Source organism: Sabethes cyaneus, chromosome 2 (assembly GCF_943734655.1).
Source record: "Sabethes cyaneus chromosome 2, idSabCyanKW18_F2, whole genome shotgun sequence".
Classification (NCBI taxonomy): domain Eukaryota; kingdom Metazoa; phylum Arthropoda; class Insecta; order Diptera; family Culicidae; genus Sabethes; species Sabethes cyaneus.
This window is the reverse complement of record NC_071354.1, coordinates 90,501,470-90,645,648: the sequence shown is the minus strand read 5'-3', so window position 1 is coordinate 90,645,648 and position 144,179 is coordinate 90,501,470. Positions and strand designations below refer to the sequence as shown.

The 144,179-nt window shown below is 40.0% G+C and overlaps 5 protein-coding genes across 5 annotated transcripts; 3 read left to right on the top strand and 2 right to left on the bottom strand.

The window, feature by feature from the left end:
• The first annotated feature begins 7,215 nt into the window (after window positions 1–7,215).
• Window positions 7,216–10,178, top strand: LOC128735683 (sodium/potassium/calcium exchanger 3-like). Its single transcript, XM_053830166.1, has 7 exons — window positions 7,216–7,240; window positions 7,462–7,743; window positions 7,817–7,953; window positions 8,747–8,917; window positions 8,979–9,396; window positions 9,450–9,794; window positions 9,853–10,178. Exons 1-7 carry the CDS (start codon window positions 7,216–7,218, stop codon window positions 10,176–10,178), a joined length of 1,704 nt encoding a protein of 567 aa, XP_053686141.1.
• Window positions 10,179–35,065: 24,887 nt separating this feature from the next.
• Window positions 35,066–35,641, bottom strand: LOC128737187 (aromatic-L-amino-acid decarboxylase-like). Its single transcript, XM_053831776.1, has one exon. It carries the CDS (start codon window positions 35,639–35,641, stop codon window positions 35,066–35,068), a length of 576 nt encoding a protein of 191 aa, XP_053687751.1.
• Window positions 35,642–35,795: 154 nt separating this feature from the next.
• On the top strand, window positions 35,796–46,637 carry LOC128735682 (sodium/potassium/calcium exchanger 4-like). The gene is made up of 7 exons (XM_053830165.1): window positions 35,796–35,817; window positions 37,542–37,832; window positions 37,898–38,034; window positions 45,200–45,370; window positions 45,429–45,846; window positions 45,909–46,253; window positions 46,312–46,637. Exons 1-7 carry the CDS (start codon window positions 35,796–35,798, stop codon window positions 46,635–46,637), a joined length of 1,710 nt encoding a protein of 569 aa, XP_053686140.1.
• A 5,858-nt stretch (window positions 46,638–52,495) lies between these two features.
• On the top strand, window positions 52,496–64,653 carry LOC128735681 (sodium/potassium/calcium exchanger 4-like). Its single transcript, XM_053830164.1, has 6 exons — window positions 52,496–52,568; window positions 62,896–63,081; window positions 63,147–63,283; window positions 63,347–63,517; window positions 63,580–64,264; window positions 64,328–64,653. Exons 1-6 carry the CDS (start codon window positions 52,496–52,498, stop codon window positions 64,651–64,653), a joined length of 1,578 nt encoding a protein of 525 aa, XP_053686139.1.
• A 9,520-nt stretch (window positions 64,654–74,173) lies between these two features.
• Window positions 74,174–140,291, bottom strand: LOC128735679 (uncharacterized). Its single transcript, XM_053830163.1, has 21 exons — window positions 140,193–140,291; window positions 131,412–133,038; window positions 131,082–131,319; window positions 122,003–122,057; window positions 121,038–121,874; window positions 105,551–105,733; window positions 105,323–105,481; window positions 105,046–105,255; window positions 104,823–104,976; window positions 104,581–104,751; window positions 95,453–95,630; window positions 95,230–95,395; window positions 85,453–85,830; window positions 84,393–85,389; window positions 84,034–84,326; window positions 83,786–83,901; window positions 83,443–83,530; window positions 74,822–75,515; window positions 74,621–74,750; window positions 74,426–74,558; window positions 74,174–74,260 (listed from the first exon to the last, which is right to left on the bottom strand). The coding sequence occupies exons 1-21, from the start codon at window positions 140,289–140,291 to the stop codon at window positions 74,174–74,176; spliced, it is 6,993 nt and encodes a 2,330-aa protein (XP_053686138.1).
• Window positions 140,292–144,179: the final 3,888 nt, after the last annotated feature.

The following is a 144,179-nucleotide window of genomic DNA, read 5'->3' as shown; positions in this document are numbered from 1 at the left end:
GCGATCAGCTCCTAATTCTGATCAATCAACTAAAATAGTCAATTTTTAGAAGATTAAATTAAAAACTATAGTTAATGTGTGAATCCTCATGGTCAAAGCTTGCCCTTGAACTGTGAATTTTAATTCAATCTTTAAAAAAATTGGCTAATTTGGTTGGGTGATCGGAATTAGGAACTAATCGGAGATACCTGCATTCACGGTACCCTAAGGATACTATACACACCATTCTTTCATTACTTTCATTACTTACTACTTTCTATAGGTTTCCTCTATTGTAAAGATAAAAAAATGTATTTTGTTGTCGGACTTGCTGCATATCTTTTAAGCGACAAGATGCTTAGGGTTGCTTGTCGGAAAAATTAAGGAAAGCGAATTTTATAACACAAAAGAAAAAATGTAGCTTACCATGCTACATCATATATAATTTTATGTCAAATCTGCCCATGATAAGGACTGTTTCGAAAAGTAATTAGCAACTTTTAAAATGATTTTACTCAAAAAAGGGTAAAGTTATTTTTGTGTTCGTGCAAGCAAAAGTTTGTGTACATATCTAAAAAAAAATGTGCAATCGATTTGTTTCGATTACTTTTTTCCTTTTCGCAATGCCTCGGATTGATCTTGAAACCAGAAAGAAAATTCTGCACACTTGGTGCACTGAAAAAGGTATTACCTACAACCAAACTGCAAAACGGCTTAAATTGCACCATACAAGCGTGAAAAATATATCGACAAACATGGAAAGATTTCTCCTTGAAGGATCTGCCTAGGTCCGGAAGAAAACCTTGTTCCAGTTAGCCCCTGATGGATTCTGTAGTAGTAACTCAAATGACACCGATCGGTATCAACGCGTGATTTGGCTAAACTGCTTGAAACAAGCATTGGGATGATTCTGAGAATCAAGGTTAGGAACACCTTAAAGTCACAAAAAAGCGTAAGGTGCCTAAGAAACCCAGAGAGCAATAATTTCGAGCCATAATAAGGGCACGGAAACTATAAACGGACATTTGGACAAGACATTTTGAAAATTATCGTATAAAATGGACCGAAAGGCCTCAGAATTTTATAAAATTTTGTATCACCGGCATGATAGATACATAGATCAATGGATCAAAATAATTTTTAAAAAGTTCGAGGTCTGCTATTTTTCTAAAAAACTTCAATGGGCTTTTTCCGATTTTCTAAGGCATAACTTAAAGCACTTATAATACTGGAATACTGACTGGAATATTCAAATGAACTAATAAATTTTTCTAGCTCATTGTGGTTTGCAAGTTAGATTTGGAGGGCTGGCACCGAATGGCCGAAACACAAATGGCCGAATCACGAATGGCCGAAATCCAAATGGCCGAATTTCAATAACAGTCACAGAAGGCCGAATCACGAAAGGCCGAATCACGTATGGCCGAATCACGCAAGGCCGAATCACGAATGGCCGAATCACGAATGGCCGAATCACGAAAGGCCGAAATTTTTCAGAATGCCTAAATACCTACTCAATAAAAAACCATGAATTGGCAAGTAGTTAACAAATATCTTTAATCAAACAAAAAACAAACTAGTAATATTAAACAAACGAAACATGCTTTACGAACACCTTTGTTTAGGGCTTAATAAAAGCGCAACTGCGTCAACAAAATTTTTGCTGCTCATTTTGTGAGCATTAACACATTTCGAGCAGATGTTTTCGTCTATTTCTCGGCGTGAATTCGGAACATCCCCCTGAAGAATTCTAAGGATGTTTCCCTTTATCGCCTTTTGCTCCACCCGCAGCTTTGTGATGATCCTGGTTACTGACAGGTGATGGGAACCAACAATGGTTGTCCATCGTTGGTGCCATGCTTCCAAGTTGTTTGTGGTCCGCGGTAGCTTGTCAATGACAGGCTTAAAATTTGACCACAGAGTGGGGTGAAACAATGGCCTGTTGTTCCGGTTCCTCCCACTTATGTAAGTATTCCGAAAATATTTCTTGATCATAAATACATCTTCATTATAAGGTGCGAGACGTATTTACCGTGTTAGTAACAAATGTTTCCTAGATGATTCAGGGCGAGACGGCCGTAGGCCGCGAGTGTGCGCCGGTGACCCGCCGTCGGAAGCGCCGGCCACTGCGGGGGGGCAGCCCCCCCGCAGAAACCACTACTATTTAGGTGCATGCATTTTCCTAGGTTTACTGTCTATTAGGGATAATCCCTTAGTTAAGTCCGAACGAGCGGTAGCGAGTAAGGACAGCATGTATCCAACGTTTGCGCAGATTGAAGGCTATGAATATTTTCGATCGAATATGACATTCGGCCATTCGTATTTCGGCCATTTGTGATTCGGCCGTTCGTGATTCGGCCTTTTGTGATTCGGCCATTCGTGATTCGGCCATTTGATATATTATGCCATTCGTTATTTCGGCCATTTGTGTTTCGGCCATTCGTGATTCGGCCATTTGTGTTTCGGCCATTCGTAGGTAATCCGATTTGGACGAGAACGCGTTTTTTGAGAAACTTCAATAATTGGTGTGATTAAAAGTTTATTGCTACTTATCCTTGTTCCAATTGATATTGATAACAACACTCGCACATTTAAGCACTCGACTTGTAGGTTTTAATAAAAAGCTACACGAAACCCGATCGTCCACAAAATTACTCAAAGCAAATGCTTGGTGTTACATTTTGCTTTCGAAGCTTGACCTTCTGTTTTAACTCGACAGACTTCGTAAACAGCTGTCAAAGTACCAACAGGACAATTGCGAGGCTAGTGCTATGAATCCTATTGACTTAAAGAAGTACAATTCAGTTACTTCTTGCCGCTGTTGTTTCGTGGAACAATTTGCAGCCAATGAGGTACATTCAGGTTTGGTGTTGTATTATTGTATTAGGGTAAGGAAGAAATTACATCATAGTGTTGGAGGAGTTGAATATCAACCAATCAGGGTCAACATAGATCTATCAAAACAAACACCATTGTTCGGTGCGATTTGCTTTGGTAGTTTGATGTCCATTACTGATTTTTGGCTACTAACACCGGCAAATATCTTCTTCTTCCAGCCCTCTTTTATACTCTCATTGATTTGCAGCGGATTAAACTTGTTTGTTCCAACTTTGCGATTTTTTTTCGCTACACACGTTTTCGCTGCTTTTCAAGTTTTTATCTAAATCCCCTCGGTATCGTACCATATACACCCCATCCGCATAATCCATAATCCTATATCTGAATCACACACCCTCTGTTGACGCATACCATGAGCTGAGGGGCATCTATGGAGTAGGTATGTTTTGTTTGCTGCACTCTTCGTGGTCCACCTGGGCACTAAGGAAGACGGTGGAGAGTTACGAAAGCTGAAGACGATCCCAAGTGGTTGTGGTGAAACATTTTTGTGGTGAATATTGTTGCTAACGTTTTTCTGATGTGAATATTTCGTACAGTAAAATTTCATTCGAAATCAATTTCTTCTCTAACCATCAATATTAGTAAGAAAATTTAGTAATAACATAAGTAATAGCATTGGATTTTTAATTTTAAACAGTGATTCCTGTCGGTCAGTTCCTAATCGGGTCGAGGTTTTTCGGACTGAAAATTTTTTCAACTAGCATCAAGGAACGGTATACAATTGTGCTTGTACAATATACCAAATATATCTACTAACGATACCAAAATTCCGTCTAAAACTAGAGAAAATATATAACAGTTTTCTGTTTGGTAACGATTGTTGCCATATGATGGTTTCTTTAATGGAGTGTTTTTATTTACGTTAATGAGGGTATTTTCAACACTGCTAAAAATGTTCACGGCGATAGAAACAGCAAAGATAAGAACAAATCCCCTTTACCTTCACTACCAAGATACAGCAAAGCACATACCTTGCTGATAGTCCTGTTTTTTACATTTTTCATGCTAATTTTGTATAATATAAAAATCGAACAACAATCAGAATGTTACTGAAAACGGAATGTAACACTAGAACCAGGACTGTTATTTCTCAATTCTCTGTGATGCGAATTCGTCAACCTTAAATTTTGTTTGATGTTTTGTTTTTGATAAACAGGTTAAGACCATAGGTGATTCATCTCACCATATCTTATATTTGCCTTTTACTTACTTAGTTACTTAGTTGGCTTGCCGTCCTAAGACATAACCGGATGAATGAAGTTTCTCCAATTTACTCGGTTGTGGACTACCGTTCTCTAATTCCTTGGACACTGTGTACTCTCCTCTCCAGATCTCGCTCCTCCTAGTCTAACCATCTTGCTCGCTGCGTCCCTGGTCGTCTTGTTCCTACCCATCTTATTTCTTCGCCATAGAGCTGTGCGAGTTCGTGGTTCCTCCGCCTTCATACTCCGTTCTCCTGTAAGCCACCGAAAATCGTTCCTAGCGCAAGTCTTTCGAAAACTCCGCAAACTCGCAGATCCTCCTCGAGCATTATACATGTTTCATGCCCATAGGGAACAATCGGTCTAATGAGCATCTTTCATCTGAACCCTGATGTATGGGCCTAGTCTGTTCGGTCGCAATTGCTTGTGAAGTCCATAGTAAACAGACTTCAACTGACCCAATCTTTTTTATTTCGAGCTTCAGTGTGGTGTAGGTACTGTTCAGCTACCGTCACCGATGTTCTTCCAATAATATACATGTACCATGTTATTGATGAACGGACGAATTGACTGAATTTGTTGAAGATCATGCCCCGTTGATATCCGCTGGGTTCATAACATCTTATAGCGCTATGTTGAACAGTACGTATGAGAGCATCACATTGACGAAGCCCTCTGTGTGATTCAAATGAATTTGACAATTCACAAGAAATACAAACACTTGTATCATCCATCGTAGATTACATCAGTTTGAAGAGCTTTCTGGGAAGGCTATTTTCGTGCATAATTTTCCATAGCTCGTTTCGGTCGATGGTATCATATGCAGCTTTGAAGTCAACGAACAAATAGTTCTTGCGAACTCTGATATTCACGGCCGAAGCCAGTTTAATAATCTCCCACAAATCTGTTCGCAATTGACGCTGGTCGGCGGAAAACGATTTGAGACAGCACTTTGTATGCGGCATTGAGAACGGTGATCGATCGATAGTTCTCACAGTCCAAATTGTTACCCTTCATGTATATCAGGCAGATAACCGCCTCTTTCCACTCCTCCGGAACTGTTCTATCTCCCAAATTCTAGCAATTAGATGGTGCAGACAATTTTAATAAGCTCCGCACCGATGCTATCTTTCTCGGCCGATTTATTGTTCTTTAGCTGCCTGAGATGGTCTCCTTAACTTCGCCTATCGTTGGGACTGGCACCTCTTCTCCATCTTTTGCACCATAGAAATTGCTTTTCCCACCGCTATGGTTCTCCACCTGGGCACCATTCAGGTGTTCATCGACATGCTACGTCCACCTTTTGTTTCCTGAGAACGATGCGGCTGCTCCAGCTCCGAATATTCCTGCTTTTCAAGCGAGCGCTTTTTCTTCCGCAAGATTTGGTTTTGCTTGGTCTGTTTAGAAGAAAAGAAAGTGTGGAAAAACACGTTCTGGCGTGTGGCACTGTGCAGCTTTGCAACCCGCGCAGCGTTCTTCTCATCCATCACTTTCCTGCATTTATCATTCTACAAACCATCGTTCTGCTGATTCCATGTCATATGTCCGATGGAGCTCTCCGCTACACTGCTAATGGCTGTTTTGATGGTGTTCCAACAGTCTTCGAGACGGCCTTTATCGTCGGGCTTCTTACTAACACAGCTTGGAGTAAGTGCGCGTACTTTGCGGTGACGTCTGGATGATCGGTTAACCTCGCGGCTGGATGGCGTCAACAGGATCTGATGATATTAGTGTATGAAAAGTGCCGACAGCCGATCAAAACGTGGTCAATCTATGATTCTGGTTGATTTAGTACCTTCCAGGTGTACATGTGAAGGAGTCTATGCTGCAAGAAGGTACTACGTATGGCCATGTTCTTGGAGGCAGCAACGTCGATAAGTCTTTTGCGTTGGTCATCTGGTGTGAGCTGAACCCTACAATCATCGGTTTGCGTTCATCCTCCTGGCCGACCTCAATATTGAAATCCCTGATGATGATCTTGACATCATGTTTAGGACAGCGGGTATATTCACGCTTCAACTGAGCTTAGAATTCCTCCTTATCGTTATCGGTGCTTCTGAGGTGAGGGTTGTGCACGTTGATGATGATGATGTTGAAGAACTGGGCCTTGACTCTCAACCTGCACGTGCGAGGATAGATTGGCCACCACCTAATCACCCGTTTCCGCATCTCATCCTTCACTATGAAAGTTGTACCCAACTCGCGTATGGTGCTGCAGCTATGGTAGATGGTATGTCCTTCTTTGAACGTACGTACCATTGAGCTCCTCCAGCATTGCTCCTGCTGCTCTGCGGTGACGAATTTGCGACTCTTTAATGCGCTGGAGAGCACGCGGAGCACTTGGAAGTAGAGAGATCGGTAGTTCCACGTGCCGAGTTTCAAATCCATAGCCCTTTTTCGTCGCATTTCGTTGCTCGTATCCCGACTAGTATCACCGCTAGTATCAAAACTATTCGCTCATCTCTCGTAGGTTACGTCGGCCCGTGACGCGTTCGAGATCCGCGGTGTTTGAGCCAATCTTCCTCTGTGGGAAGCTTGAAAGTGCATACCCATGGATAATTCATTCCTCGCAGTCTTTTGATGTTTGCACGATGCACCTGTGTCTGGGGTTTATCCAATAAAGTAGGGTTGATAGTGGTTCGTTATTATATCGCCACTGAGGTTTCATCGAACTGCTTCCACTTGACGACCACCTCGTCTCGATCTCTGTCTTCTTTTTGCTGCTTTTTCTTCCTCAGAATCATAGTCATTCTGTGATCCCTCGGTTTGATACTTGGCCGAATTCCCCATCTGAAATACCAAGATAATTTCACCTTCCCCGTCTATCAGTGGTATCTTCATGTTGCGAGTGTATCGTGTTCCATCCGTTCTCAGCAGTGCAAATAGGGCCTATTGCAAATGAGAGATTCTCTTTGTGTCTCCTCTCTTACGTCTGCCACGATGACATAGATGCATTCCAATGCAATTTATCTCTAACAATAGCTAGCTAATAACGCCAGCAACCGTTTCATGCAAAATTAATCCGTTCCAGTGAATTTGCATAGCTGTAATAAGCGGAAGAAATGAGTCGCGAAGAGAATCTCTCATTTGCGGAAAGACCCTTTTCACATGTTGCTCTAGCAATATTCGGTCGACGATGACGGCTTTATCACGTGATTGGTGTACGTGATGATCAAACACAATAGTTTTGGTAGTCGTATCTGAAGTATCAAAAATTAGACATAATGGCATTTGCGAAGCAACATTTTCAATTTGCGCTACTCTTTACCATGTCTTTCAAACATTGTTGTGAATCAGTTGTGTTAATAAAACATACTATTAATTTAAAAGATGTTATAAAAAATAATCATTGAATATAACTTTTTTCTCTTAATATTTCCAGTTTTCACAGATAACCAGAATAATACCGGACTGGAAGCACGCATACCGGAAGCACCGTTATTACATTATAACGTCTCGCAGGTTAACATTCTCAATGCCCCGTATGATTCCTTATCACTGGCTCAACTCTCACTGGACGAACGAATAGAACTGGAGAAGTACGTTTGGCACTGGTATCCATGGCGTCGAATCAACTATAAGGTACTGGAGGATGGCCGAAAAGTGGAACTGTTCTGCGACGAAGGATCTGCTATAGACAACTTGCCGGATGATATTTTCACACGTGAGTAGCTCTGTTCATTTCAACTGTAAGAGCATTAACGTGTTAATAAATGATTATGTTTGGTCATTTTCAGAGGAGCAGCGGTTACAGGGAGCAATTGTTCTTCATTTCATTGGTGCTATTTACTTCTTCTGCATCCTGGCTTACGTGGTGAGCGAGTACTTTCTACCGTCAATCGAGTGTATCTGCGAAGATTTAAAGCTTACACAGGTGGGTGTCAATGTTCATACTTGACATTTATTAATTTACCAACAATGAACCGAATCTAGCAGTGTTTCTTTGCGGAAGTCTTGGCACGAAGCGCGATAGCGTTGAACCGATTAAGATGATACGAACGCTTTTTGCCGATGATAAGACTTTGGTACACCACTTCCAATGCACATATCAATGCGATATATAACGCTATCCGTATCACGTTTTCTGGTTTCGTTACTTTTTTTATCGGGACTTGGGTATAAAGTTTATCATTAACGATAAACAAATTGGTGCACATGGTTGTGACTGCCAGTGTACTTTCAATGTACTTACCTAATTGCTTGAGCTAAGCGCCTGTTTTATTATTTTGAATGGAAACTTTCGAGCCATGGCACATGGCTTTGTTGATAATTTGATGCTAATCATGATCATAAAATGTTGCGTATTATTCCTCCTGGTTTCCAGCAAATTTGGTTGAACTCGTATCCGGATTAATTTTCATGACTATGTGCAATATATTATTTGTAGCGAAGTTTCGAATTTGCAGTTTTCCTCGAATACGTATATCAATAACTATAATTATAAATAATAATAATCACAATAATTTGTACATGATATTCAAACAGAAATTAGTCGAATGTGTCATTAATGACCACCACCTAGAGGCGATTTCGGCATAGGTAAATGCTGTTTCCAAAGACGTTTTCTTCTTGTAAACTTGTTGTTCTTTGAGTAGTTCTTCCTTATAATACGAAACGGCGTATTGGCATTCGCACTTCTTGTTAACTTATTTGTTTTCTATTTACAGGATGTCGCCGCAGCAACCTTCATGGCTATTGCTGGAAGTATTCCGGATTTCTTCACAAACACGATCAGTACGTTCATAGCGGACTCCGATATGGGTCTGGGCACCGTCGTTGGATCCCTGCTTTTCAACACGTTGGGTTGTGCTGCCTTGGCTGGCTTGGCCACTAGAAAAGTGAGGAATCTGTAGGCTATAACTTTTGAGTAGAAAATAATCAATTTTTTTTCGTACGCAGCCTGTTCAACTCGATTGGTGGCCCTTAACACGAGATTCCTTGGTGTTTGCGATGAACGTTGCATTATTGACTGCATTTGCATGGGACGGTCGTATTTATTGGTGGGAAGCCATGATTTTTGTAATTCTGCTTGCCGTTTACTTCATAATCATGTTTCAAAATAGACCAATAATGAATTTTTTCAAAAAATATATCGAAGTCAAGTGGAATTTGTGTGCACGAGTAGTTAACGAGATTGAGAAATGCGAACGAGCTGAAGCAGAAGAAGCAGCGCGATGTGGTCAGAGTGTCACTGGAGACAAGCCGGTTACCGAAGCACCCAGAAAGACCCTCGAGAAGCCAGGTACTCGGATGTCAACAGCGTCTGTCCTATCCGATCAAATGGCTGAAACACCATTGAAAGTTGGAGAATTGCATAGTGAGTTGAAATGTTTTGACGACATTGTTCGCCACTAACTGTTTTTTTTTCAGTACCATCTCGACATACAGTGGCAGTTCCAGATGAGTATCCACCCATGACCCTTTGGAAAGTTTCTCGTGAAACTTGGTTGCGCGGCTTCTGGTGGTTCTTCAGTTGGCCAATTCGTTTCGTCCTGATGTTTATTGTGCCTAACCCGGTTACCATGCGGCGTTGGTATCCGTTGACATTCGTTATGTGTATAATATTGATCGGATGTTGTTCGTTTTTTACGTTCTGGATGATATCGATTATTGGATATACCTTGGGAATTCCAGATATTGTCATGGGACTGACGTTCTTAGCCATGGGCGGTTGCATGCCGGAAGCTCTATCCGCAGTGGTTGTCATAAGATCCGGTAACTTGTTGAAGGGTTTATTTTTGGCATAAAAAAATAATGAAAATTTTCATTTCAGGTAATGGCTCAATGGGCGTTTCTAATGCCTTGGGTGCTAACTCATTAGCGGTCCTGTTTTCGTTGGGCATGCCTTGGTTTATTCGGACGGTAGCTGATGGTGGCGCTTCAACCAATGCGTATTATGTGATCGCGTCCTATGGAATGCAGTATTCGATAGTTTCGTTGCTTTTCGCAATTGCGTTTCTCTACATTACAATTTACATCGCAATATTTAAATTGCGGAAGCGAGTTGGCGTTATATTGATTTTTTTCTACGCCTTGTTGGTGGCATTCATGTTATTGAATGAACTTGACGTCTTCTTCCATTCAGGTGAACAATGTTGACAGGAAGAGTCTGTTTATTGCTCGAATTCGAATTAAAGACACCGTTGTAGTAGTATTTGCAGCCAAACTGTTTTGTTTGCAGTTGAGCAAAGCACTGTTAGCTGTTAGGAATAAATGATACTCAACTGCTGAATATTCGTAGGTTAGTGACTTATTATTTACTGGTTAAATGTAGTTTAGTACTTCTTGAAACTTGGCCATAAAACGATGTGATATTTTTACAATGAACTAAATATTATGTTGTAAACACATACCTGTAACGTTTGTTGTATTCAACCCTCTCTCTTAAACTTCGTATTTTTTGTAATCACATGCCAATAAACATTTGTGTCAAGTTTAAAATTTCAAAGCCGCAATAAAATCAAACACACTGGCTACCTGAAAAACGTCATATTGCACATTGGACTTTAAAGATACTTATTTTATAGCCGTTTAATGCTTTTGAGACAAGCATTGTTCAAAATGCAATACTACTTCCAAAGGACATTTTTGACCACCTGATCTCATTTTAAGCTAGCGAGGTGCATTAGAAGTGAAAAGATATTAGTTGTAATTATTAAACAACTAAATTAGATAAATACGCGCTTCCTATGTTGGTCTTCATTGCTTATTACTAGCACTATTCTTTAAACCAAAATCTTCCTAGGAATTTAAGAGCCTAAGTTGATATATTGAATGCTGCTGGTAGAGCTAAGCTGTCCATGATTCCATAGTTAACGTAAAAGCCAAAATGGCCAAGTTGTACTTTTTCAGTATTATGCATTCTAAACCATGAAATACACATGCTCAATACTCGAATAAAAAAAATCTCTAAAATATTCGAGAAATATTGAAAATACTGTTACTCTGCCTTCGTCATTGGCATTACTACCAGCATCATAAATTAGCACAGAAACATAGTTTTCTCTAAGTTTTGGATCAAATGTTCAACACAACGTCTGTTGTAAACCGGAAAATGCATTTTTCATATATAACAAACATGAAATAAAAATTCAAAACCTCATCGGTACTACATCATCGTGTTCGTTAGAATATCCTCTATCTGGTGAAGCATAGCATCAAACTATTACATTCCTTAACGGCAACCAGTGAACACTGAAAAAATGTGAAAAAATAGATTTCCATTTTTTTTTGCTTACTGTTAAAGTTTTACGTAGAAATTTTTGCATTATTTCATTATTTATACGGTTAGTACATCTTCGCTTTTCGTAATTATTAAGTACGTATGATATGTATTTACTAAAACAAAGTTGAAATACACTGATTTATTTTTATTTATTTATTTATTAACATCACCAAAGCACAATCGTCCTAATGATGTTTAGGTTTCTTAAGGTTTAAACATGCGTCATTGGTTTCTGGGCGTCTGTCAGAACACAACGGCAAATTTTCGTAAACATATATTTTGTTTTGAGCATAAAAGCTGCATTTGAAATCGCAGAAATCAATGGCACATGTTTGAACCTTAAACTAATAACAGTCACAGTTAAGTAAACTTTAAAAAATATGCACAAATTTACTTATTCGTCATTTGTAGAGAAACTACAGAAAAGTTACGACGGATTGTTTTACGCAACAAATTAAAATCGGAAACGGTTGCGACTCTATTAAAAACTTGTTGTAGGGTTTATTTCTAATTCCCGTCGTAGTAAGGAAAGTAACGCTAATTTTCATCATTTCTTAGGTGGATTTGATGAGTACTTCAAAAGTTCTTGTGCTGATTTGACTCAAATACATTCACCTTCCGATCCGTGTACTTTGAATTCACTAAAAAGCGATTAGTAGTAAAGCATTTTATTGAAAATACGCAACTGACTTTATTTCTTAAATTCGTCGTACCGTTTTAAAATCCGTCCATCAAAATTTTTCATCGTCCGAATTAAAAATCACAATAATGTTTACGAAGCTAGCGCGCATATATTTGTGGAGGACGGCATGACAAATGTTATTCTGCGAAATTTCTGCTGGTCATGCAAGTTTTCCCGGCTGCTAAATAACGACAATGCGTTGCGTGAGTTGTTTTCATTTTATGAATGACGGAAACTGAAACGATTAGTCGACATTTTCTTCTTCGTCGCACAAAAAAAACAAAGGAAATTTGACTGCTAGGAATTCTTTAATGATAAAAAGCAGTTCAATAGAACTCAGCTCACTTTGATTGATCGCGTATGATAGTCAACAAACTAAAATATTAGGGAATAACTAATTTTGCATTGTGTGTCATAAAAATCGCTGATATTTTTAATTTGTGTTGGATAGGACGGGAATAGGCAATTACGACGAAGCAGCAACATACCCTATAATGGTAAAAACATAACTGTTTCATTCGCAACTGATGCATTAAATCAAATCAAAAATGGTATTACAGGTCGGACTCGATTATCCGGAATACTGAAAAAATTTCGCTCCGAATAATCGAATCTTCTGGATAATAGAGCCATATTTTTTTATTTTTCTAGTCGATTCTTGAACCAAAATTTTCATGATTATTTTTAAATGTAGTACATGCACTATACCAAATAAAAATAATTAAACCTAAATGGACTAAATTAAATGAACCACATTATGGAGTTGAATTAAAATTTCTCGTCATCTGTAGTCAGGGCTGTCCTGCACTGAGTGCACATAATTTGCTTTTTTAACTGTAACACCTCAACCACGCAAAATTCGAAAATGGTTTGTATGGTGCATTTATAGAGTTAATTATTATCCATAAGATTGCTGAACTAAGTATTGCTCTATCTTCTTAAGTAATTACGGCGCACTCCCAGTTCACACTTGGCGGTGAACCAAGAGCGCTCTCTGCGCACCACCCAGTGTGAAGTGAGAGTGCGCCGTAAATACTTAAGAGAGAGCAATACTTAGTTCAGCAGTCTTATGGATAATAATTGACTCTATAAATGCCCCATATATAACATTTTCGAATTTTGCTTGGCAGAGGTTTTACAGTGAAATAATCAAAATACGTGCACTGAGTGCAGGACAGCCCTCTCAAGTAACAATTTGGGTTTTATTACACTCTTATGATAGCATTTAAGACCAAAATTGGTCTTGAAGACCGCCATAAGAGTACAATAAAACTCACATTGTTGCTAGGGCTGTCTGTAGTAGATTGTAGTTAGCTTTTGTCATATACAACCAAATCCAGCTTCCGGAACAGGGCTTCGACCGATCCTTTTTGCCTTTCTACTATATAAATATATAGTATAAAGGTATAGAAATCACTCGGAAAACCGGAAATGGAAAGAAGGTCCTGCGGGCCGAATGTCATATACCATTCGACTCAGTTTCGCAAACTGAGCATTTTCTGTGTGTGTGTGTATGTATGTATGTGTGTGTGTGTGTGTGTGTGTGTGTGTGTGTGTGTGTGTGTGTGTGTGTGTGTGTGTGTGTGTGTGTGTGTGTGTGTGTGTGTGTGTGTGTGTGTGTGTGTGTGTGTGTGTGTGTGTGTGTGTGTGTGTGTGTGTGTATGTGTGTGTGTGTGTGTGTATGTGACGCTTTTAATCTCACTCACTTTTCTCGGAGATGGCTGGACCGATTTTAATGTTCTTAGTGTCAAATGAAAGGTCTAGGTGTCCCATTGGTCGCTATTGAATTTCATATTGATCGGACTTTTAGTTCAAAAGTTATGTATAAAAATACGAAAAATATGGGACTTCATTATCCCATAGGTCCCTCAACCGATTTGAACAAAATTGATTGCATATGAAAGGGGAGCCTTGCAAACCCTTAACTTCCAAATTTCATGACGATTGGACTTGTAGTTTGAAAGTTACATAAAGAAATGTGCAAAAATAGTATTTAAAACATATTTTTGTAACATATAAGCATCAATTCAATGAAAAACATCACACATTTTATTATTATTTGAAAATTACTGCTGAGATCTATCAAACGAAACCGAGTTATTTAAAATCGGACGATTCATTCAAAAGTTATTTAAACTTAAGCACCGTAAGCACACTTAAGCACCGTATATTAAACCGTTAAACGTGTGAAATCAAAACAAATGTTGATTGTATGCAATGTGTGTGATGTATGTATGTATGTATGTATGTATGTATGTATGTATGTATGTATGTATGTATGTATGTATGTATGTATGTATGTATGTATGTATGTATGTATGTATGTATGTATGTATGTATGTATGTATGTATGTATGTATGTACGTATGTATGTATGTATGTATGTATGTATGTACGTATGTATGTATGTATGTATGTATATAGGTGTGTGTTTACGTGTGTATGTGATGACAATTTGCAATTTTTAAATTTGCATTGAAATTCAAGAAAAGTGAGAATTATGTCAATTGTCTGAAGTTATTGAAGCCTCTTAGTGGAATACGAACTCTGAAATTAAGGAAAAGAAAAAACTTTTACCGACTAAATTCCACTATTTAATATTTATTCGCGACAGATACGTATACGCTTTGAAATAAGACACTGATGAAGCCTGCACGTCGTAGGTGAACTACGTATCAGTTGCAAATAAATATTAAATAGTGGGATTCAATCGAAAAGTTTTTTCTTTTCTTTGATTTCAGAATTCAATTGTGATTTTCTTCACTTGCTGTTGCTCACAATTGTACAAGAAAAGCAAAAAGCGAAGAATAGCAGTTAATTTAAGCATGTAGGTATAGTGGTGATAGGAGTAAAAATACTAGTGAGTTGATTTTTCCAAATAAATTTATACAAATTTCAAACAAATTTTCCGCATCAATAGATGCTCTTTTCAATCAATAGATTCTAGAGCTTAGAAATGTTATATGAAAAATAGGAAGTAAACTGCACGGTAGTAATTTTGTAAGATTTATTTTCGTTAGTGACATTTTAAAGAACAGATGTCTTATGACATGAATCATGTTTTAACAAATAAATCAAAAATGACAAGCACTGGAAATCATATCGATCATATTTCCCATTCTCAAGCATGTTTATGACGCAGCTTTTGCACTATTTTTCGACCTCATCTTGTTTTCCTAGCCCTCTAACGGGATACATTGGAAAAACGATGCGATCAAGCTAATGACTATCTTTTCATGAAATTACATACATTAAAAAGAAGCTTAAGTTTTGATTTTCATGCAAAAATAATTATCTGAAGGAGCGCCAGCTAAGAAAAAGTTCAATTTCTCTTTTTCATATCTAATGCTTTATTCAATTATTTTTTCTAATTCAGATACCTATATTGCAAAATTCAAGCCAAGCAAACTAATAGCAAAATTTTGAGATTATTCATTTTGTTGTAGATTTCCTTTTTCTTCAAAAGCGAAGCATAACAATAATTTTTCTGAACTCTTGTTTTTCAAAGATGCTAACTTTTGAACGCATGGGATTAATATCAAAATATCAAAATATCAAAATATCAAAGAATCTGCTATAAACACATATTTCTTATTGTCAATTCAAAACAAGTTTCGTAGGTGGTTCTGAAGCCCGAAAGTTAAGGCCGTCTGTAGACCCGTTAGAGGGTTAATTTCTAATTTTCTATATATATTCATTGAAGTCTGCAAAAATTATCTTTTGTGTCTACATTATTTTTCTATAAATCACGTAAATATTATAAAACTAAATAAGGTGTTCATCAAGTAACATAAATGACGCTTACAAGCAGGGCCTTTAATTATCACCGAATTTCAAACAAAACAGAAAATCTTTTTTCTTAGCATACATTGTTTTTTAAGCCTCTGAGTTTCGTATGTACAACTGCACTGTGATTTTCATCATAGTATACAAGTTCAATATGTCGTGAAAATGGAACAGGAGAAAGTGATTTTCAAACCCAGAAGGTGATATTCACTTAAGGAAAAAAACAATTTTAAATGCAGTAAATGAAAAGAAAAATCTTATGTCCAACAGCTGAACGCAACAGATGCTAAATAACAACATAATTTTTTTTTATTGATTTTCACTACTCAAACGTGAATATCAGTTTGTTACAATGTCACAGGGCGCTGATATTCTATATGCTCGTGCATGAAGTTCATGCTTGCTGTATATAGTTATTTTGTACGTTTGATCAAAGCAAGCAGATTTTCAATGCAAGGCAGACTGATAATCCAGAAGTTTGAACGTTATGCTGTTGAATATTAACAGCACTGCTTACAAGTATTTACGCACCCAAGGAAAGAAAATATAATTGCTCTACGCAATACGTTGTGAATTTTACTGGCAAATGAGGATTTTAAGGAATACGGAACGGATATTTAAAAATATAGTCAAGTTAATTATAGATGTACCTGATAAATTAAATAATGATTATTGCGGCAGTAGAAAGGCTAGGTCACGCCGCTAGGTGGATTAATACGGGTTTTTTCTACCGCAGTCACACCAACGCGCATTCAAGTTCACACCGTCCGTTTAGAGGTGGAATACGAACGCTATGCATAACACAACTGGCAGTTTGCTCAGTCAAACGCCGATCGCAAGCAGCAGAACGAACGCGCTCTAAAATTTGTTGACATTTTTGTTTCGATCAAGTTGCCTTTACCGTTTGGAGCAGCGAATGACTGCAAAACAGTCAAATGATTGGCAATCACCACGCTAACGAAAAGCAACCGCACAATCGTATGATTCAATACTATACAAAAAAACAACCACTACATGTGCATGGAAGAAGTCGGTCGGACTCCGTCCAATACAAACGAATATTTTGCTTGCGTCGGACCGACGTCCGGGTGACAAACTATTACTGTGAGCAGCCGATTTGGAGACAAAAAGAGAAACGAAAAAATACGTCACCGTATGCTTCCAGTCAGTTTGCAGTTTATATTCTCAAAGCGCAAAGCAAAACGGGAGATCGACTGTTTGCTTTTGCTGAGATGCCGCATGAATTGTAAGACGGCAGCAGCGCAAGCGGGAGATTGACTGGTTTCAAAAAACAGTCAAATGATCGTTCAAAAAGCGGAGTTTGAATGCGGAAAGTTCGCATTCACGGCAGTCACATTCAACTTGCGATCCCTTTTCAAGCCCTGTTCCGGAATATAGATTATTGTCTCGACAAAATATTGCCTGTCCAATAAATTGGTGTAGTTCTTATTTATCACTTTATCTATTACTGTCACTAGCATGCCTTCTTGAAAATCTTTGGTAAAAGTATCGAATTGGAACCGTTCCAAAAAATATTAAAAAATATTTATCCCTATCGGTTAGTCGTATTTCAAGTTGTTTTCTGGACATGGTGATGTCAATACTGTTAGCCTATAACTGCTCAGCTGTTGGGGAGGGGCAATGCAGATGGGGAATAGGGTGTGAGTCTCTGGGCTAAATTAATACAGGCACGTAACTTCACTCGGGGACAGCAATAGCCGAAGCAAACCACTTTTCACGGATAACGTGTTCGTTGTTAAACTGGGCGTTTCACCATCCCCGGCATAGAGCGTGCCAGTATGGTTAGCCTCGCCTTGGTTAGTGGGATGATTCTGGCGTGGACTGGCTTCAACCGCCCCGCAACATAGTGTCGATCTCCGGTATGGCTGGCTTTTGAAAGCAACCGATATGTGCTGATGGTGGACGAAGTCGATCGTTATCGCCACGGATGAAGGCAGTGAAGGTAATTTAAACGATCCGATATCTGTGAATACCAGAATAGAGAATAAAAGGCCCCTCAAGGACCTATTCGAGGGGATTAGCTATCATATAACTTCAGCCTTAAATTTAGCCTTCCGTACCACCAGCAACGTTTTTTTGTGAACTTAATTTCTAATTTAAATTACCTTTTTGTTTCTACTATTTTTGGCACTATTACTTTCACTTATTTGATTTGCTATCAATCAAATCAATTTGTATGAGTGATTTTCTTCTTCACACCTTGCCTATAAGTTTTACTTCACACCTTACCTATCAGTCTTTAATATCACATATTAACAATACAGGCCATTTTATCTATTAACAATTACTTCTTTTACAATTTACACAAAACATTATACAGATAGAGATAATATAAATTTACACAAAACTTCTCGTATCGAACACCGCGCGCACTTCTAACTTCGGTTAGCTTCCGAGATCGAATAATTCCTAATTATTTGAGTAGAGCCTTTTTAAAGCTTCGGTCAGTTTGGATTCGGGTTTTCAAAAGCTTTCCGATTCCAAACAATAGGCCGTTTTTGGACAATTCCCTCGGTAGTGTCATCCTGTAGTATTGAATACCTTGGTTACATCTTCGACGTATCTGTACGCGGCTATGTAAGAGTGATCCGTCCGCCCGCAGGCTTGGATGGTTATCACCCATACTGTTGCGAATCTTCGTGGATGTATTAAGGAAGCTTACCACCGTGAGTTACCGCTCCGTCCGCAGACATGGAGTGTTATAACCCATACCATTTGGTACCATTTGGTCGAGCCGTCCCGTCTGAGTTACCGATCCGTCTATAAGACGTGGAGCGTTATCACCCACACAGATGACAGCTCGCCCAGCGATGGGTACTCGCTATCCACATCGGAGCAAACTTTCCTCTCGGAATCATCTCTCCGTCCGAAGACTTGGAGAGCTATCACTCCAACTGTCGACAGTTTGCTCAGAGGTGGACTTAGAAAGGGGCGTTTTCGAGCAGTTTGAAATAGCATACTAAATTGGCGCAGACAATACAAAAACTTGTAACCATCGGTTACAATACTTTCACAATGCTGAATTTTATGGTATTCTGGTACTCGTCGGCTCAAACCGGGACGATAATTTTGAAAAAAGCCTAAATAACACCCACACCCCTCCCTTCCCCTACCAGTTCAATTACACTAAGGTTTATTTTTACACGGTTCGTTTTTTTTATTACTCAAGAGCAGTGCAACTTAGGAACCATTTACAAAATACGTAACGAATGTCGGACCCCTCCCAAATGCACTGAGTGATAAGCGAATGGTTCTTAAGCTACCATGTTCTTAACCTTTCGTTACTCGCGCCAACTTTGATTTAGAGGCATGCTTAAACCTAATAGATTATGTAGTATATTACAGACGGTAGGCCCTGCAACTCTTCTGCCCACTAACAGCTGGCAGCAATGCCTACCACCAAAGACAGTCTACTCTCTGAAAAGCTTATAAGCCCAAGGCTTTTTTATTGAAAAGCGGCACATTTGTTTATCATATATAATATGGGCGATTTATGACACCGACACCAAACATTTAAATATTTTAAATATTTTCAAAATCTATTTTTGTTATCGAATCACGGTGTGGACCCCATTCTAACGGGTGACAACTAAAATTTTGGAATTTTTTTCACAAGCCAAAAAAAGACAAAGATACTTTAAGAAGATCTGAGTTACCAAAATCTAAGGTACATTGTCCATTGTTAAAAAAAAATTAGTGTTCTTTTGAAAATGGTCCGTAATCGGTGAAGCATCCGTTTGATGTCGGAACAAAAGCGTTGTACGACCACCATGTCAACTTTGCGAATGCATCTCTTGATTCTACCAATCAACTGTTTGCAATTCGTGGCTCTCCAGTTATTGTTGCACACCAAGGAACTCAAAATCCCGAAGAAATCTTCGATTGGGCGCACTAAGACAGATTTATCAGGTCGTGTTTTTGGGCACAAATGGGATCGAATATTCAGGAACGAATATGTTTTTTGAAGTAATGCGATGATGCTCTATCCGGCCAAAACACATATTGTCCATCTGCATGATGTTTTTGTAGAAACGGGATCAAAATTTCCTTCAAATATTCGGCTGGTGCACATCTTGATTGATTGCCCAAACCAGAGGGCCTGTTGTTTGATGAGAAAGAGAACGATGTCCTTCTGTGTCCATAATTTTGGCTGGTCTTCCATTACCTTACTTGCGACTAGTTGTTGGGGATCTTAGGATATGGTAAACAGTCGAAGCCGGAACATATTCGCTTTTTAAATGTTGTACCGTATACTTTTTGCCTAGATTTCTGTGGCAGCTCGTAGAAGTGTACAACGCGTTCGCGAAATGCTTCTTATTTTTGCGCCATTATGGGCAAAATTGGGCAAGCATAAACAAAGGTGCCTCGAAAAAATTCCAAAATTTTAGTTGTCACCCGTTACATTACTGTTCGTTTGGGTTAAAAACATTAATCCATGTGTGTAACATCCAGTTCGATTCGGTTTGGGAAATCAGTCCGGTCACACCATGGTGCTCTATCATTTCCTGAAACGAAATCAACCTCCCGATCAGAAGGATAAAAAAAATCTAACCACAGTCTGCTTTTTCCAACGTACGTTGATACTTACGAAACTTTTCAAGATTTTAACAAAAATGTATCAAAGTCGGTTACTCAACAATTACTTACATTTGGATTATTTTGATTAGTTTGATTAACTGTCGCAGCATGTTGGTTGAAATCATAATTCATAATTCAATCCCTGCCATAATGACTATCAACACTATTTGAGATTGAAAATAGATAATACCTAATTTGATATGTATGTGAAAGGCTCGAAAAAATATCCATTGACAAATAGAATTGTTACAAAAGGCAGTCTGTTTCAATTTTGTTTTTTCATTCTTGTCGGGCTGTCATCCGATTACCGTTAGGCTCGATGTAAGCTGCACTTAACTTTCAGTTACGTGGAATTAACTATTGTATTCCCTGCGTCATTGCATCTAAAAACCGGCTTGCTTCACGGTGCGTTGTTTGTCTTACAACCGGAACTTACAGTGCGGTTCACCAGCCCCGTATAAAAAAATGATAAACTTTTGAAAGAGATTCGAGCAGTTACTTCTACAAACATAACATGGACGTTAAATTAAAATATTAGAATATTTTAAAGGCCTAAGTTCAAATATCTGAAAGATATCTTTCAATATTCGCTCATGTAGAGTTGTTAAAATATACCTAAAACGAATAAGATTAGACAGAATTGCTGACACGTTTTCAATTTGAGAAAAATTAACTGTCAAAGAGATCAACATAACAATCGTTGGTAACATCCTGGTTCCTGGTTGTTATCGAACACGTATTACCTTTTTTGTAAGTAAATGTGGAACTCAGATTTGAAATTTTCCTTGTTTTCATCGTAAGGATGGAATAAGTTCTGTATAAATTTCAAAGTTTTTATGTCAATATAATGACATTGATGAATTTTCATATACCAGGCTGATCACTTTAAAATACGACGTTATTGCTACTAATTTTCCATAGAACGGTGTTTGAATACTTACCATGAATCGACCTCAGCATTCATCCGCGCATTTACGACTGTTGAAGATTGTTTGGAGTTTGACAAACCGACTGAACATTTTAAGAATAGAATTCGGTAATTGTTAGTTTAGTGTAGTTTTCTTCGTTAAGATAACATCATTGTCAGATTAATTAATTTCAAATAAACTATAAACAATTTGAGAAATATTTTATTACATACTTAAAAATAAAAAACCAAATAAAAGACAGTTGTGTACGCAATCTACACTCTTCAATAAGTTCACCCGTAAATGGGTGGGATTTAGCTAAAACTAGGTTAAAAATACTCACAATGCTCTTAAAGTGTACAAACTCAGATTTTGAGTATTTTTCGACCAAAAAATTGGAAGTAAAAACTTAAAAGTGCGTTATTTGTCACAGAGAATAATTCAATTATCAGTAGCAAGTAGCCAAATTAATTCAAATTTTGGACGTAAAACGAGAGGACGTTAATTCAAATTTGGACGTAAAAAAGAGGACGCTAATTAAAATTTCGGATGTAAAACGAAATTACGTAAAATGAATAGACGTAAAACGAGATTCTAATGTATTCCGAAAATCTTAAACCAATCATTCTATTGCAGAGTGCACTGTCATCCTCTGTACTGCCTAATCATTTCTGGCTCACGGCAGTTATTTAAAAAACGTTTATCAGCCATAAATTGCAAAAACAATATACAACCTTCCTTTAATATATCCATGATACTGCATGCATGCATTAAGGTGGACTTTGTGTCCACAGTGACCTTTCAGTTTTGACACGGTTGATAAAATAACCGTTTGCTTCTGATTACACTTTAATGTCGGTGCCGTGTCAGAAGCGAAAGGCATTCCATTAGTAATTGAAGCTCCAATACCAGGACTTTCCATCACCTCATATAACCTCCATAACCTCAAATTACAAATAGGTAAATTTTAACCTATAACACACATTACACACATTTTCATTAAAACATATTTCGAAATTTTCAACATAGTTCTTTTGTTCGTTGACAGAAATAAAAGAATACTGTAATTACAATTATAAGTTCAGCTTTATGATATTATATCAGTCACTCAATCTACATACAACAGATACTGGCACATCAACTTGGACTAGTTTTTAAACTCGATCGAACAAACTGGGACAATGAGTAATCTGGATCCAAACAATGGTAGCAAAAACCAAATTTAATCCTCCAAATGGTGGAACTTTCAACCTTTGGAACTTTGCTACGCCGTCATGTGCAATCATGGTGATTTGATATATATTATCACCCTTTTTTATTCTTTAAAGTCTTTATAATTGCCTAACGCATAATCCAGTAATTGCTTTTTGATATCTGCGCAGTCTTTAATCGTATATGAGTCACGAATGAGTTTTCACCGGTTTGTGTTGTATATGAAAAGCGTTCGTTATTTTACTGTACTTAGACTGACAGAGTGTGCTAATATTTTGCGTTTAGATTTATATCAATAGAACATCTGTAAATAGAATAAGCACTCCAGATGTGCAATGTTAAATCAACCTTAGCCAATAAAATGATTTCTCACTCTTAGAATTACTGCGTTAAGGTGAAATTAGTGATCATTAAGATAGCATCATTTTATATTTGTACTGATTTGCGAATATAATAGAAACTGTAAGCGACAAATAACCAAGCGCATTGTGTGTGTACATGCAGATTGACGAGCAATGCTATTAAAACTCGGGAGTATTGTATAACAAACATATGATGAACATTTCAGTTAAAGTCACGCGAGAGCTTAACACAAAATTCGCTGGTATTCTTTACCCAATGTAATGTTGCCAAGTCTTCTGTTAGATTTATATATTACATGACTAAAAAGCAACAATTTTAGTATTGTGTATGGCATCACTGGTTTACTACGAGCAAGAGGTAAAAGAATAGAATAAAAGAAAGAAAATCCCCCTGTCACATGAAATATAGATGCACTCTAAAAAATCGGCACGTTCATTCACCCGAATAATTTTGGAAACATCTGGTTTGCAATCGGCACGCATTTTGTCTTATGTTTGAGAATAAAGTAAATAAAACTTACTATTAGACTTAGATTTTTAGATAAAACGGCTTATATGAGTAATAGCCGCTACAATGCAAATTTTAAGTGAAGTTCGGTGGGTGAAAACTGCCCAAGTTTTTACGCCAGTTGTACATACAGATTTTTTTATAGTGCATGCAGAGTGTCTTTTTCATAAGCAAATGTAGATTAGGTGCTCATGTGCTTTCATATTTTGTGAATTTCTGCCAACTGCGGAGATATACTGACGGAAAGTGAGCCAGATATTGATGTGCTACAATTAAATATTTCTAAATCCTGCATTTCAAGTGAAGTGAATTAGAATTGTGAATTGGAATTGTGTTTAACAGATATGTTATTTTTTCTTACATTTACAGTGTTTTTCTGTTTACAACTTTCAGGTTTGTTTTCCACAGATTTTGACAGCTCAGTAGACAATCTACAGGTGGGCAAACGTAAGTGTACAGAGAGGTTATGTGCTGACTACAGGACAACGGTAAGTATTTAAATTTGTTAAATTGCAGTTTTTAAGACCAATTTTAGTCATAAAAACTACCGTTAGAGTGTATTAAAGCACACCTTGGGCATTAGCCTACTTGGGCATAAACCACTGCGAACAACTGCAATCCGACTCCGATCCGATAACCTGTTTAGTTTAAACAGCTAAACCCATGAACAGAACATACCAATTTTGACAGCAGGTGTTAAATGCAATACATAGTAACGGGTGGCAACTAAAATTTTGGAATTTTTTCCTCAACCTATCAAAAAAAGACAAAGATACATGAAAAAGAATTGATTTACCGAAATTAAAGATACACTATCCATTGTTGGAAAAAAATTAGTGTACATTTAAAAACGGTCCGTAATCGGCTGTTCGGCGTAGCTTTCGTTTGACGTCGAAACAGTTGTGTTGTACGGCCGTCATGTCAACTTTGCGAATGCATCGCTTGATTCTTCCAATCAACCGTTCGCAATTTGTGGCTCTCCAGTTATTTTTGTACACCAAGGAACTCAAAGTTGGGTGCACTGAGACAGATTTTACGGGTCGTGGTTTTTGGGTACAAATGGAATCGAATGAGTATTCAGGAACGATTGTGTTTTTTGACGTAATGCGATGATGCTCTATGCGGCAAAAACACGTATTGTCCATCTGCATGACGTTTTTGTAGAAACAGGATCAAAATTTTCTTCAAACATTCGTCTAGGTGCATTTTAATTGATAGCCAAACCAGAGGGTTTGTTGTTGAAGAAACGAGAAAGAGCCGCCGAGATTTCTGTTGCAGTTCGAAGAAGTGGTACAACGCGCTCCCGAAATGCTTCTTGTTTCGTCGCCATTTTTAGCAAAACTGGGCAAGCATAAACAAAACAAAAAATATTAACAAAAAGAGGGGAGAGAGAGAGAGAGAGCTAACACATACATACTCTCATTTCTCACTGAGCTCGTTTGTTGTTGAGCATAAGGGCCGCGAAAAAATTCCAAAATTTTAGCTGCCACCCGTTATTTTGAAAGAATAAAAAGACGTCTAGTATATATGTGGAAAGGTCACAGAATCTTGTAAATGTTCGGAAACACTGGAGTTGTAAACTCCAACGAGCTCCCGTCAAATCTCAAAAAAGAAACAAATATTGTTCGCTTCAAACGAAATCTAAAGATATATTGTCAAACTGTAAGAATAAGATAGCAGGGTAAACTTACAGTTTAAGATATTTGCACTATTCATGAAATCGTTTTAGAATTAGTCGGCCACAGTTATTTTCCTGAATTTTTAGCTATGATTGGATAAAGAAAAATACTATAGCTTATCGAACGCTGTTTTGCTTAAGGGGTACGTTTTGTACCATTTTACCCTTCTAATGAATTTGTATTTCTCTGTGATGGGGCTTTGAAATCCTCCAAACATGTCTTTATTTTTTATGATTTGTAGACTGCGACTGCGATTTGTAGAATTGCGGCAATTAGATACTATTTTAACGTGTTCCATATGTCGCAAGATAAGCATGACGATGCACTGTGTACGTATTTATCTCAAACGTCATTTGTGACGCATTTTAATCCAATCTTCGTTAAACCTGTGTATCGCTTAATCTAATCATCAAAAAGAGGATTTTAACCGTGGATAGATAATAATAATAATAATTAAATATCTGCGGATAAATGTCAGTTGGTTCGTTGAGTAATGAATATTTGAGCCTTTCCATATAAAGATGCAACAACCTTTATCGATGGTGATTTAGAGCAAATTTATAAACGATTCAGCCTATTGTTATGAATCGCGTAATATGTTTGCGGGTGTGTTCGTGTTTATACAGTTGAAATTGGTACAACGTAAATTCGGAAACGTCTGATTTCTCTATAACAGGTGTCACAATATTTTTTTAGCTTATAACAGATCTAGATGAAAAATGGAGTGGCTCATTAGATTGTAACTCTCTATGATTTATGATAAGTGCTGATTAAAAACCAAATTTTATGCAGAAGAACGCACAGTTAAGGTGAAATTTTTAAAAGTCAGACTTTTTTGACGTTTTTCATTCGATAAAAAGAAAAATTAAAAGATGGCACCTTTGGGAAAAGCTTAAATATGACGCAATGTTTAGATTGAACATACAGAATTGATTTTCAAACGGTGATCTTATGAATTCAAAGATCCAGATAACCAGAAAATGATGAAATAAGAAAACGAGAAAAAGAGAAAACGGAAATAGCAGAAAACAAAATGTCAAGAATTCCAGAAAACGAGAAAATAAAAAAAAACAAGAAAACTTAAAAACGAAAAAGAGAAAGCGAGAAACAGAGAAATCAAGAAATCAAGAAAATGAAAATGAGAAAATGAAAATATGAAAAAATGAGAAAATGAGAAAATGAGAAAATGAGAAAATGAGAAAATGAGAAAATGAGAATATGAAAAATGAGAAAATGAAAAAATGAGAAACGAGAAAATGAGAAAATGAGAATATGAAAAAATGAGAGAATGAGAAAATGAGAAAATGAGAAAATAAGAAAATAAGAAAATAAGAAAATAAGAAAATAAGAAAATAAGAAAATAAGAAAATAAGAAAATAAGAAAATAAGAAAATAAGAAAATAAGAAAATAAGAAAATGAGAAAATGAGAAAATGAGAAAACGAGAAAATGAGAAAATTAAAATTTGAGAAAATGAGAAATTTTTTTAAGTGTTTGTCCTTCGGATGCTGGGCAACTGAAGGAGGGGGGTGGGGGTGCCGAAATAAAAATAAGATTTTTAGGTACTTGAAGTTTAATCGTGAAACTCGAATCTATGCTTGCTTTTCATATATACGTTATTATTTTTTATGCTAAAACCTTCCAAAATAGAGCCAAAATCGAAAAAAAATTTTTTGTCGATTTTCGGAAATTACACTATTTGTACTTCCACTTTTGTTTTGTGCTAGAAGCGTTAACACTCTGTAAATTCTTTTTTCGAGTTGTTTAGGTTGCAAAACCCTCAAATAATTGCTTTTATACAAACAAAATCTACTCAAGATTAACAAATTTTTTTGCCCCCCGATTTTTAGATTTAGATTTTAAAGTGCGGGGGGACAAAAAAATAATTTGCAATGGCCTAATAAGAAAATGAGAAAATAAGAAAATGAGAAAATGAGAAAATGAAAAAAAGAGAAAAAGAGAAAAAGAGAAAAAGAGAAAATGAGAAAATAAGAAAATGAGAAAATGAGAAAATTAGAAAATGAGAAATGAGAAAATGAGAAATGGGAAAAAGAGAAAATAATATGAGAAAATGAGAAGGTAAGGAAATGAGAAAAGAACAAAATGAGAATGTAAGAAAGCGAGAAGATAGGAAAACGAGAAAACAAGAATTTGTATAACAAGAATATGAGAAAGTGAGAAAATGAGAAAACGACAAAAGAAGAAAGAGATGATAGAGAGTGAGATAGTTAATGAAATGAGAAAATGAGAAAAAAGTGAAAATAAGAAAATCAAAAAAATAACAAACGAAATTGGGAAATAAGAGGAGGGGAAAAGAGTGTAGTAGTAGTAGTACAGGTATACCTCGATAGTACGTACCCTTGTTAGTACGTACCCTCGATAGTACGTGCCCTCCATAATACGTACATTTTGCCTCGATAGTACGTATCCTCGATAGTACGTATCCTCGATAGTACGTATCCTCGATAGTACGTATCCTCGATAGTACGTACATTTTGCCTCGATAGTACGTACACTTTCCAGCAACACTTTATTTGTTTCATTCCAAGTTTCACAAAGGGCAAAATCATTGATTTAAAAAAGTTAAAAATTACCCGCTACATTAAATCAATACCACCAAAATACATATTTATGCAATAATGCATGCAAATTTGCAAATTTCATGCAATATTAAGCATAATACAACATTGTTTCAAAGCCTAAGATTGTGATTCGATAGTACGTACATTTCGGTAAAACGTACGCTAAACGAAGCGAAGGTGTACGTACTATCGAGGTATACCTGTAGTAGTAGTAGTAGTAGTAGTAGTAGTAGTAGTAGAAAAAACTATTTTTCTAACCGCCATAGTTCGAATTTTCTTGGTCGCACCCAGAAATAGTGACGCGTTTAAAAGCCTACTTGCATTGAAGTGTAATGAACGAATTATTATGACGTTAAATACGTTTATTTATAAGGCCCTTGCAAATATTTTTTAAAGTTTTTGTCATCCCCCCTCCCTTTGAAATTGGCTTGAAAAATCGAGGGGCAAAAAAATAATTTATGGAGTATAAGTTAATTTTTTATAAAATCAATTGTCTGTGGGCTTACCGCCTAAAGAACTCGCAAAATGAGTAAACGAGCAAAGTTAACGCACGGAACAGAAATGGAAATTTAAACAATGGAATTACCGACAATCGGCAAAAAAATTTACATTCGTTTTTATCGTTCGTTTCGTTGGTATTTGCATAGAAAACAGTAACGTAAAGAACGCATTTTTTTTGCTCGGTTAAAAAAATCTCTTTGTTTTTTTTCGCCCCCCCCCCTTCAGTTTCCCAACAACGGAAGAATAAAAACTTTAAAAATTATTTGTAATGGCCTTATTTGATACAATTTTTTATTATATTCAAGTTTTATCGTACGTATATCGCAAAAAAGGTCTTGTATGAAATTATTCTGTCATGATGAATTGTTGCACTATATTCTAGCAACTATCCAGTGATTATCTACATAAAAATAATACCTATATTTATAGAGTAAATTATTTTGTTAATTGTCACATTTGAAACAATATACGTATTTCATAAACAATTATCATTATTTTAAAAGTAGTTATCGAAAAATATTTTTGATGTTTTGTTAATTTTGGTGCGAAACTCAAAACGTAAAGAGTTATCGTAACAACTCTCACGTGCAGTGTACGCTCTGTTGTGGGACTAACTGTTCCAAAATCGTTGATTACCGAACGTCAAGAGAAACAATACCCCAATCAAACGATGGGAGCGCCAATGGCTCGAAAAATGACAGTGACACTTCATGTACGGTAGTAATCCATCTTAATACGTAAGCGTTTTATCCAGCCGTTATCAAATCGCTCGCAGGCCGGTTTCGTGTCTTCCCAATATAGAAAACAATATATATCCGTTCCACTCGGCCGTGGCTGGTGGGTGTCCGATCCCTTTCGTCCGAAGATTGATAACGCTAGATAACGTGATCAGTTGGGCTAACTTATCATAATTGTGGTTTGGATATTGCTACTGAACTGACAATTTTTCAGTTCAGTGCCGGACAGATTTTCCCATCGGTCGGACTTAGCTCTCAGATGCTCGTTTTGAGTCGATTCTTACTGAAACTATCAATTAGTTTAGAGTAAGAATTAAGGACTAGGTGTTATAAAAAATCTTCCTCCTACAACTATCAATAGCAAATGAAACGACGAAAACTACAAGTTGTTGGTCCACAGTGGCTTCATTTCACGTGACGCGGGGAAGGTGGCGATCGAGGATAAACCAGTTGAAATAGTTAGACTCGCATAGTGAAATTTGCAGCTAACAAGAGAGAAGATAAAATTCAAACGTTTTATTTTTGTCTGGTTTTAAAACACTGAAAATTGTTAAACAGCTGTCGCTATTGTGTTAACATTAGGCTAAACAGCGGGATGCAAAGTAGTGATTTGTGAATGATTAATTTGGTGTTTAGTGTCACAAAATCTTTTACTAGTTAGTTGTGATACGAAAAACCTGGGTGAAATCTTCAGTGAAATATCAGAATTGTAGTGCAAGCTGCTTCCGATAATCATGCGGACTTCAGGCCGCTTAAAGTGTTACTCTGTTTATATATTTCTTGTCTTCGCTCTGGTTGAAGCTCATTGCATGTTTGTTGATATTCAACCAGAAGATAAATCGATAGGTGAGTAGCAAATAAAACTTTGAAACATAATTTAATTCATACTCTCATTACTTTGTGATTTTGTGTAATTTTCATAAATTTTAAAATTTCCTTATAAAAGATTAGATTGTTTTTAACCAACTTTTTCAAGAGTTTTTACCTATAGAGTTGTTGTTTATATGCTATTCATTTACGCAATTGACATATTGTCTGACGGACCATCAAATTGTGTACAGATCATTCCGTCTCAAGAGACCTAGAAAATATGAAAAACTGCAATTGACCATCCCCAATGTAAACTAAAAACAAAAATTATTCATTCCGCCCCATTATGTAAAATTGTTTATTGTATACATCCAGGATAGTTTTTGTTTTTTTTTTTGTCATAAGATAGTACTATGTATTTATGCTATTCAGACCAGCTCAAAACAATTCCATGTATTCATGACAATGTGATTATTATTTGATTCTATCGATGCAGATTTTGAAGCATTTTGCACCGACTTTAACCCTTTATAAGGCAGCGGCAACTATATTGTCACCAACAAAAAAATTTTTTTTTTGTTTCTATAATTATAGAATAAGGCGGGGCATAAGTGCGATGTTTGTAGTTGTCATCAATTTTCTTGAGATATAAAGAAGGACAACAACAAAATATATTTTATAGTGATGCAGTAACTCAATATCTTCGCATTCAACTATAAATCATCTGGAATAATAGTGTTATGTAAAATAAATTTTTCATTCTTCTCATCAAGTGCCGATTCGCACTTTTACCCCACTAGCGGGGCAAAAGTGCGATTACCGCGGGGCAAAAGTGCGCAGCTCGAATCCATGAATTTGGCACAGCAGTAGCTAACAAAACCATATTATCTTCAATCTGCGTTATATTTCGGTAAAGAATATTCTCAATTTGCACCTTGCCCATTTTGCGCTGGTGTATTGCAGCCCCTGTCAGATCGAAACTTTTCCAAGTGTTTGTTTTTTGTTTCATCAGCGGAAAAACATTGTTTTCCTTCGGCCAACATCTGTAGAGCACGCAGTTTTCTGCAGATCCTCCATTTGTAGTATCCGTAATATAGTGCCCAAAGCTGTATAAAATTGGCTATACATTTTTGCTTCGTCCATGAATCGCACTTTTGCCCCGTCCGTGAATCGCACTTTTACCACGCTAGGCGCTTGACGGGGTTTGATTGAATAAAAAATAAAAGCGAAATATGTTTTGTAAATTCTTTTCACCGTATTTTTAAAAAAAGATATGTGTGTGATGTAAAACGCTGCTACCAATTTTCAACATGTATTATCCTCCTGTTGATATCGTATTTGCCGTATAATGAAAAATTACATCAAAACCGTCCCAAAATAACATTTGCACATACCTCAGCAACTATGCTTCGTCAGCATTCAAAGTTTACGTTAGATTCAAGCTGTCAAAGTAGTCACCCATCCATGCCAATGTAATCAATTCACTCAGAATCTGCACCGATAAATCATCGAATCGCACTTTTACCCGCATCGCACTTTTACCCCTCCTTACTCTATTGATATTATTATAGAAGTAAATCAAACATTTTTCGTTAGTGGCAATATAGTTGCCACTGCCTTATAAAGGGTTAAAGCATTTTACACTGCTTGGTTGTCGGACATGATGCGTATATTTGAATGTCTATATAGTTTCTGCGCAAGTATAAATCGAACTTTCTAGAATTGCTTGAATTTCAGCATGGAATATAGTTGGCCATCTGCTCATAGGAATTGACATGTCTGAACCAGTTATTCTTGAACCGTCTGTGTAGAAAGCTATCGGTCCAGGTATAGTTTGCCTACGTCCATCGCTCATTCCAAAAACAACTATTTTTCCGACGGCGGTTGTCGTTGGAATTTTCTTGGTTTTTGGGGGCGCGTTTACAAGCTCTATATTCGTGGTACGTTTAGGTACTTCGTTTACTTCTTTACTTATAGCACCATCTAGCCCGAAGTGGTTCAAGCTGTATCAAGAATTTTTCTCCACTGCACTCGATCCACTGTAGTACGTGGTTCATACGCAAGAATAGTCCGCAACACCTTTCGTTCAAATATTGCAAGTGTACATATGTCTTCCGTGACAAAAATACAGTCTCAAGAAGGCCAGCCGTAGAAGATTATCGGTATAATTAGTATTTTTACATCGTCAGTTTTGTGCGGCGGCGCATGCTATATGATCGAAGCGTTTTGTGACTGCGACTATCACTATCACTATCACTGTCAATAGTCACTGCCCGTGGGAGCGAAACGTTATTTTCTCAGGAGCCTTTTTTCCTACCATATATTGGGTTTTTGATGCATTGATTCATAACGCAATCCTCCTAGCATCTGTTTGAAGTCGGGCGTATATTGTCACTGTCATTCCAAGGTCTCTAGTAATGATGTCCAGATCGTATGCGAAGAATAGGAATTCCATGAGAAAATCCATGAATATATGATGCGTGGACACGTTGTACTCCAGAAAATTCAGGAAGATTTGTCGGAGAGTGAAATTTTGGCCCGTAGTAGCACCGAATACCCGCATCTTGCTCTTGACACCACTCATAAGGTCTTAGACAAATGCTGAGTTCGTTTTCTTTTGAAACTTTTACTGACCGTTTCTTTAAAACCAGCTTGTTCTCTAACGCCTTACGTGTTTTACGAAGTATGGCCTTCATAATGGCTCAAAACTTTTTAATCTAGAAAAGTTTCGACGAGTTCCTTATGCTGACGTCATTGACGTAGGCCAAAACAGCGTCTCACCCCAACGAGACCACAGGAAGTTCGGCAGCTCTTTCTACTTTACCTTCTCAGGAACAACCAACAGTGACGTGGGTACGTAAGACTTCTGCTCCACCTTGTGTCCGCCTTGATGAAAGGCTCGTGGTCTATCATGACACACCTCGGTTTCTTCTGCCACTCTCGATACAGTTTTGGTGCGAGATTTAGCTACCATGCTTTGTTTGTCGTTCCGGTTCGGTGCCTTCCGGACCGTAAAGACGTGGACACCGGCACGTAACGGGTGGCAACTGAAATTTTGGAATTTTTTCGAGGCCCCTATCACAACAACAAACGAGCTCAGAAAGAAATGAGAGTGTGTATGTGTTAGCTCTCTCTCTCGCTTCTTTCTGCCAGCATTTTTAGTTTTGTTTATGCTTGCCAAGTTTTGCTCTAAATGGCGTCAAAACAAAAATCATTTCGCGAGTGCATTGTACACTTATACGAATTGCACAAAGATCTCGGCAAAAAGTATACGGTACATTTAAAAATGCTGCGTCTTCGACTATTTACCATATCCTAAGATCCCCAACAACTACTCGCAAGCAAGATAATGGAAGACCAACTATAATTATGGACGAAGAAGGTCGCCGTTCTCTTTCTCGTGCTTCCAACAAGGATTCCGTGAGCCAACGGTAGGCCGCAAAAAAGTTCAACTGTTTCTACCAGTGCATCTGAAAAACATTGAAAAGAGTCGGAATAAAGTGCCGAAAGAAGACAAGAGCCCCAGAATATACTGACGGACAGATTTCGACACTGAAATCCCAATGCCGCTGATTGATAACAAATTATTCCGAAAAATATTTTGTTTTGAATGACGAAAGTTACTTCCCGCTTTCGAAGGTGCACATTCCCTGATCGCTACTTTTCCATGGATAGTTCTATTGCATCTCGAAACATATAGAATACAAGTTTAAACATAAGTTTGAATAGAAAGTGATGATGTACATTGCCATTTCCGAGAGAGGTATTTCTTAGCCATGGTTCAAGCCCTCTGGTTTTACTAAATATCAGTCAATAGGCGGTATGAATAAAAGAGATTGCTCTACTTCTTCCATAAGGTTTACACGGGAAAAGCAAAGCAAACTGTTTTGTTCATAAGGGCTAATATGTGTACCAGAACGAATGTTTGAAGAAAATTTTGATTCCGTTTCTACAAAAACATCATGCAGGTGGACAATACGAGTTTTATCCGGATAAAGCATCATCGCATTACGCCAAAAACATTGTTCCTAAATACGCACTCGTTCCCATTTGTACCTAAAAAGCACAACCCGACAAATCCGCCACGGTGTCGCCCAATCGATTTTTTCATGATTTTTAGCTCCTTGGTGTACAAAAATAACTGGAGAATTGCACGAATTGCAAACAGTTAATTGGTAGAAACTAGAGACGCATTCGCAAAGTGGACATGACGGCGGTACAACGCTCCTGTTCCGACAACAAATGGATGCTTCGCCGAACAGCCGATCAAGGGCTGTTTTCAAATGCTCACTAATTTTTTTCCAACAATGGACAATGTATCTTTATTTTCAGTAAATCAGATCTTCTTCAGATATGTTTGTCTGCTGACAGCTTGAGAAATAAATTCCAAAATTTTGGTTGTCTCCCGTTAGTTAAAGAATTTGCTTTTAATCCTCAACACGCATGGACGGTCACGAACCTCACCCTAATGACACGCTTCATTTGTTTTCCGTGTAGTACGAATCCGACTTCATGCTCTGCTTTATTGCCGCCACTGTAGTAGATGTAATACTTGAGTGTCGTGTCATGTGAATTTTCATTTATTAGTTAAAAATTCATCTCAGTTTGAAACACAGCCTAACAAACTGAAATGCATCATTTACACTACTACAAATGCGCAAGACAGAGGTGCCAAGAACGCTTCTAAGATAGAAAATAAAAATCGATACTAAATTAATTACCTAAATGTAAACTATAATAAATTACTTTATTTTAATGCATTCAACGGCTAATCAACATCAAGGGACATCTTGTAAATAATTATGAGAATACGATCTGCATCACTGCAGTTTTTATATACATCAATGGATTGATTGTTTTTCTGTTACTTTGTATGGTCCCGCATATAGTTTTCACATGTAACAAGCAATAGGGAGAAGACAATCTTATTGCACCTTGTCAAGAACTTTTCAATGGGCCTCTTTACTTCTTAAGTAACGCATCGGCAGCAGCAGCAACTTATTTCCACGAATACTCAATATCACTTGCTTCGGTAAATCTTGAAAAAATTTCGTTTGTTTGTTTGATTGAGTTTGTTTGTTCCTTTAAGCTTGAAACAAACCAAACCCATCTGAACGGTAGTGAAAATTTCGAAACGGTCATCTGTCAGACAGAGCGATTCAAATTGTTTTGCGAATGCACAATGACGACGAATGTGAGCTTGAATATTTTCTACACCATACAAGCGCAGCACAAACCACATCTTCAAGGCCCGGAATCGACGTCCCAATGGAATCTGCCAATGGCGGTAATTCGGAGCTGATCCTTGCATGTCGTGCTTCAGATAAAGATGATCCAAATTGAAAGCATCAATTACGGTTCTACGGATGGTACGGATGTACAATCCAGTACGGTTCTTAGAGCCAGATGGCACTGCAGTCGAAGTTGAAATTGAAGGAATCAGCAATTTCAATACCTTTCATGTAGTGACGATACTCTGGGCAGATAAAGGCTGATCCAGCGTAAGGCGCATCCACGTGCAGCCAAACATTGAACTTGTTGGCTACCGGACCAAATTCATCGAGACGATCGAAAGCACACGTGTTGGTTGTTCCTAAGATGCAGACAGCGTAGAAGGGAATTAGTTCATCGGCCAAATCTTGCTTGATGGCTTCCTCGAGAGTTTCGCTACGCAGTTGAAGATTCGGATCAGCCTTCAGGGAACACAGTTTGACTTCTCCGAGCAATCCGGTCCGTTCAATGGAAGAATGAGATTGGATTGAAGTGTATCCCACCATACGAGAAATAATATAGGCTTCATCCCATTCTGGATGTTCCTCCTGAACTCGATTTATGACTTTAGCTTTCGCACCGAGAAGAGCAACAAGGGTAGCCTCACTGGCCGTTCCTTGAATAACACCACCAGCTTGACCTTCTGAACATGCTAAAAATTCCTCCGGTAGACCCAGTATCTTGCCCAACCAGTTTAGCATTTCCACTTCCAGTTCAGTACACGCTGGGCTAGCAATCCAGGTGAATCCGATGCACGCAAAAGCATCGCTGAGCATATCGGCCACAATGGCCGAATAGGCCGTTGGGAAATACGCGTGGAACTTCGGGCAGTGCCAGTGGGTAACACCGGGCATAATGACACGTCCGATGTCGGCCTGTATATTGGCAGCACTTGAATAACGCCAACACATAGACCAACTGAGTCCCACTTGGTCTGCTGTTGAAGTACAGCAATTTGCCGAATAGACTCATCCGTTTGGCTGTTTGCTCATCGCAAACATCGCATTTTTGGTACGCGACAAGCTTTTGATAAACCCGAACAATATACTAAAAATCAGTTGAGGGGATGCGCTGTGCTATTTCTTGCTGTGTATTTGACAGAGCATAACATCGCGCTTTCAAAACTGTCAATGCTTTCAAAAGTGTGCATGAATTTTAAACTCCTAAAACAAAATAGTAGTCAGAATTGATGTATGGTCCCCTAATAGTTCTTAAATTGGTGACATCCAGAAGTGCGCTAAACGTAAAAAGTAAGTTGTACAGATGGTGAATCCTTCGGTTGCGGAAAGCTTTTAAGTCTCGATACTCTTCTCTACCGGTCTATGCCTTGGCATCTCTGGAAATGATTTACACATTGTGGCTCGTCACATGCACTCTAGTTGCTACTTTAATTGCTTACTTATTGGGTTTCCAATGTAATGTTTCTCTTTATAAATCCCTGAACAAAGTTGTACACTAAGTGGTTAACGCAATGATGCCCAGTATAAGCATGGTGCGGGCCAAACGAGATCGCCCCATGAATGTCGCGGGCCGCAAATTCCTCTGGCCATTGATATTTTTTGAAACGGTGGTTCTACAATTGATGAAGGCACGGTAGGGGAATGTAATGATTTTTTTTTGAATGGATGGGAAAGAGCGGAAAGGTGAGGGGGCGGGGGTGGGGTTTGGTAGCTACGCTTAACAAGTAGTCGTTGTGACTCCTACCTTTTGTCCAATGCTTGAAGGTGTATGGGTCGAACCAAAACCAAGCTATAATCTGAGATTATAACCGGATTCAAACCTACAACACCCGCCAGGACATATGGCTCGCTGGTACCCATGCACCTTTGAACCACAGAGGTGCTGGACAAAAGGAGACTGCACAACCCTCTTATTAAGGTAGCGATGTATCTGGTTGGGTTGTTTTTAGACATAAATTGTGCCTCTTCTTCCGTCTATTGTAGAAACCACCGACCGAGAAGTTTTATTCTAACTTTTTTTTACTGGCAGGACGATGACACTATGCAGGCCCTTGCGACTTACAAGGTACCGCGCGTGACGTTGTTCGTCTGTCAGCGTGTTTGCCCCGATTCTCAGCGTAGGTCCTGCGCATGACAAAATGTAAAATATGCAATCAATAAAAACCATTTTCTGGGAATTAGCTCAAGATTTAAACCGGAATGCATTCGGAACTACAAAATGCACGAGTCATAAAATGTCTCTATGTCATAAAAAAGTAACTCATAGATTAGATTAGCTGCCATCTTCCCTCTGATGCAATTCTTGCGGAAGCAAACCGACTCGTGCCATTTCATGGAGTGTCGGATATTCCAGGTACCCAAGTTGTTTTTCATCACCCGTTTGCATCTTCGTTGCCGTGTCCTATGCTGAATATTCCATTCTGCACTACCATTTTTTCGTGGAAAAAAGAGTTTCGGTATGCTTCGAACTAGCTGGAAAATGCCACTGGAAAATGTATCATGTATCCATTATGTATCCAAAATTCAGCTCCTGATAGTTTACTTTACATAAAATATCTTCTATCTCAATAGTACAGTTATACCTAAGTCATTTATTGAGCTGACAAATAAGTAAAATTTTCTTTTTTTGTGACATTTCCAGTTTCCCCAGACCATCATAATTACACATCCAATGTCGAACATGAAGCTCGCATACCAGAAGCACCGTTATTGCATTATAACGATTCTCAAATCAGCATCCGTCATATCGGACACGATTCCTTTTCATTGCCTGCCCTTACGCTAGAAGAACGAATCGAACTAGAGAAGTACATTTGGCACTGGTATCCTTGGCGACGGATTAACTATAGGATACTTGAGGATGGTCGGAAAGTGGAGCTGTTCTGTGATGGGGGATCTGCTATAGACGAGCTGCCGGATGATATTTTCACACGTAAGTGACAGTTTTTAGCAATGAAAAATCTGAGCCGATAAATAATTGTGTTTAAATAATCTCAGAGGAACAGCGCCAGCAGGGGGCAATCATTCTTCATTTTATTGGTGCTATCTACTTCTTCTGCATCCTGGCTTACGTGGTGAGCGAGTACTTTCTACCGTCCGTCGAGTGTATCTGCGAAGATCTGAAGCTTACACAGGTAGGTGTCAATTATATAATTAGAACCTGCCGCAATCACAGCCAGCCCGAAATTGATTTATGGCACTCAAATTAAACGCCATATTTATCTAAGTACAATGAACAAAGGTCCGCGATGCGAGCGTGTCTGTCTAGGGAAGTTTAGCGCGATAGCGTTGAACCGATTAAGGTGATATACGCTTTGCGGCGAATATACGTTTGGTCATCACTTCCAGTTCACATATCGATGTGATATGTAGGATTATCACTGCCACACTTTCTGGCTTTTTTGCAGAAGAAAGGTTACAAATTCGTTCTAAATATGAAATATTCACCTGGACTCGCAGAAAAAAGAAGCGATTCGCGTAATTCTTTTAATCACTCAGTTTTTTCAATAGCTGTACAACACTCTCCTTCGCATTTCTTGCCCAAAGGAAAGTATTACAGCGTATTGATTTTACCCCGACTGCTGGAGGGCAAATTCAATTTAATTATAAATTTTCTTCGAGCGTCAGTTTGCTTATTCAAGACAATAAGTAAAGATGGTGACTGTTTGAAAGACATTGCGATATACGTACTTAAAAAGCGTGTAGGAGCTTTTCCTATAATATTTATTGAAGTGTGTATAGTCTGATTGGACATAATACTGGACTGTGTTTCCATCATATGTTGGATTAAGGTTGGGTTTAATTCTCACTTAGTCTTGGATTTTCTTACTTTTTATCATAAACTCGGACGGGGGGTTTATCATTGGGGATAAGTAAATCAGGGCACGTGGTTGTAGCTATCAGTGTAGATATAATGCAATCGCTTGAGTTAGATGTCCACTTTATTTAAAATCGAAACCTTTTGAAATATACCTCGGTATTGTAGATAATGTAATGTTAATTATGATTATAAAATGTATCAAATAATTAATATTTTATTCCAAGTAAGCTGTTCGCGACGGCATGAAAAACCAGCTTTGCTTTGGAATTTATTTTGTTTTCCCGTGTAAATCTTATGGGAGAAGTTAAGCCAACTTTTTTGTTCATACAGCCAATTGAATAGCGCAATATCTCTATACTTATTGCTACGCAATACTTCTATACAACGACTCAAAATTATAGACCACGCAGCGAAGGAACGCTTTAGTTATTGGTGGCAGTTATCAACCTTTCGGTTATATAGTAAATAACCTCAGATCCACTAAATTAGCCGGTACATATCTTGCCGCATCTGCGTCATCACTATTATAGGTAGTCTCATCTGCGAAAATAGAAGCCGAAGACACCATGAACAGCTTACAAGAGTTTAAGCTTGATTCAATACCATCGAAGTATACACATTAGAGTGTCCCAAAATAGCACTATGTCAGAAAACCCGGGGGCTCACTCCTCAAATGATAGCTTAGGGTGTCACAACAAAATTTTTATATGACGTCAGCATTGGTTGCCGCGATTTAGAGGTCGCACATTTGAGTTTTATAAAAAAAATGGCATTTTTTAGGAGTAAATATTTAGAAAAATATTTTTAGAAATGTTGAAGTAGGTGAAAAAAGGTACTTAACTATTTTTTCACAATCATTGGGATCTGATACATTCATAAAAATGTTATGGTGGCATGTCTGGAGTCATATTTGGTAACAAAAATTTATTGTATTTGGCAAAAATTTAAAATTTTCGAAATTTAATTTAAATAAACGTCAAAACAGGGTATCGAACAGTATCTCCGAGTAACGAACGTATACTGTATAGATGTTAAATTCTATGACGAATAACTTTGCCGAAGAAAGTATGGACGTATGTTCAAATCTCGCTGAGGTATTCACGTTTCTCTGAAGGCGGGACCAAACATATTTTCGCAGTTTTCAAATTTTAGTAGTTCCACGTGAAAAAGGTAAATGATAAAGCTTGAAGTATTTATTCTAAACGTTACCTACGTGTTTGATAGGAAGAAATATGCACCTTCCACAGAATTTAGCACCATCTAGGCTCAAGAATCACTTTTAAAAAGGGCGTATTTATTTTAATAGGTAGGGGAATGTCCCCGGTTATGAAACAGGTTTTGTTTTTTGGTCATAGCTTTTGAACGGATTATTTAATTCCAAAATGTTTTAAAGCATTTGAAAGTTTGAAGACTTACGCATGTTTTTGCTAAAGACAGCATATATTTTTTGCTTGAAACAAAAAAGTTATAGCGAAATTAGAAGACATAGAATTTTTTGACTAAAACAAAAGTGCCCCCGGTTGTGAAACACTTAGAAAAATCCATAAAAGAAAATAAAAATAAAGAAGAAAATAATGAAACATGAAATGAAAATAAAATATTACATTCATTGATTAACGGAAAACACCTTAAACGCAAAGTAATTTATAAGTTTCTTAATTTAATCATCTAAACCTGAATTGTAATGCAGTCAATGTATGTAAAAACAGGAAGTTCGAGATCTCAAATATGCGGATTTGGCTCTCATGTGCCTGAAAAGTGTGTTGAAAATGTTTGTGATCATTAAAGTATTGAATAATCGTTTTTCAGAATTTTTCATAACCGGAGAACTTCACTGTTTCACAACCGGGGCGAACGACGAGTAAAAATTTATGTAATATTTTTTGAGTAGGTACATTATATCACTTAAAATTTGTACATGTAATGAAATAGAGGTTCAAAACTAAGGTTGTATGCATCTTACTGCCTTTTTCTATTTTATTCGATAGACAAAAAAATCAATTCCAAAATATTCTAAAAAACTTTTTCGGGCATGTTTTTTGAACATATTTCCTACAAAATATTCTGAAAGCTGTATTTTGATTGTTGTTTGCTCAAAAGGTAGGGTACAATGAGACGAACCGTTGGTAGTAATTTGGTAGTGCTAGTTAAATAAACACGTCAAAAACGATGGGTGTTTCACAACCGGAGCCGTTTCACAACAGGGGACAATCCCCTACTATGTTTGAAAAATCGGATCTCCCAAAACTAGGGTTGCTCCAAAATGATGCCTAAGCGTGAGTTATAGCGGTGATAAAATGCAGCCCTGTCTCACGCTAGCAGTAACCCTTATGGGGTCGGACAAGACGCCGTCGTGCAAAACCTTGCACGAGAACGCCTCGTACTGAGCCTCGATGAGATGGACTAGCTTATCTGGAACTCCACTACGCCTAAGTGCGCCCCAGATGTTTTTGTCACAGACTAACAGACATAACACTGAAGCCTCATTCCATCGCCAATAAAAACGATCATTTCAAATGTTCACTTAAGCCAAGACTCAAACCACAGTCGCTGCGCGAGAACGCCGCTCGCTTGCACTGGCGCTGTTGTCAGATAATATACAAGTAAATTTATAGCATTGCTAAGTTTATAGCAAGCTGATTTGCGTAGCGCGAAGACTGCACCAGGTGATGCTAGTGTTTTTTCAAAGTTTTAGGGGTGTGATTGAAACGATGTTTTGTTAGAAAATTTATTCGAAGTGTTACGTCTGTTAGTCTGTGTTTTCGTGATTGAGTAGGTCGAACGCCTTTTCGAAGTCAGCGAACACCAGCAGAAGAGAGTCCTGGAATTCGTTACTCTGCTCCAATATAATGCGGAGCGTTGTGGTATGGCCTACACATGATCGGCCAGCACGGAATCCAGCTTGCTGCCGCCGGAGAGTAGCGTCGATCTTCTGCTGGATCCGGTTGAGGATTACCTTACAGAGTACTTTGAGAGTAATACAGAGCAGCGTGATGCCACGCCAGTTACCGCATTCAGTTAGATCTCCTTTCCTAGGGACTTTGACCAATATGCCCTGCATCCTGTCCACCGGAAAAGTTGCGGTTTCCCAAATATTGCTGAAAAGCTGATGCATCATCTGGGCTGACAAAGATGGGTCAGCTTTGAGCATTTCATACTCTTGATGGCTGCCACAATTTCATCCAGCGATGGCGCCTCCGAGTTCACGCGATTGATTCGACGAACTGTAGGCATCCTACGCTGCTGGTTTTGTTGGTCTCTGACATTTGAAACTCGGAAGAGTTGTTCAAAATGTTCAGTCCATCGCTTAAGCTGTTCTTACGGTCAGTCAATAGCTGACCAGCTCTGTCCTTTACCGGCGTCTTTGTATTCATCCTGGCACCACTAAGGCGGCGAGAAATATCGTACAACAAACGGATACCACCATTGGCGGCGGCGGTTTCTCCTTGTTCGGCTAGGGAGTTAGTCCAGGCTCTCTTGTCATGCCTACAAGCACGTTTAACAGCCCTCTCCAGTTCGGCGTATCGTTGACGGGCAGCTGTCTTAGCCGATCTGGTCCGCGCTCGTCGATCTTCCTCCAAGTTTCATCCGAAATCCACTCCCTCCGCCCGCTGCACGCTTTGCCGAGGGTTTCATCACTGGTCGAGATGAAGGCGTTCTTGATGCCGGTCCATTGCTCTTCGACGGTTCCACCAGGTGGCAGCTCCGAGGCTCGAGATTCAAGTTGTTCGACAAAGGCCCTTTTCACCTCAGGATTTTCGAATCGGCGGACGTCGTATGATCGGATGCAATATCAGCACTGCGTTTGTTGCGCACATCAAGAAGGCTCCTTCGACATTTCCGGCGGATGCAGATGTGGTCGATTTGGTTTTCTGTTCGGCCTTCGCGGGAAACCCTCGTGACTTTATGTACTGGTCTATGGGGGAAGAGCGATCCACCAATGACCATGTTGTTATTACCACAAAATTCTGTAAACAGCTCCCCGTTTTCGCTCATCTCTCCTAGACCATGGCGTCCCATGACGCCTATCAAATTTTACTTACCTTACCTTACCTTTACTTACCTTAAAAGTTACAAGTATATCACTAAGTCTAACATTTCTGAATACCTATAATATTTACGATATTCCTTTATACTCTTTTTTTACAAAAACAGTTGATAAGTATATAGAGCATCTCCAGCTTAAATAGTTAATCGGTTTGTGTCGACTATTTTTCATTATAATAAAATTTTACTGATATTTGGAACTCCACCCAATGCATCATTTTCCGTTAAATATAACTTTTTTAAATTTTCTTTGAAGATAGATGAAACTTTTTTAAAGATATTACAGCTTAAAATCTTGTGAAAATCTATTAATGGACCCTCTTTCTGATTTGACAAATTATCCAAAAATCCAATCAAATTAAATGCAACGCACCTATGCAATTCTATGCATTTTGATTTCTTAAATAAACTTTTTTCTTACACGCTTAAAAAGTTTGACGCCCAAACGAGTAAGATTAACGCGGAAATGAGTGCAATTCGACTCAAAAATGAGTAAGATTTGACTCTTTTTTGAAACGATGGTTTAACAATTGATGGAGGGACGGTAGGGGAAAGTAAAGAAAATTTTTTGGGTAAGGAGGGGAAAGAGTGGAAAGGAAGGGGGGTCTTTTGTGCAATGCTGAAAGGTACATGGTAACAAGTTGTCGTTGTGACCAGGGCTTCGACCGATCCTTTTTTTCTACCGCAGTCACACCAACGCGCATTCAAGTTCACACCGTCCGTTTAGAGGTGGAATACGAACGCTATGCATAACACAACTGGCAGTTTGCTCAGTCAAACGCCGAATGCACGCAACAGAATGAACGCGTTCTAAAACTTTTTGACATTTTCGTTTCGATCAAGTTGCCTTTACCGTTTGGAGCAGCGAATGACTGCAAAACAGTCAAATGACTGGCAATCACCACGCTAACGAAAAGCGACCGCACAATCGTATGATTCAATACTACAAAAAAACAACCACTACATGTGCATGGAGAAGTTGGTCGGACTCCGTCCAATACAAACGAATATTTCGCTTGCGTCGGACCGATGTCCGGGTGACAAACTATTACTGTGAGCAGCCGATTTGAAGACAAAAAGAGAAACGAAAAAATACGTCACCGTATGCTTCCAGTCAGTTTGCAGTTTATATTCTCAAAGCGCAAAGCAAAACGGGAGATTGACTGTTTGCTTTTGCTGAGATGCCGCATGAATTGTAAGACGGCAGCAGCACAAGCGGCAGATTGACTGGATAAGAAAAACAGTCAAATGATCGTTCAAAAAGCGGAGTTTGAATGCGGAAAGTTCGCATTCACGGCAGTCACATTCAACTTGCGATCCCTTTTCAAGCCCTGGTTGTGACTCCTATTTTTTGACCTATGCTGGAAGTATACAAAAGATAGGAGTCACAACGACAACTTGCTAAGTGTAGCTACCTATTATCCCCCCTTCTTTCCACTCTTTCCCCTCCTTATCCAAAAAAAATTTTCATGACTTTCTCTACCGTCCCTCCATTAATTGTAAAACCATCGTTTCAAAAAATATTAATATTAATGCCTGATCGCATTTCAAGGTCAAAGACTAGAACACGAGTTTGGTCAAGATTTGACTCACTTTCACAAAAACTAGAACCGCTTAAAAATATGAGTAATTTGGAAATGTCTGAGCTTTAATTTTAGGACATAATTTAAGCCGGTGTTTCACAAATTGGGGTACTCCAGCTTCCAGGGGTTCGCCAATAATTTAGCTCGCAGCCAAATAGTATACGGAACCCAGCCAGGGAGCTCGTGACACAAGAATGGTTGGGAATCGCTAATTTATTTTATAAAAATTAGGCAAATCGGAGGGGACGTAGGGGTTTGAAAAAATTCACATTTTATGATTTTTATCGTGATTTTGCAAAGCTCTTTTGTAACAGTTGTTTCCATTTCCAGGAAACGGTAAGTGAAGGTAAGTCACCGATGTCATCCGGATATGTAACAATGTTAAAAATTTTACTCGTTTACTCAGTCAGGTTTACATTTTTTGAGAATAGGGTAATTTTGACAATTGTTATTTTACTAATTGTTTGGTTTTCTAATTAATTAATTGTTTTCTAATTGTTTACTGTATAATAAAATTAATTTTTGAGTAATTTACTGACACTCTTCTTTCTCTTAGTGAAATTCTGTGTACTAAGAACTGTTTTTTCAATTTACTAATTATTCTTTGTGTAAGTGTTGTTGATGTTTTCATGATACCCTGACCAAACGAGAATCTCTTATCAAGCAGTAACCATATGTATCCAATTCGGTGTCGTGGGAAAGGTTATAACCATAAAAAGTGTGTGTCGTATGACTCAAAGTTATTATCCACTGGATCCCTCCCTAATTACGAATGCTCTTATCCAAGAATAAATGTTTGTGTACTCGTACGTTACTTATTTTGTTAAGTCATTTACTCTAAATTTCCAGGATGTAGCCGCTGCAACCTTTATGGCTATTGCCGGAAGTATTCCCGAGTTTTTCACAAACACGATTAGCACGTTCATAGCTGACTCCGACATGGGACTGGGTACCGTCGTTGGATCTCTACTGTTCAACACGTTAGGTTGTGCCGCACTGGCGGGCTTGGCCACCAGAAAGGTAAGATCTCAAGAATTTCTGCCCTAAAAGCTGTTGATTAATACTTCTTCACAAACAGCCGGTGCAACTTGATTGGTGGCCGTTGACGCGAGATTCCATTGTTTTCTCCTTACACATAGCACTATTGACGGCGTTTGCCTGGGACGGTCGAATTTATTGGTGGGAAGCCATGGTTTTCGTAATCTTACTCGCCAATTACTTCATCATCATGTTCCAGAACAGACGAATAATGAATTTCGCTAAAAAATATATTGAAGTAAAGTGGAATTTGTGTGCACGAGTTGTTAAGGAGATTGAAGAAAATGAACGAGCAGAAGCAGAAGAAGCAGCACGGAACGGCCAGAGCGTCACGGGAGAAAAGCCAGTTACTGAAGCCCCCCGGAAGACCTTGGAAAAGCCGGGTGTTCGTATGTCAACGGCGTCAATCTTATCAGATCAAATGGCGGAAACGCCTCTGAGAGCAGGAGAGTTGCACAGTAAATTAATTCATAAAAGAACTAACTTTAGATTGCAATTAACTAATTCTCCCCACTTCCAGTACCGTCCCGACATACGGTGGCAGTTCCAGATGACTATCCATCCATGACACTTTGGAAAGTTTCTAGTGAAACTTGGTTACGCGCGTTCTGGTGGTTCTTCAGTTGGCCTATGCGTTTCGTTTTGACATTCTTAGTGCCAAATCCGGCCACCATGCGACGCTGGTATCCACTGACGTTCGTTATGTGTATAATATTAATCGGATGCTGCTCGTTTTTCACGTTCTGGATGATGTCGATTATTGGATACACCTTGGGAATTCCAGACACCGTCATGGGATTGACTTTTCTTGCCATGGGTGGTTGCATGCCGGAAGCAATTTCCGCGGTGATAGTTATCAGAACCGGTAGCTTATTGTGATTGTTCTTGATTTTTACCTTCTTATAATAAATATTTCTTTTCAGGAAATGGCGCAATGGGTGTTTCTAATGCTATGGGTGCCAACTCACTGGCGATCCTGTTTTCGTTGGGAGTGCCTTGGTTCATCCGTACGGTAGCTGACGGTGGTGCTTCGACTAATGCATATTATGTAATCGCATCCTATGGAATGCAGTATTCGATAGTGTCGTTGCTTTTTGCAGTTGCGTTTCTCTATACAACGGTTTATATTGCGAAGTTCAAACTACGAAAGCGCGTTGGCTTGGCGTTAATTTTTTTCTACGCTATCATAGTGACATTTATGTTGCTAAATGAACTTGACATCTTTTTCGATTCAGGAAATGAGTGTTAATGAGAAGAAGTTGTTTAATATACGAATTCATAGGGGCTTTGTGTAGTTGCATTAGTTGCCTCATTGATTTGCATACGGTTGAACATAGTTCTATTACTTGCTAAGAATAAATGATACTCGACTGCCGAATATTCGTAGGATACTAATAGTGTTTGGTATAAATAGTTGAATCCCTTTTCAAACCATGTCGTGAAATGATGTGATATTTTTTACATGAACAAACTGATATTATGTTTTTGGGAACATATAAAATTATATTGCAGTCATTTCTTCCGTAAAATTCTGAAAGCTCATTAGACCAGGATCGCTTCCAAAGTTTTGTATTTATTCATTGTATTATCCTTTAAGCGTTTATGTGTTACGAATAAATATTCTTATTAAGTTGATAAATTTCGATGTTCTCGCGCATTAGCTGCCGTAGTTGTTCGCACACGACTGTATCGTATGTTGCCCTAAAATCCACGAATATATGGTGCGTGAGAATGTTGTACTCCCAAAATTTCTGGAGGATTTGACGAAGACTGTAAATAGTAGTAGCACGGGCCCCCATAATACCCGCCTGATACAGTCTTACAAATGCCAGATGATGCAACCAGATCTGGGAGAGTACCGCTGCACGCAGTAATGCTGCAGTAATTACAGCAATCGAACCGATCGCCCTTTATGTAAATGGGAAAAATCACAGGCATCAAGAAAATGAAACCTTCAAATATGCCAGGACCAGATGGAATACCTTTGATTATACTAATAAAGTGCGCCGACACTCTCTGCACGCCTTTAAGATCTATTCTAAATCTATCATTATCACGTGAAGTTTTTCCAGAATGTTGGAAGAAATCGATAATGTTCCCGGTACGAAAAAAAGGTGATAAATGCGACTTATCTAATTATCGTGGAGAAACCTCACTATGTGCTGGTTCAAAACTTTTTGAGATACTAATTAACAATGAACTTTTTCGAGTCGCAAAATACTGCATCTCACCAGAGCAGCATGGATGTTTCCCTGGCAGATCTACCGTTACCAACATCGTACAGTTTTCATCGCTGTGTCTTACATACATGGAATAGGGGCTTCAAGTTGATGCAATTTATACGGATCTAAAGGCAGCCTTCGATAAAGTTAATCATCAAATCTTGCTAACCGAAGTTGACCGTTTAGGGGTATCAATAAACCTTATCAACTGGTTCAAGTCGTACCTGACTGATCGTCGACTGTGTGTAAAATTGGGCTCAACAGAATCAGAAGAATTTCGTAATCGTTCAGGGGTCCCACAAGGCAGTAATTTAGGGTCATTAGTATTTATCATATTTTTCAACGACGTATGCCAGCGCTTACCGGAAGGTTGCAAGCTACTGTATGCCGACGACCTTAAAATTTTCTGGGTAATCAAAACCTCCACTGACTGTCAGTTGTTACAAGGAGTCATCGACAAATTTCACGACTGTTGCAGTTGCGGTCTTAGTGATTAGCGTAGCGAAATGCTCAGTAGTCACTTTTACAAGGAAAAAGCACCTGATTCAATGGACGTACATGATAGGAAACAAACACGTAGATAGAATAAACGTAGTACGTGACCTTGGGGTAATGCTAGACTCTGAATTGAACTTTCGGGAGCATTATAGTCACATCATTGCCAAATCTCGAAGAAAACTTGGGTTTATTCTCCGCGTCTCAACTGAGTTCCGTGACCCGTACTGTTTGCGCGCCTTGTACTACAGCCTGGTTCGATCAGTCTTGGAAACAGCAGTTATTGTATGGAGCCCGTTTCGTAGTGTTTGGACAGCTAAAATCTAAAAGATCCAGTCACGGTTAATAAAACATGCCTTGAGATTCCTTCCATTCTGAAACCCAGATGAGCTACCGCCCTACGAAGCACTATGCCGGCGATTTTTTTAATTTGGCTCAGGCGTAGGAAGGCAATACAAACTAACTGGTATTTACCGTTTCGTAGGCTTATTCTGCTTTTTAAGAAGATTAATTGTAACACCGTGACGGGGAGGTAAAGATAGGAATTGCTGCATAGGAGGCTAAGGACTTTTTCAATCTATACCTATAAAGAAGGATTTCTGTCTGTCTGTCTGTCTGTCTGTCCGTATGTTCCTTATAGAATCGAAAACTACTGAACCAATCGGCATGAAAATATGCATGTAGAGGTTTTTTGGGGCCAGGAAAGGTTTTAGTGATGGTTAGAAACCCCTCCCCCCACTAAGAGGGGGGGCTCCCATACAAATGAAACACAAATTTCTGCATAACTCGACAACTAATCAAGCAAATAGAACAAAATTTGGCATGTGGGTGTTTTCGGTGACAAGAATTTATTCTATGGTAAATTGAGACCCCTTCCCTCTTTATAAGGGGAATTATAACTCCTCTCCTCTTTAAAAGGGGGGGGGGGGGGGGTGGCTTCCATACAAATTTCCTCATAACTCGAGAACTAATCAAGCAAATGGAACCAAATTTGGCATGTGAAAGTTTTCGAGGGCAAGAATATTTTCTATAGTAAATTAGGACCCCTCCCAACTTTAAGAGGGGGGGCTCCTGTACCAAAGAAACACAATTTTCCTCATAACTCGAGAAATAATTAAGCAAATAGAACCAAACTTTGCATGTGGGTGTTTTTGGAGACAAACATTTTTTCTATGATGAATTGGGACCCCTCCCCGTTTTAGGAGGGGGGGATCCTATACACATGAAATACAAATTTCCTCATAACTGAAGAACTAATCAAGCCAATGGAACAAAATTTGGCATGTGAAAGTTTTCGAGGGCAAGAATATTTTCTATGGTAAATGAGGACCCCTCCCCACTTTAAGAGGGGGGGCTCCTATACAAATGAAATGCAAATTTCCTCATAACTCGAGAATTAATCAAGCAAATGGAACCAAATTTGGCACGTGGGTGTTTTTGGAGACAAAATTTTTTTCTATGATGAACTGGGACCCCTCCTCACTTTAGGAGGGGGGGCTCCTATACAAATGAAATACAAATTTCCTCATAACTCGAGAGCTAATCAAGCAAATGAAACCAAATTTGACATGTGAAAGTTTTCGAGGGCAAGAATATTTTCTATGGTGAATTAGGACCCCTCCCAACTTTAAGAGGGAGGGCTCCTATACAAACGAAATATAAATTTCCTCATAACTCGAGAACTAATCAAGCAAATGGAACCAAATTTGGCACGTGGGTGTTTCTGGAGACAAAATTTTTTTCTATTATAAATTGGGACCCCTACCCACTTTAGGAGGGGGGGCTCCTATACAAATGAAATTCAAATTTCCTCATAACTCGAGAACTAATCAAGCAAATAGAACCAAATTTGGCATGTGGAGGTTTCTGGAGGCAAAAATATTTTCTATGGTGAATTAGGACCCCTCCCAACTTTAAGAGGGGGTGCTTCTACACAAATGAAATACAAATTTCCTCATAATTCGAGAACTAATCAAGCAAGTGGAACCATATTTGGCATGTGGGTGTTTTTGGAGGCAACCTTTTTTTCTATGATGAATTAGGACCTTTTACCTTTTTAAGAGGGGGGGCTCTCATACAAACGAAATACAAATTTCCTCATAACTCTAGAACTAATCAAGCAAATGGAACCAAATTTATCATATGGGTGTTTTTGTAGGCAAGAATATTTTCTATGGATTTCCCCACTTCCCCACAAGCAAATGGAACCAAATTTGACATGTAAGTGGTTTTGGACGCAAGATTTTTTTCTATGGTGAACTGAGACCCCTCTCTTCTTTAGAAAGCGAGTTATGGCCCATCTCCCCTTTAAGAGGGGGGGCTTCCATACAAATGAAATGCAAACTTCCTCTTATCTCGAGAACTAATCAATCAAATGGAACCAAATTTGGCATGTGGGAGTTTTAGATGGCAGAAATTTTTTCTATGGTGAATTACGACCCCTTCCCCTTTTAAGAAGGGAGCTCCCATACAAATGAAATTCAAATTTCCTTATAACTTGAGAACTAATCAAGCAAATGGAACCAAATTTGGCATGTGGGAGATTTTGGAGTCTTGAATTTATTTCACGATAGTTAGAGACCTCTCACCCCTGTGGTAGGGGGATATGGACTCTCATACAAATAAAACAGAAATTTTTGCGAAATTCAAAAACTAATCGAACTCGAGAGACTCTTCCGTAAAACATTAGTCAATACAAGACCACAAAAACTATCTATAGTAACACTAGATCATTCAGGACGAGACGGTCGCGAGTGTTGCCGGTGACCCACCGTCGGAAGCGCCGCCCACTGGGGGGCTTGCAAAACTCGAGATTGTGACAAAGATCATCCGAGATTCATGATTTATGTACAACACAGGTTAATTTGTGGCAATACGAAGTTTGTCGGGTCAGCTAGTGTAATATATTTCCAGAATTATTATTAAATATTTTTTTACTGTTTTATACGAAAATGTTCTGCGATGCGTAGTTCATGAGTTATCATTATTTGAAACGGAAAATTGATTTTTCTCTGAACTGAAAATCATAGTTTTCCATAAAAGCGTAATACCTGAAACAACGTCTGAAATTGTTAATTTTTTAGTGCAAACACTGTGGTAGATCATAATCAACCAATGTACAAACATCGCAATCATCCAGTATGGAACTTCCTGTGTACATTGCAACGATACATCCGGAATTTCTGGAATTACGTACGAAATGTTTATAGGGGATCCCGGGCAAGACAAACGCCCTAAACCCAGTCGTAAATTTTAGCTATGAAAATATAGCCTTTTCTGAACAGTCGATAATGTTATACATTACTAACCTTTCTATACAATTTTGTTTTAAAATATTTGTTATGTTATGTTTTGTTAAGTTATGTTGAAGAAATATGATAAAAAATTAATAGTTTATTTCATCGGTCTGAAAAACTGCGGGTCAAGATGAGCAATTGTTTGGAAAATGTATCGCGATCGCCGCATTCCGTTGGTATTAGCTTCCTAACAGCAAACATTTTAAAATGTCGCTCTAGACTTTTTCTTCAGGATTCTCGCACAATTTTGTGCACCTATTTTAATCGAATGTCGGTGTTATTATATAACGTGTTATAACATTTGTTGTTATAACAATGAAAATGATGAACTCTACTCGTGACTCTACTGCTTTTGATTTTGCATGTTTCGCACAAAGTCGAGGGGTGACTATCTTGCCCTTGAAAATAGTACTCCTTTCTCTCCGGTAGGGCGTATAATTTCATTTGTGGACTTTCTTACTGAAAAATTGTTTTAAAGCTGAGGAAACATGGAAAGATCATTTTGCCTTGGATCCCCCTAGTGCAATTAACAACAGTCAAGGTGACAAAAACATTGATGTAATTCAGTTCGGTTTCATGTGTTACAATTCATTTTCCCATCCGGCTGAAAGTAGTTTATAACCATAAACTGTGCCGTCTTTGTTTACTCGGTACGGTGGTAAGTCCGCTCCGCTCGATGGCGGGCGGCAACAATTAAACCCGACAATAGATAACTCATAATTATCGCTCCAGACTGCGATGATGTGGTCTCCCGGCTGTTTGAAGCATGGAGTCATTCCCATGCCATGACCATATAGATATGAGAGATGAACCGCTGAAAGAAATGCAACCGCACTTAAGTGTTTGGCGATGATAGTGGCCCTGTTCCGAACTGATAGCTTCGAATGGTTGAAGTGATTTACGGACAGGTTGGACGGACAGAATTTCGACTTCCCTGTGGCATTCGTGGAAGGCACGTCGCCAGTGGTGGTCTCGTGGAGCTCACGGGAAGCAGTTCGGGTTGAGAAAATAATGAAACGATTTTTAAACTAGAGATTGGCGAAGATTATCTAACACAGTTCGACGGGAATTGATATTATAGTGATATAGTGATAATGAACGTAAATACGGCTGCCGTTGTGACATTTTGGCTGATTCTGTTCCTAGCAAATCTGGAAGCAATTTACGGTAAACAAATACTGATTTCATGGGACAAAACAACGAAAGAATATGGGTTGACTGAAGGTTTGGCAAGTTTTACAGGACTCTTTTGTCGACCTTAACTTTGAATAAGTATGCAGCTAACTTCAAATAGAATAAAAGCGTCTACAGTATAATGTTATACGATGAACAGTACGATCTGGCTTGTCAAGTGGGTACTTGAAGGATTTACTAATTTCAGCATCACAACTAGAAGTTCAATCAAGTGCTAAGTTTAGCTATTTATTGCAGCTAAATTCCGATCACAGAAATTGAGTTCCTATTTATAGAGTGACTATATACAGAGTGGCGACATGTCATTCCAAAAGTATGCAATGCTCTAGCAATGCTTATTTTCTTTCTCTTTCCTGCATACGCGTTGGATTGGTCGTCTGCTCGATTGGAATGACACTGACAGATAATTATCATTCCAATTTTGACATTGTCGCCACTCTATATATAGTCACTCTACCTATTTAAACAGATTTTGTCGTTAATCCATGGTGTATAGATAGAACAATAGCATTTCCAGTACAAATCATTATCTACGTTAAGTATGTAGGAAAATCGAGAAGATGCGGTAGGTAGACAATACAACTCGCGATCTTTTTTGTGGTATTCCTGATACGATGGTACTGACATTATTTAGGAGTAGCTCTCAGCCTATGGATTATCAGGCTACCTATGTTGAAACAAAACTAAAGCATGAAAGTAAATTAAACGAAAACTTTCAAATTAAATTCTATTAGGTATGTATATTTATCCTTGACGGATACGCATTTCGCCTACGACTGGCAGGCTTCATCAATGTCTGTTTTCGAAGTTCGAAAACAGACACTGATGAAGCCTACAAGTCGTAGGCGAAATACGTATCTGGTGCGAATAAATATACATAGTAGAATTTAATTGGAAAGTTTTCTTTTTTATTTAATTTCCGGTTTCGTATTCTACTAAGACGCTCCAAAAACTTCAGTGAAAACTAAAGCATTCAAACGCTTGTCTCGATTATATCCGATTCGATTATATCGAGTAAAATTGAAATATCTTTCATGTTATGGCTAGGTAAACTTCTTTCCGGTTTCACAATTATTTCAAAGTCAGACCCAATGTAATCACTTTAACTTTTGAGCTGAACGATACATTGTCTGAACATATCCCAATTCACAGTATGGGTTTCACTACTTACTAATAACGGTTTTGTGGCTTAAATTGGTCATAAAAACCACGACAGTGCAATAAATCTTAAACTGGTTGTTAGGATATGTTTGTTGTTTGTACGTTACACATTCAGGTGAGAATTGCGAATTTACAGCTGTTTACTGCGTTATGGATTGATTCATTCAGAGTTTTTGATATCAGAGAACGCAGTCAGAGTTTGTTGTTGTCATTCGCTGTGTCAAATATTGTTGTTTACTAAAATACAGTGTTGATTGAATAGCGCGCAAAAGATAGCGTAGAGTTGGCGTAGCGTAGATGCTCAGCACAGCAAACTTATATCTAATCAAGATTGTTGCAGTGTGTGGGTAATCTAAATCACGAAGTTTCTTTTGCAGTTACGTTGTTTAAAGCTGATCGAGTTGTTATGTTTAATTTTGAGTACGAAAAAATAGTCAGCAGGAATAGTTAATCAACGGAAAAAGTTTCGTCATAAAGCATTCAAGATCATGATATTTTCCTGGAAAGTGAAGTTTTTGAACCTAAATCACGTAATGTGACAAAAGTCACGGGTAACACTGATACAGTGCTCTCGCCAAGCCATTTTTTTTCTTATTGAATTGCCAATCAATCCGGATGTATTGACTGTAAATTAATTCAAGTCATGTATGAAACATATAAGGTTGCCGCACTCGTTTTTCAGCCGGTTGTTATTTTGGGCCTACTCCTGTTCTTTGCATTAAGGAAAATCATCATTAATTCTTACCAATATACACTACTATGGTTGCATATTTGTTTCGTGGCGATGAATTTGTTTTTTAGGCACAGGTAATACGAAAACAGAGTAGGCGTAATTTTAAAAATTCCACCCAATGCCCTATAATGCTGAATGTAATCTACAATCTTCCTAAATTGATTGTTATGCAAGGAAAAGCCTTTCTACCTTGCTATATGAATTACTCAGTACTTAATTCAGCCAAATTGTAGATTGCATTCAGCTATACAAATGTTTCATACATGACTTTTACCGAATGTGCTTCTACAGGGATACCTCGATATAAGACAACCTCAACATAAGACAACCTCGATATAAAACAACTTGATATACGAGCATTTTTACCTCGATATAAGACAAATTCCTTAGTTGTTCCTTAGTTGTTAACCACACCAGAGCTAAACTCGCTTCCAAAAGCGGCGTGATAAGAAAAATTCATAATTTCAAAGTAATTCTAAAAATTGTGAAAAAAATAAAAGCTCAAACAATGATAAACAGCTCAAAAAACATAAATACATAGGATGAGGGATCTAGCTTTTCGACTTTCTTCTACCGTTCCCTCCGAAAATTGTAAAAATTACCGTTATAAAACCTTAGTTGATAAATATTTTAACAGTGATGCTAAAACTGGTACAGAGTGGAAAAACTAGATCGTTTACCCATAAAGCAAAATTGTCGACTCGTCGATTTTTTGAAATGATAAATTGTCTTATATCGAGATATCCCTGTATAAGGCAATTGCATTTATCCTTTTCGAGTAATAATAGTATAGAGGACGACGAAATCGTGTAGATGATAGCCGTTTCTCCGATATTCGGCGTAAGATAAGGTTAAGTCGAGATTTTGGCAAATATTTTCGCAGACTCACAGTTTATACCAAAACTGTGTTTGACGATCAGTTCTGATAGTTTTCTTAATAAGACTAATCCAACTTTGATGAAACCTCAATAGAACTTTTAGATGAATTTAGGTAGATACTTAAATTTTTCAGAATTATCTGCAAAGTCGTCAGTTGCTGAATGAGCAGGCATTTTTTATTGCTGAACTCGTAAATCCGCTTCAAGGCTGTAGTAGGAAATCCAAGCGGACCATAAACCTCTCATCGCCCTATTCCGCAAATCGTTATCAGCTACAAGAAGACTAAGTCCTCTACACATGTTACTCGATTTGCAACATTATAATTTGGAAATCAAATCTGTTACTGGTAAAGATAACGTTGCGGTTTATACTTCACCTCAAGCACTATTTTACGATAAACAGCTAAAATCCGATTCAAGAAGCTTAATTTATACAAAGTATTTCTCGATGTTAAAAATATACAGTGTTATTTTCAACATCTCCGATAACTGTCTAGACGCAATAAAAATAATCGTAACGAGCAACGTAGGGTACGGGTGGGCATTTTCAGCCCATTAAGCGATTGCTTCTATTTTTTCGGTCTAGCAGTTTTAGTGACAGAACAGCTGGTTTTGATGTTCTTTTTATAGAAAACAGTAAATGTCTTACATTTTTGAAAATATAGTTATAACATGTTAAAGTTGTACAACGGCAAAGTAATTATTTAGCGAAAGAAAATAATTATAAACTATAAACAGTTCGAAAATACCCTCCTGTACCTTATTATCTACTCAGAACTGTTTTGTTTTTCACTACGATCGAATTGTTGTTCTCTACAAGATTCGAAAAAATACAGTTGATTCGGCCAGGAATAGGCAGATCAAAAGAGTAAGCGTAACGTGTGTGTTGAGCTTACCCCATCACAACTTTCCTCCGATAATGTGCCATGGAATAAAGGGTGTCCGCGGTAAAATTGCAACACCAAAATTAATTCGCGAAATACGAGTTTTTATCCGATTGCTATCAAACTTTCAGGGTACCAAATGAAACAATTAAACTTAGTTTTAAAGTCTTTATTTGATTTAATTTCGCCTCCGAATCCGAATGGAAGTACTTTGGCCAAAACCCTACCCATTAGATTTTGCACAACCTCAAAATCGACTTGTTTTGCATATTTACCCATACTTTCTTCATTTCTTCGATTGTTTTAACTACTTTAGGATGTTTCAGATAATTTTGCTTCATACTTACTTATTCAGCCGAAAGCCGGGGTGGCTCTTGCCGTATCAAGAATTCCTCTCCATTGTACTCGGTCCTGGGCTACTCGTCGCCAATTCGTTGCGCGTCTTGACACACGCAAGTCGGCTTCAACCTGGTCGAGCCATCTAGCACGTTGAGCCCCTCTATTTCTGGTGCCGGTGGGGTTCTTGAAGAGAACGGATTTCACTACACAGTCGTCCGGCATCCTTGCGACGTGGCCGGCCCACCGTAGTCTCCCAACTTTCGCCAGGTGTACGATAGGAATCTCTCCAAGCAGTGCCTGTAGCTCGTGATTCATATGTCTCCGCCACTCTCCACTTTCCGTCGGTACTCCGCCAAAAATAGTCCGCAACACCTTTCGTTCAAAAACGGCAAGTGCACGTATGTCTTCCGTAAGTAAAGTTACTGCCTCAAGTCAGCAGAGGACTACCGGTCTGATTAGCGTTTTGTACATCGTCAGCTTTGTGTGGCGGCGTATGCTCCTTGATCGAAACGTCTTGCGAAGGGAAAAGTAGGCTCGATTTCCAGGTTGAGTGCGTCGTTGTATCTCCTTACTCGTATTATTGTCGGCGGTGACCAGAGATCCCAAATATACGAACTCATTAATCACTTCCAGTTCATCGCCGTCAATAGTCACTGTCCGTGGGAGGCAAACGTTACTTCCTCGGAAGCCTCTTTCTACCAAATATTTGGTTTTCGACGCATTAATTTATAACCCTATCCTCCTAGCCCCCGTTTTTAGTCTGGCGTAGATTACCTCCGTCGTCCAACGGTTTCTAGTAATGCTGTCGAGGTCGTCTGCAAAGGCTAGGAGTTGGTTACTCCTGCTGAAGATCGTTCCTCTCGTTTCGATGCCCGCTCGCCGGATCACATCTTCAATAGCGATATTGAATAACATACAGGACAGTCCATCCCCTTGCCGTAACCCTCTACGCGATCCGAAAGGGCTTGAAAGTATCTCCGAAACGCGCACGTAGCACATCACTCGTTCCAGAGTAGCTTTGATCAGCCGCGTCAGTTTATCCGGAAACCGTACTCGTGCATTATCTGCCATAGCTGTTCGCGTTCAACGGTATCGTATGCTGCTCTGAAATCCACGAAAATATGATGCGTGGGCAGTTTGTACTCTCGACATTTCTGAAGGATTTGTCGGAGAGTAAAAATTTGATCCGTAGTAGCACGGGCCCCCATAAAGCCCGCCTGATACTGCCCTACGAATTCTCTTGCTATTGGGGATAGATGACGCAACAAAATCTGGGATAGGCGGCGTTGACCAGCGTAATGTCGCGGTAGTTACAGCAATCTAGCCGGTCGCCCTTTTTGTAGATGGGACAGACTACGCCTACCATCCACTCTTCCGGTAGTTTTTCTTCTTCCCAAATCCTTGAAATCAGCCAGTGAAGTGCCATTACTAGCGGTTCGTGGCCATTTTTGTAGAGTTCTGCCGGGAGTCGGTACTTTCCGGCGGCTCTATTATTCTTCAGCAGACCTATTTCTCGTCGGATCTTTTCGAAATCGGGAGCCGGTACGCTGTTGTCGTTTGTAGGTACTCCGAGGTTAACTTCCATTGCGTCTCCTGCTGCTATATCGCCGCTGAGGTGCTCATCGAAGAAAGGCGTACTCCGCTGTCCACATAAACAAATTACATGCCAAATCAAGAATTTCTTGCCAAACTTCGACATCTATAGTTTTCGGAGGTTCTGTGGAACATCAAACTTATCCTTTGCAGTAAAATACTGGTTCCCCGGAGTCTGGTTGTAGTCCGCTAGGTCTCGTCGTCCATAACCCTTGTGCAGAACTTTTTCGCGAACGAACTGTTCTTTCGACGCTGTTTTACAGATCTTTGCACACCTGATGAAAATTCTCACACAGTGTAAACAATGCACTTTGAACTTTCTCCATGCAAAATTTCAATTAATTTTTCTCAAAGCGTTGCAACGGTTCAAAAGTTATAGCAATTTGAGAGTGTTGCAATTTTACCGTGGACACCCTTTACTGTACTAACCGCTCCAACAATATGATAGGAAAAATCAAAATTTGCCATACGCTCCAAATTTGCTAATCCGTATGCGTCCACGTAAACCCTGTAGCATCACAGCCTTGAAATCTGACGAAAATTCAATCTTTTCTTCAATGAGCGTCTCCTTTGTTGTAAATAAGCAGATAGTAAGAGCAAACTATGGTCGCTGTAAGATGCACCTGACATTAGCAGTGGTCAAATCTTCCGACAAAAGATGCACCTGACATTAGCTCTAGCTGAAAACTTGCGCGCAGCGTCGCGATAGTTTTTGTTGGCCATATAACCGGGCTTAAGTGTTACGTCTTTTAATCTGTGATAATACCTACAATGAGTTCATTACCATGATAGTATTTATCTCCAGGAAGATGACCATTGGTTTACACTCACAGTTTTATCATTACCAGAGCCAGAGATAATTGTACTTCAGTAGAAAAGAAAGGTGAAGATAAGAAATCGAACGTTCAATACCATAAGGTGCCCTATCTTTCTACCGTACCGTACTGAACTATCACGATAGTAAACAAACGGGTGTAGTACTACTGAACCACAAACCACTTATCTGTGCCTGTTCAAACTTTTTTTATGTGGTTATATTTGTTTTGTTGCATTGAGATGATCGCCGCAATTCAAATTGTTGTTCTATTTTCGTTTTCACAAAGTGCTACCCAGTCCCAGTATAGTAAACAAAGACGTAGCCCTACGTCAAAAAAGCGAGTGTCACGATGCAAAAGATAGCTTGAATACCAATCGATTCGTAATAGAAGTAGCAATTATGTAGTTTTTATTACAATTTCAAATTTCAATCACTGAATAATAAAAATTAATGAAAAGTTTTAAGGTCAAATTTCCCCATACATTTTCTTCGTGATTACCTGCTAGTGCTTACGTACTTCACAGGCAGAGACGACTGTTAAACACACCATCTGTGGTTTCCTTTTGTAAAAAGTAACAAAACACCCCCGTCCAAACAGGTCGTAGATTCTTCACAACGTTTAAACCTAAACCAATTTGATATCTCTGCTTGGGATGGGAAGTACGCCAGAGTTCAAAAGCACCCGTTTTCTTCAACCAATTTATTATTTGAACATTTAACCTAATAATTTAATATCCTGAAAGTAAACAGTTTTGCTGTGTAAATCCACTTTTTTCTTCAACCGATTCTAGCTTTAAAAATTGAATCTAGGCCAATTTGATGTTCTGAATGTAAAATGTCATAGTAAAGTGAGCGGTCATTCTTTCTTTTTGCCAGATTGCATCCATATATTGCAAGAATTTGTACGGAATTGTTGTCTTGGACGGAAATAAAGCTGAAGGGATATTTGTGCGTGTGACACGACGCAGCAATTCTGAAAGCGATAAAAATCAGCGACTGTCTTATCCGAAAATAGTTTTCAACGTTTCATTTGCTGCTGCTGTCAGTAAGTTGCTTCCAATTTTTTTTAGCAAGATGCAGAGGACGCTAGCTAATTGATATTTTAATATGTTAGCTGTCAATATGTTAGTTGTGACTTAATTAGGGTACGGGTGGGTATTTCCAGTCCATTAACCGGTAGCCTGAAAAATATTCAGGAATTACGTTGAAACTATATTTATTCGAGACAAGATTTTTATACCACTTGAAGAATATTATTTACTGAATATCGGCGTGTATTTTGGTTTTAATGAAACGCTACTGAAGTTGAGTTATAGTCGCGAGAAATGATTAAGTCGCTGTGGCTAAATTGAGCCCATTTTCTATAGTGGTGTCTGTGTTTTTTAAATTCGACAGGCCGAAGTAGCTTGCACAGGGATTAGATGCTTTGCAAAACCAGATCAAAGGAGACCGATGGATAACGTTTCGGTATTGCCTACATTCCGGGCTCATTGAAGATAATTAGTTTTGCAGTGCCAATAGCTTGCTGCTATGTCTAACTAGCTTTGTCAACACGATAGAAGCTTTTCAGGCGTTTCAGGCCTTATATCTTGGCAGTAGTGTAAATAACGCACCATATGCTGGAAGTGAATGAAAATTGATTTATATTTTCTTATCAGAGGGGAATTTTTGTGTTCTTCCGTGATAAAAAGAAGTAGAATTGTTCTGTGATAGCATATTCACAGCTGTTTAGTTTCTAGAATAAGTAAACGTGATCATAATTGTGTGTTTTCCAAACCATCATCAAGAGCGGATACGCATAAGCGATTGCTGCTGGTTTTTTCAGCCTGATTACGTGCCAGTGGAAAAGTGGTTTTGATGTTTTTTTAAATAAAATTTAGCAAATTACTTACATTTTTATGAAAATAGTTATAACACATTAAAGCCTATGAGTGCTACATTCGTTTCAGTATTGCTATATAGCGGCAAAGTTTTTATTTGGGAAAGAGTAGCCAAAAAAGGTAATGTATGCCGAAATTAGTAGCGTGTTGCGAATACCCTCCGTACCCTATACTTCAAATCAATTTATCACAATAATTGATGCTATCAACAATTTCGTGGAAATTGACGATTGCGGATCAGTGTTATAAATGATAACCCAGAACAGTTATTTAGTTTTTCAGTTTAACCGTAGTTGTAAGCAAGCTCCTTAAGTAAGCTAATTTCGTCAACTGCATACCAGTTTCAAGCCAGTTAACTAAAGTTGACTAGTGTTACAAGTCATCCAAAAATTGTCAAAATGCGAAATCATCGCCAATCATTAGAAGATGTGTAGTTGTGACCTGATGGTTTAACTGTTAGTCGAAACTCTAAGAAACTGATAGAAATGATATACAGAGTACAGACATGTAGGATATTTAAACTTAACTTCCTTTAAAAAAATGTTTCTATATAAAATTTTTAGGGCAACGTTACAGTAAACTCAGATTGTTCAATAAATTTTATACGTTTCAAGTGTCGTCGATGACCGAATAGTAGTAGGTCGAAACGTCCGCGGCAAATAAGTTTAGTCTATTTCACCGAAAAAATCAACAAATAAAACATTGAAAAGTGCACGGTGACTTAATCTACCAATACGCCGTTTAAGGTTTGCCCAAATATTTTCAAATCCTCCTTTGCGCGATTCTTCTTAATGAAGGTGACTACTTCCGATAGGCACTTCGTGCTGCATATCTCCTCCTTCACCGCAAAGAGGAATCAAAATGATCTTTTTCGGAAACATGGTGGAAGGGACATATATGACGTCACCATTTACCTCCTTAATGGGGGACGTAAAGTCAGGCAGGGAACTGGGCCCTGCCAGTCGTTGCCGTCTAGCCTCAAGTAGGGCTCATCCATTCTGCCGGAAAGATGTTTCTTTTTATCAGTACCAGCCTTCTGGGTGATTGCCTGCTGCTTGGACACGGCAGGCCTCGACTGACTGACCTACTTCACTATTTAGCCGGTTGCTGCGTGGCGCGGAACTATAGAGTCACTTTGCTGTCGGTCTTCCTCTTCAGTTTCTGCTGCACTGCACTTGACTAAGCTTCCGGTCAAATACCTTAAGGCCGCCGAAATATTTTTGTAGTAGTCTCAACAAACGTAGGATTTAATAGGCAAACTTGAAATTACATTCAATGGAAAGGTTTCATTTGTTAAAAGCGATCACATATGCGACATCCTACCGGGGTGATCAAACAAACTCTCGAATCCAATCCGAATTCAATCATATGCCGATTTTTTTTCTACTCTTAACACAGCTATTGATGGTACTAGCATTGTTGATACTTATTTTCCTGTTTGTACAAGTGCACTAGCCAGAATAAACTACGGAAGTCTATGGTGATTGAAAAAGACAACGATTAAGTGCTATCAAGATAAACCATTTGAGCATAAGTGTTGTAATATTAGCCGGGTGCTTTACACAAACCATTAACACTGTCATTTGCACCATATCTATATCGATCTTAAATAATAAATCTGGTTCAAGAGGCAATCGAAATTAACAATCCTCATGCGGAACGGAAACTAGTCGGCACTACACGAGGGTTTGTGTCAGAGTATGCAGAATGGATAAAACTACTAATAATTTATATTCATGTAAGCACCTAAATGTATACCAAATGATTAAATGTGTCTTTGAATTGACAGTGTACAAATCTGGGGGCTGTTACATGTTACTTTTACTGATAGCGTATTGTGCAGTGTATTTATTGACTAATATTGTGCAAGCAAAAGGTTGTCAGCTAAGAGAAACACTTGAAGTGCTACTAATCCTTTAATACTTGATAGTCAAACGTTCTACAGCATGTTATAAGCACATTATTTATTACAGCATTTTAATAATTTTGAATAACTTTTCTAACACTATTTGCAGTGCCATCATTTCACGATGCATTCAAACACCATCTAATGCCGCTGAATCGATCCGCAACAGTGGTCGGTAATAGGCTTGAGGATCGATCCAGCATAGATTTTACTCCAGGGGCCAATGAATCTCTTTCGCCGGTATTGTGCGTTCTGACCACATCCATGGATGATCTTCCGCCAGATTATTTCTCGAGTTTGTACGAGTTCATCATGCGAGAAGCTCTGTTTTTATAACTTTTTCTTTGTCCTAAATTTCAGAAACTGAACGTCTCAACGGAGCAATCATACTGCATTTTCTGGCGGCGATTTATTTCTTCACCGTACTGGCTTTCGTGTGCAGTGAATATTTCCTTCCGTCGGTTGAGTGCATCTGCGAAGATTTGCATCTGCCGGAGGTGATGGACGTCTTGTACTGATAATCTCAAAAATTTCCAATAAAAACTCATTTTTATAATCAGGACGTTGCTGCGGCGACTTTTATGGCTTCGGCTACGTCAATGCCAGAGTTCTTCACTAACACCATCAGTACACTAATGGTCGATTCGGATATGGGCCTAGGAACGATCATGGGTTCCATGCTGTTTAATACTTTAGGGGTGGCAGCTTTAGTTGGATTGTTAACGAAAAGTGTGAGTGTCACATATTAAAAACTTAGTTGAAAATCAAGGTTATAATTTTTTCTACTCAACAGCACGTTCAACTAGACTGGTGGCCACTGACAAGGGACTCAATAATAGTCCTCATTAGCACAAGTTGTCTCGTGTCCTGTTTATGGGATGAGCGTGTTTACTGGTACGAGTCAGTGGTGTTTGTAATTCTTTATATTTTGTATTTCCTGGTGATGTTTCAAAATGATCGAATGAAACGGATTGCAGTTGATCTAATCGAAACTCGGTGGAACCTTTGTGCCAGGTTGGGGTCCGATATAAATGACGAGTTCACAGAACACAAAACTGGCCGGAAATATTCGATTGCCGTATTGGGGGAAGCATTCAATACGGGCTTAGAGGTTCCTCAGGGAGAAAAAGAAATTCTTCGTAGCCCAAGTGAATCAAACGAAAATCCTGCGGAGAGTATGAAACTTTTTCGAATCTCAACCGAATCATGGTTCAACATTATCTGGTGGTTTTTCACTTGGCCATTTCGAGTGCTTGTTCACTTTACTGTCCCGAATCCACGGACCCATCGGAAACTCTACCCATTGACATTTCTAATGTGCATCGTTTGGATTGGCGCTACATCCTACATGGTATTCTGGATGTTGTCCATTATCGGTAGTACCTTTAATGTCCCAGAAACGGTAATGGGACTAACGTTTCTCGCATTCGGTGGTTGCATGCCGGAAGCAGTGTCTGCCGTTACAATGATAAGGAAAGGTACGTACAAAATTAAATGAAATATTAAATTTTAAACTCGAAGAAAATCATTTTCATTTGCAGGAAATGGAGCAATGGGTGTGTCGAACTCGCTGGGTGCAAATACGTTGGCTATCTTGTTCTCCCTGGGGCTTCCCTGGTTTATTAAGAACATGATTCAAGGGGGTGCAACCACGGGAGCTTACGTAGAGATTAATTCGTATGGAATGCAATATTCCGTAATTGCTTTATTTTTTGCTGTTGCAATTTTATATGCTGTGCTATATTTGGCGAAGTATAACCTGCGAAAGCTGGTTGGGCTAGCGTTGCTTATAGGTTATCTTTTAATTGTTGCTTTTATGATATTAGTTGAACTCGACGTTTTCTTTCCTTCTGAAAATATATGCTGAATCATTTGAAATGCAAATGCTGTTTTGATATCTTTTATACTGTTTACCAAGATTTGCTGAAAATTTATATTCTGAGAAGATTTAACATTAAACCTTATTTAGCCAAATTTTTATAATTATTCATCTTGTTTAGAAGCTTTCTACGACAACAAAACTGGTACCTACTAAGAACATTTGAATCTTAATTGCCATGTATAGGGAACCTACCTGACAACTTTGTTTTGTATAGAAAATTTGCGGGTTTTGCTACTGAATAAACAATACCGTCATCCGGGGCGAGATTGTGCCAAAAAAGCATATATTTTTGTTAATTCGCTCAGTATACACATAATTTAGGAACTAAGTTGATTTCAAACCTGCCAATATATACTAAATTGTTCTATTAACAACTACCGTAGAGATGGTTTAGTTACAATGAAACCTAATTTTACTGGAAGTGCATGAACTTTGACACAATCTCACTCCTTCTAGGGGATGACATTGTGCCAAAAACATAAAGTTGAGCTAAAGACCTAAACAGTGAACAATAGCATGTTTATAAACAATACACATAAATATCAGTATAAAGTAGTTCATATGGGGCCGTCCATGAACTAAGTGGACTGTTAGGGGCAGGGGATCGGCCAAAAACAACGCATCATACAAAAAGTATGAACGAAAATAACCCGGAAATAACTAAAAATGAGTTCGTAGTCAATGGACAGCCTTTATATAACCAGTATCGTTTCTAGGGATAACAAGGGGGAGATATATGAAGGGGTGTATCCTAAGGGGGAATACCTATTTGATCATTTAGCAAAAGTAACCATTACTTCGTTCGAGAATCCGCGGCCGCAGAACATGTGGCCCCTCCCCCCTCCTTAAAACTGGCCGTTTATACACGGTATAATATATTCGTCTTATCCTATTAGATTGTTTATTCAAAGCATCTGAAATTTCCAGAGAAAAAGTAAAAATTAGTTTAATTTATTTAGCAGACCTATGCTCCAAAATGGATGATGCAATCTAATGTCAAAATATTGTGCTCAATAGTAAAGAATGTGAGTGTACTGACGTATTTTTGTTGTGTATGTGAAATCCACAAATTGGATCGATCATTATGGCTTGGCACAATCTCACCCTCGTGAAGCTCGAAAAGTAAAGTTTCAAAAAATATTATTTTCGTAATCAAAACTTATCCAACGCATAATAACCTTTCAATACATTGTAAATGATTAGTTTATATACCTTCAAAATAGCTAGTTGATACGATTTCTTGTTTGGGTTGGTTTATGCGGAACATTTTTTACAAGCGTTATTTCCGAGTATTTTTGATCGCGAATTTTGAAACCCTGTTTAAGCTAAACAATTTGCTAATATTATCTGTGTTCCATTCTAAGCTATGAATAAATATGTTATGTTCACCATCATTTTGAATTTAGGTCACCAGTTTCTATAGACATAATAAATTTTCACAAATAAATATTTCTGGTTTCTGGCACAATCTCACCCCTGTGGTACAATCTCATCCCGGATGGCGGTATTGATTGATTCGCAGAAATATTAAAACATGCAAATTTCCATTTTTTTGGTTTAACAACCTTTACTAACTGGACTGGAATTTGGAATCGAAAAATCACAATCAAGTGTGACGTAGGTCTATCAAATTGTTCGGTGCGATTTGTTTTGGTAATTTGACGTCTATTCGGTACTGATTTTTCGCTACTAATACCAACAAAAGATTTCTTCTACCACACCTCTTTATGCCTTATTGCCTTGTTAAAGTCTGTCATAAGATTTCTAATCCGCTCTTCAGTTTGATAAGTTAAGGATGTAGATGCTCCATCTCTTCAAGATAATCAGTTGGACATCACCCCGTTGATGGGAAACATATTTCCCGAAACCGGTCGGTTTAAAAGGTAAACTATCCGTTTGTAAGAACTATTAGTGTTATGTCCCGTTCACTAAATATTGAGTTATCGGTTCTTACGTTGGCATAAAAATAGTTTTTGTAGATTTCCAATATCTCTATAAGGAAATAAAGTACAAAATCTGCTAAAATATACTTTTTAGGTTCTTTATTAAGCTATAAGAAAAAAATTCTAGAAAAATTATTCTTCGTCTTTTCTGATAAACTTTTGAACTTTTCACCGAGAACCTCCCATTGTTTTCTGTCAACCGAACCGTATCTGTCATCTTTTTTCACCACTTTTCCATATCAGATGATGTTATGGTTATTTTGCCACACTTTACTTTACGTTTAACTATTACCCAGTATGTTTCGATGGGATGAATTTGGTGGATTCATAATTCTTTCAATAAAATTAATATTATTCGGTTCATACAAGTCTAAGACATCCCGGCGCTAATAGCAGCAGACTAAGTCGGGTCAGAATTTGACGGGACCTTCGTTTGATCGAATGATTGGCAAAAATATCTTCTGCAGGCACTTCTCCTTGTAAAATTGTTCATTCATTGTTGCTCCAGTGTTGGGAATCCTTGTTTTCTCTTCAAAACTACAGATGCCTTTCCAAATCATCTTCTTGCGAGCGACTTTATCTGTGAAGACAAATTTGTGCTTCACCTCACGTTTGGCAAAGTAACATTTTTGATCTGGGGTCGTCCATCAAAATACATCCGTTGTACACTGAAGTCGCTTTTTACGCGGTATGTTTTTACGCGACTATTTTCACGCAAATTTCTGCATTTACGCGGTTTTTTACGTTATTATCGGGATTTACGCGGATGTGTTCATAACATTTATTTTTACAGGTAGTTTTGGAATTTACAAGGTTTTTTGTTACGGGATTTCCTAAATTTACGCGATTTTGATTTACGCAGAACGTATCCTTCGCGTAGAAAGCGGCGTGGATGTATCTACTTGTTCAGAACTAGGTGGTACAAATTCCTTGCGTAGTTTTTAGCAACCAACTTCTGTTTCAATGTCCTGTTGACATACTTGATCTCCACTGCCGACGATTTCCCGCTATTGGGATTCATCTGTCGCCAGGACAGATTCTCGTCAACAACCCCGATGTCCGATCCACTTCCACTTAAAGGGTGTCTAACATCAAATTAAATCACGGAAAAAAACCGTAGAAAATTACTTATTGGGTGTTTGCTCATGAAAATTTTGATAGAAGTAGTTTAGAGTGTAGTGTTTACACTGTATTTTTATCACTGTCAGTTTTTCGAAAATTGTAAAAAATGGTGTTGTAGGATAAATACCTAATATGAATAATAGCAGCAGCGGGCAGAGCTGACCAGCGCAATCGAACGCTATTTACGACGGGCGCTGAAGAAGACTGCAGCTGAAGAGCAGCAGGAGCCAGGAAAATACGTAAAGCCGCTACCATCAGCCACAAACTACGACAGGTGTCTCCTGAAAAGCAACGTCGCGAATTGATTTTGCGCAAGCGCCTGGAAAATCCTCAACTCTCTCATCAGGATATCGGAAAACTCGGAATCGTGCATTCAACGGTGAATCGTGTGATTTAACGTTACTACGATACTCTGAGATCTGAGCATTGAACGGAAGGAGAAATGCGGTCGCAATGGATGTTTTATTAGTGGTCAGAATCACATTGACACGCGCGAAAGAGTTTAAGCGGAATCCCAATGCTTCGGTCAGGGATGTGACCAAAAAGTTAAATCTGTCCAAGTCTGTCGTTCAGAAAGCAAAGGACTAGGAGGGACTGCATACGTACAGAATGCAGAAGGTTCCAGATCGTGACGAACGGCAAAGCACAGTGGGAAAGTCACGAGCCCGGAAACTGTACACCCAGATGCTGACGAAGCCTCATGGATGATGAGAGTTACGTCAAGGTGGACTTCCGGCAGCTTCCGGGGCTGCAATCCTCTGTTGAAGCAATACGAGGCCCTATGATCTTTTGGCCGGATCTAGCTTCGTGCCACTATTTAAAGGGTGTCCTGGAGTGGTACGAAGCCAACGGAGTCACTTTTGTTACCCAAGGGCATGAAACCTCCCAACGCACTAGAACTAAGTCCCATTGAAAAATACTTGGCTATTATGAAGCAGACACAACAGAATCCCAAGGATGTCAAATGTGAGAAAGACATAAAGTGGAGTTAAGCGGGCACACGGTTATGGATCGGTCAACCAGGTACATTTCTACAGATATTTTTCCATGCTGCAATTTGAAGTGGGATACCCCTTACGCTGTCGAATTTCTGTTGCTATCGGCCAGTAGTGACATTGACGATGGAGTGCATCTTTGGATATCCAATATCCAGGCTACGAGGCACGAATGATATAATGCAGGCAGCGATTGATAAATACCCGCAGTTTTTGCGCAGCTGAGACGCACCACGTTTCACAGACGTATAACAATACGGATATAATGTTTGAGTTGAAAATTCAGGCTTTGGTATTTACAGTGATTTAAGCACCTGGTTTATGTTTGGTACCACCCGCACCAAATGTTTCGCAGACCTGCAAAGGCACCCCTTTTTTTAACGAGTAGGGAAATCTGCTGAGCACCTTAGAAGATACGGTACTATCAGACACCTGAGAAGACAACTCAGGGAGTGAGGTTAGGTATCCCGACGATCCCTAATGGAGCGTCAGGATCCGGACCCACTAAAACCCTGCTAGAGTCTCCAGCCTCAATCCCCCCTGGCACCACCTTATCGGTATTACTTCAGGGAGGGCCTATTGTGCTTAACGCACTGCGGTTATTCACCTCGATAACCTCCGTTTTATGATGCACTACCTCCAGTTTCCTGGATCGCATCCAATCTTCAACAATACTTATAGAGTGGGCAGCCGTCAACTCAACTTCTCTGATAGATTCACCGTAGACTTCCAAGGTGATGTCGTCCGCAAAGCCGACAATCACAACCCCTAGCGGAAACTCGTCATACTTGACGTTCCACAACACCGGGCCCAGTATGGAACGTTGCGGAGCCCCTGCGGCGATTGGAATGCACTTCTGATCATCCTTCGTGTTGTAGCATAGCTCACGATTCTGGAAATAATTTTCCAGAATCCTGTACAGCGACACCGGCACTTGGACGTTCCGAAGCGAGTAAGCTGTGGAGTCCCAACTAGCGCTATTAAACGCATTTCTCACGTCGAGCGTGACAACTGCGCAACAGTGGACCGCCCTCTTACGCTGAATTGCCACCTCGGCTGTCTTAGTGACAGACAAGATGGCATCCACCGTAGATTTGCCTTTACGGAAGCCGAATTGGTTCCTTGACAGACCGTTTGTACCCTCCGTATACTGTACGAGTCTGTTAAGGATAACCCTCTCAGGCACCTTGCCGGCAGTATCGAGCAAACAGATCGGCCTATATGACGAGGGGACACCCGCAGGTTTTCCCGGCTTGGCAATAGGACCAGGTTCTGTCGCTTCCATCTGTCCGGGAAGTGACCAACTTCCAGGCATCTACTCATTACTGCCCCGAATAGTTCGGGAGCCTCTAGAATAGCCGCTTTAATGGCCATATTCGGGATTCCGTCTGGCCCCGGTGTTTAGCTCATCATTAGGGATTTAGCTCAATGAGTTCCTCGTTCGTAACCGTCGCATCCTCCCCGACCTCTAAACCTCCGTCGCCCACGTTACTTTGGATGTTCGGCATGGAGACTGACCATCCTACGCTATGGTCTGAGATACTGGAACGTCGGCCGTGGGACGACTCAGTGGTCTGCGGCCAGGGCCTTAGCTCGTGGCGCGGAAAGAGGTCCTCGATGATCCGCTCCACCACCTCCTGCGATCGCTCTGCGGGCACCATCACGACCTTGGTCTTTGCCATTACGACTCTGTAGGCAGAAGACAGTCTTGGAATTCGTTGTAATGTAATAAGCAGCGTTGTGATATGCTCTACACTTGATCGTCCAATACAGATTCCAGCTTACTGCCGCCGAAGAGTAGCGTCGGTCTTCTTCTGGATCCGGTTAAGAATTACCTTACAAAATACTTTAAGAGTAATACAGAGCAACGTGGTGCCGTACAAGTTGCGGCATGCAGTTGAGTCTTCTTTTTAGGGACTTTGATCAATATACTCTGTATCCAGTCCACTGGAAAAGTTGCGTTTTCCCATACGATGCTGAATAGCTGATGTATGCTGCTAAAGATGGGTCAGCCTTGAGCATTGTAAGTTATCGCTATGCACAGCCACGAGCGTGGTATGGACCCCCTGAACCAATGCCTCAGGGTCGGCCTGCTTATCCTAGTTTTCGCGGGTAAAGGGAAATGCTCGCAGTCGCCAATGCAAAACTCTTACTTGGTTCAAAAAGGTTCACAAATTTATTCTCGTTCACTACAGTTTCTTTCACTCTTCCCACTTTCTTAAAACTATCTAACCTTCTTATCTTTTCTCGTTAACGGGGCCCCGTTTCAACAGCACACCTTCCTTGTTTCCTCCAGAATCCATTCTGTTTCGCTCCTCTCCTTCCGCTTCCACCACTACAAACTTCCGTTATACTGCGGCCCTTGCCGCCAAGTGCAACTTCAAACGGACACTATTGCCGGGATCGGGAGCCGCTCAATCCAATTCTACCAGCGGTGTAACGGTGATCACACTACGACGCTGGCGATAAAGCTTTCCGAAGATGATCCAGCGGGATTCTGCAGTCCAATTAGCGTAGTTGATAGATAGCTCTTTGAGCAATAGTATTTGCACTTGGTCTTTAAATTGTATCACTTTTTCACGTATTATACGTTTACTTGTTGACTGTTTCGACCAACATAATATGCACAAGTCCTTTTTAATGCCTGCAGGTTATTCCCCTTAGCCGTGAGGACGTTGCCCTCGCCTTGTATATAAACAGTCTTCGATTGTCATCTTTTCGCCACCTACAGCCTGTGAGTGGTGTCCAGCTTTCTGCCTGTTTTTCCCCTGGTGGCAGCGGGTGGAAACTCAATGGGTGGTGGGCTGCGTGCTTGGGGTATATGGCCCTATTTCTAACTGTTGTGGGAATTAACATTAACCAATACAAACATTTCTTACTTTTTAATGAAACAGTAAACAAACGAATAAAATAAACAAATAAATCCCTAAAACCTTCATAGCGGAGCCTACCGACGCTTACAGCATCTCGGTTGAAATGCAGTCTGTTCCTGGCGCTCTGTTGGATTTCATATATTTGAATAGAAGAATTTCATTTGAAAAAAGTTTTCTTATACTCAATTTCAGGTTTCCTATTCTACTAAGACGCTCCAGAAACTTGAATACTTTTGATTGCTATCTGAATTTCATCCATTGATGCCGCGAATAATGCAGCAAATTGTCCGCTACAGGTTTTTCCAGTCTCTGACATTTGAAACTGGAAAGAGTTTTTCAAAATGTTTAGTCCCTTTTAAGGTTTTCTATACGGTCAGTCAGTAACTGACAAGCTTTGTCCTTTCGCGGTATCATAGTATTCATCTTGGCGCTTTCTCCCTCTCCAGTTCGGCGAATCGATGACAGGCAGCTGTCTTAGCCGCTCTGGTTTGCGCTCGCTCAGTGGCTTTCGCCCGTCTCCGCTCGTCGATCATCCTCCTTTCATTCGAAATCTACGCCCTCTGCATGCTACCAATTTTGTCTATGATTTCGTCACTGGTCGTGATACAGACGTTTTTGATGCCGATTTATTGCTTTTCGACGGTTCCACCAGGTGGCAACTCCTAAGCTCAAGCTGTTCGGCAAAGTTGCTTTACACCAATGCAAAGTATTTTCCGTCGATTTAAGAAAGTTGTGAGCCTTAGCGTTTGTTTCTCCTTACCACGTTGGGTTTTCAAAGGATTTTTTCACGTCGCTCGAATTCCATCGTCGATAACTTTTTGTTTCTTTGTACGATGACTGCAGGCGAAGCAGTAACTAGAAAGAAGCGGCCAAATACTAACTAGAACAGACTTTAGTATTGGTGATATTCAACCAAAAACGCTACACGATTTACTATTATCAAAGTGAGTTTTATTAATGTTTTGTTTTTCTTTCTCTTCCGCCGGATCAAGTTAAACATGATGAGTTCATCTACGCTATCGCTGTGGCTGCTACGGTCATGTATGTATTCCAGTTAGTGTTTGAGAATGTAAATTGCGATGTCGTAAGGCAAAATATGTTTACTTTACTTGATAATCATCTGTTGTTGATCTAGTGCACAATACTTTTTAGTTGTTTTATTCTCATCTAGTTATGAAATGCAATGGAGATCTGCCAAACTAGTTGCAATTCTAGTTTTTTTTTGCTGCGTATAGATTTGTATTGTACGTACTTCAGCTGAATGAGTAGCTAGAAAAACTTTTTCTTTGATTTTGATTTTCATGTTGTGACGTTTTAATGCAAATGTGGACTGAGTTATAAAACTGCTGATAATTTTAGATATTCTGAATCTCTCGTGACGTTATGAAAGTCCTATGTGATCATCTTGTTGGTAAAGCTGCTGATTTGGCGTTTCTGTTTTTTTTATTTATCAGTTAAAACCTTTAAAACTTTTCGTTTTACGGTTAATAGTATTAAATTCTGAAAATTTCTATTAAAAATTACATAATTAAGATTGACGGATTTTTTAAATTTTATTGGACGTTTGAATGCAACTAAGAAACTTTGGCATAAATAGACTTTGTGAATGTTGCTGCGATCGACAATGCTTAAAATATTGCTACAAAACATGAGGACGGGACATTTGTAAATGGTATGAAATTGACCAGTTCAGAAATAGCTGCTGTTTTAAAAACACTTAACTAGAAAACAAATTTTCGTGTTTATAGATGCCACTAAACACAGTTAAAAGTTTACAAAACATTAAAAAATCGTTCCAGAAGCGTTTGTTGTACGCTTCAATAACTGCATTAATAAATCTTTCTCTGAATTGTGCTTTCTTTGCAATATTAACAAATTGTGCTTCTAAAATATACCGTAAAATACACAGAAAACTTTTCTTTCTACGCTCTCGATATTGTACAGTTGAATCAATTTTGATGCTGGTATAGCTATGTAAAAGTTAAAAGATGTTTTACTTTCTAGTATCACGAATTGATTCGCTTAATTGTTTCTTCAACTCATCAATGACCCTCGGGTTTACGCCGTCATGCTAATCTATACTCTAATTATTGTTTTATAAGATTTTATTCGAAAACTAGACCATTCCACCAACGGTACTTTAATGTTGATTATCGATAGATAGAATCAGCTCTCATCACAATCACCTTTCTGTTGCAAATTCGATTTAATTGACTCAAACTTTCCTGTTTACCCTACTATTTTTTGTTAACAATTTCAACCATTATAAAATCAAACCAACAGACACAATCCAGATAGAGGGGACGAAGAGGAAGATGCGTTACAACAAACAGTGTTTTTTTTTCATAACATGCTATCTAATATTGAACTAATCGGCTTTACAATAGTACGACATAGCTAAAGTTAGGTAGATCGGCTGAGTTGAGCTTAGTAGTAGGACAAAGTGTTTTTTTTCTCTTTCTAGCTTTACTTCACATACATTTTTGGTTTCGAATAAATATATGGCTTTCGTCTCGTTCGTAACTAACAAGCGATCACTCCTTACATGTTTCTAAACGTATCGTCATGAAATCTATGATTCGCTAGCTGTAAGCTCATGCAAGCTGGCACGCCGTCGTCTACTAAGCTGTTTCCAAAACCTTCGATCTAATGATTTGTCCTGGTGAATTTAGAGAAAAAAAATTACGTTACATATCAGATAGAAACCTTTCCAGTTGTTGATAGAAACAACCTGTTTCAGGGTAATGCATAAAGATAAGGCTTCCCAGTTCAAATTGGTAACAAAAACAAAATCTGCAGCATACTAAAGTAGATAATTACTCACATTTTCCTTTCGAGGTGAATTCATCCGGCTCGAGTCCGAATGCGAAGTAGGAACATCTTCACCGCTGTCTTTCGACGTGCTGAAAAACCTGTGCAGTTGGTTCTCCGAGTTGCGTCGCGACAGAAAATTGAATCTGCGGAAAAGATTTAATAGCTATTGCTAAATGTAAAAAGCGCTGAACTTCATCACACCTACAGTTTGGAAGATTTGGATCGATTGAAACTAGCTGTATGCTTCAGGTGGGAGCCGTTTTGATTGAGTTGGGTCATACAGTAAACTTTCTCGCGCCTCGCCAGGCGTTCCAGGTCCGACAGAGTCTTTTCTTCTGCAATAGAACAGGTGAAGTTAGGTTGTTTATTGTTTACATTTCTTTTACGAAAGAACCGTCCTTCTTACCTCGCTCCACAGACCCAGAACTGCTCCAGGTAGCCGGGTTTTGCGGCTTTTTGCGATTCGGTGTAGGTGTATCCATTTTTGAATTGTTTTGTTGATATGATGAGCTCGTTCCGTTTTTCACTGGTTGCATTGAACTGCTGGAACTTACTGGATGAATCTGTTGATTGGAGGTGGAGGAAAGTTTGGCTACTGCCGCGGGGATGCTGCTGTAGCTGTTGACCCGCGATATTATCCGATTCATGATTATATCCTTCCCGCTCATTCGATGGTATGTGGAGAGGTCTTGCCCCAGAAGCGAAGTCAGATTCGGCCCAGGGTTGTAGCTGATCAGGTCTTCGTCGCCGAGGATGTCGTGATTGAGTGCCAAACGCATCTCCAGTCGTGGACTCAGACCGTATGGGTGTGGTGGTGGGTCGGTAGACGGCGGAGGAGGCAACGTGAGGATCGGCGCAGCACCGGAACTCGCCCCGAAACGATCGATACCGTTTGCAGAGCGTATCCCGGTGCTCGGGAGAAGCACAGATGCAGAGCATCTGTCAGCAACACTCCCATAGTTTTCGTCGGGCGTGGTCGTCTTCACCGTCTCCCTCGTTTCCGCTCGGGGAGTTGACGACGGCGTTGTACTTACTGAGTCGGATTCGATGGAATCTCTTAAGTCCACATAATCCGGACGATTTCTTTCCACAGCTTGCCCCTGCCAATTTTTCGAAAGTAAATTACCCGCTAATTATAAGATATCTACGGAATCAACGAACGGTTACAAATGGGTAGCAACACGGTAACGACTAGATTGGATCTTTATCTCGGTCTAATTCAGAATCGTAAAACAACGAACGCGTAGTAACTGGTTTGCACACACATCTAGATATTGTAAAAAAATGGAATTATCTTTTATTTATTTCGATCTCAAACATCTACGGACAAGTTCAGGCAGTAAAGCTACTTCAAATTGACCAAAGCAAATCCACTTAGAATCAAATCTTTGACAGTATTTAATAATCGTCAGTGTATAGCCAATTCGGAATCGTTCAAATTATTGAAAAGTATTATTCAAATGGAATAAATGGAAACTAAACAGATATAATAGGTGCTTCTATCAATGAATTTAATATGGAATGGAAAATAATGCCGAAAAAATGTAGAGCAAAATACTTCAACTAAACAAATGTTCGAAAAGTTCAATTGATGATTGCTACTCACGTCATTTAATTGTGTTTGGGTGCGACTGTTTCTACGGGTTCACAAAAATGAGAGGTGAAAATATATAGAGATACGCTGTGTCAATATTGCTACAAAAAGCTTGTTTCTGTTAGCAGAGCCGTGAACTGAGTTAAAGGTAAAATAGGTAATTTGACAAGTTAGGCGTACTGAAGAATGGGAACTTCCTAACGATAATTATTGTTGGTAATTTAACACTGGAGTCAATAAAAGAGAATGTAAATGTTTCTGTTTCAGGGTTTTTCAATTATAAAAAAAAATTTCAAGCGACAAAATTTATTTAAATATTTTTAACATTGAAATTGATAGAGTAGGAAACTGCTTTGAATATAAAATGTGAAGAAGCTATGAAAAATATGTTAAAAAGATAGTATCGCGTTATTAATCAGTAATTTAACTGAACTATTAAAACAATTATGAAATTATACTGTTTATGAGTTAACAATTTGTCAACCTCAGAAAACGTAATTAAAATTCTTAATCTTATATAAAACGTCTAGCGGGCTTAAAATTAATTTACAGTTGTTAATATTTGATGATAAATTTGAAATCTTGACAGACACAGCAAACATCTGCTAGCGAACAATCCCACTGACTTTTAACAGATGTTTATTCCGAGATCAAGCTAGAAATCTAATGGAAGAAACCCCGAAAAGCTGACTTTAGCGATTGCGGTAATGTTAGTGGTCGCATATACAAACGTTTGACAGCGTTTTGCTAGGTATATTTTTTCACAGCATAAAATTAACGTGATTCCGACATCGGATTACCAAAACCGGTGGGAACTCGGCCATATGCTGACAAGGAAGGAGGGCACTTTCGAGCTTTCGAGTGTCTATTTTTTTTAATAAAGTAGATGAGCGCTTGGTGAGGAGAATGGTAGACTGGATGTAACTGGGAAATTTCGATATGAGGCCACAAATATATTGGAAAGTTCAGTTGGTAAGTGGCACTCCAACCCCTTGCGCCACTATGAACCAAATTTTTACCATCCAACAGATCTTGCAAAAAATTCGGGAACACAACGTGCCACTCATCACATTTTTAATGTTTTCAAAGTAGCATTTGATAAAGTCGCTCGAAACCAGCTATGGAATAGATAATGTACGAACACGGTTTTCTAGACAAACTGACGCGACTGAGCAGAGCTACACTGGATCAATTGATGAGTTTCATACGCCTCTCGGAGACACTCTCGGGTCCCTTCGATGTATGCGCCATTTCTGTGTTCGGTTGCGTAAGGTACTGCGGATAATTTTTAGTGGAGTAAAAGTGGAAACTAAAAGTAGAGAGTGGCGGAGGCATCTGAACCACGAGCTACAGGCACTACTGGGAGAGATTCCCATCGTACAGCTAGCAAAAGTTGGTAAGCCATGGTGGACGCGTCGTAAGAATGCCGGATGATAGTACGACGAAACAGAAACTGCCTACGCGAGTAACAGTGGGGCTCAACATGCGAGATGGCTCGGCTAGGTCAAATGCGTCAAAAAAAAGGAGGCACAAATCTTCCACATGATTGTGAGGAACGTGCTGCTCGAGCCAAAGATGCTGATAGGTCAAATGCGACTTGTGACTTCAAAGACGCATGGGAAATTGGCGATGAGTAACTGATGATCGAGTTGGCTTTATGCTGACGACTAGGATAACAACGAATAAATGTAATACCTCACTCAATTTCAACAAAAGTGGGGTATATTTTCCGTATAAACTGTTTCTTTTTTCAGAAACAAGTTGTAGAAATTACGGTAGGGCTATACAAAATCGAGAAGAAAAAGTGCTTTAGTGGTGTGTGCATTGAATGCGTATGTACGCACTCAGCGGTAATCATGATCATCATGAAAATTAATTGCCTGTGTTTGAACCTTAAAGTCATTGTATTGTGCACTTGTCCGCAGCGTACTCGAGTATGGTGTATTAGTGTGGGCTCCCTACCAGGCTCTGCAAGTCAATCGCATCGAACGAATCCCACGCCACTTTATTCGATACGCCCTACGATTGCTGCCCTGGCGTGATCCAATCCGTCTACCTTTTTACGAAAACAGATGCGCGCTTCTTCGCTTGCCCACACTAACAAGTAGGAGGATACTGCTACAACAGCTTTTCATATTTGATCTTCTGGATAACAATATTGATTGCCCCGAGTTGCTCAGCCGAGTTCGTTTCATCGTGCCCCCAAAGGTTTACCCGGCGGACTAACTTCCTGAGGCTTCCAGTGTACCGTACTACATGTGGCCGAAACAATCCATTTGATATGTGTTGCAGAAATTTCAAAAATGTATCTGAGTGCTATGACTTTAACATTAGTAGAACAATTTTTAAACGTAGATTAAATAGTAGGAACAGTCTGTACGATTAATTCGAAGACTTGTAAATAAATAAATAAACAAGAGAATTCGGGCCGGAACAACCAGAATAGACTAATGCGACGAAAACGGACTGGACTGGAAACTCGCAACGTGGAGCTGTCTTCATCAACATATTGAAGAGCTGCTAGTTTGACAAGGTCTGGAGGGACGCTAAAGGAAGCTGACCGATGAGTGCTTGGGGTTTTTGAGCGTGAAATTTTGCGATCTATATTTGATGGCAAAATGGAAAATGGAGTCTGACGCAGACGCATAGATACGAGCCGTATCAAGTATACGAATATGCCGAAGGTAGTCATTGGCGGAACTAGGGGGGGCTAGGGGGGTTAAGCCATCCCTAGGAGAGATTTAGCCCCCCCTAGAAAATGGACCTGGCCGACCAAATAAAATGATAAAAAAAATGCCGTGGGCTTTAGCCCCCCCCCCCCCTAAAAATAAGCGTTAGTTTCGCCAATGAAGGTAGTACAATGTCAATGATAATATAGCACAGGTTAGGCAGATCGTACTGGTGTATTGGCACCTCGCTTGTATCATGCAGTAAAAGCAATCGAAGCGCTCGGAAACTACATCGCAACGTTCGTTTTGTTGTTATAGTTTGAATTGAAATTTTTTAGTTGCCATGAGCACATAGTTTGTTGTATCAGTTTTCTTAATACACACTTAATAAAAAGCACCGAATTCGGTAAAATTTTACCGAAATCTAAACAGCTGAACGTTCGGTAAAAATTTCGATGGTGCCAATCGACGTTTACAGATCATTAGTAATATTTGGTGCAATAAAAAAAATTACCGAACGTTCTGCTGTTTAGATTTCGGTAAATTTTACCGAATCGTTTAAGTGTGTAATATAATCAAATACGTTTTTCCTCCTAACCTGTCTATTTATTATCATTGATACAATGTAGCAGGGTGCGGTGGGCTGGGGACGTAGCCAGGATGCCCAATGAAAGAGTTGCCAAAACTATTTTCAGCAGAGAACCAGGAAGAGTTCGGGGAATACCCTGTACCCGATGGATGTGCGCTGTCGAAGAGGACGTACGCCTGTGTTCGGAGGGATTGGAATACGGCAGCTCAGTTAAAAAGCCAACCCTTAATTTCAACCTGCACATTTGAGGACTAATAGGTCACCATCCAAACTCTCGTTTCCGCAAATCCTGAATGTACGAACCATTGACCTTTTTCAACACACCTCCAGTCCATGATTCATATCCGTGCAGGGCCACCGGGAGGATTAGTGTTCTGTAAAGCGTGAGATGCAAACGTGCACATCAGGAGGGAGGAATTCTTCCGACCAGTTATTGGAAGACATAGCCTTCATCTGTCGATCAATGATAACGGTCTGAGGCTTATAAATTTTGCCGCGGCCAGAGGAATGGCCATCTGTAGCACCTACTTTCCACGTTTGAATATTCGGAAACACGCCTGGAGGCATCCAAACGGAGACTCTAGCTCTCAGATCGATCATGTATTGATTGACGGTCGACACTTTTTGGATGTTATCGATGTACGGTCTTTTCGGGGACCAAATATCGACTCTGACCCCTATCTCGTAGTGAGTAAGATTCGCGCAAGGCTGTCGAACACGGCGAAAGCTCGCACTGAGAGGACGCTGCGTTTCAACATCCAGCGGTTAACGGTAGACGGCGTAGTAGTGGAGTACGCCAGGAAGCTTGACCAACGAATCGCAGAACAGTAGGTAGAAGGAGAAAATATAAAAGGGTGCCATCGTCATCGAAACAGCTGCGAGAGAGGTGGTAGGCACGACGCGTGGAAGACAGCGTGACAGCTGGTTTGATGACGAATGCCAGGGAGTGACAGACGAAAAGAACCAGGCCAGGAGTCGCATGCTCACTGCGGCAACGCGTCAAAACAGTGAGAGGTACAGAGAGACTAGAGCTGCGGAAAACAAAATCCATCGTCTAAAGAAACGCGAATACGAGGAGCACGTGCTCGCCGGCGCATAGGAGCGATACGCCAGTAACGACACACGGAGTTTCTTTAAAACGGTGAGATGCAGGAATTTTGCCATGCCTGTGATGTGCAATGATAATGCTGGCAACCTGCTTACCGACAAAACGGCGGTAGCAGCCAAGTGGAAGGAGCACTTTCAGACACTGTTAAATGGAGAGGTAAATGCGGAGATCAGAAGGGACAGGATAGGAATCGTAAGCGATGGTCAAGCTGTGGAGCCACCGACACAGAAGGAGGTTAAAAAGGCCATCAGTGAGCTGAAAAACGGTAAGGCCGCTGGGAAGGACGGCATCCCGGCTGAACTTCTAAAAGCGGGGAGCGAGCGGCTGTACGAAGCAATCCACCGGTTCATTGTCAGGATCTGGGAGGAAGAACAAATGTCGGAGGAGTGGTTGGATGACCTCATTTGCCCAATTTTCAAAAAGGGACAACGACTGGAGTGTAAAAACTATCGAGCAATTACATTGCTCAATTCTGCCTACAAGGTGCTTTTCCGTATCCTGTTCTGCAGACTGAGACCGTTAGCGGAGTCCTTCGTCGGCGAGTACCAAGCTGGTTTTCGTGAGGGTCGCTCCACGGCGGATCAGATGTTTACCCTGCGTCAGTTGCTAGACAAGTTCCGGGAGTACAACTTGCAGACGCACCATCTGTTTGTGGACTTTAAAGCGGCGTACGATTCAGTTAAACGAAATGAGCTGTGACAGATAATGCTAGAGCATGGTTTTCCGTCGAAACTAGTTACGCTGATTCGTGCGACGCTGGACGGATCCAAATCATACGTTAGGATAGCGGGTGAGACCTCAGCTGCTTTCGTGACGTTGGATGGGCTGAAGCAAGGGGATGCACTCTCTAACCTGCTATTCAACATTGCCTCGGAAGGTGCATAACGAAGGGCAAACGTGGAAAGGGATGGAACTATCATTACGAAATCTCACATGCTTTTTGGTTTTGCGGATTTGCATTAAGTGGGTGGGTCAAAAATTAATCAATTTAACTTTTTTATTTGAAGCCAAAAATAAACAATGCATAAGAGAAAGTTGTAACAAATATTATTTAAGGGGTTTTTGTCGAAGAAAGAAAACTTCTATCTCTTAAGTCTAACATACAATGTAAATACATCTTTCTGCTGAAAGAAGTGCAGCTCTACTCTTTTGGGGTTTCGAGCTGTTCTCACTTTTGTCTAATTTTCAAACAAATTTTAAGGGGCTTTATTTTAAAGGGGCGCAGGTATGCGCACCCAATCTCCGCTATATTAAGTACTGCAATATATTATCACAGACTAACAGACGTAACACTTCGAACAAATTTTCTAACAAAACATCGTTTCAATGACATCCCTAAAACTTGTAGAAAACAGTTGCGTCACCTGGTGCAGTTTTCGCGCTACGCCAGAACAGGTTGCTATAAATTTAGCAATGCTATAAATTTACTTGTATATTATTTGACAACAGCGCCAGCGCAGGCGAGCGGCGTTTTCGCGCAGCGACTGTTGTTTAAGTCTTGGTTTAAGCGAAAATTTGAAATGGTCGTTTTTATTGACGATGGAATGAGGCTTCAGTGTTACGTCTGTTAGTCTGTTCATTTTACATGTATGTATGTAAAGTAGCGGAGGTTGGCTACTGCAACTTGGCTACGGAGATTAGAACACTGCGTGGGCGGCATCAGAACGTCAACAGAAGAAAATGCAGCAAACCCTAATCTTCCAGAAGAAAAAGTGCTACCTAGAGAAGGAGGAGTGTGCTGAGCTGGAGCAGCTGCATTGATCGATAGTACTACCAGAAACACTACGGATCTCATCAAGGCTTTATGCCATAAGTTGAAACGTGTTGGGGTAAGAATGATAATATCTTGACGGAGGATCACGAGGTAGCAGAAAGTGACCGTGGAGAAAGCAACTTTGTCGGTGGAACAATCGTCGATCGCCTACAAAGCAATTTCCAAAATCACGTTCCGCCGAGTTCGAACATATTCATTACTTTTGCAAAAACTGCTATGCAACTTGCGATTGCAAAATTGCAAACTGTTTTGTTCGCAATGTTTTCATAGCGGTTTCGTAGAAAGGAAGTCAACGACCGATCATAACATTCCTGCAAAAAGGTCGTGAATTTAGAGTCCCTGTGCACCATTTGTTCATGGACTACAAAGCTGCATATGATACTATAGACCACAAAGAGCTATTGAAAGTCATGAACGGGAACAGCATCCCGAGCAGCTGATTAAGCATTTTAAGCATTTTGTTTTTTGATAGATGGTATGCACTACTTTGGTCGAACGACACCGCTTAGGTAGTACTATAATGATCGACAGCGATAGGTTCGAGGTAGCTGACGAACTTGTCCTCTTAGGCTCATTGGTGACGGGAGTCAATGACACCAGCTGTGAGATTCGGAAGCGTTCAGCGGAACAGACTAAACAAATAAAGTGTTTCTTGTATATAAAAAGGCTCATTAAACCGATTATCCTCTAAAGCAATAATGTATCTGGTCAGCATTCGAAAAACTGTGATAAAATCTAAATAAGTTCTAAATAATTTACTATAAATTTTAAATCAACAAACATTAACGACGATGTTAAAATTTCAAACTGCAAATAACGTTAACCTTCTCACACACGCTTTTTCAACTAGTTGGAAAGAAATTGGCAGGGTTCCTAAACGTTACGCTGGAGTACACTCAAAAATTCTCGTTAACGAATATATCTGGTTATAGGTATCTAACAAATAACTGATGCGTGACAAAGTTAAATCAAGAATGATGGGGTGTGGTGTTGGATGACTCTGTTTGATGATGATGACGCCTCTGCGAAAAAAATGGCAAGCGCGGCCAAGCCAAGCGTTTTACGATTCTCAAACAGGCAACACCATACGCAGACTGAACAGATTCTGGCTGAAAACGACCGAACGTAACGGATATTATGATACACTAATAAAATGCTACATGTTAAAATCGATTGTAACTCGACCAGTTCTAAGGGGGTATTAGAATGAAAACCATTTAAATTTTATACTACGTTTCAGGAACGGAAAACAAAAGAAACTCAGCATTACAGACTGTATTTATCACATCCTACCTGTTTATCACGCCCACTAAGAGGTTTACTATCGTCGTCTGATTCACAACTCTCGCTCTCCTCTTCAAATAATGGCTCTAGTTTTCGTCTATCATTATTGGTGGGTAATACAAATCAAAACAGCAACATGGAAAACCAACGCAGGAAATAGAAAACCAATATATATTTTAACTATATGCTAATATGCGCTATCTATTGCTCTACGTTTTACTATATGATTGAGACTAGTTCTAGCGCCTAAATGTAGACTGTATTGACTAGTCTATTTCTAGGGGCAGTCAACAGAACGAAGTCCTCTAGCAACTACCTACGCAAAACTAACAAGCGAACGAGCTACAGATACCTGGGCAATAGTCCTCGCACGGCGCTGGCAGTCATCGGCGGGGCCATCAGCAGTTCGTCCATCATGAGCTCGGTGTCGTCGTCTCCGGTGTAGGATGATGTGGACTTGGTCGGCGACTTGGAAGACGATGAATGGGAACGATTGATCGGTTAACAAATGAAGAAAAGGATACAACACTCAACGAATCAACAACGAAAGTTGATCTCAACAAGATGCAACAGAATGAGCAGGATGATGATTATAATTACCGAGTGCGTCTGTTCGATACTGCCGAATATTTGCAGATCATCATTTTCGCCACCACTCGTCGGAGTTCCCCACACTTCCTCACCGGAAGTGACTGACGTTTCTCCCTCGACGGTTTCCTCTTCAGCGTTTATGTTCGTATTGCTTTTGCTTTGCTCCTCTACAGTGTTGCTCCGTCCCAAATAGCGATCTAGAAATGCTCGAGATTCCTCAATAAAACTACCGGCACGGGCTGTCCAATTTAGGAAACTTTGTGCGTTATTGTCGTATACTTCCTTAGTCACAATTTTAATATCTATACGGAATAGAAGAAAAATAATATTACTATTATGTATTGAAATAGATTAAATCAGTCACCTACCATTTTCCGAATCTTCCTCAGATGAATTGTACGTTTTGTCATCGGTTTCATCCGACGGCACACGTTCCAAGCTGGACATCGTTCCGTATCGCTTCATACCGGTATTCAACGCCCGATAAGGATGATCAGGAATCTCATCTTCCGGCGAATTATCCGGAGAGTATTCATCGTTCTCCAGTCCATTACTTTCGTTTATTTTTCTCAACTGCAACCGATTGGTGTCGTTCCAATTTAGTGACATATTGTGCTTATTGCTGTTACTGTTCAATGCATCCGGTGTTGGTGGCACAACCGATATCGTAGGCACAGCTTCGAAAGGATCCATGTGAACCAACGAAGCTGCCGGATTGATCTGCGCTAGACCAATCAACATTAACGACCAATCCTCAACGTTTTCGTTATTTATTATGCTGTCACACTTGTTGCTGTCAATTTGGGGCGTTTTCATGGTCGGACATCCATTTACCTTCGGTGATCCTGAAGACAAGTTAGAAATTGTAGGGCTGGCGTTGATTTCGTTTACATTCTTCAGAATTTTAACCCGCTCGTGAAGCAATTCGTCTGGGCTGAGAGTGGTTTTCTCAAAGTCTTTTGGGGTACACTTGCAGTGACAGGGTGTTTGGCACTTGGTCTTATAATTGCCGAGGCTTGACGATGGCGACGGTTGTTGTTTGTGCGAACTTCTGCTCGATGGCGTGCTGTGTTCCGGGACGATTTTGCTAACAGCAATAGTATCCTCTGGCTTCGTAGGTGACTTGCCAGGCATTGTTAGGGTACTAGTGGAAGAAATGCTCGAGTTGGAGTTGGGACTTTTGTTCAAGCTGCTACCCGTCGTAGAAGATGACACACAACATCGGATCGAAGAAGTTTGACTGTGTTGAACCGTCAAAGAGTTGCTACTTGGTGAGTTCATGCGGCTTTTGCAGTTTTTGTGACACTGACGGCAGACGGAAATAGTGTCCACCTTGTTACTGAGCGGACTGGAGCGCACCGTTATCTGGACGGTTGAAGTAGAATTAATTGAAGAATAATTTATGTTACACTACAACTTATCTCTTACCTGACTATCGGATGTGGTGCTCTTCGACACACTTCTATTGTCATCGTCTCCATCATAAGTCGAGCTATCTTCGAGATGTGCGTCCGTTAGCTTGGTATTGGATCCCGCCCCGTTAAGCGTCTTGCATAGATTGCCGTCTGTGTCGACCAACTTCAGCTCCTTGGAGCGATTAGCTACTTGTTCGAAGGACCATTCCTCGATCGTCTGTTCCGGATCAGAGTCGATAGGATCCGACTCGACAACTTGTTTGTCCAGCTGGCCCTTCATCCACTGTGCCAAGTGCAACGCACTTCCCTTGGGGACACCGGTTTTGTTCATGTTCCTACACTTCTCATCGATCAACTCCTCGACCTGCCTCGGGACCTTACTCGATTTTGACTGCACGGGAGCGTGAAAGAGACATAGATGGAGAGATAGAGAGAAAAACTGAGAGATAGTGAAAGAGGCGGAGAATCTAAGGAGCGCTAGGTCTAAGTCTTCCTCTACTGCGACCAGGATGGTCGATGGGAATGCCAAAAAATTAACGCTTGTCGGTCTTACGAGCAATAGCTTCCTACTTTTCTGCTGAAAACCTAACCCTATACATTCGAGAGTCCGAGAACAAAGTACCCTGGAGGGTTTTGGGCCAGCGGCAAACCTAAGCTGTCTGAGATAGCACTGTCCGTCTTTTTCGCGCCAAAGCAATAAAACCAACAAGCGTTTAATTTTTAGGTAAAATAAATTTATTTTCATGCTTCAGCACTTATAATCTAAACGATCGGTAGCTCAAAAATGTGTGTTTTTTTCAGTGTCAATGAATGCATTACTGTTTGGCTGTTTCTTACTGGCTAATTTGAACGGAAGAGATTGCACACTCAGGTTTTACTGACTTCATTGTCTTCAATATTGTTTACATCGTATCCTAGTTTGCTTTGGTACGGAATGTAATTTTCGATTATTTTTTATCAATTTCATTTGCATATAGCATTAGTTTTCTCTTCTAACTAGATAAATCGAAATAGTGTTTTCATTCAATTGTTTAAGCTATAAAAATTTAGTCATTTTTGCGTGCTACACATGTAATACAAGATCGCTAGTTAAATTCCACGTTCAATAGACGGTTAAGTTCTTTCCTACTGTACACACTAATTTACGTTTTTCACGTATTTTAATAAATGTATTGTAAAAAGGGATCGATTATTCTATTTCCTAGAAACAGTTATCCAATGATTTTTAGCGCTGTTTGCTTGCTTGTATTTCATTTTTGCAGCACTCGTAACATGATTTGATCAATGTTTTGTTTTTTTAATTACTGAATATCGTATGAAAAATAACAAAAAACGAAAATGTTTGATTTATTTTACTTTCTCAGTTTGTATGTCCTTGATACCGCTAAATTCGTTGATAAATCTCGTTTTAAAAGATTCTAAATCAGACTTTTCTTCAAATAAGTACTCTAACATATTATTGTTAATTTTTTCGTATGAAATGCGTGACCACGAATGAGCAATGAGCGTAAAGATGTATGATTAGAGATGTTTTTTCATACCGGATTTTAAAGTCACCATGTTATGTGTACTTTAGCCTTTAGTTGCGCCTTGCGCTTGAACTTGTTATAAGCTGATGATTATTGTATAGATTATTTTCCTAGAGCTTGTCTAAGGTCATTGACAAAAAGAAAATTTAAAAAAAATGATAAAATTGCAGTTTTCATTCCTCAGGTATTTCATCTAACATATTTCATTCTACATACACACGGAACTAAATGTTAGTTTTGCTTGAATTTCAGTAAATTATTTTACATTCTGTACATAAAGTAAAAGTTGACTTTTTTTTATGATTCATTCTTCCAAATCTAAATATGCATTTCTAACTATACTGAAGTACCGAATTTTGCAGGACAGTCCCGGATTTGGATGACTTGTCCCAGATGAAACACTTGAAATACTTAGAAAAACACTACAGTTGATATAGATTTTTTTTTGAAAATTGCGAAAAGTTTTAATAATGAATGGTTGCTTAGTATTAAAAACCAATCATACTTATATACACAATATACGAATTAAACCTAATCGAATATTTAATAGACGCTTTTATAGTTTTCGTTTAAACTTCAAACAATTTTGTCTCAGACTCGTATTATTTTAATGGGAATTCACCTTTAGCATGCAACTTAACTTAATTAAGTGATTTTATATAATCAAGGGAACTTAATTAAGTGAGTTTAAGAACTAAAATTTGCAAAACTTCAGAATCAAGACAATTTATTTTTGAAAGAGAAGAAACTTTCCTAATTATTCCTGTCTGTTCAAAGTTTGAATCGCTCCTGCAAAATGTAATTCAAATTCCGGATACTTAAATTTCACAACACCTTTTAAATAAAACATTGAAAAAAATTGACAGCGTTTTCAATTGGTTTGCCATGACGAAAACTATCAAGCAACCACGCTCAATGCTTTGTTCGTACTGCCAGCTTCAACTCGGAGTGAAGAAGTAGGACATCGTGAGGTGCTTCGTGTCCACCGATTATAGTCGGCATTTACAGCATCGTCTTCCTTCTGGAGTAAAGGCCCAGACACAATGCATACGGATTTTACTACGTTGCGGAAATTTGACAAAAAACTCATGTAAAAACTGTCAAATTGCCGCAACGTAGTAAAATCCGCATGCATTGTGTTTGGGCCTTTAAGGTGAGACCGACGAACGGAAGCTTAGTTCCAGCCACCCGACGGTGCTGCACTGTCGTAAAGTGCAGTGCAGAAGTTTAAGAGAAAAACTAACAACAAGGTGATCCCATCGTTTCGGGCCTTGGGCCGCGAAGTCGCAGCAACCTCGCCAAAATGGACGATTTTATGCGGAAGCGTCAGTCGAGGACCGGCCGTGTTAGAGCAGCAGGCAATCACCCACAAGGAGCGGCTCTAGGTGCTGGTGAAAAACATCTCTCCGAAACGCGACGTCATACTGGATGACGAGACCGACTTGACGTTAAACGACAATGACTGGCATTGGATCGAGAATAACCCACCTCGAGAAATAGAGAAATTACCAAATTACCCATTTTGGGCTGTTCCACTTTTTGTGAAAGTCATTCCCATGTTAATCTTATTCATTCGTGTGTTAAATTTTTTAAGTGTGCATGACATACATCTGTCAAAAAGGCGTGATTCTAGTAAATCAAATGTCCATTTGCAGTTGCTAGATGAAATAGTTTACCAAGTTTTCCAGTTGAAGTTTACCAACTTTATCGGTTTTTGAAAATTTATTCGATAAGATAGCTTTAAAATGTCAACGAAAAGTGTTTTGAGTGACACGCCTTGCCAGTAGGAGGGTTAAATGATACAGAACATTGTACTATGATTAACTATAGGTCAAAAAATAAAAGTTGGCAACAAGGGTTTGAGGCCTCCTGGTACTTAATACCATACTAAAGGATTTGCGAACAATATGTAATGCGTGTTGTTTATACATTATTTAGAAGATAGTTACCGATAGCGTGTAACGGGCACAGAAAGAAAGTGCCAGGCGATGTGAGATGGTGAACTAGAAGGTATCACATTGGCGATCTTTTGCCAAATCGAAACTTCGTGGTGAATTTAAAGGTAAAATATGAGGTAAGAAACATTATATTTTGTAGCGCAATATGTTGCCCATTCGGGTGGAATTCCGAATGAAAGTGCGGATATGATTCGGCTGGCATTTATTTTCCAAAGTTTTTCGAACTAGTAGTTTTTTTTAGACAGGGCTTGTTTAATAATTTGGTAGCAGCGTTGTTCTTGGGCCGAATAGTATTAAAATTGAGCCAGCGAGAGGGTCATAGCTAACGTATATTACGATTGAACCGGGAAAAGCACTTGGCCTATAGATATTAAGATTGAACCGGCAAAATAAAGCCATAGCCAACGCATATTCAGGTTGAGGCCAGAAACCCCCATGGTCAAGATATATTAAAATTGGCTAAGAAAAGTTCAGCGGGCGGAGGGAGTAGATCACGGATGAAACATGGAGGAAGATCGACGTGCGGAGAGAGGCGAAAGCCGGCATTGAGCGAGCGTGAACCAGATCGGCCAAGACAGCTACCCGTCAACGATTTGCCGAACTGGAGAAGACTGTTAAACGAGTTTGTGGGCAGGACAAGGGAGCCTATCGCCAAAGGTGGTAACCGATTGTTGCACGATATTTCACACCGCCTTACCTAGCCAGCACCAAATCGTATATTAATGAACGAAAATTATCATAAATGTCAAATCCGGAATCGTAAGTCTAATAAAACGCGCACAAGTTCCTATTCTATCGTTTATAATGATAGTAGCTGACATACATACGATTTTCAGCACAAAGTTGTATAGCTGTATGAAACTGGTCCCGCTTAATCGGATCTTATCGTATAGAAATACCTATATAAGTGTATCGCTTAAAATTTTTCCTCAGTGCGTATATCACCTCCAAAATGGTACGGATAAGCGGGTTTTGCGCGTTGAATACAATTTTATTAGATTCAAACCGGTACGTTATTCTCATTTGTAACCTGAATACCGTTTGCATTAAAAAAACATGGACAAAAATTGCAAATTTTTCAGGGGTTAACCCAAGGTGAGTTAAAATAGGTGATCTAGTTTCACAGTTTGTAGAACAGAAGTGCGCGGAACGATTGGTTAGCAACCGTCGACGTTGTTTAAACATTCAACAGCTCTCGCTTTGAATATTTCGGTGATCGTCAATGGTAACCAAGCAGGGGTGAAAAACAAATTCATCACATCACATTCACATCAGAAAACCTCTCTTGACTAACCTTGGGTTAACCTTCACACGCACTGACGAAACTACCCATGCAGCATCAATCATAGTAACCCATAAGTCAGCAAAAAAAATTTGATAGCTCTATAAGAGTCCTTTTTGCACTGTCAATAGGCCTTATCGGGATAATATAGAATTCAGCATAAAGGCAAGATGGCCTGAATGGCACCGAATGGCCTGATTCTACTAAGATTCGAACCCACGACCATTCGCTTGTCAAAGCAGACTCGGTAACCTTGCGGCTACAGAGACCCCTCTCCGTGCGCTTGGTCGGGAAATCGGTGCAACCGGCCAAACAGTAAAAAACTACCTGACGAACAAGAACATACATGTCAGGAAGCGGTAGTCCCATCCACTGGTCTCGGAGCTGCAGGTAATGACGCAGCGGCAACGGCTGAATAAGATGGTCAAGACGATTTTCCCGGCGAATCACGACGTGGCGGTAGTGATGAACAACGAGATCTATCTCACCCTGGATGACAACGACTGGCAGTGCACTTCGTATTTTACTTCCCGCACGAAGGAAGTGAGCACCGAGGTGAAGTTCATTTGACACATCAATCAGCGAGAAGGGACTGTTAAAGCCGCTCTTCTTTCGCTCCGAACTGGCCGTGAACGGGGAAATTTATAGTACGAAGTGCCTGCTGGAGGTTGCGTAGTTCATCAAGAAATACCATAAGGGCGAAGACTCGGTGGTCTGGCCGGATCTGGCATCAACCCACTACTCGAAGCGATCATTGGAGGAGATGGAGCGGCTGAATATCGTAGTCAGCGAACCTGCCCAGCGTCCCCCAGCTGCATCTTATCAAGCATTTCTGGGCAACCCTGAAGCATAAGATCCACTCCAACAATTTTGTCGTGAAAACTGAGGAGGAATTGAAAAATAAAGCGCAGAAACAACTCAAAAACATGGCTACACACATGTTTTCGTCCGCCATGGCGAATGTTCTGGTTACTGCCGGAAGGCCGCTCGCAAGGGCGTAGAATTTTTTTGTAAATAAGCTAATATAATTGCCTTCCATGGGAAATTTATCAAACTCAATTAGTTTTTTTTATCACCAACCGAAAAAACTCAGTTTTTTAAATGCATACGTTATACATATGAAAATGCTGGCTGGGTTAGTAGTACTAAGATGAATACTAAGATGCCGATAAAGGACAGAGCTGGTCAGCTACTGACTGACCCAGTCAGCTTAAGCGATGGACTGAACATTTTAAGTAACTCTTCTGAGTTTCAAATGTTAGAGACCAACAAAACCAGCAGCATATGACGCAGCAGTGGACCACTTAATGAAATTGAAGCAGCCATCAAGAGTATGATAATCATTAGAGCTCCAGGGATAGATCATGGATAGAACTTTGGCAACCTAGATGATGCATCAACTTTTCAGTAATATATTGGAAACCGCATCTTTTCCGGTAGACTAGCTGCAGAGCATATTGGTCAAAGTCCCTGAAATACGTAATCTTACTGAATGCGGTAACTGGTGTGGCATAACGTTGCTCTGTATTACTCTTAAAGTATTCTGTAAGATAATCCTCAACCGGATCCAGGACAAAATCGATGCAACGCTCCGGCGGCAGCAAGCTGGATTCCGTGCTGGCCGATCATGTGTAGACCATGTGTAAACAGCATTACATTGGAGCAGATCAACGAATTCCAGGACTCTCTCCTGCTGGTGCTCGTTTACTTTGAAAAAGTGTTTGGTCGACTCAACCACGAAAATATCTAGGGCGCACGTAGGCGTAAAGAAGCATCAGACAAGCTATTCTACTGGAACCCACAAGGACAGCGTAAAAGAGGCAGACCCAGAGGCTCACGGCGACGAAGCTTAGCCAATGACATCAGGGCTGTAGACGAGAGCCTGTCCTGGTGACAGGTAAAAGCCATGGCAGCTAACCGTCGGCAGTGGAGATCTCTGATTGCATCCCTTTGTTCTGCCGTACCGACGGACATGGACATATAAGTAAGTAAGTAAGTACTAAGGTAATCGACGGGGATGAGCTTTGAGTAATATATAAATACATGTACCTTGATTCACCGACGAGTGGACACTGCTCGAAGAGAACCTACAGGCACTCAACGGCAGGTGTCATGAACCGTCTTTGGCGGCGTTCATGAAAATGGTATATGCAGACTTGCGCGTCTCTATGGAGAACTTAGTATTCAGTAAGAGGCTAAACCTAGGCGGATTCGTTGGGCAGGACGTGTTGACTATTAAAAATCTTCTCTGTTACGGTTTTCTTTGAGGATATGTCGTCAAATCTGGCATCAGTAACTGCATTGGAGTACACGTTATACAGTACCTGCAGTACGGTGCATTTTTGACTACTTTAGCTAGCGTCGTCATTGATTGATGTTGCATAGCTTTGTTTACAGTAATTCATTTCTTCAACACTCATGTAAAAACTTTGATTCCGTGATTGTCATAAGTCTTCGTCATTTTATAGTTCAGGAGATTGTACAGGTGAATGTAGTAAGATATCAGTGGTTTAGGTATAATTTTAAACCGCATTTACACCAACTAAAAACTACAAATCCAAACCAACAATTGAGTCCCAAATGTAACCAAACCGAGTGAGGGTTATTTTCTATATATGTAGTATAGAAAAATAATCTTTCACTCAGTCCGCAGTCCACGTTTACAGACCCAGGAGTACGCTGTGATTTTGACAAGATGAAACAAAACAGTATGAGACTGTCGAGGTACACTCTCTGTGATTCGCACAATTCCAGGTTGAACCAAAATAAGGTATGGTATCTACATGTTTCGGGCTACTTTAATCACTAAGGCGATTAAATTACCAATATATACCGGAATATAATGAGTTATATATGGGTCATTCCATGGGAAATTTACAGTCAAAATTTTTTTTCTCTTCGGAATATTTTTTTTACGTTCTTTGTTCAAAAAAAATTGACACGTATTTTTGTATTTCGATGTTACTGTTGGAATTCGCAAGATATGATTTTTTAAAGTATTGTAATCCGAGAAAATCACTATTTTTTAAATACTGATTGTAAACATAGTTTGTAATATCAAAAAATGACTTTCTACCAGATGTGTTCACTATTCCACAAGCTTTCAAAATTGGTATACCATACCTCCTCTCGATTGTTTTTCAATAGTTAAATAGTGCATTTTTATAAACAATTGCAATTTTTTCAAAGTTGGAACTTTTTTTTCTCGATTTTTTTTACTTTAAAATATTTGTTAATCTTTCTCGAAGAAGCATGCAAAATTTGGAAATGGAGAAATGAAAACTCTGGAAGTTATGAGTTTTTATGTCTCCGCGCGTGTGTTAATGTGAAGCGAGCGGTGATGCTCAATAGACGTTCTAACCCACGGGCAGCTTCATGACGCGGCCGCCTTTGATGCTATTAAGTGTAACGTGTCGTTGAAGCACACGCGTTCGTCCGCTCGTTTGCATTAACGTGCGCGCTTCGATATAAAAATTCATAGCTTCTAGAGTTTTCATTTCTCCATTTCCAAATTTTGCATGCTTCTTCGAGAAAGATTAACACATATTTTAAAGTAAAAAAAATCGAGAAAAAAAAGTTCCAACTTTGAAAAAATTGCAATTGTTTATAAAAATGCACTATTTAACTATTGAAAAACAATCGAGAGGAGGTATGGTATACCAATTTTGAAAGCTTGTGGAATAGTGAACACATCTGGTAGAAAGTCATTTTTTGATATTACAAACTATGTTTACAATCAGTATTTAAAAAATAGTGATTTTCTCGGATTACAATACTTTAAAAAATCATATCTTGCGAATTCCAACAGTAACATCGAAATACAAAAATACGTGTCGATTTGTTTTGAACAAAGAACGTAAAAAAAATATTCCGAAGAGAAAAAAAATTTTGACTGTAAATTTCCCATGGAATGACCCATATGCATATTTTTACTTTTTATAATTGCTAGGAATATGATCCGTTTCAGCTCAACCGGTTGAGTATGATTCGATGAGGATGAACATTTGAATATGAATTGTAACAACAAACCAAAGACGGATTACAAATTTATGAAATAAAGCATAGTATTACTTTTTTTTGTATTTCATCTACTGATTGCCAACAGTTTGTAGGGATTGCTCTTCCTCGATCGGATTATATCCGGCCCAGATCTCGTTGCTGCTGAAACAGATCTGCAGGTATAACTATAGATCCAGCAAATTCGGTGCCGTCGGTTGCGTCGGTAGCATCCCGAAGGGATCATCGTCGTCGCCCAGGAATTCCGTTTCGGTTACATCCTTACCGAAGGAAGGATCATAGTTAACCTGATGAAAGTCTAGGTCCAGCTCTAACAGATCCCAGGACCCACCGTAGCCACTGGCTAGCAAATACTTGCTGCAATCATCCTCCATAGGAGACACGGCAGCGCTGGGCGACGAAGACGCTTTAAAGTCGTTAGAAAAGGTTTCCGAATTCCTATGGGAGGACGATGGTGACACATTCGGAGGAGGAGTGTCCGGCGTATTCACGTAATCACCGCTTATAGACTGATTGTCTTCTGAATCTTCTGCACTATCGATAAAAGATCGTCCAACGGAGCTCAAACTAAACTCCACAATGGAGCGCATATTATCCTTTGAACCACGCGAAAAACTATGCATAATTCGATCTCTGGTAGAGACAGTGTGTTTACTCGACAGTTCTGAACAATTCTCTTTGCTGGAGGTTTCCGATAAATCAAGAGTTTTCGGTAAATAATTACTATTGAGGTCATTTAATCCTGCATAACTAGTAGGATTGCTACAGTTGGGAATACTATTTGTACAATTGTTCATCGTCAACTCCGGCAGCTCGGATATTGAGCCTCGAATAGCAGATCGGTAGCTTCGATTTTCTAATGTAATACTACGAGCTGCCGCGAGACCAGTGTATTTCTTTGTATTAAAGCCTAGTGAAGCGCTCGATACCGAATTGATTGGATTTGAGTTTAACAGGGAGGAAACACTACTATGAGTAGAAGCTAAACCTACGCTAGAACACACCTGCTGATTCTTGAGATGAATACTATCCAGCGAAGGAACTTTGGCGGATGTCATCGATGCGGTCGTCATTCCAATGTCACCGATTGGGACAAACATTTGCAGAATATCCGGCGAATCCAGCGGACTACTCAAGGGTGTCGATCCAAGTGTGGCATTGACCAAAAATCTGCAAAATAAGAATCACTCAGAAATGGTGACGAAAGCGTATAAATCAAACACTTACATTTGCCTAGTGAGAAGATTCTGCCATACGGCTTTCAATTCCGTGGACGGGGCTCTTAATATTATACAACGTTTTTTGGAATTTTTCTTCGGCGTTCTGGTTAAATCCGGGGCGCAGTGAACCGTGGGGCTTTCGATTTGTCGACCATTTGGATCAATCGTTATTCGGAATTCGGTATCTGTGGAAAAATGTAAAAATGGGAAAAATGTAAATTACTAATCGTATTAAAATACTGGTTCAATTTATCAAAAATCGTTAGAACTAAGAATTTTTCAGATAGAAATCAATCCTCTTGCATAATATGTTTTAACAAAAGGTTGATTCAATTATTATTGACATAGATACAATCGTTCATGCACGCAATTGTTTTTATTATAATTTAGTACCATTAAATTACCCATACGTCATTGGTTTTACTGTAATCTGGCTGCATTATATTGTGAAAGCGATGTAACTCTGCGCTGTTAACTATGTTTAACACTTTTACTATATTTATTTATTTGCAGTCCATCGTGTGTAGACCGTATTACACTGTAAACCTAATCTTACCCTAATGTAACATTTATAAACAGTTTTTTGAAAGCTTTCTATTATCGTAAATTGAAACTGTGTGTTACCTTAAAGTATTGTTTCAATTTCGTTTTATTCATTGAGAAGTCAATAAAATTACGATGCTGATTGTGTAACACCATCATTTGATTTATGGGCCCGAATTTAGCATAATTGGTTCGATAGCGATCAGTGGTAAATAATATTCGAACGCGTAAGTTTTTAGAAGGCGCTTAAAAATTTAGTTTTGATAAGAGTACGGCGGAGTCAATACGTTGTGAAACTATGTCATTAATAAATGAAACCATTGCAAATTCACGACGTGCCTTTAATGTTTCGATATTTAAAAACTTGCAGCGGTCCTCATAAGCCAGAAGAGGGAAAGTCGTTCAATTTAGATTACGGAGTGCTTACAATAAGAATAGTTTTTGTATTGATTCTATTCTGTTTATGTGTGCATTGAAAAACGGAGACCATACCACGCTACAATACTCAAGAATTGACCGAACGTAGCGAACTTAAAGGGCATTTATCGTGAATGGTTCTCGAAAATTATAGCTAAACCGCTTTATGAAAGAGAGCATATTGCTTGTTTTACTAACAATTGTATTATACTGCCCATACTCGCATATGGGTCCCATATGCTCAATGGTCGCTCTATCTCGGCTTACGTGGCAGATTTGCAACTGAACGTGCCAACACAATCGCAACCTCTCACTGAGCTACCGGCGCAGGTTCAAAAGTTGTGTGATGTCATTGATAGCCTAAGCAAAAAAATCGACAACTTGCCTAACAAGCCGATGTACGCTGATCATGAAACACCTTCTACCTTGCAGACCACTCCTGTGTGGCCAAGTAAGAGTGTGAAGCGTCGCCGAACCGAGCGGGTTCCGTTTGCTGCTCAATCAGATCGTGGTGAAAACAATATCGATCTAAGCGATCTTTCAGTGCCATCCGTTGCTACCGTCGCAGTACAGAGACGGTTCTGGTTATATTTGTCGGGGCTGAATCCACAACTAACCGACAACGATATACAAAAAATTGTCTCTCGTTGCCTTAATACAACTGAGCCTGCTATTGCTATTCGTCTCGTGAAGAAAGGAATGGATACCTCTGGTTTTTCATATGTTTCTTACAAAATTGGACTGGATCCGGATCTGAAAAATATTGCACTGGATCCCGCTTCGTGGCCAACAGGACTGCTGTTTCGAGAATTCGTTGATCAGCCAAAAAACTAATTAATGAGAATGCTACAATCAACACCGTGTCTAATCGTTTTGGTACTGGATTTGTATTGACTGGATCTGACCCGGGACGCACCGAAATTGGCAATTTGGAAGCCCCTAACCCACTCATCACAGTCGCGCCACTGCAGCCAGCGCTCATCAGCCGTCCCGGTCCTGTGTATGAGAACGGAGAAGGGGTCTTCCAGCTTGCTAGTATAGGCAAGTATTCTGCTATCAATATTAATTCCGAGCAATCGGTACCTGATGAATGTTCTTTTTATGTACAAAACGTCCGTGGCCTAAGAACAAAAATTGACGAGTTTTTCCTGTCGACTACGGAGAGCAACTACGACGTTATATTTTTAACCGAGACCGGACTTGACGACCGTATACATTCACTTCAACTATTTGGCACATCATACAACGTCTTTCGCTGCGACCGCAACCCGAGCAACAGCTATAAATCTGCTTTCGGTGGTGTTTTGATTGCCGTTGCGCAGCGGTTCCCCAGCTCAATCGTACGGACAATGAACGGTAACAGTCTGGAACAGGTATGTGCAAGTGCTACTGTTCGGGGGAAAAAACTATTGCTTTGTTGTGTGTACATTCCGCCTGAGAGAGCAAGAGTAGCCGATGTCGTCAACATGCACATCTCGTCCGTCTGTGAGCTGTGTGATGCTTGTGTGGAGCACGATAATTTAATAGTTTGTGGCGATTTTAACCAGCCACGCATTGAGTGGGAACCAGCCGACGATGCGATTCGAAATATCCGTACATCCCAATTGACATGTGCTAGTGCCGCACTGGTAGACGGAATGAATTTTTTGAACCTTTCTCAAGTAAATACGCAGCGAAACTATCTCGGCCGTATTCTAGACCTAGTGTTTTGTTCTTCGGATTGCATGCTTACGGTTGATAGTTGTATCACTCCGCTGGTACCGATCGATCCGCACCACCCTGCTCTTGTTTTGTCACTGCCAGTGCACAACAATACTGCCATTGGAGATGCTTTTGGTGATGATGTGAGCAAATTGAACTATAGGAAAATCGATTTCGCTGCCCTGAATGAATACTTAACGTGCACTGATTGGAGTTCTCTATTTGTTGGTGAAGATGTTGATGAAATGGCTTCACAGTTTTGCAATACCATATCTCAGTGGTTGAGTTTGCATTTGCCGTTTGTAAGACGACCAGCCACCCCCGCAAGGTGCACTCCTCGCCTTCGACAACTGAAACGTTTACGCAACAGCGCCCAGCGTGCCCTTCGCCGTTGGAGAACTGCTTTGACTCGACGCAATTTTAAGCTTGCCAGTGATAAATACCGCCGTCTGAATGCTTCATTATACAAATTGTATGTACTGCGTGTGCAGTCCGATTTTCGGAAGCAGCCGAAAAAATTCTGGAACTTTGTCAACTCTAAACGGAAATGTTCGTCTATCCCTTCCAACGTGTATTACGACGACGTTGAGTCGAACTCAATCTCTGACTCCTGCGAAATGTTTGCGAAATTCTTCGCCTCAGTTTTCGCTGATGAAACTGCTCCCGATAGTATTGCTGGAATTGCTGCTGCACCTGTTCCGGCCGATTTGGTGGACTTGGGTTTGTTTACCATTACTACTGACATGGTGATAACTGCCGCCAAAAAACTAAAGCGCTCCTTTTCTGCGGGGCCTGATGGTATCCCAGCCGTAGTTTTGAGTCGTTGCATTGCAGTGCTGGCCAATCCGTTATGTTCTATTTTTAATAAATCTTTTGAACAAGGCAAATTTCCCGCCATTTGGAAACAGTCGTTCATGTTCCCGGTATTCAAATCGGGTGATCGTCACAATGTGAGGAATTACCGTGGAATCACCAGTCTTTCTGCATCATCAAAACTGTTTGAAATAATAGTGAGTAGCGTGATGCTGTCCTGCACTAGGAATTACATTTCAACGGCTCAGCATGGTTTTATGCCCGGTAGGTCTGTATGCACTAACCTGCTAGAGTTCACATCGATGTGTATTTCGGAAATGGAAGACAAGAAACAAGTTGATGTCATCTATACAGACTTGAAAGCTGCTTTCGATAGAATTGACCATACAATACTCTTGCGGAAACTATCTCGACTCGGTGCTTCTCAACAAATGGTGAAATGGTTGAACTCATACCTCAGTGGCAGAGTGCTTCGTATAAAACTTGGATCCGCTGTTTCATCTGTGTTTACTAATAAGTCTGGAGTTCCTCAGGGCAGTAATTTGGGACCATTGCTTTTCTTGTTGTTCTTCAACGATATTGCGCTGCTTTTGGGTACTGGCTGTAGGTTAGTGTACGCCGATGACCTGAAACTATTTGCCTCGATAGGAAATATAGATGACTGCCGTCGACTGCAGGGTTTACTCGATTCGTTTACGAGCTGGTGCAAACAAAATTGGCTGATTATAAGCGTTGCCAAATGTGAAGTTAAGAGCTTTCACCGCATTAAAAACCCGATCCTTTTTGGTTGCACCGTTGATGGTATTGAGTTACGCAGAGTGGACCGAGTTAACGACCTTGGAGTCCTGCTGGACACAAAAATGACGTTTAATGTGCATCGTGAATCAATTATCTCCAAGGCATCACGGCAGCTCGGATTCATCTTTAAGATTGGTCGGAACTTTAAGGATGCCCACTGTCTTAAATCGTTGTATTGCGCCCTTGTTCGTCCGCTATTAGAAAATTGCAGCCTAGTTTGGTTTCCAAAGCAGCTAACTTGGAACCTGCGCATTGAACGTGTGCAACGGAGGTTTGTCCAACTAGCACTGCGACACCTCCCTTGGCGAAATCCTGACGACTTGCCCCCATACGCAGACAGATGCCGTTTACTCGACCTAGACACACTAGAACATAGACGCAAGGTACAACAGGCATTATTTGTAGCAAAAGTTATTAATGGTGAAATTGACGCCCCTAACTTACTATCAATGATCAATTTTCGCGCTTCGCAACGATCCCTGCGCTTGACGGGTTTACTGCAGACCCAATTTCATCGTACTGTGTTTGGATACAACGAACCAATTACTGAATGTGTAAGGACCTTTTCGAATGCGGAGGAATTGTTTGACTTTGGTGAACCGTCGCGCTTGTTTGCGCAGAGATTACGCAGATTTAATTTAGTATAAGATTTTATTCATGTAGACAATATTTTATGTCAGATGAAATATCCCTAATAAATAAATAAATAAATAAATATCGATTTTCACCGTTTTTGAGTTAAGTGAATAATTAGTCTTTAGTTTTAGTGTACTTTTTAAAAACATATTTAAAATTGACCTGTTTATTTCTACAAAGTCATGTGGTCCCATATTGAAAGTACCCGCATAAGAGTCCCATAATTCGATATTACTATAACTTTGTAAATTTACATCCAATTTGAGCGATACTAGTGGCATTTGACTCGAATGTTTATCTAGTTTTGATATACTAAAGTATTTGACCATAAAACGACAAGAGTTCCCGGTAATTGTGAATTACGGAATAGTGTCCGATATAAGGTTAGGAACCGCTTGTGTAAAAAAGATATAAGCCATGTGATTATCAATAGTCTTGAAATTGAAAATGTGGGCACTTTTCTCATATAGCACAGCAAATTTCAGTTTGCCTGAATCTACATTTTTCGCATTAAGCATTTATTCTACCCCAACATATGAAATAAGTCTATGGATGACCCGTGCTGAACTTTAGACCATATTAAAATTGGTTTAGTGAATCTAATGAGGTAGTAGAATTAATCAGTAACATTGACATTTCTTTTCTTATTTAGTGAATTTATTTAGTGAATCATTGTTATCATTTCGAACCGACATGAGCAGTTTTGTGCAGGCCTTCCGGATGGCACCGGGGTAGGACGCTGATCAGATAAGCCAGTCGTCGTATGTTAGAATCTCAGCTGGGAGTTGCTGTTATAGTCAATAAGATCGTAGCACCTAGCCCTGCAATTATCAATTATGCAAAGTCTGTCGAATAAAAACAGAAGAGCAAGATTCGAAAACGGAATTTGGCACCTAGGCTTTGCTTTATTTACGAGCAGTTTAGTTGCAACTGATCATTTCGGAACTGGTTTCTGCGGTATAACGAATGGTCCAATTATTAAGCTTTTTCTTGTATTCTAAACTACTACCTCTGATCCTGTAGGAACCAGTTCCTAAATGACAAATCAAAACATTCCGAAGTGTCAAAAGATAGCCCATTGAACCTATTCCAAGAACTTTGATATCCATATTGCTAGATTTTATATTAAAGCTTGAATGCTCATCCTTGGCCCCACAGGAATCTACTCCGAAGTAGCCAAACCACTTCATCTCTTTATACAAATGAAGTCCACTCTATAAATTTCAAGAGCGTTCATTCCCACATGACTGATATTTATTGCGAAATGCAATACAACTACTTCCCTACACATACCAGATATTCCTGCGGAATTTTGAATGGTCGAATTCCGGGAACCGTATTTCATTTAATGGCCAAGTTGTATGATGGATCAAAACTAGAATATATCACGGATCATATATACACTGTAAACTGTATATCGTCGCTTGTATAGTTGAACGCTTATAAGTTTAAAATTTTTACTCTTGAAACAACCCAATTGCCATAAACCAAATTCTTGTAGATAGCGTTTGCATTAAAAAAAATCACTTTTTTCGGATGGTGATAAAAAAACTAAGACAGCTAATTGAGTGTGATAAATTTGCCATGGAAGGTTATTATAGAAGTTTACTTGCAAAAAGAAATCTACAGCTCGAACTCTAACCGTGCTGGCGAAAACAGTGAAGCTACTCCGTTCAGAAGTGTGCGCGTTCAAAGAACGGTATCCTGCCGCGTCGAAAACGGACATCGTGCGGCACTTTGTGGACGCCGGATACGCCCGTTCCGGCATTTACAACATCTTGGCACTATTGGACAATAATCAAAGTATCAAAATAAAGCCCGGTTCCGGACGGCCGACGACTTTGACCGTCAAGAAGCTCTAAAGGATGCTGAAGAGTAAGGCCGAGGAAAAAGTGGCTACATTGCTGCGTGTGCTCGGTCGGGAGGTCGGTGCAACCGGTCATACAGTGAAAAAGTACCTGGTGAACATGGACATAAGGCTTGTTCGCGACAAAATTTGGACACCCCTAAACACATACAGCTTCGGAAATACATTAACAATGAGTGAAATATTTTGCAGAGTGATAGACGTATGTCTGTTCTTGCTGAAAATATAACACTTGTTTATATTACAAGCGCTCAGCGTAAACGTCGAAAGATGAGCAGGTGCGAAAAGCAATTGTGTGCGGTCGCAATGAAAATCCGGATCTCTCGTTAAGAAAACTCAAAAAGTTTGGATTTCCTCCAAGCACTGTTCACAGTGTTTTAAAATCGTTCGATACTCGCTTGACAACAACTAGGAAGAAGGGAAGTGGAACAAAAACGGATCTGAGGAAGCACCACAAGGATGCTAAGGTAAAACAAATATTACGGAGAAGACCAGATCTTTCTGTACGTACCATTGCTCGTAAAATAAAAATGTCGCCAACATTCGTGCACACTTCTAAGCAACGACAAGGCATGAAGTCTTTCAAGCTGAGGACTGTGCCAAACCATAATGATAAGCAAAATACGACGACCAAAACACGCGCTCGTAAGCTTTATCGCGAATATTTAGCGAAGTTTCCGTGTATTATAATGGACGATGAAACGTATGTCCTAGAAGACTTTAAACAGCTTCCTGATATATCTTTTTTCACTGCCTTGAAACGGAATGGCGTTGCAGAGCATTTTAGGACAAAGAAGAAAGCCAAGTTCCCCAAAAAATATTTAGTATGGCAGGCCATATACAGCTGTGGTCGAGCAAGCAAAAGTTACATTACTACGGGAACGGTTAACAAGGAAATATACCGTAAAGAATGCCTGCAGAAACGATTGTTACCGTTCCTACACAGCCATGATGTACCCTCGCTGTTTTGGCCTGATTTAGCATCCTGTCACTACGCCAAAGATGTTTTGGAATGGTATGATGCTAATGGAGTCCATATTGCACCGAAGGAGGTGAATCCACCTAACGCCCCCTCGAGCGTTATTGGGCTTTGGTGATGAGAGAGCTGTCCCAGCACAAACATCAAGCAACAGCTATAGATAAATTTCGAAAATTTTGGACAAACGCAGCTAAATTGGTTGCCAACAAGTCTGCACTGACCCTCATGGCGAGGGTAAACTCCAAAGTTCGCCAATTTTTCATGCAGACCAAATAAGTAATGTTAATTTGTTTGATAATTATTAACGATACACACATAAAAGATATCATTTCACACATCCCCAAGTTCCTCAAGAAGGTGCTGCTGTGTCTGACAATCAGCGAGAAGGGGATGTCAAAGTCGCTCTTCTTTCGCTCCAGACTGGCCGCCCACCTAGCACCAACTCGTATATCAATGTACGGAAGTTATCGTAAATATCTCCTAATAAATTTGAAATCGTAACTAAGCCTTGATAAAGTGGGACCAAGTTGATTTTATATCGTATATAATGATAATAATTGACATACATACGATTTTCAGCACAAAATCGCATAACAGTACGGAGCGAGTCGTGCTTAATCGAATATTATCGTATATAAATACTCATATAGTCGTAACGCTCAAAATTATTCGTAATCACGTATATTGCCCCAAAATAGTACGGATAAGCCAATTTTGCGCATCAAATACGATTTATTAGCATGTATATCTGTACGTAATGCTAATTTTTATCTTTTTCATACATATGAAAATGCTAGCTGGGCGTGAACGGGGAATTTTATAGTACGAAGTACCTGCCGGAAGCTGCATCGTTCATCTAGAAATAACAAGTTAAAAACGTGGTGTTCTGGCCGGATCTGGCGTCGGCCCACTAATCGAAGCGATCGTTGGAGGATATGGAGCGGCTGATACCCAAGTCGGTGAGCCCGCCTAGCGTCCCCCAGCTGCGTCCCATCAAGAATTTCTGGACAAATCTGAAGCGTAAGAACTACTCCAACAATTTTGTCGCGAAAACTGAGGAGGAATTGATAAATAAAACGATAAATAAAACTCAAAAACATGCCCACACGCATGGTTTCGTCCGCCATGGCGAATGTTCCGGTTAACTGCCGGAAGGCCGCTCCAAGAGCGTAGAATTTTTTTGCAAGTAAACTAATATGGAAGGTTATCCATGGGATGTTGCAATACATTTATCACACTCAATTAGCTGTTTTAGTTTTTTTTATCACCATCCGAAAAAAGTCCATTTTTTTAATGCAAACGTTATGTTGAAGTAATATACTTTGTTTGTAGTTGAATGTTTTCTTTCAATTTTCAATATTGGACTTGTTGCAATACTCACTTTTCTTTCGAATATTGAAGCACGAATCCGTAACGTTCGACAACGCAATCGGCTCCTCCGTGATGAACAGCACACGATCCCTGCTGACTTTGGCAAACAACAAAATGTCACTGAACAGCAGTGTCCAGTACGGTTTAACCGACCGGCCTTCCACTCGGGATAAATCACCGCCTGAAAGAACCCAAACAACATGTAACTAACTAATCACTCATTCACTTTACATTCGAGTGGATTGCAATTACCGAAAATCCATTGCCTCCCATGGGCGGCCAGCTGGAACGGTTTACACTTGGTGAAAACCATTCTCGCTTCCAAATCCTGCAGCGTCAGCAACGGCCGACCCTCTCCAATAGGTTCCATCAGTCCACCACCCACCGTGATTTCCCGATATGCAACCTGTGTGAAAGAGAATATAAAATTACATCGACGTTGATTTTTTTTAGATGGGAAGTAAAGTAATTCTACCTGTAACTCGTTGATGATACTGTTGAAATTGTTATGCTCTTCACTATCTACTCGACAATGGGATGCGATCATTTGGACTAGCTTTAAAATTTCCCTAAAATGTTGCAACGGTCGATGTATGAAAGTGGTTAAGTCTGGACGTTTCCGTGGCACCGGTGGCTCCGTAATAAAACGCATAAAATCACAGCTTGAATTTCTTGATTTGTTGACCTATGGATATAAGAGAGGGAAAAACGTATTATAACTTCTAAATTGATTACAGTTTTTCGTAATCTACCAGGACGCAATCTGCTTTTTTCAGGCCATTGCAGTACTTCTTGTAGGCCGCACATAACGCCGTACATTTGGACAGATAGACGCGGGAAGCAAAGTGGATTTGTGGTTCGGTTTCATCTTGAATGATTTGCTCGAGGATGTCCTCCGATATTCGTGATAGCTTCAATAAATAAATGATTAGTCAAAGACACAGAAAGATATTGCAACTAAGTTCTGAAACCGTTCGCACCTCGTCAATATTTTGAAAAAGTGTTTTATGATCGTTCGGTGAGATGAGGTCTTTTCGTTCTCTTAAAGGATTCACAAATCGCTCGATACCAAAGTTGATTGCCGTCACAAAGTGCTGCTCTCTGCTAATCAACTGATACAGGAACTTCCTCCGATGGTCGTCTGGGAGTTGCTGTAAAATCGACTATCGAAAACAAAACGCTCAAGTTACTTCGAATAAGCGACAGAAATAAAATAAAATGCCATTTGCTTCTAATACAACGATCTAAGAATAGAAACTTTGCTCAGTGTATCTTAAAGTTGACCTCCATAGCTACAATGTTACAATTGTAGTGACCCTGCCCGCTACTCTCCCGTATACTAATCCTGCCTGGATCCGAAGGACGAAATCCTGGATCAAATCATATTATTAACTTCAACATTTTATTCGATTACCCGCGCCGGTCAGTGACTCGATCGAGCGACGGCGCCGGTAGGGCAAAATACTTCGATGAAAAACAACGCGTTCGGCACCATTCTAGGTTAATGAACGCGCAAGTTTCTTAACCTGTCGCAACGAACAGTTCCCAAAACAAATGCGGGGTTGCGCGAAGTTGCAGTTTTGCCGACTAAGGTAAACAACGAAGCGCGGAACTGTTCGAGTTGACAAAAAACAAAGTTCCCGCGCGAGGGCTAAAATGTATGCGCGAGAGGGAAGCTCAACGGACAGCGTGAGGTCTGCCGCTAGGGAGAATAGGACAGAACTACTTCGAGAAGGAGGAGTTTCCTTAGGGTAAACAGTTTTTAGCAAGTAAGAATTAACTTTGTGTAAAAAGTTTAGGAAAATAAAGGAGAGTCCAATTTGGCACGCCGCCCCGTCCGGTCGGTAGTGCGATTAAAAAAACGGTTTTTTATTTCTTTTTTTGATTTGTACCTTCCGCGCGGGGTTTTAGGATCGAGGGGGCCCTTAAGGCCCCTTCACAATGTTACACTACCGTAAATATAAAACAAACATGATTTTTAGTTTAGCTCTATTTAACTACTCGAAGGACACGTAGGAATGCGACATCATAAGGGTATAAAAATTAAAGATTTAGGTTTAGTTTAATGAACCGATTTAAGAAAGATTGAGTCTTTCTTTTATAGCTATATTAAATAGCAGACAGAGCGTAATTCGTCATGAAAGCGTGCTATCTTTCTTGAACTATCTCTCTCAAAAACTATCAGAAACAGAAACTATTTTCAACGAAATGAATGACGAAATCGCCGAAAAGCATTACGTTTTGGTTCGGGTTGAAAATCAACCAGCAATCGAAGTTGCTGTAGTTGTTTATGTACCGACTAACAGCCACCAACGAAGTATATTTTATACCCAATTGCAGAAAAAAATTAAATTATAGACTGTCCCATAAATTTCCCAGTCCCAGCGATAATCACAACATTGGCGTTAAACTTTTTTTTCGCTATTTGAACAATCACTAATTGGTTCGTTGCAGTTTAAATTCTTTCGGCAATCTAATAAATCAATTTGGTGAATCACAGCCCGTTTGGTAGAATGTAGTTAGGTGCAGTTGCGAGTTGCGACACAACACAGTAGCACAAGACCGGAAAAACCGTCCTCTACCAAAGCCGGTAATAAGGCCAGCATTAAATTGTGTTTGCATTTCAAAGGATACGCAAACAAGAAATCCTGTCAGCAATCAAATGAATCGTTTGTTTGAGAAACCCCACAAGTCCACTCGACACTATTGTTGGAAAACAACAAAAAACTGAATTTCTCAAAATTTTGAACCAATCCTTATATTTTTTGGTATGAGGTTCTATGACGGTATCTAAAATACATTATGTAGACTTATCTTTTTATCAAAATAATGATTCTAGCTAAATTTACAAGGCTTTAAAGTTGATGGATATTTGGGGTTTCTCAAACAAACGAGAAATTAACGGTGCACTTATGTAGTTTTAGGCTGTTTTTATTCAAACTTGTGATCTATCCATGTTCATAGTATGTTATTTGCTACCATACAACACTGGGGATGTTAATTTAGTACGTACCGCTAAGAAGAAGAAGAGGGGAGGGGCGCTAAATATTATTTATTAAAAATTTTAAAGTAGAATAATATAAGTTTTACAAAAAGTTTTGTAATTTCAAATCGAAATTTTTATCATAGTTTGCATTTACCTATTGAAAAATAAAAGGTAAATGGAATAACGGCGGTTTTTGAATTGCATAAATGGACAAGAGTAACACGAATTCACATCGAATAGAATACCTTGATACTTTGCTAGCAGTAAATTAAAGATATTATAACCAGAAATTTTAAATCTTGGATAACAACCGTACTATGATTATGGAGCAGAATCTGAGAATAAGGGTTTGTTCTCAACTTACGTTATACCAAAATTAAATGGAGATACATGAACAGCACCTTTAATACTTCGAACGGATAAACTATTGATTTTACAGTTGCTCGGGTGTGCTCGACGGATTAATCGCATTAGAAAAAGCAACGAGTTAACAAAAGAGATAAATAGAAAATTAAACCTTTTATTTATATATTGTGCTATTATTAACATTGTATAGTAAATGGTGGGTTACTGCTTTTGTGAGAAACGTATGGAGAGTTTAGTCTGTCGATTTCCGGAACGAGATTGCTACAGTTTTTACTGTATCTAGATTACAAGAATGGTTTATTTACGTTTATCTCGTCGACCAACTAATCCAAGCTTATCTACATTTGCAATCAGTTCTCACTTTTTCAGCTATAACATCCTTTTCTTGTCGATTTTATACGACGTTCTTTTACTTTATGGTTTAACTTAATAACTTTCGCCTTGTATTCTGTAGTCCACCGAACACTATGTTTCTTCTTTTTGACTGTGTCCAAGTCGTAATTTTTCGATTCCGAAGACATTTTTATACTATTGAATTGTGTTGCGAATACTGTTTACAACATTGCATGTAAATATTGAATGATAATTTTGTACCTATCGCAGCACCGCTCTAGGTGATTATCGGAAACATGGATATTTGGGGTTTCTCAAACAAACGGATATTTGCAATCCCAATTAAAAGGGGTTCATGGAACTAACTTTGTCTGGAATTTTGAGGGAAGGTGTAGATATCCTCAAAGATACGAAAACTGTTAAAAAGTCAATTTTCGTAAAAATGGCGTTTGTGGGGTTTCTCAAACAAACGATTCAAATCGATTCACTGAGAGATGTTCAAACAAGGAAATAATAAATTTGTTTATCTTCCGTTCGTTCTTCGCCAGCGCAACGGTACTCCATTTACAGTTGCTTGTGTCTGGCCTAAATTGTGTGCACGGAACAGCATTCAGGTTCGTTGTTGAGACAGGTGATGGGTGTACCCATCGTAGGCTTCATAGGTAAAGGGTAGAAGGTAAAAATGTCAATAATTCATCATACCCACTCATTTTTTTCGGTAACTGTCGTGCAATAACCCAACACTTTGACGCGAAGACTGTCTTTTTCCCCACCATCGTTATCACTAGAAGTGCCAGAATTTGGGTTTGTTAACCGTGTCATGCGAAGGTCTATCCACAACATTAGTATAAGTTTGTACCGCCATCCGGGGTGAGATTGGGCCAAAAACCAAAAATGTTTATTTGTGAAAATTTATTATATCTATAGAAACAGGTGACCTAAATTCAAAATGATGATGAAAATAACATATTTATTCATAACTTAGAATGGACCACAGATAATATTAGCAAACTATTTAGCCTAAACAGGGTTTCAAAGTTCACGATCAAAAATACTCGCAAATAACGCTTGTAAAAAATGTCCCCCATAAACCAACCCCAACAAGAAATCGCATCAACTTGCTATTTTGAAGGTATATAAACTAATCATTTACAATGTATTGAAAGGTTATTATGCGTTGGATAAGTTTTGATTACGAAAATAATATTTTTCGAAACTTTGTACTTTTCGAGCTTCACGGGGGTGAGATTGTGTCAAGCCATAATGATCGATCCAATTTGTGGATTTCACATACACAACAAAAATACGTCAGTATACACCAGTACGCTCACATTCTTTACTATTGAGCACAATATTTTGACAGATTAGATTGCATCATCCATTTTGGAGCATAGGTCTGCTAAATAATTAAAACTAATTTTTACTTTTTCTCTGTAAATTTGTGATGATTTGAATAAACACTTAAATATAAGACGAATATATTATACCGTGTATAAACTGGCAGTTTTAAGGACGGGGGAGGGGGGTGGGATGGGCTACATGTTCTGCGGCCGCGGGTTCTCGAACGAAGTAATGGTTACTTTTGTTAAATGATCAAATAGGTATGCCCTCTTAGGACACACCCCTTCATATATCTTCCCCTTGTGAACCCTAGAAACGCTACTGGCCATATAAAGGCTGTGCATTGACTACGAACTCAGTTTTCGTTATTTCAGACCTCCCCGGGTTATTTTCGTTCATACTATTTGTATGATGCGTTTTTTTGGTCGACCCCCTGCCCCTGATAGTCCACTTAGTTCATGGACGGCCCCATATGAACTGCTTTATACTGATATTTATATGTATTGTTTATAAATATGCTAACGTTCACTGTTTAGGTTTTTAGCTTAACTTTAAGTTTTTGGCACAATGTCACCCCCTAAAAGGGGTGAGATTGTGCCAAAGTTCATACACTTCCAGTAAAATTAGGTTTCATTGTAACTAAACCATCTCTACGGTAGTTGTTAATTGAATAATTTAATACATATTGACAGGTTTGAAATCAACTTAGTTCCTTAATTGTGTGTATACTGAGCTAAAGAACAAAAACATATGCTTTTTTGGCACAATCTCGCCCCGGATGACGGTATATGTAAACAGGATTGAAAATTTATGCATGTTTGCTTGAATGAAAGATCGTTTAGTTCCGAATTGTTTCATGATTGGTTGAAAAAAGTCGATCATGCGTTCCATTTTTAAAAAGGCGACAAACAAAATATAGGTAGTAAATTATCGTGAAATTTCCTTTCCTCGGCGCGGGTTCCAAGCTCTGCGAAACATTAGTAGGCAACGTATTGTTGTGAGAGGCCACAGCGTATGTTTCAGCTAACCAACAACGAATTTAGTACAGTTCACATCGCGTTGCATTAGGTTCTTGGAAACAGGAGTTCAAGTAGATACCGTGTACACAGCTATAAAAGCGGTATTTGATAGTGTAGACCACTCTATCCTATTGGCAACAATCGAACGTCTTGACGTTTCACCCGCTATGGTAAAATGGTTAAAATCGTACCTTTATGGTCGAATCCCACCAGCTAGGAATCCTAGGAGCTAGGCGACTCTGTGAGCGCTCGCCGGTTCATGTTTGTCGCCGTTACCGTCTACACGCAGAAATAAAGAAGTAGAGTGGTACGTACCCGTAATCAGAACCCATTGGAAACACTACATCGCACAATAAACACATTCTAATAAAGAAGTTGACCGTTTTAGTGTAATTCTAGTATCGCGAAAGCCTTCCTGTTTGCCCAGTAGCGCGCCGACCTTGCGACGAAGTCCGGGTCTCGTGCTGCTGAAGTTTATCGGGGTAGCAACTCACTTGGAAGTTGTTGCACCTTAATATTAACATTTGGCACTATGATTTTACCTAAATAACATGTCCCCAAAACTTCTGTTAAACTTTCAAATGTAGAAAGACAGAGGAGACCAACCAACAGGGTATAGGGGAAACAGCTGCAGGTTGAGACCAATTTTGTTTTCGGTCCATAAAATTCAATCAGAATGTTTTAATTATGAGTGTTATACATCATAGGAAAGGTATTTCTATTGTCTATACAGAAAAAAATGCAAAATATTTGATTTTAGAAAAATAAAAAAATTATGGTCACTTTCGTGAAGGTTCCAAACATTTGCAAAAGAATTGTTGCTGCAGGTTGAAAAATTTTTCGTTTTTACAATAATGACAAACAAAATCCATTTTATTTGTACATATGGTATTTTTCGAACGTCAAGCATTAAATTTAGACCAAACCTCGTGTTTTTAGTCTTGACCTTGAAATAATACGGTCGAGCATATATGGGTCACATCTCACACGTACACAAGGTTTCGATTCGACCATCAGCCATTTCAACCAAAGTTGGCATAACTGTTCATTCAGACCCTACAACCAATTCCCCAAAATATTGTGCCTATTGATAAATCCCCCTAGCAGTGGCGCTACTTCCTTTTTTACAGATTTTCAAAAAAGTCATTTTCAAATGACTTCAAATGTTCAGGGTTCAAATGTTTCTGAAACAGTATGATGTGAAGACATGCCAATGTACACTCAAGTCGCTTTTTACGCGAAGGATTCGTCCCGCGTAAATCACTTACTTACTTACTTAGGTGGCCTGCCGTCCTAAGACAAAGCCTGTTGAATAAAGTTTCACCATGTAACTCGGTTGAGGGCTACCGCTCTCCAATTCCTCGGACACCGAGTACTCTCCGCCAGATCTCGCTCCACCTGGTCTAACCATCTTGCTCGCTGCGCTCCTGATCGTCTTGTTCCTACCGGATTTGAGGCGAACACCATCTTTGCAGGGTAGTTGTCCGGCATTCTTGCAACATGCCCTGCCGATCGTGTCCGTCCAGCTTTAGCTACCTTCTGGATACTGGGTTCGCCATAGAGCTGTGGGAGTTCATGGTTCATCCTCTGCCTCCATACTCCGTTCTCCTGTACGCCGCCGAAGATCGTTCTTAGCACTCGTCGTTCGAAAACTCCGAGCACTCGTTAAAGGTGAATACGGAACCCGCGTAAATCAACACCGCGTAAAAAAACCGCGTAAATTCCGAAAATCGCGTAAAAAACCGCGTAAATTCCGAAAATCGCGTAAAAACCGCGTAAATTCCGAAAATCGCGTAAAATTCAATCGCGTAAATTCCAAAAATCGCGTAAAAAAAACGCGCAAATTCCGAAATTCGCGTAAAAGACGCGTAAATTCCGAACATCGCGTGAAAAAAAAACGCGTAAATTCCGAAATTCGCGTAAAAAACCGCGTAAATTCCGAAATTCGCGTAAAAAAAACCGCGTAAGAAGCGATTTCAGTCTACTTTTTCTATTGATTTTTGGCACTTCATATTCTATTTTTTTTAATGTTTAGTGTGTTTTTATTTAAATAAAAGAATATTTACAAATTTTTAGCACTCACAGCTTAAATAAAAGGAAAGGGCATCAATATCAATTCTATTGCTAGCTTCATTTACAAATGAAATATATAAAATAAATAGTTTTAATATTTTAATTCGATTTGACAGTCCTATATTCGCAAGTGTAGGTCGCAGCAGTTCTTCAAAGGACAATCTTCGCCATCCGCCGAGTATTGTGGTTATTTTCTGTTGTAGGGGAGTGTCGTCGTGGCTCGGCCACGTTTTGGAATTCGCCCATAACTTTAGTTTCAAGAGGAATTTTGAAAAGCTAAATACATGGTTGCAAAGGTCTAAGAATAAGGTATATTTCCGGAAAGTTTTGAACTGATTACTTGAAAAATAAAAAAGTTATAGGCATTTACGTGAAGACAAAATGTTGTCATAGTCGGGCCATGTTGTACAGGTTGGGCCACCGCAGAAAATCTAAGACATACGTATTGAAATTCTTCATAGAGACTTGAAAAGAACGAATCCCGGGAACAACGGCTCATATAGGTACAAATACTCTATTTTTAATTGCATTTTTGCGAAATTTTGGCGATCTTGTAAAATCAATATTGCTACAATCGCCTTTTCCGAAGTGTACAACTACAATGAAAAAACGACAAAAATGTAGCTTTTTATCGTGTTAATTTTGCTTTATTTTATCACATTTTACGTGACTGACATTCTCTAGCGATTATTGCGCTTCTGCGCTTAAAATTACGGTGGCCCAACCATGACTACTCAAGTGGCCCAACCTTTACAAATAGCGCTTTTCTAGTATTTCACCTTAGCCTTCCCAAAAACCTTACTGGAGGGGATTTTTCTATAGTCGTCGTGTGCTGCACAACACACTTCATACATTTTCAAAATTTATCTCGATAATTGCATTTCATGAATCATTTCTTGAAGAAAAGTTCATTGCGTCTGGAAAACTTTTTTTGTAAGATTTAGTCACTGAATTCAAAACGGGTGTTTTGAATACACGATTGAAACTCACAATATTGTGAAAAGTTAGCTATCACAGTAAGAAGTTTTACAATGGTTGTATCATAGATATCATAAGTTACTAAAACTGTAAAATCGTGATGGCCCGACCATAACAGTGGCCCGACGATAACGACAATACCCTACAAATGCCCATGCAGGCGCTGTGCGAGGGCATTCCGAGAATTTATGTTTAGGTGTTTCAGTCGCAGCATTGTAATGTAAACAATTTTCTCCATCCGATCGTTGAATGACCCTCATTAACCTTCGGTGCTCCGTCTTCTCGTTAACCAGCATATACAGGTTGCTTCGATGGATTCTATTGATCCAGTACATCAGCCACGTAGCCAGAAGGGGGGGCCCGGAGGCCCAATCTTGATTTTAACTGTTTTATATGCATATTTTTTCGTTTAGAACTACAATACATTAAATGTATTGTAATCTATACCTATAAAAATGGATTTCTGTCTGTCTGTCTGTCTGTCCCTATGTTCCTTTTAGAGTCGGAAACTACTAAACCGATCGGCGTGAAAATTCGCAAATAGGGATTTTTGGGGCCAGGGAAGGTTCTTATGATGGTTAGAGACCCCTCTCCCCACTAAGAGGGGGGGCTCCTATACAAATGAAATACAAATTTCCTCATAACTCGAAAACTAATTAATCAAATGGAACCATATTTCGCATGAGGGTGTTTTTGGAGGCATGAATTTTTTCTATGATGAATTGAGACCCCTTACCTTTTTAGGAGGGGGGACTCCCATACAAATAAAATACAAATTTCTCTCATAACTCGAGAACTAATCAAACAAATGGAACCACATTTAGCATGTGGGTGTTTTTGTAGGCAATTTTTTTTTTCTATGGTGAATTGAGACCCCTCCCCTCTTTAGGAGGGGAATAATGGCCCCTCTCCCTTTTAAGTGGGGGGGGACTTCCATACAAATGAAATACAAATTTCCTCATAACTCGAGATTTAATCAAACAAATGGAACCAAATTTGACATGTGAGTGTTTTTGGAGACAAGAATTTTTTCTATAGTGAATTGAAACTTCTCCCTACTTTAGGAGGGGGGGCTCTTATACAAATGAAATACAAATTTCCTCATAACTCGAGAATTAATTAATCAAATGGAACCATATTTGGCATGTGGGTGTTTTTGGAGGCATGATTTTTTTCTATGATGAATTAGGACCCCTCTCCCTTTTTAGGAGGAGGGGCTCCCATACAAATGAAATACAAATTTCCTCATAACTCGAGAACTAATCAAGCAAATGGAACCAAATTTGGCATTTGGGGGTTTTGGAGGCAGGAATTTTTTTAATTGTGGTTTGAGACCCCTCACCCCTGTGGTAGGCGGATAAGGACTCTCATACAAATAAAACAGAAATTTTTGCGTAACTCAAAAACTAATAGAAATCGAGAAATTTTAGACTCTTTCATAAAACATTAATCAATAACAAGATCACCAAAAACTATCAATAGTAACATTAGATAATTCAGCGCGAGACGGCCACAGGCCACGAGTGTTGGTGGCGACCTGCCGTCGGAAGCGCCGGCCACTGCGGGGGGTAGCCCCCGTAGAGATCACCTACGTTTATTTATTATCTTAGATCTACTGACCGCTATTACTTTCCTTCAGTTGGGTCACCCCTCCAAAATGGTACTTTCTACGAAAAGATTTTCCGTGAAATGGTACATCTCGCATAAGGTTTTTTATGCGAAATGGTATTCTGCGAAATTCTATATTCTGCGTTATGGTCAACCGAGAATTAGTGTTCCGCAAAATGGTATTCGGCGAAATGGTTTGTAATGATGGCGAATATTTAAATGCTATCCGCTTTATTTTGTCAGGTTAAGCCAGGCTTTGGAATTTAGATGTTGTGTAACTTTTCACAAAATTCTTCAAACAGGTCCAAATTATCTGCGAAAAAAATTACAGCTTTTCCATAGTTCAAGAGTGAGGAATTATATTTTGCCTCGTTTCAATTCATCACATTATAGTGGTTCCATCTTTGCACGTGCAGTAGTCTGGTGGAACCAACTTCCTGCCGAAATTAAAATGATAAATTCATCTGCTCGGTTCCGTAGCGAAAGCATTAAATGGTTGGAAGGAAGGAATTAAGTTTAAAAATAATTGTTGTGTAGTTAAGTAAGTTAAGAAAGTGAGAACAAGTGGAAAATGTGGTTGTCAATTACGATTGTAGAATTTTATAAGAATGTATTCTCAATCTACAAATATGATGAATAAATAAGCAATGGGGGGAGTTGTTTTCTACTTTACTGTGAGGAAAATTTGTATATTAAAACACTCATGAACTCCCCGGAAACCTGCAAAACTCGAGATTGTGACAAAGGTCATCCGACATTCACGATTTATGTACAACACAGTTTAATTTGTACCGAAACCGGTAATACCGGCCAATTTTTGGATATCGAAATACCGGTTTTGGAAAGGCAAAAAACCGGTATTTCTGGTATTTTCTAATATCCTAATTTTTTAAAACTCCATATTCGAAGACGAACTAAGTTTGATAGCAGATTGTGAAATTCATAGAAAAGCAACTTGGTGTTAATGCCGACGAGATTCTCCAACTGCTAGCAATGGAGAATATGAAACTGTGAGTAAACAATTATAGCTCTTGAGCCCGTTTAAGACAGTAGAGCGTCTTTGCTAAAAAATGATTCATCGCAAAACGTCGCGTTTCAATTTTTTTGAACAACTTGATATTCAAAAGCCGCCAAATTATTCCATGCTCTCAGATAATAAATTTAGGAAACAAGATTAGGGCCCGGCAACGTCCCTTACAATCGTAAATCGTCACTCAACAATGAAGTAATGAAGCACCAGTTTCAACTGAAGCAGCGCAGTTTCGTTTCAAAACTGGCGTTCGACGTTAAGGAAACGGTTTTCACTTCATCATGACGACCCCTTAATTTTATTCGTATTTTTCTATCAAATATTCAGTAGAAGGCCAGCAACGTTGAATGCAATTGAATTAAATTTGAGTAACATTAACTGCAATTTGACGCATGTTATAATAAACTTACTCAACATCGATAATCGTACCTGACTGTCAGTCGTCGTCATTTGAAATAGTCACTAACTTCAGCTGAAGTCTGTTTGAAACATTCTGAAGCAATCAATTATTTGCTTCGACGATACCGGACCCTGATTAGACTACGGGAATCTTAGACCGTATAGTAGACCGGGGTGTTTATTATAGTGAAAGCTACAATCCTGGGATTTTTGAAAATAGGTCAAAGCGGGTGTCCCTACTCTAAATTTGAAAAAATGAAAGGAAAATTCCTGATGCGCTGAGAACCGTTCGTTAGACTTCGGAAAAAGCGGAAGTTTTTTCAATTGTTGGAAGCGTTGGCAACAAAATCCATTCTAACAAGGGAAATAAATCGCTAAGTGTACTATATCTGCTTAAATTCTACTTTACTAAGCAACAATACTGATGCTACAGTTTGAAAATAAAGACATTTACTGAAAATCATCAACATTTCTATTGATTCCGAATAATCTGCCAATATCGGTATTTTACCGGTATTACCGGTATTTTCTACGCCAATACCGAAATACCGGTTTTCACCAAAAGGGCCCAATACCGACAGCCCTAATTAGGAGCCAAGATAGGGCTCCTGGCCCCCACCTCTGGCTATGTGGCTCCAGCACAACAAAATTTAGAAATCAACCTTATTGATCAATATGCAGCTAAGAAATCGCCGTGGGCGTACAGCATTACCCACCTTATTTTCATGCTCTGGTGATAGGTACATGTGATAAATCGAAAGAAGATACTTTATTGCATGTAAAACGATCTGGGTTGGAAAAAAATCGCTTCTATCGATCACGATCAGATTCGTTGACATCACTACTTGTAAGCGACAAATATTTTGTCGCGATCTGTACAGATTATGATAAGCCTCATGTCAGATCATTTTCATTGCATGATTGCGTTGAGAAATATAACAGATATAGACGATTGGTAGTGTGCAGCGTATGACTCTCAATACAAACAACACGAGTAACCATTTTTGTCGCAGCTAGGTAAGATGTAACACTGTGATCGATTGCTAAGACTGTTTAAGGAACAACAGTTTGTGATCAATTCTAAAGATTCATTGTTTGTCATGACTGTACGGACCGTGATTTGTGCGCCTGGCGATAACTCACAGATTGGTTCAAAATCACTGATTTTCCTTCGCGTACCACTTGGGAAGAATCGAAACCGCAATGAAGCCTACAACTCGTAAGCAAAATGCGTATCTGTCACAAAAAAATTATAGTTGAATTTAATCGTGAAAAAGTTTTCAAGTTTATCGCTCATAAAACAATTTAGTGAATTCGTAACCTGTTGGAACGAGCAGGCTCTGTCACTGCTTTTCAGAAATGGAAATGAATGAAACTGCAGGTGTAGATGGATGTCGTTCCAGGCTTGGGAAGCAAAAGTGAGCTAACACGTGATTGGTTGATTCATTAATTATGACAATACTTTGCGTCTATATGTTTTTCAATAGTGAATCATCCAAAATAAATTGTTTTCGCGATATTATCCAATTTGAAGAAAAATTTTCTTATCGATTGAGCTAAATATCTTTCGAACTGGATGAGAAAAGCCTGATTTATTAGCACTCAAAATCTATCATTTTTTCGACACGACTTCAAGTAAGTCGTAGTCCTACGTCAAAACCTAAGAAAATAAAGTTTTAATCACTTCCTGTTAAAAACTCTGCCTTTATGCAAGGAGCAAGACGATAGCCGCTGTGCATCAACAGGAAAATGCGATAGACGCTTAGCAAGACAGGCAGTGGACAGTGGAAGTCATAGTTACTAACAATGAACAGGAAAAAAATCAAAAGAAAATGGAAACGTGGAGTATTGCACAACAATTTTAATCATCTTCTTCAAAACGGAACGAAAGGTATAGATAGAAGCACAGCTTTGATGTAACCACTAACCATACCGCCACAAGCGACAAACTAAATATAACGAACTAAAGGACATGACAAAATGATTCGTTTGAGAGGAACAAGTTTTGTAAAATACCTATCCCCAATTATTTTTCCAGGTGGTTTAGAAATAATTCGGTATTAATCAAGCAAAAAGCCGTAAGTTAATAATTATAGATAAAATTATTTTTCACGTGCCTGTGAAAAAAAGCCTACAAGAAAAAAACCCTTGGCCTTCTACTACCCTTTCTACTCCTCAACACGGATTTCATCCTGGCCGTTCAGTTCTAACAAACTAACTGGAGTTTGCCTTACTTTGTCTACGTACCTTGGAACAGGGTAAGCAGATCGACGCCATTCACACTGATCTGAAAGCGGCATGCGATCGTGTCGATCGTGATATTTTTGCAAGACAAACTCGACAAATTGAGAGTGTCGAATAGCCTGTTAAATTGGGCTCTAGTCAATCGAGATGGTTCCAGAATGATTCTTAAGTGTCACAAGGTAGCATTTTGGGACCTCACTATTTGTGAACGCCGTCGATTATTTGTGAACGATTTGTTTGTCGTTTAGACAAACTATACCTTTATTAACAACAAAGCGTATCGTCAGCTTGGCACTATATTCCGAATCGGTAGAAAATTCTGGAATTCAGGTACTCTACGTATTTTCTAATTTCTGCTTAGCGCAAATCCGTTCATGAGAGTAGCTATGTTGTTTGGGATTCTCATTATGAATATTGGGTACTTCGTGTTAAACGGATACAGAAATATTACATACGTAAAATCAGGACGTAACTGGGATTACGTCTTTTGAGCAGCGACAAAGGGATATCATAGTGAAGACTGGTCATAAGATTCTGTTGGGTGTTCTTGATTGCCTTGCATTCTGTCGCGGTTTCAGTTACAAAGCCTTCTTCGGCCTCAACGAAACCATCAGCGTACTTTGCCAGTCCAATCACACTTCACTGAGACATAATCCTCTAACGGGCAGCATCATAAAAACTGTGTGATCAAGCTAATGACTGTTTTTTCATTGATCTCCACTACTCTACTTATTAATTGGTAGATAGACATTTCCTTTACTAAAAAAACGTAACGTAAGAAATGAGGACTTGTCAGGAAAATAAATATAAAAACAACAAAACATTTCAGCAGTATTTTTCCGATTTTATTTACACTTAGCATAAAAATATCGTTCTAATTCGAGCGCAAAATAAATATTGTTTTTCCGAGTCAATAAAAACAAATACAGCAAGCAATAAATTATTACAATATAAAACCGATAACACGCGCGTTGGTTGTTAAAATTAAGATAATAATTTAAATAATTGACAGCAGCTGGGGGCCACCAAAACATCGGAATCGAACGAGTAAGGGCTAATGATTTAACACGACAATAAATTAACAGGAGTTCAACCAAAGAGTAAAAATCGACAAAATGATAATAAATAAAAACAAAAACTGTGACGCACACGAAGCTACGGGTTTTTCCTCATTAGGGCACCCATTTGTTGGATTGCTAGTATTTACAAACGAGGAAAACGAATTTCGTGCAATGAATCAATGCAGTTTTTCGTTCGTGGATGATTTTGCTGCTTGCGAAACAAACGGTGGCATACAGACGATGCTACAGATAAGCTTAAAACTAAAATTTCTTCTAATTATGTACAGTCTGTTTTCGAATCAACTCAAAATGGCGCAACTCTTCCCGCTACGGGTTTGCTCGGTTTAACTTTATTCAAACTACGAGACAACATCACAACCTAGAAGTAATTTTGATTTTCATTGAAATAATTTACCCTATGCCGAAAATATGTACACAATTTTGCTAGTTTAGTTTTCCTAAGGCAGAAAATAAAAACGAAAATAATTTCTACTTGTCTAATGTATTGCAATTTTCCGAATTTAGACAACCTCGCAGCGGGAACCAAGTCAGGAGCCAATTTGAAACATTGATCGGTACAGAAAAGAGGACACCAGATTATTTTAAAAAACACTCGTGTTTCAGGGAGGAAAAACATTTTTAGATAGTTAACAAAAGGAAACGCTACTAATTCAGCTGGTGTCTTCTAGGTTGAAGAAATGAGGTGTGGTTTCGATGGTACTAACATAAATGAAGCGTAACTTTCCGACGGTTTGTGTCATGAGCTCTCTCATGGATGAATTTTTTAAATCTTTGTTTAGTCTGTTCTAATCTACAAGAAAGATAGGTGGAATGCAAACGGTGTGTTGCTTTTTCCGGAACTGGGTGAAGTTTTTGTCTGGTATAATATGTACAGTAGCTTAAATTTCTTAACCTTTCGATGGGCTTCTGTTTGACAGAAATTTCACTAGATCGTGCTTAGAAGCTAATATGGTTACGCCAATTGCAGAAAGAGTAAAAGTGTATCTAAACTAGAACACCTTTACCTACCTCTTTGCTGAACGTCACTTGGGGTAGATTGAGTTTCCGCTTGGCGGTTTCAATCGAAATGTTAGAACAAGCCGTAGAGGAGCGAGCTGGGATGATCGAAGGTTTTAAAGTCGATTCATCATCATGTAGGTGATGCTGATGAAGCTGAACCTGGGCGTTGAAAGGTGCAAAATTGATCAGATTGCTACTGGAAGCTGTTACTGCACTTCCTGAACGAAGTCCGTTGGTAGGCCGTTGAGGTCGACGGAAGATTTCCAGCAGCAGAGTGTTTCCTTGGGTTTTAATCAAGTTTAGCACATCCAGTTCAGGCATTGTAACGACATTATGCTTATCTACGAAGACTACATAATCGCCCGGTAGAATACCGGCCTTTTCCGCGGATAATCCCGCTTCAACTTTTTCCACCCGAGGGGGATGCGTCCAGACTATCGAAAAGCCGAATCCCTTTTCGGCCATCCGTGTTAACCGTTTGGTTATCGTGAATGGCGTCCGACCAGCATTCGGCTTATTGGAACAAACTGAGCTACGTCGTGGGGTGGCAGGCACTCCGCCGGACTCGAGTGGAGGGTCCAACTCCAGAAATCGCAGAAACAGATTCTCATCCGCATCGCGCTGATGCAGTGCCTTCTTGCTCAAGCTGATTGGTTCGGTTGGGCCAGCCGCAGACCCCGCCATCATCACCATTGGTCCACCCGAGGTCACAGTCGGACCGCCGCCGTCCTCGACGCTGACAATTTCGTCAACGCTAGACTGCGAGTTCTCACACATGTCTGGAATGGGCGGCGTAGGATTCGTCAAACACGACTGCGGTTGAAGCTTGTAACAGCCATTAATTTCCTGTGGGTTGAGAGGAGACAGAAAAGAGGTTTTGGTGAGATAGATAGTGATAGTGAGAAAAGCAAATAGGTACGAATGTTTGCTTAGGTGAAAAGTATAAAAAGATTGAAGCAAGTATGATAACTAACCTGTTGGATTGCATTTTTAAGTGGGAATGACATACATCCTAAAAATTCGCTGCGTCTGAAAATGGTAGAAAATAAATATTGTTAGTACTTGATGGTATAATAAGAGAGATAAATAAGGATGACAACGTGAAATACAAGCAACGTAAAGTTTTGTTCAATCTATGTTTGCCGGAGTCGTGTCGTCTGCGCATGCTGGAACCTTCAATTTTATTATAAATGGACATCTTATTTTTTTGGAAAGGAGTGTAAATTTTTGACTTTATTTCGTTCGTTTCCACTGCAATGCTGTACTTATATGTATGGAAAAGCAAAACGGTAATACGACGCCCATCATCATCATCATCATCATCATCATCATCATCATCATCATCATCATCATCATCATCATCATCATCATCATCATCATCATCATCATCATCATCATCATCATCATCATCATCATCATCATCATCATCATCATCATCATCATCATCATCATCATCATCATCATCATCATCATCATCATCATCATCATCATCATCATCATCATCATCATCATCATCATCATCATCATCATCATCATCATCATCATCATCATCATCATCATCATCATCATCATCATCATCATCATCATCATCATCATCATCATCATCATCATCATCATCATCATCATCATCATCATCATCATTATCATCATCATCATCATCATCATCATCATCATCATCATCATCATCATCATCATCATCATCATCATCATCATCATCATCATCATCATCATCATCATCACGCCTATTCGATTAGACTGAGATCAAAAAATGTAGCTGTATTTTAAGGTGAAATTAGCAGTCATCGATTCTGCCAATTTCAAAAGCAGTTTTTTGTTTGAAACAAAAATTCTGTTGATGAAAATATATTCGCTGTGTTCAGATTGACAAGAAGAAAGCAGTATTTACATTTTTTCAAACAGAACCCCGCGTTTGGGCCCAAAAACTGCTTCCGAAATTTGGCTCTCCGACGAAAACTGAATGACTACTATAATTTGAGTTTCTTGAGTTTCAAGAAACTCAAATTATAAAGTGAACGGTGACTAACTCAAACAATAAAATTAATGGCTGCTAATTTCCCGTTAACAATAGATAGAGTTGCAAAACTAAGATCATTAAGTCAGAATTCACAAACAAAATGATACAGGAGTTGTAGAACGTGGTTGGTGAACGACTGGTAATGCGTACTAAGGAGGTAGGAGGTGGAAACTAAGGTTTTATACGGACAGGGAAGTGCCTCCTTCAAGAGAATGTTAAGTGTAAGCACGAGGCCTTGCCATAAGCGTCAGTCCCCATATCTGGAGCGGCTCTTGATGGCTCTACATTTCTGAACCTAGTGAGCGGCTCAAAATAGCATCTAATCTGGAGTGGGCAGCTGATTTAAAAAACGCTGGATCAGATGATGGTCGCGCACTGACACGAACGATCAACGATGAATAAGCTTCTCGAGGCCTAGGTTCTCGAGGTTCGGATCAAACCACCTTTTTCTCATGCCCATAAAGCTACTTACAGATCACTTGACGAACGTTGAATGAACCAGATTGACCACGTTCTTATAGATGGCCGGTTCCTCTCCAATACCACGAACGCAGGTTCCCTATGGCGTCCAAATATTGACGGCTTGAAAAAAAAACGGCTTGGAAAAATTATCTGAGCATTGCTACTCGGGAGATCTTGGGCAACTGGCAACGTGCAAGGAACCAGTTGTTCACGAGGAGTAAACAAGCGCCAAAAGGAGGATTAGAAAGATAGTAAGATGCAAACCTGCTGGGCCCATAACCTATTAGAGGTGATAGAATAGAGGAAACGTGGGAAATTTCTCGTGAAACTATAAGCCCGTGTGGTATTTCGTAATTAATTGAACGGAAAGAATAAATGTTTAATCGGAAGAATTCATGAACAGCAGTGCTGCCGATTTAATAAATTATACAGTCGCTCCTATTCAAACCAAGGGGTGCTTAACGCACTCGCTTAGATAACTACTGGACTATGCCAGTTAGGCTGTTTATTCGCCGTTGATCGGCTCTCCAGCGGTTTTGTAGCTCAAGCACAATCTGGGTAGCAGCCGCATTGACCGCTCCCCAGACATCCGAGCTAGAACACATCCTTTGGACTAAGTTATCCGGAGTAGTGTCCTGTCCGCACACTGCCTGCATGTTGCTTCTCGCGCCCTCGAAACTAGGGCATATAAAGAAAACATGTTCTGAATTTTCTCGCATCCACGCATTCGGGACACGCGGGGACTTCGCATGCCCGAACTTGTACAGATACTGTCTAAAACAACCATGCCCTGACAAAATCTGTTTCAGGTGGAAGTTGACTTCGCCGTGGCGCCTGTTGACCCACCCGGATACGTGCGGGATAAGTTGATGTGTCCACCGGCCTTTTGTAGAATTAGACCATCTCCGCTGCCATGTGGTCATCGAGGCCGATCTTGTGGTACTCCGTATGTCTCTAATTCCACGTCGGTTGAAGCACTCTACGTCCTCGCTGATGATGATGCTAATAGGTATCATACCCGCTAAGACGCAGATTGCGTCATGTGAAACTGTGCGATACGCACTCGCCACTCTCAAGAACATGAGACGATAGGTACTTTCCAGCATACCTAGGTAGCTTTTGGTTTCTAACGCCGATGACCACGCTGGCCCGCCATACCTAAGTATGGACTGGACCACGTTGGCTAATAGCCTTCGCTTGCTGCCATTTACCGCAGAGCTATTAGACATCATACGAGGCAATGCCGAAATAGCTGTGGAAGCCTTCTTGCAGACATAGTCGACGTGGCTCCCGAATTTGAGCTTGTCGTGGACCATGACACCCAGGAGTTTTAAGGACCGCGTTGACGAAATAGTGCAGTCCCCGACGCTGATCTTTGCTTGCTGCACCGACTCGCGATTGTTCACCACGATAACCTCCGTCTTATGATGCGCTGGCTCCAGTCTCCTGGAGCGCATCTAATCTTCAACAATACTTATAGAGTGGGTAGCCGTCAACTCAACGTCTCTGATAGATTCACCATAGAATTCCAAGGTGATGTTGTCCGCAAAGCCGACAATCACAACCCATACCGGGAACTTTAGCTTCAACACCTCGTCATACATGACGTTCCACAACGCCGGGCCCAGTATGGAACCTTGCGGAACCCCTGCGGCATGCAACACCATCTGTCATGCTCTAACTACTGCCGCTCTCGCATTGGCTCTGAACTACCTAACTGTCTATCTACTCCGTTCTTTAGCAGACCTTAGCTAAGTTATATCATACCCTGTCGTGGTACCCGCTCTAGCCGTTACAACTCGGTCTCACGCCCGTCACCGTCCTATCAACGACACTCCACGCGCGCTGTTCTGCACACCTCGTCTGTTATCGACATTGGTGTCTACCCCAACGACGGTAAGCATCTCGCGCTGAGTGTCTTCGAAACGCGGGTAGTGAAACATCACGTGCTCCGGAGTATCCTGGGCTCCCATACCTGTGTAAATATTTCTTGAAGTACCCATAGCCAGAAAAAAAATGCGTGAGGTAAGAGTATACCTATTGCGTCAGGTAAAAGTATACCTCGCCATATCACCATGGAAGCAAGTGACCGAAAGAAGACCAACGCAAGCCCCGCACGGATGGTAACCGTTGATGGCACAAAGTAGGAGTGGTAGATGAGTTGATGTATTTGGGGTCGCTGGTGACCGTGGACAACAACACTACTAAAGTGACTCAGCGACGCATTCAAACAGGAAGTTCTCACGGAATACATACACAGACGATCTTTGGTGGAGTACAAACTGAAAGCGGAGTGTGGTCGAAGCGTATGAGTCACGAGCTGCTTGGAGAGATTCCCATCGGTAACCTTGCAAATCGTTAGGTAGGCCGAACACGTCGTAAGGATGTCGGACAACACAGTGCGACAAAAACGGTTCTGTTTAGCAATCTCACCGGCAAGAGGGGCCCAACGTGCGCGGTGGTTTGACCACATCGAAAGTGGCTTGTGACTTCTCAGATGCCTGGGAAGTTGGAGACGAGTGGCCCAAGATCGAATTGAATGGAGACGACTGCTTGAAACAGCATGTGCCGCCTCGGCTCTATGCCGGGAGACGACTACGATTTGAAAAAAATCAAGAACAAAACGGAACATTGAAGAGAACGGTGCTCGGGGTTGGGATAGGGTAAGAATCAAGATAATATTGAAAGCAAAGCAAAGCAAAGCCTAGGTGCTACATTCCGTTATCGAAACTTGACCTTCTGTTTTTATACGATAGACTTCGCAGCCAGCTGTTAGTGTGCAGGACAATTGCAGGGTCAGTTGCTACGATCCTATTGACTCTAACAGCCTCTCCCAGTCGAGATTCGAACATACGACGACTGGCTTATTAGGTCAGCGTCATACCTCGAAGCCAACTGGGAGGCGTGATATTGAATATTGAAATATGAAATATAACAATGAATTAACATTCACCCTGCATAATTAAAAAAGCAAGGCGATGCAAAGAAAGACGGAAATTTTGATGTTGACCACCGTCCACATAAAGGAAGACCAGAAGCTTTCAAAAGAAGGAATTGCTTAATGAAGATCCATGCCAAACGCAAGAAGAGATGGCTTCAGCATTAGGAGTTACCCACCAATTCATGTTCAATTCATATGTTTAACAACTGCCCCAGCGGCAAAAAAGGGGTTCCTTCGCTGCACCATGACGGGTGATGAAAAACGGACTCATCACAGCAATCCACGAAAAGTAAGTCATGGCGACTGGTCGATCATGCGTTAAGGTTGTCGGTTCGGCCAAATAGTCAAGCTTCGAAAGTTATTTGGAGGAACCAGATTGGTGTTGAAAGAAACCATCACAGTAAAACAGTGTCAAATTCAATCGATGCTGATGATTCAATGGATGGTATGGATAAAAGAGTTTGCTTTACTTCTTTCATAAGTTTTACACAAGAAAAGAGAAGTAAACTATTTTATTTATATGACTTAATGACTGTACTAACCACAGCAACAGTACGAGCACGAAAACGTGATTCTACAACATGACAACGTTCGGCCCCATATTGCCAAACGTGTTAAAACCTACTTAGAAATACGCAATTGACCCTACCCGCCGTATTTCCCAAACATTGAGCCATCTGATTGCTCTTTCTCCATTCAATGGCCTCACTGATCAATAGTTCCACTCGTATGAAGCCATCAGGCATCAGTGACAACAATGCCGTCTGCCGAGAGAAAGTGCACAAACCTATGTTAGAACTTGTATACTACAATATGGATGAACGCAAACTGCAAAAGCAATTTTTCTGTCACTAAAAATTGCAACAGCTGGGGTTGAGTAGCGGCAGTTTGTTAAGGAGTGAGAAAGTAGCGAAGAGTGGATGCGGGTGTAAAAATTTGATAACATTAGTATTGTTTCGACGAAGCCCCCAGGCTATGTTAAAATTTATATGATGAAGTTTTCTCCATTGGTTCGAAGAGAAGTTTTTAATGGGATGTATTTGTTTAAAGTTAGTCCATTAAATATGTACTTTTTGTCTTTCTGTTATTAGAGCAGAGACTTTTGAATCGATTCACTGAAATTATCAAATGCGTTGTTCACCTAATGCTAATACCTAATACCATGCTCTTACTTAAGCAATTTAATAATTCAATTTCCTATTTGACTGATTCCGTGCTCATAAAATCATAAAAAGCAATAAATTTTATCCGTTGATTTGGAGTGGATTCAACCACATTTGATGAATCATAGAACATTATAGATTGTTAATACAGTTTATACAACGCAATGAATACGTGTGCTGCTCTAGCTTCGTTTTAAGTAGATATATAAATGCTCAAAATAAATACTACATGAGTGATAGATATAAAAAATTAATAAAACACTAAATCAGAATTTCCACCCACGAATTCCCAATCCAGCAAACTCAAAAGACGTAGTTTTCCCAAAGCTGTCTGTCGTCATACACTATTTGTCCTAAATAGACAGCTGAAGGATCAATATTGTCCCTACCGGAGGTCATTTTCGATCGAAAGGTGAAACTATAACGAGCTTCGTCGAGCCCGACAATCTAATCCTAGTTCAGATTCAGACTTCACCGCTTCCCAAACGAAAACCATAAACATCTGACATCGGTACAATCGCCTACACACGCACGGTTACATGTACACAATACACGAACGACACCGAAGGCACTCACTTGCTCTCGTTGCCGATGTTGCTGTTGTCGTTGAGGCTACCACTGTTGCTGGTAGCACTGGGGTTGCTGTCATCCGAGACAGCAACAGGCCGGACAGTGCGTCATCTAACGCTTTCCACGCTGCTGCTGCTACTGCTTTGGCTGGTCTGGACAAAGGACTCTGTATGCTCAGTAGTTGAACCACACCGTCCGATAGTTTCGACAATTTCTACGCTTTGCAGCAATTGCTGACAAATACGCAAACCATCCTCTCGTTGAGCTTCTTCCAGCTGTGATCGATGGCAGCAGGAGCTTCCGGATTTGCTCGAGCAACATTTGTCAAAATTTACCTTCTTGTTGCTGCGCGCTGAATCCGTTTGTCCCGCTGGTCCTCGCAGAATTCCGGCGACTGTTTGTAACACAAAGGACATTCTGGAACCACTACTGGTAATAAGCGCTAGAATTTTGAGCCAATTTTCCAATTACAGTGCGGGAAGCGACTCTAAAAACGCAATCACAAGCTGATGAGAGGGAAGCGGCATGCGTGGCAATAAAACAAGGTAATAAAGTTCGAATAAAACCAACAAGCAACCGTTTTATGGTCAAATTCCGACAGTCTGGCGAGAACGGCTTCTCTCAATGGTATCCTTATGGGTTCAAGCGAAAATCAATAGAAAGACCGGCCATGAAATTGAATACAAATTCATCCCGTAAGAGTAAGGTGCCAACTGGGACTTTCCCGTACTTCATACTAGACAGGGACTGCATTCCGAGAACGATATCTGCAAACAAGGTTGGCGCCCAGCCAGACGAGCTTATATTCTTCAGTCATTGAGCTTGGCATGCAGTGCTGGTAAAGCAGCATAAACAACAAACAAAAATTGAATAAACCAGTTTGTTATACAAAACGGGAAGTTCCTTAATATTTTTCTTTCGTCATTCCAGGTACTCCACCGTCAGTTTGGAATACGCTAATGGATAAAGTTTCGTGGAAAGTGGCTCGCGTGTTTTTTACGTTAAGGATTACACTGTAGTGCAGCCTGAATTCACTTCGGCATACCCGGGGGAAATCAATGACCTTTGAGCTGCGAGCGGTGGCGTCGAACTAGCCGACGGACCGTTTTGTGCAGAAGATGCCTATAGCGGGGAAAGTTCAGGCTATTAAAAATGAAACATAATGTTTTGGAAAAACCCTACTGGTGGCCTGGTTTTCTGGATATCCATGTGGTATAGCATGTTTCGTAACTTCGCCACCAAATGAAGGTATGCGGTGGAACTACTGAATAATGAAATAATGAAGAATGTGAGTCCTTTCTAGGACTTGTGGGAGTTAAAGAAAGGATTAATTTTTAATTAAGCCCTAAGTAAATATAAAGCCGTTAAAGTTTTTCTAAAGTGTGTACTAAATGCACACTTTTTGGCAGTTTTACACAAAACAACAATTCAACATTTAAAAGGGAACTCAGGCCACCATTGCGGTTGGCGAAAAACAACTGTGCCAGGCCGATATTTCAGTCTTTCAATTGATTTTTCGCTTTCAACAGTTTCATGACTAAACTGGCTCAAGGTACACTAAACAACGTCGGTCGAAATTTGACCATACAACAGTGCCACTATATACGAATCTAGAGGCCTTCAATAAGCCAGTACTAAACGGAACAAGTGCATAACTAATGGTAATGAAGAAACGATTTACTTTTTTCCGTTCTCCTAGCCGCAGTTATCAGTTATCCAGTTTTCGGCTGCTTTTCATTATACCGAACTCGACGACGATGACGGCTATCCTCAGGGGATCAATTATTTACAACCATGCCGCAGCGTAGAATCACAACGCACTTGGGACTTTACGATTTCACACCTATTCATCCACGAATATTCAAAGCAATTAGGCTATTAACTGGCTATCGGATGGGTTGCACACTCACATACACTCCCTTGCTACTGGCACTGCCTTACAAGTACGTATCTCTTCTTTTTTTCTTCTACTGAACCTGCTCTGATCTACTTCCAGAACAGTGCAGCCACCGCCGCCGTAGTCGTTAGCGTCGGTGTTGCGTTCCGTCGCTTTGCCAGGGCCACCAAACTTACAATCCCACCCACTCTCTCTCACACACACCCTGCAGGGCCACAGTGCTTTCCCGGGTCTGGTTATATAAAGCACACAAGCACCAATAGCAGCGCTCACAAAAAATAATCCTTCAATGATTGATTTTTCACGTTTACCCCCGCACTATCAAGGCTGTGCATTCGTCAGTAATCCACATGGAATGGCAGCCGAAAAGGGAAGCAATGCATTTTTTCCTGCCTATACTATCACACCCCCTATTCACGGTAATTGCACAAAATCAGCAAACGGAAATTTTTTCGCCTCTGCCTCCAGAGAAGGTTCCGTTTCAAAATGGCTGAACCAACTGGGGACACACACGCACACTTCACCTCACTGTTAAGGCTTTGCAGGCATTTTACTCGGTCTAAAAATCCGTCTCCGGGCACGTTTTCTCCAACGTAATACTCTAGATCGACTATCTAATCACTAACTAGCTACAAAATTGCTTTCATTCCCAATAAAAAACAGATTTTTCAGCACAAAAATGGATAGAATTTTTACCCTCTGTTACTTTGGACTTGAACTCGAACAGGCGAAAAAACGGAACCTTTCACGAGCAGAACTGCGACACGATTGAGAAGAAAATCTGCTTCGTCCGGCACTCAGAAGCTTGGTTGGCGAAGGACATGCGCATTGCAGACGACAGGACTTCGGCCGGTTTCGGCAAAAGAACTCACTTGAACCGACCGAGCACGTTGTCCGACTGTTTACCACGTGGTTTTTGCTTGCATTTCTCAATGTTTACCGGCCGAGGGGCCATCCGATTGCTATAGCGAGATAAGGTACTTACTTGCACTCCCTGTCCCGATGCCACACAGCGAGCTGAATTCGGCGATTGTTTTCCTCCTCCGCAGTCGAACCCAGTTCAAACACAAATCGATGATCGAACACTGGCTTGCTGGAATTCCGCTGCACTGCTGTCCTCTGGAAACCCTGCTCGACCAGATTGGCACAGTTCGTAACGGCCACCTTGACGTAAGCGTTTATTGTATTCCCATTAGGCCGTTGAAGATCTTTACCGCTAATGACTGAAAAAAATAAACAGGTGTTAGTACACTTTCACTGAACCGATCCTATAAACTAAAACCCAAATGACGACGTCATACCATCCACCACTCACCGTGAACATGTAATTTATTGTCCTGTTCCAGCTGAATGTTCAACTCCAGTGCACCCTTCACGGCGGTGACTCGCGAGCAGCGCGAGGTGGTCGATGATGCTACGGATCGTCGTTTCTCCAGCGAGTCTTCACTCGGGGAAGGTGAAAAGGCTAAACATTTTCGAGTTTTCTCAAGCGATACCAGCTCCATTCCAGTTGGTGTAGAAGTGCCTTGTAAATCGATCGAACGAATACTTGGCGTCATTTCGTCAATAGTGCCGAGAAGAGCCGTTGATTTTGGATATTGGCTGTCCAGATCAACTGTCGTAACATCCTCCGTAGGAGTTTGCATTTCGGCCAATTGTTCCAGTTTTGATTGGCTTTGGCTTACGGTTTTAGGGGTTTCTGGGCTGGGAATACCGTTCGGCAGTGTAAGACCGATTCTACAGGGTTTCTTTTCTGAAGGTTCCTTCTCCAGAGCGTCCTGTTTATTTTTTCGGCGAACCGCTTTCTGTCGCCTCAAGTGACAGGCATCAAGAGGGCTTGCTAAAACAAAGCGGCTAAGCGATTGCCTTAGTGACTTTCCAGTTTTGGCTGACTCCGGGGTTTTCACTTCTCGTTCGTTAACGTTTGCGGTCTCCTCCAGGATGATCGTGGTTTCGGCCTGTTCGATTAGCTTTGGGGGTAGCTGATCGAGAAGTGTGTCCTTGTACAGGTCTGAAGCCGGGTCATCAGCCGGCGTGTAGGTGGGAGACGGAATTTTTGCTTGCTTGGACTTGACACTGGAACTTCGCTTAGGAACTTTGTCCTTTTTTGCACTCTCTAGAATTGCATCGATCATCTTATCTAGTGTAATATCACCCATTTCGGACGAATTAAGCGATGGCTCTTCGTCGTTGAAAATTTGGTTATTGTTGTTGGCAGCACTGGAATCGGAACCATGGCGCTTGAAATTGATTTTACTGAACCGCAGCTCTGAAAGGCGTGACGACAAAGGAGTTAATGCCGGCTCGGGTTTACCAACAACGGGAGCAGGTGTAGCGAATGGCTTAGCACGCTTGGCTGCGGGTGGTTGATCGTCATGAAAGTACCTTCCAGGGTTTTCAAAGTAGGAATCAGCAAGGCCTAAGCCACGCAAAGCGAGAAACGGTACATTTTTCACGCCACACGGTGAATATTCAATATCGAACGTCGGAAGAGTCGTAGCGTATTGAATCGCACGCTCCTTTTTGGCCGTGGAAGTGACTGTGGTTGGCGACGGGACGAGAGGCCGTTTGCGACCTTGCGACGTCGATGAAAGCCGGCGAGGTGTCGTGTTGGGGGTAATGTTGCTTACATCTCGCAGGGCCATCGAATACGGTGAACTGGATGATTTACCGCCGGACACGTGATGTGGCGTAGAAGTGACGCATTGGTTCTCTTTATCCACGTGGGCATGCCGCAACATAGTGGCTCCCAGCGAACGTCTGGCCTTAATTTTATTCACCGTCGTAATTGCGTCACTCGGGACGATTCTCTCGTTCAATGCTCCCAGTGACCGGCGTGCTTGAACATTTTGTCGCTGCTGCTGCTGGTGTCGTTGAATAGCGGCCGCTGTACCTCCTTCCGGACGTTTCGTAACGGTCCACTTCAACATCTTGATTGTTTTCTGTAATGACACGAAAAGAGTATCTATTAGCGATATATATCTCGCTGGGAAAGGTGAGGCAAGCACGGGAAATCGAAACTAATTAAAGCCAAAGTCGTGTTAACTCCATCCGGTTATTTCCGTCCACTTTTAGGATCAAGATAAAAAGCGAGGGCGAGAACTGAGAAGACATTTGTTTTATAACTTCGTGTGACTGCGCTTTTGTTTGAAACGTGGTTTGAAGATTAAGCTACTTGTCGGTTGGTTAGCGAAAGGATTTTCCTGCTTGTGCTTCCGCTTTGGCTGTTTTCATAAGAGTCGAATTTTTGTCTCACGGTCATTTGAAATATAGAATAAAGAAGCAAAATGGTATAAATCAACGAAACGTGTTGTACATTCATGACTTTTCCCTTAGCTTCGGGAGTGTGCTTCGTCGGAAAGTGGTGGGAATAGAGGGAGGCAATTGGTCGTGACAGGAAGACCAAGCTCAGTTCAACGAAAAAAAAACGAACGGTCGAGTGGCCATAAAAGGAACTGCACGAATATGATGTGTTGAAGCAAATTATTCCATGCGGTTCGTCTTACCAGGACCTTCGAACTAGCGGTAAAGAAGGAGTAAAGAAGAACTTGCGGTCATAATGGCCGTGGCATACCGGATAATTCTGAACCGCGTTTTCAAATTGATTTGTGGTTTAGGTTTCTAATTGATTATACTGTTGGTTCGAGCGATTCCGCAAGATGGCCAACGGGTGGCGAGTCAAACAAGCGCACTTTGTGGAATTTAACAGTTTAAAAAGGACGACGAGTTGTTTTCCGCCCGCTTCTTCAAGTGGTTAACATAAACCGGCGATGGAATTGACTGTAATCGCACCCGCATGTCAGCTGTTGAAGCTCGCCCGGTGAGTCGGTGAGTCTTTCCAGCACGTCAATCGGTAGAATGGATGGAGGAAATTCGATTTGCCTGTTTTGAATGAAACAGTAAGAGTCCTGCAGTACCTATTGTGCGCGGCGGGACCATAATACCTGCCACTGTGTCAGATCAGAAACGTATCCGTTTTTCATGTTTGCTTATTTTCGAGAGTTGTTACAATATTTGAACGACTACCAGCATGACGTGCCGGAGCTATTTTGCATGTAAAGGTCTGAGCCCTTATGTGCTACAACGAAAGGGAAGGACAAGAGAGGTTAAGTGTCTGGTGCTCGAAAGGTTAAGTGTCGACGTTCCGGTTTCAATATTTAGCGCGTTCGAAAATTTGTGTGTATACAATTTGAAAAACACTGGTGGCTCAATCCCATGCCAGGTGGCACCTCAGCCTGGCAGGAGCCAAGTAGCGTTGATTGAGCCGATTCAATCCTAATTAATCGATTTTCACGCCAGTTGCTCTATTTTGTTTTCGGTGTCAAATGAACCTTCAATGACTAGCAGTTTTCCAGCAGTCCGATGATCGCTGTGAATGACATGTAGATTACACCGAAGTTGTCTGCGTACAAAGTAAACAAACCAACTGCCGCAGAAAAGAAAACGGAGACAAGTCGTTAACCGGCTGGCTTGCTGTTTTGCCTGCGCTAGGAAACCCGTAGCAGGTGCCCGCCCGTTTATCGATTGCCTCTTTCCGTTCCGTTTTCCACGGTCATTCTGGTGAAGTGTGAAGAACGAAGGAGGCGCTGTTTTTCTTTCCCAGCTGCTTTGTTTATCAAGTGGCAGGCTGCGCGGCACGAGCACGAATAAGGTTAGAATCTGTTGATCAACAAGAACCGAGAAAACCACTCAACCTGACGGGCAGACGACTTTAAAGGAACAAGACACAGAAGACGGCGAACGAGGTCTTCTGTGAAGGATCAGGATAGGACGAACGCTAATTGATTATTTATTGATAGCCGTAAAAGTCGTTCGTTTTTCAATAAACAAGTGTTTATCATCAATTTGAGAGGACAGTATAACATAGGAGGTATAGTGAAAATGTCTGTTATTCAGGCACGGTAGATGGAGTGAGAGGACGATCAGCGACCTCGGGCGCCAACTGCTGCTGGCGTAGCGTGTTACATCACGATGTGCAACGTAGGCTAGTGACGAAGACGGTAATCGTCCTACCTATTTCGTTTGTTAGCCTTTCAGCACGTCGTCGGCAGTTTACAACGGTTGCTAATAAAATATTCCATTCCGTTTAATCGTTCCTTACCATGACGGTAATGTCGGAAAAAGTTGAATAAAAATTATAAATTCAAATGATTTCGGTCAGCTGGTGTTTCGTTCGGAAACTTATGCATTCGTGAGTGTCCTTGAAAAGTGCCAGCTCGCCTGACGACGGGCCAAAACATCTGGTTGACCGTTTGTGGGAGAGACCAACGTTAGTCATAGTTATTTTAATGGACATTTTTTTTTCATAATATGAAGCTACCTCACTTAGGCTACGTAATTGTAACAGGCACAACTCCCTGCGTGCATGTATCCTGCGTGTAACAAGAAGCGATTTGTGTAGAAAAATTGTCATAATTACCTGCAACTAGATCCGTCATTTCCGGCCCGCTTCCTGATTCAATCAGCGTGATAAAGCGCTTGTTAGAGCCGGTTACTAGTAGCAGGTAAACGAAACACGTTGATTACAGACAAATCACGCAAAGTTGGCCGTAATTGGATTTTAATTCGAAAGTCCGATAATTACCGTTATTAACAAATAGCTCAAATTGTGGTGGGAAAGCACAACCCTTCCTTCATCCCACTACTGCAGCTAGAGCATAGAAAGATCAGAGATTCCCTACCCGACGCGCAGATGTTTTAACGGAAGCGTCCAGGCATTCATACAGATGTCACACGGTTCATCAAGTTGACATCGATACTGCGAGCAGCAATTACGCAACTGGCGCGTAGGTAATATTCAATTCGCTGTTTTTCCACCTTTTAATGTGAGTTTCTTTTCCCTATTTTCTTCGCTGGAAGACAAAACCTCCGAAAACAAATAGTATTTTTGACGGTGCGTTCAACCGCACGCTTATAAGATGTCCTGTGGAGCGAAGAAGTTTCTGTTTCTTATCGGATCGGTTCGATCAGGGTCGTATTTTTTTGTTGCTGCATTAGTTCACGTCAGCAAAGCGCCATCTGTGACGCTTGCCCACAGCAATGTGGTTTACCGAAATCCGCCTGCCAGAAGTCCCCGTCGTCCCAATCGTAGTCGTCGTCGACGTTTCCTCGGGGAAGGGTCAGAAGGTATAAATTTGAATAATAAAACTTATTATTGTAATTTTTGACGTTATCGCGCGGTGTCGATCGCCCGAAAGCCACGGAACGAACAGCAGCGCGTGAGGGATCAGGGGATAAATTTTCTTTGGCCATTATTGCTGCGGAGGGTGGCTCAGTGAAAGAACCCGCTATAAAATTCTTTGTTTAAAAGTATCTACTTTTAAATCAAAACCTTTCGACACTGTCCTTTCAATTGCACCTTTTACCTTTGTTTAAAATATGGTTGTGTTATTCAATGTTAATTGTCAATTTATTTTATTGCATCAAAACAAATAACTCTGACCGGTAAAAATTGGAGGTGGGTATGGTTTTTCTCTAGGACAGGACATGACACGTTGTATCGCAAAAGAGCCAATTTGCTGTCAAAAAAAAGCCAGCTGCCTGATTGGCTGATTTCATGCGTGCAACAAGCGCAAGCGCAAAAGTGTTGCTGGAAAGCACTGCAAACACTGAAACCATCAAATTTTTAACGTTACTATAGGATTTTAACAGTTTGTTTATCGTGGCGTGTTAGCATAAAACAAACTAAACTCAAGCGAAAGTGTAATTCGGCCAAATTGAAACTGTTTTTGTCTAATTAGTGATAAAGTGACTATCATAAAGTGCAGCTGCATTCTTGGAAACACTTTTCGTTAGGGTAGTTATTTTGCGGAATGCTTCATCCTCTAAATCAATGGTAAAGTTTGACCACAGCAAAGCAAAGCCACCTAGGTGCTACATTCCGTTATTGAAACATGACCTTCTGTTTTTATACAACAGACTTCGCAGCCACCTGTTAGAGTACAGGACAATTGCAAGGTCAGTTGCTACGATCCAATAGACTTTAACAGCCTCTCCCAGCCGAGATTCGAACACACGACGACTGGCTTACTAGGTCAGCATCATATCTCGAGGCCAACTGGGAGGTATGGCTACAGACACTTGCCAATCAACTCCTCACATTTATTATACACTAGCTGACCCGACAAACTTCGTATTGCCACAAATTAACCTGTGTTGTACATAAATCATGAATCTCGGATGATCTTTGTCACTATCTCGAGTTTTGCAAGCCCCCCAGTGGGCGGCGCCTCCGACGGCGGGTCACCGGCAACACTCGCGACCGGCTCGTCCTGAATGATCTAGTGTTACTATAGATAGTTTTTGTGGTCTTGTTATTGATTAATGTTTTATGGAAGAGTCTCGAATTTCTCGAGTTGGATTAGTTTTTGAGTTTCGCAAAAATTTCTGTTTTATTTGTATGAGAGTCCATATCCCCCTACCACAGGGGTGAGAGGTCTCTAACTATCATAAAATAAATTCAAGACTCAAAAATCTCCTACATGCTAAATTTGGTTCCATTTGCTAGATTAGTACTCAAATTATAAGGAAATTTGTATTTCATTTGTACAGGAGCCCCCCCTCTTAAAGTGAGGAGGGGTCCTAATTCAACATAGAAAATTTTCTTGCCCTCGAAAACCTTCACATGCCAAATTTGGTTCCATTTGCTTGATTAGTTCTCGAGTTATGAGGAAATTTGTATGGAAACCCCCCTCTTAAAGGGCAGAGGAGTTATAATTCCCCTTATAAAGAGGGGAGGGGTCTCAAATTACCCTAGAATAAATTCTTGTCACCGAAAACACCCACATGCCAAATTTGGTTCTATTTGCTTGATTAGTTCTCGAGTTATGCAGAAATTTGTGTTTCATTTGTATGGGAGCCCCCCCTCTTAGTGGGGGGAGGGGTCTCTAACCATCACTAAAACCTTTCCTGACCCCAAAAACCTCTACATGCAAATTTTCACGCCGATTGGTTCAGTAGTTTTTGATTCTATAAGGAACACAGGACAGACAGACAGAAATCCTTTTTTATAGGTATAGATTTATTATCGTTATAGGGACCAAAATTTACCAAAAAACCGCAATAAGAATACAATAAAACTAAAATTACCACTTGGTTATACTAAATTGATCTCAAGAACTGTGTCTGAGTAATCTTCAAACATACCCATAGCATCAAATAGCGTTAGCACGAAAGAGAGCAATGGTATTTAAAAAATCTTCAATATTGGTCCAATAAAGCTTCAAATTAGTTTTTCAAAACCTTAATTTTGACAGCATGTACTTGAAAGCAGATCTCACTCTATATGTTCTAAACATGTTGCCCACTGTGCTCGTGGTTGTTTGTTACTATGAGATTGACGCAAACACCATCTCAGGATAAATATCTGGCATTCTTGTCACATGCCCTGTTCTCCATACCCATCCAACTTTAGCCACCTTTTGAATACTGGGTTTGGAGTAGTGCTGCGCATCGTATACACCTTGAGTGAAGGATTGAACGAGATCTGCAGTGAAGTATTCGACTGGAATCCGCAATGACAGCGTAGAAAAGGCAGATCCAGAGGCTAAACCTCCGGGCTGTAGACGAGAAACTGTTCTGGCGACAGGTGAAACCCATGGCGGGTAACTGTCGACAGTGGAAAGCTCTGATTTCATCCCTTTGTTCTGCCGGACCGGCGAACTTGAACACATAAGTAAAAGTAAGTAAGTGTCTGCGCTGGTTCATCCTCAGCCTGCATACTCCATTCTCCTGAACGCCACCGAAAATTGTGCATAACTCTCGATTCTTGAAAACTCCGAGCACTCACACTTTCTCGAGTATTGTCCACGATACAGAACAACCACGCTAATGAGCGTCCAGTACAAGGCACACTCTGTACCGGAATTGGTTTGTTCGACCGTAACTGCTTGTGAAGTCCATAGTAACGACGCTTATAATACGCCTCCGAAAATCACGGCTGGTGTCATTGTTTGCTGTATTGGGGAAGAATAAACGCTTAATGCGAAAAATGTAGATTCAGGCAAACTGAAAAATTCTTGATATTAGGCCAAAAATATAGACTTAGCAAAGGTGATAGTCGAGCTCACAGCTCTCAATCTCTAGTCGAGTGTGTTGTTTAACCAATTACATCACTAAGCTGTTTGCTGTCACCAGTGGGCCAAGGTACCTCTAACTCTTCGCCGTCACTCTATTGCCTAAGCCGCGTTGGGCGATTTGCTTTCCTTCCGACTTATATTTTTGGCCTACCTTCTGTTTTTCATATCATTGGGGGAAAATGTCGTTCTTACCAATATACACGACTATTCTCGCATATTGGTCTCATCGTGACAAATTGGTTATTCAGGTTCATATAAAACGAATACAGGTTAGGCCCAATAATTATAAGCATGCTGAAAATAGCTTCCTATGATCTACTTTGTTTGGAACATATTTATTCTCAACACAACTCCTCAATCCTTTGTGCTTTAGTCTGATGTACTGTTCGTAGATGTTCCACCGAAAATATCCATGTTATCAGCATCAGCAAAGCAGTCGAATTGACTAGATTTGATGAAGGTCGTGTAGCGCGTGCTGGTATCCACTTGTTTCACAACATATGAGAAGTATGAGAGACCATCACCCTGACGAAGCTCCCTGTGGGATTCCAATGAACCAAAAATCCACCCGAAATCGGCACACAGCATTACGTATCATGCATCAAAGTCTTAATTTGTCCGATCAACTTCACGCAAAAACTGTTCTCGTCCATGATTTTGCACAAGTCTTCGCGGTCAAAGGTATCATATGCAGCTTTAAAGTTAATCAACAGATGGTCCATCCCCTGTTATCGGTCTTATTAAAGGACCTGCCACAGTCTAAATATTAGGTTCGCCACTTGCCGTCTTTCGACGAAGCCGGTCTGATAACTGTCCACAAATTCGTTCGCAATTGGTGAGAGACGGCGAAAGATGTTTTTGAATTTCGCTTTCTAGTTGGGATTGTGAACGGTGATTGTACGATTGTCACCTATAACTTCTTGGTGGGATTGAGAACGGTGATCGTACGATTGTCACCTTCTACTCCTCCGTTACCGATTCTGTATTCCAAATTCTTGTAATCAGTGCAGCTAAGTGACCAACTCTTCCGGATCCTTCTTAATGAGATCCACTTCGATGCCTTCCTTTTCAGTGGATTTATTGTTCTTATGCTGTTTTTTTGCTCCGATTATAGCCATTTTAATAGCTTAAGTACCTTATACGGAGTTGGGCTCTTAACTCGAATGCTTACCACTACTCCAGGATTGACCCTTCTTGAGCTGATTGATGGCGTTCTTAACTTCGCTTATTGTTAGGGGTCGCATCAAATCGCTTTACTTGTCGCCATGGTTGTCTACCTGGTCACGGCACGGTTCAGGTGTTTATCGAATAGGGCGACTCCCCATTTACATCCCAATACATTTCGACTGGCGACACAAAGCCACTGTGGAATGTGCTGAGTTTCTAGTAGAATTTTCACGTTTCCTGGGAATAAAGCAGCTGCTCCAATGCTTTGTACTTCTTCGCCAAACAGCACGTTTTTTTCGGAAAATTTGGGTTCGCGGCATCTTCTGCAGTCCATGTCTTTCCACGTAATGACAAGGTGCACTGCGCGTCTTTTCCGCCTGCGCATCGTTCTCCTCGTGTATTCATTCACCGTTATACCTGTCATTCTACAGATACCGTTTGGTGTACCCGAGAATCCTCTGCTTTGCTGTTGATATATGCTTGATGGTGTTTCAACAGTCCTCGAGAGGGACTTTGTCCAGTTTGTTCTCTTCCGGCAGCGCAGCTTCGAGCGAATGTGCTGAATTTTCGACGACGTGGAGTTGCTTCATCCGCGTGAGGATTAACTAAAGGCCCAGACACAATGCATACGGATTTTACTACGTTGCGGAAATTTGACAGAAAACCCATGGAAAAACTGTCAATTTGCCGCAACGTAGTAAAATCCGTATGCATTCTGTTTGGGCCTTAACGCTGGCATCCGTACCGAATGCTGGTCACAACCGAGAGCTTTGGACACATCTTAACCAATACCAGGTAACGGATCTGGTCGTTAAAACCCCGATGGCGAGGACAACTTGATGTCACGTTTTGGGCAGTGGTCGCATTCACGCTCCAACCGCTCGTAAAAAATCCTTGTTATTATCGTTATTTCCGAAGTGAGGGCTGTATAAGTTGATAATGCTTATTTGAAGAAACGCTTCTTGATTCTTAGCCACCCAATCACCGATTTCCTCGGCTTATACATCACTATGAAAGCTGTACCTAGTTCGTAAGCATCGCCACAGCTCTGGTAGATTGTATGACTGCCCCTTAACATACGTATCGTTGAGCCCTTCCAGTAAACGTTCTGTAGCATTACGGTCGAACTTGTGGCTCTGCAATGGATCAAAGCCCGAGCAACAATGTGAGTTTTATTGTACTCTTATGGTGGTCTTCAAGACCAATTTTGGTCTTAAATGCCATCATAAGAGTGTAATAAAACCCAAATTGTTAGTTGGGAGGAATACTTCTTTGGAAGTTGAAATTTTCGCAGTTTCACGTTCCCAGTTTCTAAACCATAGTCCGTTTATGTCGCGTGCGTCTACGCTGAAAGATGCGGTCTAAGTTTCTTAGTTCTCCGCTATTCGTTCGTCCTTTATTGATTTCTTTATAGTGGTTACTGTTACACTGAAGGACCATCGTGAACACTATTTAGAGTCCCACACCGACACCCACGGCCGTTCAGTAGAGTTCGTGGAGTGAAGTAGAGTCCAGACTCAGTTTTGAGCCGCTCCTAATCTGAAGAACAGACGTTCTGAAACTCGGATTCTATTTCTATTCCAATAAATGCTTTCCTTCAATTATATTTTAATATTTACTTCTTAATATATCTTGTCTCGACTTTGGTAGAATAACCTAATGAGTTATCTTATGTTAGTAAAAGACTGATTCAAGCGTTACAGGGAACCCTGAGCAATCATTTTTATTAATACAGCAGAATTTCTAATAATTCTACTTTTATTTTTTTAAATCTCGCCGTTTATGTTCCATTTGAATTGTTAATAATCAATTTTCAATCTCGATTTACTTTAATCTTTAATTTCTTCACTTTTTTGAGTTTGATAACTAGATTAAAGCTATTCCCGAACTCAATGTTTTTTCTTCATTTCTATTCTGAATCTATTCTAAAGTAAGGCAGTCTGGAGATAATTGGTTCACTTGACCAACCGTTAACCATATCTGCAGCCGTATTTTTACTCCTGAAATTCGCAACTCTCTCCTAGCAGCTGTTAACGCCGCAGACGATCAAAGTTGGTAAAGCGACCTTCTTGCGATTTAAATTTTTTTCACCTCCAGCAACAACCGGATCGCTGCCACCGTCGAGCGGATACAATGGAAAATATATGCAACTAATATTTGGCGCGTTTGTCGTCGTTTTCGTGTGCTGATTTGCAATGTATGCATATAAAAGGAAACAAAACCACGTCGCGTCGGTCGTTCCGGGAGGAAAGAAATTCATAAGCCTAAGGTTTGCCTCCGGGCGACCTCCGCTGTAGCATCAGAGAAAGAGAGAAAAAACAAAGACAGCAGCTTCGACGGTGGTAAGTAAATGTGCCTCTGTAGTATGTGTGAGCGCAATTTCTGATCCCCGCGCGCGTTCAAGGACCGCTGGGATTCCACCGTACGTGCTTGCTCCTTGCTGAGGATTAAAATCGTTCACAGCCGGAGCTCCCGAAAACTTGCAGCCCAGCGGTAATTTGAATAACAAGAAGGAATACGCACACTGTATAGAGTACGAATTTGCATCACCTTTAGCCGAAGCAGACTGGTGGAAAATGACAAAAGGCAAAATAGCCCGAAGACATTGTGTGAGGCTGTATGCTGCTTTGGTCGTCATCTCTGGTTAACCAACCGCAATCGCTGGTAATGGTACGAGTAAAACTCCAGTATCGTATATGGATGCAAGAGTTTTAAACTCGGAAAAAATATGTCAATGAAAATATAACCTACCCCGAGGATGGCTGTCAGCCTGGTCGTCTTAGTTTCTGAATTGATCGATTAACCTTGAAAAGAAAAACAAAGCCAGCGAAACAACCGTGGCCGGTGTGTAAGAAGGCATCTATGAACCAGACACTAGAACAATAACACTGAATTTCACCTCAACCAGGAGTACGCACCCTTTCGTTTCGAAGGTTCTCGACGTGAATATGAAGCTCAAGAACAAAAGAATGCTCCGAAGGAGTTCTCTGTGTTTTGCGAACTCTTGACTTTCTTGTTTTTTGTTTTTTAATATCTCGATTATGCATGATCCTCGAAGGGCTGCAAACCAAAGGTACTCTTTTGTTTTACGAAAATCATTTAGCGTAGATTACAAAGTGAAAAGCCCTCTGAAAATTGTACGCAAAGCCGTTGCAAGTGCCTTCAGGGAGTGTGACGGTGCTTAGCGCAAAACGTTTGAGATTTGCTTGCTGTTTGACACATTTGAGGCAGATTTTGGCAGCAACGGTGACGAAACTGGCGCAGATGTTTTACGAAAACAGACCCAAATTGGGTTTGTTTGTCTAAGATTCTGATCCAATTTTGTCTGCACCCCTCGACTGCCTATTTGTCGGGTACAAAAGAAAAAGTCTTGCCTTAGCTCTAGTTGAACACCTTTCCTATCGCAGGAAGGACAAGAGCGCAAATGAAAAGAGTGCGCTTTTTTTCATTTTCTCCGGTAAAAGGTGCAACTTCTTAAATCAGTTGCAATTGCAGAGGCAAGAATAACAAGAGCAAAAACTGATTGCGCATGAATGGAGGAAAAGGATATGATTACGGGCGCGCTAACGTTTCGCCTTTTCGGCAAGCAGCAAGAAATTGTGCATTCATTGAAATATGGCGCACAATTTTAAATCCAATTAAAGTGGGACTGATCCTGATCAGCCAGCCGGGACGCACTATCTTGAGCAGCAATCGTATCAAACCCGACGAATATAATGCGTCGGGGTTGGGTGCATCCCGATGGGAAGCGCTCTTGCATGCGCACCACTTGAGCTCAACAAAAGAAAAAGATAAGTTTTCCTATCGATGCTAATGACGCAACCGGATCCGATTACCCT

What these genes read in the sequence shown, in the direction of transcription:
- LOC128735683 (XM_053830166.1), top strand. Translation starts at nt 7,216, where the DNA reads ATGACGGCTTTATCACGTGATTGGT. An exon ending in AAGATTTAAAGCTTACACAG is followed by an intron (nt 7,954 to 8,746) that starts GTGGGTGTCAAT and finishes TTCTATTTACAG; the next exon opens with GATGTCGCCGCAGCAACCTT. An exon ending in AGTGGTTGTCATAAGATCCG is followed by an intron (nt 9,795 to 9,852) that starts GTAACTTGTTGA and finishes TTTTCATTTCAG; the next exon opens with GTAATGGCTCAATGGGCGTT.
- LOC128737187 (XM_053831776.1), bottom strand. Translation starts at nt 35,641, where the DNA reads ATGCTAAACTGGTTGGGCAAGATACTGGGTCTACCGGAGGAATTTTTA.
- LOC128735682 (XM_053830165.1), top strand. Translation starts at nt 35,796, where the DNA reads ATGACACGTCCGATGTCGGCCT. An exon ending in GACACGTCCGATGTCGGCCT is followed by an intron (nt 35,818 to 37,541) that starts GTATATTGGCAG and finishes TGACATTTCCAG; the next exon opens with TTTCCCCAGACCATCATAAT. An exon ending in GGTGATAGTTATCAGAACCG is followed by an intron (nt 46,254 to 46,311) that starts GTAGCTTATTGT and finishes ATTTCTTTTCAG; the next exon opens with GAAATGGCGCAATGGGTGTT.
- LOC128735681 (XM_053830164.1), top strand. Translation starts at nt 52,496, where the DNA reads ATGAACGTAAATACGGCTGCCGTTGTGACATTTTGGCTGATTCTGTTC. An exon ending in TTGGATTGTTAACGAAAAGT is followed by an intron (nt 63,518 to 63,579) that starts GTGAGTGTCACA and finishes TCTACTCAACAG; the next exon opens with CACGTTCAACTAGACTGGTG. An exon ending in CGTTACAATGATAAGGAAAG is followed by an intron (nt 64,265 to 64,327) that starts GTACGTACAAAA and finishes TTTCATTTGCAG; the next exon opens with GAAATGGAGCAATGGGTGTG.
- LOC128735679 (XM_053830163.1), bottom strand. Translation starts at nt 140,291, where the DNA reads ATGGCTATAATCGGAGCAAAAAAACAGCATAAGAACAATAAATCCACT. An exon ending in AGAAGGATCCGGAAGAGTTG is followed by an intron (nt 133,039 to 140,192) that starts GTCACTTAGCTG and finishes GTGTCATTACAG; the next exon opens with AAAACAATCAAGATGTTGAA. An exon ending in TTCTGGGTCTGTGGAGCGAG is followed by an intron (nt 74,751 to 74,821) that starts GTAAGAAGGACG and finishes GTTCTATTGCAG; the next exon opens with AAGAAAAGACTCTGTCGGAC.